The following is a 129,255-nucleotide window of genomic DNA, read 5'->3' as shown; positions in this document are numbered from 1 at the left end:
ACATTTAAAAATGTCATTTTCTACTGTTAAGAGTAATCCTCTTTCTTGCTGGTGTTTCTAAAGAAAAGAATCAGAAATCAATCTTTCTACTAATGTAAATTTGAGATTATTTTTAAAAATGGAATAAAAGAGGTTTTGGTCATTTGCTTTATTTTATTATCTTATTTTAAAGCTACTGTGATTGATAGCATTGTAAGAATTGGGACAATATTGTATTCAACTGTTTTATTTTTTATATTTTTAAAATTTAAAGTATAATTAGTTTTTATAATTTTCATCAGATTTTTGTTATATTTTTTGGAAGTGAAACTTTTAGCAAGTGGGTGTCTAGTTTTTACTAATCCCTAATGTTTTTTTTCCAGTGTATTGCTCATATTATCAGAAGGAAAAGTTATTTAAGTATGTCAGTTAATTGTACTACTTGGCTGAATTTCCATATAGTTTTTACTGTGTATGGGGAGGTTGTAGTATTTATTATAGCATTTTAAATAAGGGTAATTCATTTTTTATTAAAGTCATTTTCACGTTAAGTTCCTATTTTTGTATGTTCTACTCTTAAGTTATATAACACAGTTCCTTTTTTAAAAGAGTTCATTTGTTGAAGTGCTAGTGGAAAATTAATGTTATTAAATAGTTTGCAAATGACTATTTATACCAGTATGCATATAATTTTTAAATATTTGTAATGTGAGATGTTGAATGAATAAAACTTTTAACTCAGCTTTCTTTTAATATACTTATTTATTTTCAACATAAATAGATTACGCTTCCATGGTTGGGGAAGTAACATTTTAAAAATAGGACGAACATATTCTTGGGCCATGACGGAGCAGCCCTACGGAAAGATGTCCGGTCACATGTGCACAGTGGGAGCGTGCACAGCTGGAGCCCGCGTGTCGGTGGCTGTCCCCTGGCCTGCGAGTCGGCCCCCGTGCTGTCCCCCAAGGCTTTTTTAATCTGGGGTCTGTAGCAGATTTCGAGGCTTAAGCCCAGGATCCGTGCTGAAGGCCAACTGGCCAATAAAAGTGAGGGAGCAGGTGCTTGTTTCACAGGAAGGTCAGTGTCTGGGAGGGTCGCTGTGAGTCTCTGTCAGTGGGGACTCTTGGACTGCTGGCCTCGCACACGAGGCTCTGGGTTAACAAGTCTCTGACTTGCAGCCCCTCTAGACCCTAACATCATGGGATATGGCCTCGGGATTCTCACCTCTGGCATGTGCGTTGAAAGTCCTGTCTGTGTTTTGGGTTCATTAACTGGACTGCCGAGTGCTGCCATGTGTCTGTATTTCTATTTTAAACTGCCTTTTCAAACTTTTAACTTGAAGATTTACTATAACAGAAAATATCACACTAGGAATGTCCTGCCTTGTCAAATTAACTTCTGCTCTCTTTTTTTAACCTTGAATGTAGTATTCTTAAGACTAGAAGGAGCAGTAGATGTCCGGAGCCAAATGGGTTTAGCGGTCTTCTGCTTCTAAACTGTCTTTGCCAACGTGAACTCTTCCGACCATAGGGGTTCCCGAGGGTTGAACCGCAGCACGTAGGAGCCCCCAGGAGGACTGGGTCAGAAGCTGTGGCTGGAAATAGCCACAACTTACCTGGCAGTAGCGAAATTTACCTTCAGAGTTCAGTGCAGGGCCCCGAGGCTGAGCCGGGGACGCTGACGGGGTGAGGGTGGCCGGCACCCCGAGATGGCTTCAGCACTGTGGGGGAAGGTACGTGTCGATTTAGTTTATTTCAGGAAATATTTCTTTTAAGCCAGTGCTATATCAACTATAAGCGATGTAACAACTATATCTTGAAACAATATGTAGATACAATGCTTCTGGTGTTTGAAATCGCAGTGGAGTCTGGAAGGGTGCAGGAAGCTGCCTGGGCTGTGTCCTCATTCACTGGTGGTTCACCTACACCCACGCGCCAGGAGTGTGCGCTCTTCCATTCTTAATCCTCCTCAGTAATCGAGTGTGTTCCCCGGCCCCTATGGCTCAGTGGATTGAGTGTTGTCCCGTGTAGGTTCCAGTTCAATTCCCGGTCAGGGCACATGCCTGGGTTGCAGGCTCGATCCCCAGTAGGGGGCGTACAGAAGGCAGCAAACCAATCGATGTTTCTCTCTCACATCAATATTTCTATCTCTCCCTCTCTCTCTAAAAAAATCAATAAAAACATTTTTTTTTAAATAATCAAACCCTGGCTAGTTTTCTTCAGTGGTTAGAGCCTCGGCCTGGGTTTGGTTCCCGCTAAGGGCACGTACCTCGGTTGCAGTTTGTCCCCGGCCCCGGTTGGGGTCGTGCAGGTGGCAACCAGTCGATGTGTCCCTTTCACGCCGATGTTTCTCTCTCTCTTTTCCGTCTCTTCCTCCCACTCTATCTGAGGATAAATGCAAAAATGTCCTCGGGTGAGGATAAAATAAGAATAATAATCAAGTATTTCGTAACCTTTGTTTGGTAATAGGTTTGTATCTATACCCAGTTAAGAAAGAAAATAAGTAATTTTGGGGAGGATTTTTTTTTTAAGTTTGAGAAACACTCCCTTAAAGTCTGATCAAAAGTTACGGGGAAAAGAAATTCCTGATTTTAAAAATGAAGGAGCAGCCCTGGCCGGTTTGGCTCAGCGGTTAGAGCGTCGGCCTGCGGTCCTGAGAGACCCGGGTTCGGTTCCCGCTAAGGGCACGTACCTCGGTTGCAGTTTGTCCCCGGCCCTGGTCGGTTGTGCGGGTGGCAGCCACTCGATGTGTCCCTTTCACATCGATGTTTCTCTCTCTCTCTGTTCCTCTCTCTCCCCGCCACTCTACCTGAACAAAAAATGGAAAAATGTCCTTGGGTGAGGATGAAAAAAATAAAAAAAAAATAAATAAATAAAAATGAAGGAGCAAAAAATTCCTGATTTTAACTAACAAAATGAGTTAAAAAAAAACATCTTCAGGGTAATTTTTTTCTGAAGTGTGTAATGACAATAATAAAGAGCAGGAAACGCTACTGTTTACCTGCCAGACTCTCATCCTCAGAGCACTGCTGCAGTCCTTACTGCGAGAAGACGGCAGGACATGAAAAGCTGTGTCATGAACAAGCCTGGCAAACAAACACCCTTTTTCTTGGAAAGTCAACATGGGCAGTTAGTTATTCAGGCTTTGAGAGGCCTAAAGCGAAGAAACCTGCTGGCGTGTTTAAAGTGGTCCTCCCCTGTTTCTTTGACCATAGACTGTCTTCAGGTGACGGGGTCCATCGTGTGTCTCCTGGTGTCAGAAAGCCCTGGGACCCCACTTCCTTTTTCATTCTCAAGGGTTCTCCTCGGTCACCTCCGGAGCCGGTGCCACTGCCCACACTGAACTGGACTCGGGTTCTGCGCAGCAGCCTGCTTCTCCCCCGCCCATTTCCCCGAGCGTCTCCTCGGCTCCCTCCGCCCTCCACTCCCACCCAGGAGGAGCCTCGGCTCCCTCCGCCCTCCACTCCCACCCAGGAGGAGGAACCGCCCCTGGGCTCATCAAAGCTATGCTGATCCTGCTGCTCCCAGACCCATCAGCCCATTTCTCCCGAGGCCACAAATGCCCCCTCAGACAGGCTGCCTGCGCTGTACTGCCATGCCGTGGCACTTTCTGTCTCTGATCACATCATTTTCCTCCTCCAACGCTTTCCCTTGGCAGACGTGCCCCGGAGTCCCACCCCCACGCTCCGAGAATTCGGAAAATGAACACGTGTGCCCTGATTCGAACTCTTCGTGGAGCAGAACCAAGTCAGCCTTGATCAGAGAACATTAGCCTTGGCACGCCTGCGTCTCGCAGGGGTATTTTACGTTTGGATCTTTCTAGTCAAATAGGGTGTCGTTGTTGGCTGGCTGGAAAGAAGTGTGTTACTGGCACTCAGTGGGGTGACCGGAGTTGGAAAAGTACAGTTTGTCTCAAGGAAGTTTGGTGTGTGCAAACCACCCGTGTTTTCCACGGTGGGTCATCAGCTCCGTGTCAGAGAAAAGTGCCCGGGGTGGACGGGGCGGGGGGCTGAATCAGGGAGGAGAATGCCGAAAGCGATGCCTGAGCTGTCTCTATCCTTTTCATGGTCAAGAATGACCCCCTCCAGCCCACTAAAGACAGGAAACTCCTGGGGAAATAAGTTACCCAGCAGAGAGTGGACGGCGAGTGAAGTCTAGGGAACCACATGGAAGGGGTTAGGACCCTGAGACCGGAGGCTCCTTGCTGGAGTGAACGGAGGTGTAATCGGCTGCTGGTGTTTGAGAGGAAGCCAAGCAGCCTCTGTGTGTTTGGCTGTTGGTGGAGGATTTGACCTGCAGCGGGAAGGTGGGTGGCCTCATGGGGCGGGGGTTCGCAGCTCTCCTGACAGCAGGGACAGGATGCTGTGGTTCTGGAAGCGGGGTCTGAGACTTGCTGGTGTCTCAGGCACTTGCCTGCATGAGCATGATTAAGTCCTCACTTAAGTTGTCAATAGGTTCTAAGGGAAACAGTGTAAGAGGAAACCAATTTTACTACAGGCTCGTTGAAATAAACAAGAGCTGAATCCCTATGGCATCTCATCAACATTGTAACAAAACGACATCGAATGAAACAATGTTATCTGAGGACCCCCTGTGCTGAACCCAATTCAGAACTGTTTCACCGAGCAGAGGGAACTTGGGAGGTGCACCCCTGGTATGTGGTGTAGACTGGACTCCAATCCCATTGCCAAGCCCCCCGTCTTCCCCTGTCCACCTCCCTGCCCCTGGAGTGGTGCCGGGCAGGTTGTTTACTTAAGTTGGGTCTGTTTTTAAAACAGAAGTTTTGTTTCTAAAGCTAATCTGGGTGCAAGCTATTGTATGTGAAGTTGTAGAGAGAGAGTGATGAGACAGTTTGCTCAAGAGAACGTGAGTTGGGATGGTGAATCCTCACATGAGGCCCCTTACTCCCTGGGACTGACTTTTGGTTACGGGTTGGCTCAAGGTCAGAGTTGGGTAGTGGATGCCGGGGAAGGAGGCCAGAGGGAAGCTCTTTCGTCTGCCAAGCCCGAGTGCTCAGGCCTACCCTCTACAGTTCTCATCTGCCTCAGGGGCAGGAAACCAGTACTGTGAACCCCAAACTTCCATAAACCATCCGTCTGGGAGTGAAAATAATCACCGCCGCCGCCGCTAGCATTGGTGATGGAATGCTTACCTCGCACCAGGGCATCACGCTCTGTCTTGTCTTCCCACCTCCCCACATCCTGTGAGGCAGGTACTGTCAGTGTGCTCGTTCAAAGGTGGCCAAGATTCAGAACGGTCCACCGATCTGCAACGCCAGGATTCAAACACAGGCACGTAGAAGCTGTACTGCAAGGGTACATACCATTTTACAAACCCGTTAGAACATCATTTCCCTACACAGGAGTTTGTTTGACCAGGATGTCTTTAACAAGAATGTGATAACTCTTCCTTGTGGTCATATGTCAGCCACTAAATTGTCAGGGGGTAAAAAGTGGACCCACCAACCAAAATCACATGGGTGCCAAGAAAAAATATCTGGATGGAGGGGTGGGTGGGTGGATGGGTGGATGGAGGTAGGAATGGATGGATGGGGGGGGTGAGTGGATGGATGGGTGGGTGGATGGATGGATGGATGGATGATGGATGGATGGATGGATGATGGATGGATGGATGGATGGAGGAATGGATGAATAGATGGATGGAGGCAAGAATGGATGGATGGGTTGATAGATAGGCAGGCAGGCAGACAGATAGATTTTGATATATCTATACATATATACATTGTTTTTTGTTTGTTGTTTTTGTTGTTGTTGTTTGTTGTTGTTGTTGTTGTTTTTGAGATTCAAGGAAAACCCCACCAAGGAGGAAGGGTTTCTCTTCTTTCTATAGAACTATAATCAAACAACACATTCTGTGCAGACATCAAGCCTCTTCTCGCTCATCTTATTCTTTGAGTCTCGGCTCGCTCACTCTGTAATCTCAAAAACCAGTCCCAAAATGCAGAGGTGCAGGGAGAGGCTGTCTTGCGGTGAACTGTAAAACAGCGCTGGAGTATTCGGCTTCCGGACCGAGGTGTCAGAATCACACAGCAGACATCTGCAGAGAGCGTCCATGCCTGCTTATTGTACACATACATTTAAAGAGAGAGAAGCAGCGTTGCCATTTTGAGAGCTCGGGGCTCTGGAGGGCGCAGCTCTGACCACTGGCAGCGGAACAGCTGTTCCTGGACAGATGTGCTGGGGAGCCCAGGAGAACCATCTTAGGACGCCTGAATGTAGACTTGCCTCGGGACGTCCTTCCAAAGGGGACCTTAAGGCCACAGCCAAATAGCCATCGACAACTTTTTCTTCGCCATCTGAAGAATTCTAACAAAGCACAAACACGAAATTCTAAAGTTGGGGTGCAAATGGGAACTCGGATCTAGTCCCTTAAGGTGTCCTACTTAAGTCAGGGTCAGCAGCCCTTCTCCAGGGTGGAGGATGGGGTTGGGGGAGGCGGGTGGGAGGTAGAGGGTGGGTTAAATTTGTGCCCAGAAGCCACTAGCACCTGCCTCTACACACGCACACACACACACACACACACACACACACTCAGGACACAGCCTTTCACATACATCACAATCTCATCTCTCCCGGGCGAGGCAACTTTGAGGTGACGTAGGCAGTAGTCACCATAAGGGGGGAAATTGTCACCTTCCTTGGCTTTCCTTACACTTAGTCTATATTATAACATTGTTTCCTTTTAATTACACGTGGAGAGTGGAGCCTGGATGTGGGGGTCTAGACAAGCCCTCATCAGTTTCTGATAGCAGTTGGCGCGGTGTCTCACCCAGTGCAAGTCCGCAATCCTGTTCACTGTCACCAGGAACGTGGTCACAAGTGTGCGGCTGCTAGAATTGCTCTCCGCGCTCTTCCGAAGCGCCAGCCCCTGTGTGGCACCGGGGGCAGGATGGGGGGCAGGGTCTCCGTGCAGGAGGCGGGAGCCCTCTGTGCCGCTCTCTCACGTGGCGTTTTCCCCTGATTTTCATGATTCCTCCCCAGCCAGCAGGCTCGAGTTGCCATGGTGACAGAGAAAGCGCAGAGACCAGGGCCCGGTGCCCAGTGCCCGCTGCTCCATTCTCGCTCTTTCTCTCCATCGGCAGAGCAGGGCGCCGCGCGGTGGGCCCGGGTGTGCTGCCAATGTGAGCACCGCTCCAGGGGACTGCCTGGGGACTCTGGCTGTCAGGTGATCTTCAGAGGAGCCGGGGACCTTTCTCTCCAGGGCAAGAAGCCCGGAAAGAGGGGTGGAAGTTGGAATCGGGCCTCGGGCCTCGGGACAGCTCAGTTGTGCTGCCTTTTAGGAAACAAATTTTCGTCGCTCCGTCTTTTCCCCTTCGCCCTTGTGAACGGCGAACACGGGCCCAGGCGGACCAGGCGAGCTGCCTGGGAACTAGAGGCGACTTGGGTTTGGAAGTCAAGGGAAGATGGGCTCATACTCCCAACCGAACACAGGGATCACTGGGCTAGAGACATGGCTCTGGGGGCAGACGGCCAGGATGTTGTCCCTTCGCCACCTCTGGCTGAGTGACTTTGACCGTATTAGGTCACCTCTTGAGTTTCAGCTGTCTCATGGGTCAGAAGGGGCATGATCTCCCCATCATCGGGCTGAGGTAGGGATCAAACAAGGCAATCAGGAGAAAAACACTTAATAAATTAGAGACTCCCGTTCCCATCACCGTTACTGTCCTGGGTCTGGCCGTGATTGGCTGCAACTACCCTGGGGAGGCTCGTCCCTCTCTGAGATGTCACCCACCACCCGGTCCCAGCCCACGGTCTTTGTGTGCAGGGGCAGTGACGCTCAGCTCCCAGGACTGTGGTCAGGATCAAGTTGGGTGAAGCCCTAGCACCCTGCAGGGCTGGACAGAGCCTCAGCCCGCACCTCACTGCGGCCCCTCCCCCTCTGCGGCCCCTCCCCCTCTGCGGCCCCTCCCCCTGTACCTGGGGTGGAATGGAAACCCCTTGGCCATTACCTGGCTCAGACCCTTCATCAGCTTCCCGTGTTCTCCCGCGCCGGGGGCCCTGCGTGATCTGGCCCAGCCGCGTGCCTCCCTTCCCTCCTGCCTCCCTCTCATCTCTGCTCCAGCCTCCGTGTGGTGTGACCTGCTCTCCTTCCTGCTCCTGCGTCCCGCCCCGCGTCCCCAGCTCAACGCCAACACAGCAGCTCCTCACTCATCCTTTGGGACAGTTCAGAGGTCACTTCCTCCAGGAAAACCTCCGGGATCAGCCTTCCCAGCCCCCCCCCCCCCCAGCCCACCATCATGGCGGTGGACTTGGCAGCAGCACTCCTGCAGACTGGCACGGATGACAGTGCCCTCATCACGCATCTCCTTCTTCTTCTGAATCCTCACCTGAGGACACTCTTTGCATTCATAGAGCAGGAGGGAGAGAGGGAGGAAGAGAGAGAGAGAAACATCGATGTGAGAGAGACACATCAACTGGCTGCCACCCACACGACCAACCAGGGCTGGGGACAAACTGCAACAGAGGTACATGCCCTCAGCGGGAACCGAACCCGGCTCCCTACGGACCGCGGGCTGGGCATGCCCTTTCTTTACCCGGGTTTTCAGGGTGGGGTGATGGACACAATGATTGTTTTGCTCATAATCGTGTCCTCAGGACCTGTCATGTGCCATGCACATCCTAATAAATGTTCGCTGAGCGAGTGACTCACAGCATCCGGACGTTAGTCTCTTTCCTAGCCGTGCTCTCCCAACGGCCACTGGGGGGACAGCTGTGCTTGGGGGGGTGGGGGGGCGGCAGCTGACGGGCGCAGGAGCAGGTATGTCACAGGGGACTAGAGATCGCAATGCCTGATAAAGGTGGCGGAGCGCTCAAAGGCTCCTGGCACCGGGTTCACCTGAGTAGATGGTCTGAGTGCAGGTTGTGGCTCAGCCCTGCTGGGAACCCGAGGCTCTGCATGTCTAACCTGCTCCCAGGTGAACGCAAAGCACTCAGACCACGCTGGAGAAGCACAGACTCAGTTCCTACGAAAGCCTTGATTTTTGACCAGTGGGGTCAAGGACAGGGCGAGCGTAGGCGCCCAGGGATCAGCGCCTGGCCGGGTCGTGGTTGAGCCCCCCAAACTGGAAGCTGCGGGGGCCCAGGATACAGGGCAGGGAGGGGAGCAGCGAAGAGCGGGTCCTCCTGACACCCCAGCAGACCAGCCAGCTAGAGCACGAGGCTGGAATAGACTATGTTTTAAATTTTCTTTAGTCCCAGAGAGAGAATTCTATCTAGGAGTTTGCTCATTCATCTACTCATTTAATTCTTCAACAAATATTTGTACATTATGAGGCCCAGGGAATATGGTGGGGACAAGACACACAAAATCTCTGACCTCTTGGCTTTTACATTCTGGAGAAGGACCTGGATTTGAGCCCTTGGATGGCTTTGGGGAGTCATTTTAGCTCTCTGAACCCCAGGGAAATGTGGTGCCTGCACCCAGCACGGGGAATTGTTGGGACAGGGCGCTCCTGTCCACAGAACCACTAATTGTGAACGTGCTGTCTCTTAGCCAGGTGGCAATCTGTAAAGAATCGCATCGTGGAGTTTCCGTGTTCATTTAATCCTTCACCTAAGTATTTGCACTGGTCCAGGCTCTGGGGATACTGTGGGGCAGAGCCAGCCAAGTCCCCGTCCTGTCGGCAGGTGCGTTCCGGAGGGGAAATCGGAAGACCGACAAGTGAACAGGAGCTGTTACTGCTGAGTGTTACGAGGACGTGAAACCGGGTGATTTGGTGGAGACTGGGGCTGGGGCGTTCAGAGAAGCAGCTCTGACAGGTGAGGTTTGAGATGAGAGCTGAACAACGAGAGAAACCCAGCCACGCCAACGTCGGAGGGGAAAGTGTTCTGGGCAGAGGGACCTGCACGTGCAGAGGTCCTGAGCAAGGCTGAGTCTGATGTGCTGAGGAGGAGCAGTGTGCTGGGCACAGCAGATGACGGCGCAGGGGTCACGGATGAGCTCAGAGGGATCGAGGGGCCAGACAGCCAGGGCCTCCACAGCCAAGGTAGAGATCTTGGATTTATTATTATTATTATTATTAGATGCAGAGCCACTGAACAGTAGCTGCAGAGAAAGGATGTGAATTCACTTGTGGTCACCCTGGAAACTGCAGGGAGATGGGTTTGCGAGGCTGCATGGGAGGGAGTCGAAGAGCCGCTTACAGGGGATGGCAGTGGACTTGGTGAACGGTGACAGTGGAGGTCGGTGGGTGATGGTGGCTTGGGCCAGGATGACGGCAGCGGAGGCGGGCACATTAGGGCTCCATGTTGGAGGGAACATGGGGGGCAAAGAAGACACAGGAGAATGACTTGGGTTTTGGCAAAATCCCACATGCTCTCCTATTTGGGGAGGGAACACAGTGTGCCCTGCAGTGCTAATCCCACTTCTTGGAACAGGTCGACAGAGGTGCGCGCTCCGAGCCCAGAAGGAAACAGGCTGTTCTATTCGCGATGCGCAGAGCCGTCCAGGGGAGGGTATGGGCCACAAAGGCGGGTTGTTGTCCCAGCCCCCTCTCTGCCCTTTGAAGCCTCGGGGAAGTTCTTTGCTTATCTGAAAGGGCGCGAGAGACCACGCTTTGCCAAGCCAGGAGTGGTAGGTACTTCGCTGCGTTAAACAGGCTCTGACGAAGCACTGTTCTAATTTGGAGGGGGCTTAAGGGAAGCAGGCAGGATGGATGGATGGTGCAGACAATTTAATCTGAGAGATGGGGCTCAAAAACCCGGAGGCGAGGCCTGTGCGTGTGTGTGTGTGTTGGATTAGTGGCGTGAGCCGACAGGGGAGGAAATGATCACTTTCCCTGCCACCAGGTCTAGAGAAGTCTTAGTCTGCCATAGGGCTGGTTACTCCCATCCATTCAGTCCCAACAAACTCAGTGTCCCAGCGAGGTCCTCTGGAGCCCAAGGTCCCCTCATTCACAAAGGGCAGAAAATGGAGTGTTGACATTATCTCCAGGTTAAACAATGGCCATGGACATCCCCTGACAGGTGTGCCAGTAGACTTGAGCCATCATATACCTTTAAGCTTGGTACCACGATCATACCCTCTACTTACACTGCACAGACTCCAGTCTTAAACAAGAAGTCCCATCTCGCCCTGGCCGGTTTTGCTCAGTGGTTAGAGCATCGGCCTGCAGTCCAGAGAGACCCGGGTTCGGTTCCCGCTAAGGGCACGTACCTCGGTTGCAGTTTGTCCCCGGCCCCGGTTGGTTGTGCGGGTGGCAGCCACTCGATGTGTCCCTTTCACATCGATGTTTCTCTCTCTCTCTCTCTCCCTCTCTCTCCCTCCCACTCTACCTGAACAAAAAATGGAAAAATGTCCTTGGGTGAGGATAAAAAAAAAAAAAAGAAAAAAGAAAGAAGCCCCATCACAAGAAAAGAAAAATTGCAGCTATGTGAGGTGATAAATGTTAACTAGACTTACTGTGGTGATCATTTCTAAATATATACAAATACTAAATCATTATGTCGTACCCCTGAAACGGTTACATGTCAGTTACACCCCAATATAAAACCACCTCAAGCTCCTGTAATTTCTTGAGAAAAGCATAACTCTGTTCCATTGTATTTTGCGAGTTAACAGCATTTATTTGTTTAATGTAAGCATTTAAAATAGATCACAATTTCTTCACTTCAAAAAATATACCTCCCTCTTGCCACCCCAACCATGGAATTAGAATTGGCCTGGGCTTTTTTCTTCTCAGACAAGTCCTGGGGTTATTGTTTTGAATGCTGGGGTCGGCTTAGCAGCAAGGACCATTCCAGCCCACACCCCCTTAAAATCAGTCCCCTCCCCACACTGAGGAACATGGTGGAAGCTGCCAGAAGCATGTGGCAGAACCAGTGGAGGGTGAAGGAACAGCATCGGGCACAGATGAGGTGGGAAGACCATTTACTGACCGTCAAATGTGGCTATCTCCTGGGGGGCCGTATGTCCCCATCGTGCCTGCTGCTGGCCACATGGTCCATGACTAGGAATGCGCTTTTGGCTTCCCTCGCAGCCCCTGTTTGATGAGGGGTGGGGAGGGAGGAGGAGCTCATCTGTTTTGTGGGCTGAAATGGCATCTTACACCGTTGCTCCTGGTCTTCCTATGCCGAGCACCAGCCAAGCATGCCCTGCATCTCTCCAGGTGTCCTGACCAGCAGCCAGGGCCACCTACCCCAGGTGCGCAAGGATTGGAAATGCATTTTCTCCAAGTGTCTGAAAGAGTCGTGGTTGGAATTTAGAATACTTTTTGGTAAAAATAAGAACTGAGTTCTTCCTTAAGGTGAAATGGGAGGGGAAGAGAGACAATTTTATCTGGGAGCTGTGACTGCCACCTGGTGGATGATATGAGCTGAGCAACTAAAAAGGCTCCTGGCTTAAAGAGTCAACCATTTCTTCATTTCTTCATCCTTCTGGCCGGTTGTTGGGAGGAGGGGGGTGCTCAGAGAAGGAGAGGAGAGAGACAGCTACTGCCCAGTGTGAGAGATGTGACAGATATAGTGATAGAGAGAGTCTTGAGTAGGGGCTGAGGGCGTGGATGCAGAACCCACACAGCCTGGGTTTGAATCCCTGCTCTCAGACCACCCTGCTGTGACTTTGGCTGATCTACTAACCCTCTATAGAGTCTTCACTTCCTTATCTGTAAAATGGGGCTGACAACAGTCCATGTCTCATAGGGTGATCCTGAGAATTAAAGTAGATACTCCATGTAAATGCTTAGCACAAATAAGGTAAGCCACAAATAAGAAAAAAATGTTGTAATACATGCAACTAAGCTAAGATACAACTTCTTGTAGCAAATGAGAACCCCCTATATAAATAGAGAAGGGATTAAAACATCAAAGATGATATCCAAATGGCCAATGAATTCAACTTCATAAGTCATCAGGGAAACACAAATTACAAGAAAGAAATACCACGTGGTTAATGTTAGGTGTCATATTGGCTTGGCCACAGATGTTTGGTCACAGACGTTTCTGTGAAGATATTTTTTTAGATGAGATTAACATTTAAACCAGTAGACTTCGAGTAAAGCAGATTATGCTTCATAATTCGGGGTGGGTCTCATCCAATTAGTTGAAAGCCTTTAATAGAAAAAGAATGACCTCCCTCGAAGACAGGAGAATTCCGCCAGCAGATGGCCTTCAGACTTGAACTTCAGCCTCAAGACTCCTCTAGGTCTCCAGCCTGCTGACCTACCCTGAAGATTCTGGACTTGCCAGCCTCTGTCATTGCTTGAGTCAATTCCTTAAAATCTCTCTCTCTCTCTCTCAATCTCTCGATATATATATCTATCCTACATATATACATTTCCTATTGGTTTTATTTCTCTGGAGAACCCTCATACACATGTCCATCCAAATGGTTCAAATGAAAAAGACTGACAAGTCAAATGGTTGTGAACAGTGGAGCAACTGGAATTTTCACACTTTGCTGGTGGGAGTGTACATTGGTACAACCGCTTTGGCACCTGTTTGTCAGGAGCAACTAAAGTTGAACATATGAACACCCTAATCCCACACTCAGGTAGATACCCTATAACCTGTGTTCAACAAAAGGTATATATAAGACTGTTCCTAGCAACACTATTAACAATGGGCTCAAATGAAAAACAACGAAAGATCCAACATCAGTGAAATGGATGAATAAATGGAGGTCTATTCCACGACGTACAACTCATGCAGTAACAGGTACCTCACGAACGTAACTTGAGTGAGAGAAGTCAAACACAATGGCAAAACCTAACTGATGTTTGGCCTTGGGAAAGAGGACCAGAATCGGTTCTGGCCAAGGACACGAGGTGCTTCTGCAGTGCGCCCTTTACTCACCTGGGTGGACCTGACACGGGCATGTTTGCTGTGTGGAAATTCATCCATCTGTGTACTGATGTTTGCTTTACTTTTCTGCACATATTCATAAATCAGTTTAGAAAGTTTATTTTAAGAAAGCATGGCACTGCCTATTTCTTTGGGGACGTCACTCCCCATTTTGGAGCCCCAGTTCTCTGCTGTCGGATGAAGCACAGATGGGACAAGATGGTCTATGGGAAAGGTAATCAATCGTCAAGCATACTTGTAAAAAATGTTGCCATGTGTAGTTTACAGGGTATGTACTCAATAACTGTGAAATTAAAATTCAGCCTAAGGGAACTACCTCTTATTATGTGCCAGGCTTAATGTGCTTTATTTTGAGTTATTTTAACAACTCAGTGATCTTAAGTTTGCATCTGAGAAAACGGGAGGCTCAGAGAGGGAAGGTGGCCTGCCCAAATAACCCAGCTGGTCAGCGCTGAACCCGGATGGGCTTCAGGCCCATGTTCTGTGTGTGTGTGTGTGTGTGGGGGGGGGGTCTCCCGAGGACCATGGCCCAGCGCCAACACATGCTAGACCAGGGTCTCACTGGAGCCCTCTGCAGCAAAGGTGGTGTCGCCCCTCCACCCTCAGGCCCCCAACTGCATCTGGGTGACACTCCATCCAGATTGGTCAAGTTCAGGGTCAGCTCCCCACTTTTAAATCTTGCCCACTTTAAACCACAGAGAGGGGTGACCCGGTGCCCTGGGCCCCTTCCTCCACCCTCTTCTGGATTCAGCTCATTTCCTCAGAGGGCTCTCTCCTCTGGTCTGCCCATCACCCCAAGCAAGCTGGTCCCCAAACTCTTAACACCACTTTCCAGATGAGTGGTCCATGCCTCACTCCCAACCAAGTGACTGTCCAGGTCTCCCTGCCTTCTAGCTTCGCTGGGTCTCCCCTCGCCCTGCAGTTGGTCTCCCCCAGATGCCCCTCTTCCCTTCGCCCACTGAGAGACCAGGCTCCCAGCCTCTCATGGCCCTACCGCTTCCCCACCCCCATCCTCCCGCACTGGCAGCCCCCGCTCCAGCCCCCGCTCCGGCTCCCCAGCTGGAATCCCTCACGGTAGTCCCCCTCCAGCACCTCCACAGTGGTCCAGCCCCAGCCCCCTCGCCCCCACAGCAGTCTCTCCCCTCAGCTGCCCCCCAACAGTGGTCGGGTCCTCAGTCAGCCCTCCCCAGCCCTCCCCTCCACAATGGTCCAGTCCAGCTCCTCAACTACTTACCTCTGCCCCCCACCACACACAGTGGTCCTACCCCTCAGCTACCCTCCACCCACACACACCTAGGTCCCTCCCCCTGGCTCCTCTCCCTCCACACCCACAGTGGTCCAGCTCCAGTGGCCCCGCCCCCGCGCCCTGGTTCTTTCCCTCGGCTCCGCCCCTCGGCCCCCCACACCCACAGTGGTCCAGCCGCAGCCCCGCCCCTGCGCTGTAGTCCGCCCCTCGGCTCCCCCCCATACCCACAGTGGTCCAGCCCCAGTCGCCCCGCCCCCAACCAAACCGTGGTCCTCCCCATCGGTCCCCCCACACCCACAGTGGTCCAGCCGCAGCCCCGCCCCCGCGCCTTGGTCCGCCCCTCGGCTCCTCCCCCTCGCTCCCCCGCAGTGGTTCAGCCGCAGCCCCGCCCCCGCGCCGTGGTCCGCACCTCGGCTCCCCCACACACACCCACAGTGGTCCAGCCCCAGTCGCCCCGCCCCCAAACCGTGATCCTCCCCCTGGGCTCCCCGCCCAGTGGTCCAGCCGCAGCCCCGCCCCCGCGCCGTGGTCCGCCCCTCGGCTCCCCCACACACACCCACAGTGGTCCAGCCCCAGTCGCCCCGCCCCCAAACCGTGCTCCTCCCCCTGGGCTCCCCGCCCAGTGGTCCAGCCGCAGCCCCGCCCCCGCGCCGTGGTCCGCCCCTCTGTCCCCCCTCCCGTCGGCCGCGGGCGGGTGGCTGAGGGCGCTCGCGGCGGTTGCGGACCGAAGGCTGCGATGGCCGCGGCCCGCGGGAAGCAGGAGCGGGACCCGGCGCGCTTCGTCTACGTGACCCGCTTCGGCTCGCACCAGTGTGGCGGCGTCTTGCAGCTGGGTGGCCGCCGGGCTGAGGGCCGAGGGAGCCCCGGGCTCCAGGCTGGCGGCGGCCAGGAGGGGCCGCGGGGAGAGGCGGCCGGGGCCCCGGGCGGCGGGGAGCTGCCCCCCGGCTCTGGGCCCGGGATCCGCGCGGCCTCCTCAGCGGCGCGGGCGTCGAGCGCACGGAGCGGCGGGCGGTCGGCGGCGCGTGCAGGTGGCGCGAAGGGGACGGGCGGGCGGGGCGGGCGGGTCAGGCCGCTTCTCGTCCCCCTCGTCCGCCTCGGCAGCCGCCCTGTGGGCGTCGGAGTCCCAGGGCCGTGAGCCCCTCAGCCCTCCCGCCCCGCGGGCCCCCTGCTGGCGGGCCCCCCAGTCCGTCGGGGCCAGGCTCCCCCGTCCGCGGGCTGTCCTGCGCTTCGGGTTGCGGGGGGAAGGACGCCCCAGTGCGCGGGGCAGTCTAAGGAGGGCAGCCAGAGGTCTGCCTGTGAGCTGCAGCCCGGAGTCCCGGGCGAGGGGCCCTTGCATGCTCACGGGGCTCCCGCTGGGCTTCGCTGGGGGGGGGGGGAGAACTGACGTCTTGCAGAGCTGGGGTCACTTCCTCTCTCAGACCCGCTGCCTTTGCGTGTGTTCAGTCCGCGTTCCTGACTTTCGGGAACAGTTCATGTTTAAAGCATTTCCTTCTGTAGTTTTGTCCAACTTATTTCTAGGTGTTTGATCTTTTCTGCTGTTGTGAATGGGGTTTCCTCTTCCATACTGTCCTCTTAAAAAGATTTTTTTGTCTTTATTGATTTTAGAGAGGAAGGGAGAGGGAGAGAGAGAGAGAAACATGGATGAGAGAGAAATGGACTGGCCGCCTCCTGCACGCCCCCCACTGGGGATCGGGCCACAGCCTGGGCACGTGCCCTGACCTGGAATCCGCCGGTGACCTCTGGGTGCAGGGTCCACGCTCAGCCACTGAGCCACACCGGCCGGGCTCATAATGTCCTCTTTAGTGTTTATCATTTGTGCATATGATGCCTCTTGATCTTAAAAAAAAAAAAATCAGCTTTATTTAGGATTAATTTACATACATTCTGAGGAGGTTTGATAAAGTCACTCTAGTACCACTCAAGATACAGAGCATTTCCATCACCTCAAAAAGCCCCGCCTGTCTTCTGAGGGCTCACCCCTCCACCTGTGCTTTTTGGTTTACATAGCTTTGTTGAGATGTAATCCACAGTCCATTCAACTCACCCACTTAAAGTGCTCAATGCATTGTTGTTTTTTACAGAGTTGTGTCACCATCACCACAATCAATTTGGGAACATTATTATTACCCCTCAAAGAAACCCTGTGGCCATTAGTACTCACAATTCCTGCTCATTGTCCTCCCCTACCCCATCCCTGAGCCGTAAGCAAGCACTGATAGTCATGATTTTCCAGGTATACTATTATTTATAAACAGAGATAATCTTACTCAATTTTTTTTTCTTTATTGATTTTAGAGAGAGAGGAAAGGAAAGGGAGAGAGAAACATCAATGAGAGAGAACATTGATTGGCCCGCCTCCTGCATGCCCCTTATTGGGGATCGGGCCCACAACCTGGGCATGTGCCCTGACCAGAAATCAAACCGGCGACCTCTTGGTGCATGGGTCAACGCTCAACCACTGAGCCACACTGGCCAGGAGAGATAATTTTATATTTTTAACCCATACTTGTGCTTGCAGTAGATTTGTTTTGCATAGACTAACACCTCGAGTAAAGGGTTGATGAATAGTGATGGAGACTGTGGGCATTCTTGCCTTTTTCGTGATCTTAGGGGAAATGCCTCTAGTGTTCACCATTAAATAAGGTACTGGCTTTAGGACTAAGGCATGTACATTTAAAATATTAAAAGGAATGCCTCAATTTTTATTTTCTTCAGTGTTTTCATTATGGCCAAGGAGGTGAGTTTTGTTAGAGGCTTTCTCAGATTTATGGAGATAGATATTTTCCCCCTAGATGTATTAATATGGCATATGGTGTAAATGGATTTCCTAATATTGAACCAACCTTGCATTCCTGAAATGAATCCTACTTGATTATGATGCATTATTTCATGAAGTAGTGTTGAGTTCTGCTAATAATTTGATTAGAATTTTTTCAATGGTATCTGTGAGAGACAGTGAGCTGTAGTTTTTGTTTTTTCTTTTTCCTATTTGGTTTAGGTATCAGAGTTATACTTCATAAAATAAACTAGTAACTTTTCATTCCTTTTCAATTATCTGGAATAATTTAAAGAACATTAGGACTATCTGATGTTTGAAAGTTTGGTAGAATTCTTCTGGGAAACCATCTGGGTCTAGTACTTTTTGTGGGATAATTCTGTCATAACTTTCTCTATATCTCCTATGAAAATTCTTTACATTTTCTAACTCTAATAGGTAAATTTTGGTAATCTGTATTTCCCTAGGAAATTTTCCATTTCATCTAGGTTTCCAACTTTACTTGCATTGTAGTAGTTTACTTGCATACTCTTCAAAGTAGTCTTATGGTTTAAAATTTCTTGTGTTTTCATGGTTATTTCCCCTTTGTCATTTTTTCTGTATGTATGTGCTTTCTGCCTTTTTCATGAACAAGTTAGCCAGTGTTTTGTCTGTTTTATTAATTTTAAAAAACCCAGGATTTGGATTTCTTAATGAGTCATTTTGGTAAGCCTCTTCCTCATTAATAAATAAAGATTAATAATAAAGATAAAACTATTATTTTCTTACATGTGCTTTCTTTTTAGTTTACTACCTACTTTTTATACTTTTTTGAGCAGGATATTTCATTTATTTTTATTTTTCCTATTTATTGATAAAATATCTTAGTGCAGTGAATTTTCTTCTATTCATTATTTTAAATACCTTAAATTCTAATATGTAGTGTTTTTATTGTCACTATTTTTTTAAATTCTGTCATTTCAGTTTGTATTACCTCTCTCTCCCTAGAGTTGCTTAATAGATTTAAAATTTTTTTTATTTCCAGGGTTTTTCTGTTTTTGTTTTTATTGGTAAACTCTTGTGTTATTGCATTGTTATCAGAGAGCATTGTTTGTAACATTTCCACTTTATGCATGCTACTGGTGTTTCCTTTGTGACCTAATTTATGATCCTTCCTTTTTGCTTTTTCTCCCCCAGAAGCCATGCAATTGAAAGACTGTCTCTTTAAATCTTCCTGGCGTCTTTAAACTGAGTTGGTCACATTAAATTGCATGCTTGGTACTTTAAGTGGTGTCTAGCCCTTTAAGTCCCTTTCCTGTAGTCTGTGCTCTGATTTGCCTGGTTATGTGTTAGTATTTTCAGATGTAGGGTGGATTTAATCATTCTGTTGGTTGCTCCAGGTCTCCTGCAGGCAGGCGTCTTTCAAGTTCCCTCCTTCTCTCTCCTGCCTTGGAGACTGTCATTTTATAGTCATTGAAGATTTTTGAATGGTTGAGTGAAACTATCAGAGAGAGGTACACTTCTGGAAGATAAACTGTAAGCTCTTTGTAAGACACAGTGGAGTTTAGAAATCCAGGGGCAGGCAAATTCAGTAACTCTTCTAAATTTCAAACAAGCCAATAAATCAGGTTGGCCCTCTCTTCTCAAAGAACTTGGGAGATACCTTCATAATTTATATGTAGCAGAGGATAATGAATGCTATTGTGGAGGTACAAATGGATTCTTTGAAAGTGGTGAATAATTGGGAATGAGGGAAGCTTCGTGAGATTTACACATGGTCACACGGGCTGAGATAGGAGGGAACCACAGATGAAAAAACATGTGGACAAAGGCCAAGTGTGGATCGCAATGGCGAGTGATTGGGGAAGAACTATTATGTATATACACTCATACATATATATTTGTTAATACTCACCCAAGGATATTTTTCCATTAATTTTTAGAGTGGAAGGGAGGGAGGGAGGGAGGGAGGGAGAGAGAGAGAGAGAGAGAGAGAGAGAGAGAGAGAGAGAGAGAGAGAAACATTGATGTGAGAGAGATACATCGATTGGGTGCCTCCTGCACGACCCTGACCAGGGCCGAGGATGAACCTGCAACCCAGGTACATGCCCTTGACCAAGAATCAAACCCAAGACTCTTCAGTCCACAGGCTGATGCAAAACCAGCCCAGGCTATAATATATTTTGACAGGGTCAGAATATGTAGAAAGTGACAACTAGAGAAAGAATTGAAACATAAGTCGGATCAAAGTCTATGGTATATATGGGAGCAGGCTCAGTGAGGTACCAAATGGAAGAAACAATTCTTTTTTCTTTTTCCCATTTTCTCTACTACTCCTTGACATATTTTGGATCCTCCCCATCTAATTACATATAGACTGGATGGCTCCTATCTTGAGCTCAAGGAGTGTATGTCTCGGTTAGGTAAGACTTGCAAACAGAACATGTGGGAATGATGCAAGTATAGCATTCCAAAGGCCACAGCATTTGCTCGGAAGGAGAAGTATGTGTATGTGAAGAGCAGAGCTTCCCAAACTGGAGTTATTTTCCTACACCATATACTCATCTCATCTGTACTGTCATTTACCTAATGTATCGATTTAAATAGGTACATCTCCCTCTTAGCTAAATCCCTTTTTAGAACACGTTATATCATTACCTCTGCGGAAAACCTGTACCATTTGCCATAAATAGAAGTTCATTTAAAACAATCTAATAAAGGTGATACAGTGTTGAATTGCAGCCCGATTGGTTGTCTGCTGAAGGTTGTCTGTGGTCATAAAGAGCCATGAGCAAGTCTTAGAGAAGCCTTTTTAAAAAAACGTCCAACAGTACACGTATGGACATTATTTAGTAAGTTATTATACATTAGTGGCATGAAATGTCAAGCAGCTGTTACAAATTATGATGACTGATAGGAAATTTTTTATAACATGAAGTAAAAAGATACAAAATTATATCTAAACTGTAATGAGAACCATGCAAAATGGGGTGTGTATAGTGAAACTATGGGAAGGTGACAGAGGAGACATGATTTGAGTGGCGTAGGTGAACCATGATTAATTTTTGTATTTGACTTTTGTGTTACAATGTTTGTTCAGTAATATTAATATTTTTGAGAAGAAAAATTTAGCACCTGCCTATTCAAAACCCAGTGGCAATCACAGTCTTATTCACGTAGCCATTTGCATGTTGAATGTTGGCTCTCTCCTTCCTGTTTCTTTGCCTACGTGTCGGTCCAAGTCTCTTTGGCCAAGTTACTTAAACACCAAGAGCGTGAATTTTCTCATCTCTAAATAGGGGTATTAATACCTACTCAGAACCCTTTTGTGGTCCAGTTGCTCAGATCACAAAGCTCTTTACACACTGAAAATGAAGATCCAGTCAATCTCTCCTCGGTGCGGGCTTCCCTCCAACCTGACGCTCGTCCCCTTCTTTGCATCTTCGTTCTTTAACTTTATTTTTCTATGTTCAACTCAGTTCCCTTGCCTTCTCTTCCACCTCCTTATTTCCTTCCTTTTTGGAGGTCGGAATGGTTTCCTAGGTTCCCCCCACGGTGTGGGCAGGCTGCTGTCCTTTCTGGAGGCTCCGGGGGGAATTCCTGTCCTTGCCTTTTCCAGCTTCCGCTGCGCCTGCCTTCTGGGCTCGTGGGTGCTTCATCCACTGCACGGCCGCAGCACAGTGGAGACTCCTTCTTTCCCGACACTGACTGCCTCCCCTCCCCACCGCAGGACCCCGTGATCACATTGGTGACCTGGGCCCACCCAGAATATCCCGGATAATCCCTTATCTTAGAGTCAGCTGACTAGCAGGCACAAAGGTGACATAGTCACAGGCCAGGGGCCCTTCTTCTACCTACCCCACCGCCACTCCTCATGCTAAATCTAAGTGGACCTGCTAGTCACCCATCTCAGTGGGACCCAGCCCTGGGACCTCGGGCAAGGCATTGTCTCTTTGGAGCCGCAGTTTCTTTTCTGGCAATAGTGTTAAAGAAATATTCATGACAGTCTGAGGGAAGTCTTAATGACATACTAATTCCACACCTAGACTTTCTCCTTAATGTAATCAGAAGATTGGGAGAGAATGGGGGAGGGGGTGAGTTTCTCATGCGAGTGAATGTTCTTTAGCAATAGGTCTGTGCCCAACCCGGACTCAGAGCATGCTTCTCACAGTGTGCCGTTACAACGTGTTCTAATTTACTCAACAAATGGAATGGTTATTGTATATCTAGTACCTATGGCATTGGATGCTGGATCTCTAAAGAAGAATAAAACACACTCAAGTAAACGATGGGAGAAATCCTCTAAGGACTGAGCACAGGGTGCTTTGTGAGACCAGAGGCCTCTGGAAAGCTGAATATTGAATGTGCAGGAGGAAGCCGGGTGGAGAGGTGGTGAGGCAGAGAGGCGAGGAAGAGATGGGTGTGTCCCAGACAAAAGGAGAACAGTTATAAAGGCTTCCAGGGAACACATGCCCAGTGTTTTCCGATTTTGTCTTTGGATACACAGCCCTTAGGTTTTCTTCTAACAGTTAACACTTGGGAAGACAGCATAGCTCAGGGAGTAGTGAGGAAGCGTATTCACTCTGACGGACTTGTCTTAGTGTCTCCTATGTGTCGTGTGTGGACAGAAAGATGAACCAGCCACACAAGACCACGGCCTCTGGAAGGTCACAGCCTAGTGGAGGAAACACAATGTAAACACAAGATGTAAAAGGGCTAAGTGCTCTGTATGAGGTGTTCCTGGAGCCAGTGTTGTGCGCCTGACTGCGTGGTTGAGGGAAGGCTTCAGGGAGGAGGTGACGTAGGAGCTGAGTCTTGAAGAGCAGGTAGAAATTTGCCTGGGGTGTGTGTGTGTGTGTGTGTGTGTGTGTGTACACACGCACGCACACACAGTGTTCTAGCCATATAGAACAGCAAGTGCAAAGGCTGGGACGGGTAAGAAGAAGGCCTGTTTGGGGAACCACAGGTGTTTTGTGTAATTGGAAGCAAATGTACCTGAAGGTGAATGGAGAAGAGAGGAGATCGCAGAAGTACACTGGGGCGAGATGGGGTTCTGGTGCTTGCTTACTGTTGCTGACCTTTTAGGGGCTCACCTTTCAAATCAGCAAAGGAAGGACATTTTCTAGGCACTTCCAAGGTTACCTCTGGTTTTCTTTCTTTTTTGGTTTTCCCACCATTGTATTAGAGAATTGGTAGGCTGGTGTTACCTAGTGATCATAAATACACCAACAACTGTAAAAATCCCCAGAGAGGGCTCAAGGGACATTTATAATTCTAGGCTAGTGACGCCTTGAAAATGTGTGCTGACCTTGATGTTTTCCCTTCTTTCTCTTTTATAAATTAGGCTCAACCCAGAAGACTTTAGCTAAAAAGTTTGAGTTTCCTATACATTTCAACGAAGCTTCCAAAATAACGAAGAAAAAGCAAAAGGTATATTACTGAAAAGGGGAATGAGCAACATTTGAATTTTAGCTTAACCTCTCTAAATACAAATGGGTAAACATTCAAGAGAGTAAAAATAGTTTTATCTTTTGAAAAGTTTAATTTACTGAAATGAGAAAGTAGAAGTAATTTAGCAGAAATGAAACTTGGTTTGGAAATGTTCATTAACCATAAAGTACAGTCCTTATAGTGTTTGAAGGTACAAAACACATTTTAATCCAAATGTAACCCACTAGGAGATTTTTCCAAAGCATGAAAATATATGTTCCATAGACTATAACAAACTTGGATAGATCGTATAATACAACAAAAAAATGATGGGTTTCACGGAAAGAGCCACGTATCTGTTGGTGGCACGTTGCTCTGTGAAGACAAGGACGCATGTTCAGTGTCCAGCAGGAAAGCTGACAAGGACGGACCTTTAGTGCTGACCCTTCTTCACCTCCGGTCTGAATGTCATGGTAGCCTGCATGTTTTACACGTGAAGATTAGCTGCTCATCTTTGATTTCCACCATGTATTTTATACTCAGTTTAAAGAAATTGTTACTTGATAATGATGACACATAAAATTGTATTTTTGAGCTTAGTGTTTGAGTCATAACTCACATATATTATAAAATAGCATTCAAGGTGACTAACCCTTGCAGCAAATGTATTTTGAGTGAGTACCTAATCTTCGCACTATGAAATATTTCTTCCAAGAACCAATTCCTCTTAGATGAGGAGAAAAGAATAAAAGCCAATATTTACTTAAAACTATTGCATGCCAGACATGAGCACATGCTTTACAAATATTTTTCATTAATTCTTATATTCCAATGTATGAAGTTATTCCTCGATGGGGTTAAAACACTTGCTCAATGTCAAGCAACTGGTGAGTGGCAAAGCCAGAGTTTGAGCTGAGGTCAGTGTGTTTGCTTCCATCGTCCTCATTTTTCTATCTGGTACATTCATGTTCTCTAGTTATTCTGCTTTGGTATGTCCTAGTAGGAATGTTTCATATCTGAAATAAAATATAAGTCAAATTATGGCCCACTGGTTTAGACATAGGAATAGAAATTGATTATTTTATTATCTTTCAAAACAAAATTGAATGTGTTGGAACCGTTTAGGTAGAGCTTTGTAGACATGGCCTTCGAAAGGAAACTTCATCCAGGACAGTTCATTTAATACTACTGAGGAAATCTAGGGAGTTGGAAAAAGAATTCAGAGAATTCAGTCATCATGGGAAAACTATTACATTTACGTTTAAGTCTCTAAGTGCTAAGGTTGCTTTATCAGCATAATATCCATTGACACACAACACAGCTGAGTCGCTCCCAGGTTCCTCCATCAAGATGTATTACTGCTTTTCTCCTCAGCATGTCTTAACTCTGCTTAATTTTTTTAAGGTTTTAGTGTGGAAGAAAGTACACAAAATGATTTCTAGAATGCTCGAAGAAAATGAAAAATATAGACTTAGGCTGAAAGGTCAACAATTAATCTAGTGAAAGTAAGTTAAACTTTTTATTATTTTAAAGAACTGGCTTCTATAAGAGTTTAGTTCACTTGGGAGTCAGTAGGCCAGCACTTTCCCCGATTGTCGCATGCAGTGTACAGGACGGTAGAAATGAGCCTACTGTATAGCCAGTGTTCCTCATAATGAAAAGCATGGCTTGCCTGGCCAGGTGGCTCGGTTGGAGCGTCATCCCATACACCAGAAGTTTGCAGGTACAATTCCTGGTCAGGGCACTTGTCTAAGTTGTGGGTTCAGTCCCTGATCAGGGCATGTATAGGAGGCAATCGATTGATGTTTCTCTCTCACGTCGATGTTCCTCTCTTCCTTCCTCTCGCCCTAAATCAGTAAACATACCCTTGAGTACGGGGAAAAGGTACAACATCTACGTTAAAGCAGAGAGTAGAGCAGACCACGGGGGAGATGAGTGGAGTATTGCAGAAGGGGAATGTTGCCCGGAATTTACTGAGCAAAGGGAACACACTTGTCTGATAAATCTGACTTTTAATGATGACTTTTAATACAGATGACAAAACTCATCCATATTGATGAAGAAAAATATTTTAGCAGCAAATAAAATTTGATGTCACTTTATATAGTCACATGGATGCTGCCATCTAATGCGTTTAACAAAATCTGCCCTTGGGTTATGGCCTTGATGTCATCACTTCATTCCTGGAAAACATCTCATAAATTAAACCATGACCTAAAGCCGCATCAATACTGAGTTTGATGCTGTGGCCAGAGCAACATTAGATGTGATTCAGAATATTTATTAAAGTAATTGAAAGATCTGGATTCTCAACCAATTAAATTGGACATAAATCTCTGTGTATATAACTAAGAATGCCACACAAATTGGTAAATCATAATAGTTATTTTCTTTCCTTCACGTGCATGTCCGAATACACGTGGTACCATGCGGCATGCCTCTATGGGTTCTTAGTACGGTCACTTCATAACAGCTTCTATTTTGACAGTAAATCTTTAGATTTTGTGAAGAATATTTTCAAACAATAATAATCGAAACAGAATGCTGTTTTGTAAGCAATGTAATTCTAGAAACTCATTACTGTTTGTGTAATAGTGCATCGATAATAGCAGAAATTGTTTGCAATAATGACATATAAGCCAGTGTTCAGATTAGTGATACTTTTTTTACTTTTCCTATCCAGTTAAGGGGAATGAGCCTGGCCGGTGTGGCTCAGTGGTTGAGTGTTGACCCATGCAGCAAGAGGTCGCCGGTTTGATTCCTGGTCAGGGCGCATGCCCAGGTTCTGGGCTCAATCCCCAGTGCGGGGCGTGCAGGAGGAGGCCAGTTGATGTTCTCTCTCATCGATGTTTCTATCTTTCTCTCTCTCTTCCTTCCTCTCTCTCACTCTCTTTCCTTTTTCTCTCTCAATAAAGAAAAAATTTTTTTTTTTAAAAAAGAATGAGGCAGGAAGGGTGAGTAGAGGAAAAAGGAGTGAGTGGTTTCTTAGTGCAAAACACCGGGACCTTGTCCTGAGTTTTAATCCAGGTCCAGTCACTTTGACAAGCCGACTAGATCGTATCTAAGTGTGCTCTGGCCACAGCCTTGAACTTGTCAGGTCTCGTGCCTCGGCAAGAGGCCTTCTGTTAACCATCAGTCTCGTAAGGGTTACTTAGCAACTCAAAGTAATATGCTGTGTTTTTCAGAAATTACCTCTTATAAACAAAAGGTATCCTTGTAATTCATTATTTTGTATTACGATTTTAAACCAGATTACAAAAACTAATAATCATGTTTTTAAAATGTATTGTAACTTATTCCCTAACATGTATTTGTTCATGGGAAAACCATTCCTAGAGGCCAACTTGAATTTTCCTTATGTTTTATATTGTTTCTAGACTCAGACTACACAAGATGAATCTTCTAATCATCTTCTGGTAAGAATCTATTTTGATAGCAATGATAAAGTATAGACTTAAAAAAATTCCCCTTCATAGCCTGTCTTCTTCAACCTTTAGCGTGTAAGCATTGCTCATTCCAGCCAGTTTCCCTCCTGAGCCCCTTTGGCACACAGTCGGCACTCGTTAGTATCTGTTGACATTTAATACACTTTGTTGGAGCCCCGTCTGTGCGGTGCCATCCAGGCTCTCTCCATGGCCCGTGCCTTTTCTTTTTTCATGCATCTGCTCAGTTCTTTTTTCTTTTTGCACATGCTGCCGCATTTAATACATCATCTTGCTACTGCTCCTTCAAATTCTTCTTCATGTTCTGGTTCTCTTTCTGCCTTTCTGACCATATTTTCTGTGCATTTTTTATGTGTCCCTTTGCTGCCACCTAATAACAAATGCTGCCCCAGGAGTGACTGTTGGACCTGCTCCCTCTCTACTTATTTATTCTGAGAGAACTCACCCATCTTCATAGCTGCAGTTACTCTTTCTGGCTGTGTGACCCTTAACTCTCTCTTCTGCCCTGACCTCTGGTCATGTACCTCTGAGTTTCTGTAGGCTGTTCTGCAGGTACTTTTCAAGTTCACACGGTTAAAACTGAGCATATCATCTTCCCCCTTTCTTTTGAATTGTGCCCTGGTTTACTAATCACCTGGGCTCATTAAATTCTTCAGGAGAGATTATATCCAGTTTGGTTGAGTTTGGAAAATATTAGAAAAGGTAAGTAAGCTGGGCCTTGGAAAAGAGAAAATAGACTTTTATAAATGGGACTGTGGGGGAGGGGAGTATATTTTAGCCACGGGCATGATCAGGTACATGCCAGGCCAGAAAATGTCTAGGGTGTCATAGTGAGGAGGGGTACACAGTCCACTGAGACTGTATTTCACAGGCTCTCGTGGGAACACTGGGCCAAGGATTTGTAGTCTGTTCAATAGGCATGAACAAACATGGAACATTGTCTTAACCTTTCATTCTAAATTATTTCAAGTGTACAGAAAAGTTGCAAAAATAATACAAAGAACTCCAGAATAACCTTAACCTTGCTTGACCGATTTTTAACATCTTGCCACATTTCCTTGTCATTCTCATACTTTCTTTCTCTGTCTGTGCGTGTGTAGAAAGTATTACCCTTAATATGTTAGTGTGTATATATATCCAAGGAACAAGGGTATCTGTGATATCACCACACTAGTTATCAAATTCAGGGTATTTAACATGGACATAAAACTGTATAAGCCACTGTCTGTATTCCAGTTTTTTCCAGTCGTCCCAATAATGTCTTTAGTGACTTTTTTGCTGGTACCAGGTTAGTCCAGGATCATATATTGCATCTAATTGTCATGTCTCTTTAGTTTTCTTTATACTTAGTTCTTCAGCCTTTCTTTGTCTTTCATGATATTGTCATTTTTGAAGAGTACAGGCCAGTTATTTTACAGATGATCCCTCTGGACTTGTTGATACTGTCTCATTATTTTATTCATATTTTGCATTTTGGGCTGAAAATATTATATAAGCTTCCTTCTTAGAGTATCATATACACACACACACACACACACACACACACATATACATATGTGTGTGTGTGTGTATAGAGAGAGACTATGTTTCCTTCTGTGATTAGGTTTTATGGAAAGATAATTAGACCATGCACATGTCTGGGACATCATCTGGATGGAACGTTTTAGAGCAGTGGGTTGATCAGATCCCTGCATTTTAGAAGCAATCTGATGTCATTTTGTGGAAACATTTGGAACAGAGACAAGGCAGGAGGCGGAAAGGAAACCTGGCGTTGTACTGTGGTCCGAGCGAGAGGAGAAGTGCACCTAGTACGATGGCATTAGATGGAGGGACAAGAAAGGCTAGTGAGTGCTGAGCACAGGCAGATAAATGGAGGAGTCACTGAAAGAGCCGGTTTTGTGAAGCTGCTGAAACTTAGGTGACGGCTGGGTGCTCCGGGGGGGGGGGGACCCCAAGCAAGCGCACGCAGTGTCGCATTGGACCAGTGTGGTCTCTATGCTGCACGGAGGCCTGGGGTCTAGCAGGCGGTGCAGGCCTTGGTGTGAGGACGCAGGGAGGGGACTGAGAACAGAACATCGGACCGTGTTTAGGAGGAAGAGGACACTCAGTTTCAAAGGGGGCTTCTGGGGTTAAATCAGGAGTACCGAGGGGCGGTGGAGCTGAGGGGGACAAATGAAGCTTGAAGGAGACCAGGGAATTGGCAGTTCAAAGGTGGGTAATGGCCCTGTTCAGTGAGAGTGTTGGGGCACAGAAATATGACAGCTAGGGACATTTTAGAGGTTTCAGTACCTAGACGTAAAGAAGTTCCAAAGTGATGACCATGTCCAAGCAATGTCCTTGTGAGTGGCGAAGTGGCCTGGAGAGAAAGGCCCATGATTAGTGTTTTTGTGACCAGTTCCTGGAAATGGGCTGTTGGAGTCACCAATATTATTGGCAGGCACTAGAGTGGAGAAGAAAAAGACGAGTTAACATCAGGTCCATCAGAAGCTTTTCATGATCAACTAGAGAACATAAAAGTTATCAAAACAGGAAACAGAGGGAGTGGCTAACTGTTGCTTTACAGTCTTAGAAATGTTAAAAAATTTTCAGTGACAGCTGACTATGACATTTTGTATTAATAAGATTCAATTTTGTCATCTTTTATTTAGGATATTTACCGAGAAGATTACGAAGAGTTTAAAGATAGAACTTTAAATGGAATCATAATTATTTGTTAATTTTGGTGTTTTTTATTGGAATTGGGACTTACATAGTTGAAAAGAAAAACTACCTTCTTTATAAATTAATGGTATGTCTTTGCAAGTTAACATTATTCAGTAAATGTTGTCATATAAGTATTATTTTCAGAATTAATACTTATCCATATTCTTTCAAGTTAAATTTACACATGACATTTAAATTAGCATATTAAAACAATTGCATACATTTAGAATTGCCAACCTTTTATTAATGAGGTTGCAACTGTGGCTTTATTCATTCCTTCATTTAGATGTAGTTTTTAAATGAAACTTGTATTAACTTAAATTATTTTTGGCTTCCTCACATTTTCTAAATTTCTTAATTATTCTATAATAAAAGACTACAATTTACCCAGCAAAAATTATTTTGGGTGTTAAAACAAATAGTTATTTAAGCCATCTTTCATCCCAAGGAAAGGCAGTAAATTTATGTGAATTCTATATCATAATATGGAATATTTTTGGAAAATTTTGTGCAAGGATTAGAGGAGACATTCTTTACATTTTCAGGCCTCTAATTATTAGATACATTCTTTTTAAGTCAATGAAAGGAAAGGTTTAAGACTCAAAATAATTTAGAAGTGTTTTTCAGTGAAGTCCTTTTATTTTCTATTTATTATTAATAATAATCCCTATTACCTACACCAGTTTTTCTGCCTCTTGGTGATGAGGTCTCCCTCCCTAAATTGTATCAGAGTTCTAGGTGGAAGTGAAAATTCTGGAGGGAAAGACCCAAACAGGTTTCGTGTGATCAAGCTCTATGTATACTCCTTGCTGCTTCCCCCTGAGGCGAAAGGTCCTCTTTTCTGTCCAGGATGAGAACAGCGATGGCATCCAGTCTGCGGGGGCATTGAGACGGGGGCTTTGTCATTTCTCTTACAGTGGCATCACAAAGTGGCAAGAATTCAAAATTCTCATGAAATATATAAGAAGTAAGGACTGTAAAATAATTCATAGTTTTGTTTCTTCCTTTAGCTATAATTTAATTACTATGAGCCATGAGCCTAGAGCAGCCTAGGATTTGCGGCAGCATGTCCTTCTGTGACTGCTTAGCAGGCCTGCCTGTTTCACATTGGCTGGCAGATGACTTAGGCCTTGCCTGCCATGCAGTGGCCAAGCCTCCTGGCAAGGAGGGGCATGCAACTTAGGAATGTGTTGGGTAAATTTTCAAGCAGCTAAATTCTTGGGTAAAGCTTCAAATTCTAGCTTGTAAAACTTAAATTATAAAAGGAGACATTTACTTGTTTGTACTATAATTTGTGCTGCATAAAGTATTGCAGTAAATGTGATTGAGGATGTTCAGTTCGATGTAGATTATATTTATGTGACTTTTACTACTTGACCTAGTAGTCTGTTTTAATTATCAAATGTGTCAGTATTTATTAGATTTAAAATATGAGTCTAATGCTGGATACAAACTTAGTTTGTCTCACTGTTCTATGGAGTAATAAAGACTTCTATGGAAATAAATGTCTAGATAGGTGCTCTAAATCACTTAATTTTTATTTAAAATTTTCTGGTGAAAATGTATTAAATCTCTGGTTTGTTAACTAGAATATAATAAACATAATACAACTTTTCTTTGCTGACAATGTCTTAAAAGTAACTTATATCTAAATGCTATTGCCCAGCACCTTCCAAACCACCCTCCCTGCCTTTCCCACTCAAGATAACCATCACACTGAATTGTGCATATGATTTCTTTATTTTTTATATAGTTTTATTGCAAACATACGTTTTCCTAAAACTTTCACGTAGGTGTTTAATTTTCTAAGGAGAACATTATGTTGCATATACTGACTATTGGGGAACTTTTAATATTACTTTTTAATATTACGTTGCTGATATTCATGCATATTGTCAGTGCCATGTGGTTCATTTGTCTTACTGTGCACTTTCCAAAGTCAAGTGAAGCGTGAGGAAGTATTCACATTCCTAGGACTAATGCAGTTGGAGCCCAGGGTATCCCACTTTTCCTCTTGATAAACTTAGTAACCATTTGCTTAATCTGTTTAACTTTATTGATAATAAATGATAATCCCAAATGAGTCCTCTGATCCCTACGCATTTAAAACTCTGATTGCGTGTGTAGAAATGTTTTGTATTGCTAGATAAGTTACAGTGGGAAGTCAAATTAACCTGTAGACTCCTAAGTGAAGGACCTGTCTCAGGCTTCATGAAATGTCTTTGTTTATCCCGTTCTGTCCTTTCTGAGATTCTGAGGGAGACTTCATATTTCCGAACTCAAAGGACTCCGTCTAACTGTCCCTTGTCATGTGGCCTCACTGGACTCTTTCTGGAATCTGGTCATGTTTAGAGAAATCTTTTAACCAGCAGGAAATAGCCTAGTTGACTGTGGATGAGGCCATTGGTCCCAGCAGTTTAGGGCATCATTTTAGTATTTGTATTATGTAGGTGAGTATATGCCAGAAGCCAGACCTTTTATTGTATTATTTAAAAATCACCATGAAATGGAACCCTCTGGATGTCAAGAGACAGAGATCAATTGAAAGCTGAAATTATCCTGGCTAAAGGTAATGCCAAGTACAGAAGTTATCAAACATGTACCCCCCTCTCCTCCCTGAAGATGGGGTCTTCTGTTGCATAATGATCTAGGGCAGAGCCTGGAGGAGGGGGCACCGGGTCACGGGTCTCCTGCCTCTCCTGAGTCAGTTCATGTGGAACATTCATTCATTCACTCATTTGTTTATTTGGGTACTATTTACTGAGTACATATTATGTTCCAGATTCTGTTCTAGGCGCTGGGGGACCAGAAATAACCAAAACATATTAAATGTCTATATTCAGGGGAAGATAGATCATGAACAAAATAACAAACTAAAATATTCAGAATGTTTTAAAAACTAGTACCATGGAGACAAAGATAAAGGGGATGGGGGTGTACTGATGGACACAGTGTTATGTAGACGGTGCCATCAAAATAAAACCTGAAGTAAGGAAGCCAGACGTGCAGACATAGGAGGAGAGCCCAGAAACATTCTGAGCGGAGGCCAGCATCCTGAGGCTGGAGGAGAGGGAAGAAAGGATAGATCCAGTGGGGGGAGTGGGAGGGGAGAGGGAGAGGGAGAGGGAGAGAGAGAGAGAAAAGCAGGAGATGAGGCCAGAGAGTAACAGACACCAGACTGCGTGGTACTGTTTTGAGGACTTTCCTTTTCTTCAGAGTTTGATGAAAAACTTCATTTTGAGGAGAGGATTGATTGACATGAACCAGCTAACATTGAACAGAACTACTTTGGCAACTGTTTTGAAAATGTATTGAAAGGAAGGCAGGGCCTTCTTACCTTATATGAATCTGTGAGGGATGATCTTTCTCCATGTCTTTTAATATAAGCATGAAATAACCAAGCAAGTGAAACTTCTCTACAAAGAGGGACCTTTCATGGGGAATTTGCAAATACTAAAGTTCTCTTTCCTTGGCGAAGACATACAGCCATCTTCTGGGAGGGGACACTCACATCCTTGTTGCACTTTGTTTAAGAAAAACAGGATGTGCCCTGGCCAGTTTGGCTCAGCGGTTAGAGTGTCGGCCTGCGGTCCGGAGAGACCCGGGTTCGGTTCCCGCTAAGGGCACGTACTTCGGTTGCAGTTTGTCCCCGGCCCTGGTTGGTCGTGCGGGTGGCAGCCACTCGATGTGTCCCTTCACGTCAATGTTTCTCTCTCTCTCTCTGTCTCTCCCTCCCCCTCTATCTGTACAAAAAATGGAAAAATATCCTCGGGTGAGGATTAAAAAAAAAAAAAAAAAGAAAAACAGGATGTGAAAAGTTACTAAACATCACCAATAACCAGGAAAATGCAAATCAAAACCACAATGGAGTTGTACCTCACATCTGTTAGAATGGCTGTTACCAAAAGAGAAGTGTTGGTGAGGATGTGGAGAATTGGGACCCTTGTGCACTGTTGGTGGGAATATAAATTGGTGCAGCCACTGTAGAAAACAATATAGAGCTTCCTAAAAAAAAAAAAAAAAAATTTGAAAATAAAACTACCATATAATCCAGCTGTTCTACTTCTGGGTGTAGATCAAAGGAAATGAAAACAGGACCTTGAAGAGATAGCTGAGCACCCACGTTCACCGCAGCCAAGTACGGGGTCAACCCAGGTGTCATTGGGTGCACACACGGTAACTGAGAAGTGAGGATATATTCATTTGATTGTGGGATCACTTCACAATGTATACATATATCAAAACATCACATTTTACACCTTAAACATATACAATGTTTATTTGTTAATTATGTTTCAATAAAGCTGAGAGAAAAAATAATGTTTGTAGTCTGTTTGTCATCTCTGGTGGATCAGAGGGTCTCAGGGCCATAAGAGGAATTTTGCACAAGGTCTTTCATGATGTCCAGTGACCTTGCAATCACCATGTGGCTTACTAGTCTCTTACATATCCACCGTTTTTTAAAAGGTTTTAAAGTTATGTTTTCTAGAACTCAGATTTCTTTTTCTCTAGCAGAAAATTATGTTTTTCTCATTAATTTAAAAATAAATAACATGATTTGAGGAGATGAGAAAGTTTTAAGAAAAGATGGAAATCATCCAGGGAAAAAAAACAACCTATAAACATTTTAGTGTCCTTAAGTCTTTATATTTTCACATAGTTGAAATGTCTATACAATTTAATTTCTCTTTTTACTCAACATTATAAATCCCATATTAATACAATATTTTATTACATCATTTTTAATGACTGAATAATATTTTATCATATGGGATGAACCAAAATTTATTCACCCCCTGCTTGTTAATATTTAGGTTGCAAGAACTCAATCCCGATTCTTATTCAACCACAATTACAAATACTCCTGTAGCTTTAAAGAACAGTAGGTATTTCAACATAGAAGAAGGGAGCACATACAAGAGTCGAATGTGTCTGGATCTCGGGGAGACTTCTCTGAGGAAGTCGTATTTAAACGGCTCTGAAGAATCCCAAGAGATTAATTAAAGGAGTGGAGAGAACCCCTGAAGAGGGAGCCGCAGGGGAAACTGGGTTGGGGAGGGGTACGTATTTGAGGTGGGGGGGGGGCGGCAGGAGGTGATGCTTTGTCGGGTAGGCAGGAGACCAATCGTAAAGAGCCGTATAAGATAAGTTAAAGATTTGGGTTTTTATCTTAAAAAAAAAAAAAAAAAAAAAAAAAAAGCCCCTGAGGAGTTCTAGGTAAGGAGCTAGCAGAATTTCACGGCACAGAGATTGCTTGGACTAGAGTATGAAGACTAGAGGGGCGGGAGGACAACACAGCTGTCGGGAGTCATGTTAGCTGGGGAGCTGGAGGGAGCCAGGAGGAGTCATGGAGATGGACAGGGCCGGGCTGTTTGAGAGCTAAATTTGGGAGGAGGGTTATCAGAACCCGGTGATTGGATGTAGGAGTGAGGAAGACGTCAAGAATTCCTCTCAGTTTTTGGCTGGAGCAGTGGATGGATGATGGGGAATTCAGTGATGGGGCCTCACAGGAGGAGGAGCCGGTCCGGAGGAGAGACCATGGCAGTTTGGGACATGTTGAGATTTCAAGTAAGTACCTCTGAACCATCCGAATGAAGATGTCAAGGGAACAGTTATATTTTGGGAGCTGAGTCCAGAAGAAATCTGCTAGAGATCAAGTTTAGAAGTTATCCGCATACGAATGGCATTTGAAGGCACAGGGTGTGATCGTCAAGTATGGCATGGAGGCAGCCTAGGACACAGACCCCGGCTGGAGACTGCTGCCCAGGTGGATCACCCTTCAGGACTGAAGTCTTTGTCCCCTAGCTGTTGGCTGACAGCCTTTGCCATTAGCCTTGTCCGGGAACTGCCCTTGGCTGAATGAAGAGAGCCATCTGGGGAAGAGCACCCAACTCCATCTCAGTTAAGGACAACTGAAAAGGGCTATCCTGGCTGCAGAGGTACTTGTGAGACTGACTGAAGGCTTTGTTGAGACTACATGACAGTTCAAGTTCTTGGGTCTGACCAGGTCTGTTTTCTTTCCTTCCCTTCTTCATCCTGAGAGCACTTCCTAATACACGTTCTGCATTCAAAGCTCTCACAGTTGGCCTTTGGGGAACCTGTTCTGCAACCCAAACTTTCCACTCAATTGTGACTTATTTTACAGCACAGACTGGACAGCCTTTTGTTCGAAGAGACAGATGAGTGGGTCATTTAACAGGAAAAGAGTCAGACAAAGTTCTAAGCAAAATACAAAAACTTTCTCAAAAAGCCTTTATTCTCAACAAATTATTTCCGAGTGCATCCCTGGCTTTCATTGGAAGGGTCCTTTGTAAGTCATCCGCTGTATTAAGCTGAAGTCAGTTTGCACCCGCAGGGTTTGCCTCCTTAATTGAGAGTCTCCTTCAACTATTTCTAGCCAGTCAGAGAACTTGGAGCTGGCTTTTCGGCCATGGGCCTTCTGCCTCTCCATTGTCCTTTTCCCCCTTTAAGTCAAATGTAGGCAATGACCCATTTCCGTTTTAAGTGGGAAGAGAATCTCATGCTTTTCATAGCTTTCTGACTGCGGTTATTTGAAATTTAAATATAGAGCTCCTAGCATAGCTTCCTTTTATGCTTGCCTCTGGGAGAGTCTTAGAACAGATTTCTAAAAGGCTCATATTTCTATCACACCATTACATTTGGAATAACATTCTTAAACTGGCAACAAGATTTATAATGAGACATTCAAAGTGCTTTTATCATCTCTTTCATTGGAGATATATCTATATATGGAAACAAAACACACCTCTCAGTGCTAGGACCTAAGGAAACTGATCACAGAAGCATCCCAGATTCATTGAAACTACGTACGTAAAATAATTATTTTCACCTAAAGCATCACTTGAGCCCTTTGGAAAAAGATTCACATTGTATTCGCTTTTCTCCCACTTCCAATTCTGACAAGAGTGTCTCGGGAAATGGGAATAAAATGGGCAAATTTACATCAGTAAAAATAAAGACTTAGAGTAACATCTGGTGGACATGGGAGAAATGAAAAGCAGGACAAGGACACATAAATGTGTGATAAATATTTCATTTTCCATGGGAGGAAATCAAAAGAATTTGTTTTATTCTTGAGGCTGACAGATGAATGCCAATTCAAATGTGTTTTTGACATATTAAAAAATCACCAAAGACATAATTTTAAAACATGTGTCCCTTCCAAGTAACTGGAGAAAAAAATGTTTATGTAAAAAACAATGAAGGAGCCCTGGCCGGTTTGGCTCAGCGGTTGGAGCGCCGGCCTGCGGTCCAGAGAGACCTGGGTTCGGTTCCCGCTAAGGGCACGTACCTCGGTTGCAGTTTGTCCCCGGCCCTGGTCGGTTGTGCGGGTGGCGGCCACTCGATGTGTCCCTTTCACGTTGATGTTTCTCTCTCTCTGTTCCTCTCTCTCCCTCCCACTCTACCTGAACAAAAGGTGGAAAAGTGTCCTCGGGTGAGGATAAAAAAAAAAAAAAAACAAAACAATGAAGGAGATCACAAAAAAATTATAACAAGTATAAGACAATACATGTCATTGTCAGAATAATTGTAAGGAGTTTAATCCCCATATTAAAAAGGTTACTTAAAATGACCTAGTCAAGAAATAAAGTGCAATTTTAAAAGGCTGGGAAGAGCAAATAGAAACCATAGAAGGAAGGGTTAGCAACTGTATTTTAGAGAGAAATTCAAATCACAAAACACAGATAGATTATTTTACACTTATGAAAACAAAGTTCACAAGAAGATGCAACATGGTGAAACTATGTACCAAATAACATGGCTTTACTGCAAGGAGAAATGTCACAGCAGTGATGGAAAATAATTACACCCCTCTCTAATTTCTTGACAGGTCAAGCAAGTAAAAATTCAGTGAGGGTGTGGAAGACTTCAATAACATAACAATCGTGATTTAATAGTTATGTATAAAAACCCATATTTATATAGAATATAATTTATTTCCTATGCTCAGATAATTTTAACAGAAATAATTCATATCTTAGACCACCAAGAAAATTTAATACATTTTCCATAGCACAAAATATACAGAAAACATCTTGGAACACATTCAATAAACCTAAAAACTAGTCTCAACAGATATAAATTAGCAACAATGAAAACCAAGCATTAAGAAATTAAAATGAAAAAGAACTTATTTTACTGAAGGACTCTTGAGTCAGAGAAGCAAAATTTTAGTTATAAAATAATTGAGGAATGATTATGTCAGAGGTAAATTAAATAGTATTAATTAATTTCATTAGCAAATCAATAAACTAGATATTTGTCCCAGGAAGTTCAAAAAGGAAAAATGAGCTAAACTTTGGGAAATGAGGAAGAAGAAAATACTGTTTAAAAAAATTAATAAATTAGAAAACTAAAAAAATGATTAATGTAAGAAATGAATTTTAAATGCTTATCTAACAATCGAATAAGAGTAGATACTTGTTTTGCACTTACAGATATTGTTCTAAGCACTTTGCATATATTAATTCATCTAGTCCTTATAACAATTCAACAGTATCTTCAATTTACACTGAGGGAATCGGGGCACAGAGAGGTTAACTACCCATGGTCATAAATCTAGCAAGTGGCAGAAATGGGAACCCCAGACAGTCTGGCTCCAAAGACTGTGTCCTTAACTACCATACCACACTATACTTTAAAATATTAAGGAGCCCGGCTGGTGTGGCTCAGTGGTTGAGCATCGACCCGTACACCAAAAGGTCACTGGTTTGATTCCCAGTCAGGGCACATGCCCAGGTTGTGGGCTCAATCCCCCCAGTGCGGGGCATGCAGGAAGCAGCCAATTGATGTTCTCTCTCATTGATGTTCCTATCTCTCTCTCCCTCTTCCCTTCCTCTCTCTCTAAAAACAAGAAAGAAAAAAAAATTTTTCTAAATAAAATTATTAAAGAAAGTGGTTACAAACTCATGGGAACAATAAATAGTAATTACGATTTTCTAAGTGAAAACAATCATATAATATTATGCTAAAAACACAGATTATTTTAAAATATTCTTTATAAGTAACTTATGGTGAAAGCCACCTACAATTATCAGCTGATGCTCCAAAGAACAAGTATTTCTTTTTTCCATCCAGATCAGAACCATACACTGTCTTAAGGGTGTATTATTAGGTCAAGAGTAGAGTTGATAAACTTTATACTGTTTGGCATGGTATTGTGGTATATAGATATCTGTTGTTTGGAGTACTCAACTCTCCTTTCCACTTTTTGGAATTGCTCCCTTCCTTTCTTCCAAGAAATGGCTTTTGTCCAATTCAACGTGTGGCATTGGATCAGGGCTCAGATCCCAGTTCCTGGTGCTCTACTAACTCTGTGACCGTATGTGACCTGTGTGATCACAGTGGCGTTGTGAGGACAGTCAATGTTTACACCCTGCTGGCTCTGAGCTAAAAGCTTCCAGCATGTTATCACATTCACACCTCCCACCAACCCCATCACGTAGGTTCTGTGAGAAATCACATTTTGCAAGCGAGGGAAGTAGTCTGCAAGAGGCTGGAAAACTGCTCACACACTGCAGGAGAGATACCAAATATCACCCCCCTTCTGTCTCATAGCATTGTTCCGGGAGGTCTTCGGAGGTGGTGCTTTTCCCTAACAAATGTGCTTTTCCAGGCTTCCTCGAGGCTCAAGGATGGCTTGTGACCTGGTACCTTGCATTTTGTGTGCGTGTGTGACCAGAATCCCTCCCACTTGCTTGAAACCATTTTGTCCCGTGCTGGTTGTGGCCATGCATGAGAAACAGCAGGTGGTGCCAGATGACAGATGGTGTGGGAGCCCGGCCGGTGGGAGGGGGCGCGAGCGCGCGCAGGCAGGCGGCTGCCAGCAGCTCATCCCTGCTCGCGGGCGCCGCGCTCGCTCGCTCGCAGAAGCTCCCGATCCAGACGCACGCAAGGCGCTGCCCTTTCAGCACCACGAGCCTGGCCGGGGAGGGAGGACTCGCGCGCGTCCTCCTCCTCTTCAAATTGGCTGGAATCTGCTCGGACCCCCACGAGTGCAGCACAGTAAGTAGGCATTTGTTTTTGCTCTAACCACTCCCCAGGATCCTCCAACCCTCCACCATCCCCCTCACCCCCGCAACACCCCTGTTTTGTCTAGGGATGCTCCATCGCGGGATCCACAGGAGACATTCCGTTGTGCTGGGCTTCGGGGGTGGGCTGGGAGCGCCATTGGTCTTCCAAGGGAGCTGGAAAGGAATAAATGTGATTTGTTTATTTAGTTGGGAATCTTGCAAGACGGGGCTTGCTAACTTTCCATGGAAGCAAAAAAAAAGCCCTTTGCTATTGAGGAAATGGAGGCATTCTGTGGCTAAATAACGGGACCGGGTTCAAGCCAGTCCTTGTGTTTTTGTTTTAGGACACTGTGTCTCCTGTACACGCTACACATTACATAAAAGGGTGCACTACCCATAGAGGCAGTGAATGCATTTACTGTGCTTTCGGGAGATTGCTGAAAAAAAGCCAATAGAATAGAATAGCAACTGGGTGGTAAGATGACATTTATCATACCGCAGGGTGATCCAGAATAACAGGGTTTAGTTGTGTGCTAAAGAATAAGCTTCTCCCTGAGATCCTATGCCTACATTAGCTCTCGTGTTTGGGGTATTCTTTCAAGCTTGTACATCTTTTTGTGTGTGAGTCTGGGACGTTCACAAATCGGAGGGCCGTTGAGCCCTGTGGGCAGATGGCATATTTTGATGGTTAAAGAAGTTCTATTGGATAATGGGAATCATGTCAGGAAACCCAGCAGGAGATCGATGCCTGACGTCTAGATCGAAAGCCGCCCAAGTGGAGCTGTTGAGGACAGCGCTATTTTCTCTCCCCTGCCTCGCCTCCCACTGTGACTAGGATCCCACTGCTTGGCAAGAAAAAGGCGTAAGGATGGTGAAGCTGAACAGCAACCCCAGCGAGAAGGGAGCCAAGCCGCCCACGGTGGAGGATGGGTTCCAGACCGTCCCCCTCATCACCCCCCTGGAGGTGAATCACTTACAGCTGCCTGCTCCAGAAAAGGTAAAGCAGGTCTCTCCTCGGTCCCCGCCCTCCCCCATCGCAGGAAATAAAGCAGCAAAACAACCCCCTCAAAACCTTTTCATTGCCACGTCAGCCAAATATGTTCCCTTTCTTGTAAATTGTAGTTAATTCCTTCCGGAGACATGACGTCACTTGTGTGATTTCAGAGTGATGGTAAGTGTTTCTCTGGATTCTTTTGTTTGTTTTTCTGCTCACATATCTTCCCTTTTCAAGTTTTATCACAGCAGATGAATATTAATAGGCTTCTAAATGGTGACAGAAAGAACCGTCGTGATTATTTTGGGGAGATGTTTAAAAATGGGCCGGCATAGGTTTCAGGACAGAATTGGATGCAGCCCAGCGGGTAGTTAGCACCAGCTAAGGCCCTGCCCCTGTGCCGGAAGTTGGTTATAAAAAGACAGGTGACAAACCCCTATCCCGCGTCACACTGCGTCGCGGTAAAGCTCTCCCTGAGCTTGCAGAGACCTGGGCATGGTGGAAACAACTCGATTCCGGTGTGGGGCTGGGGCTGGGAGGGCAGGTGAGGTGAGCTGCGGAGGACATTTGAATTTGGCTTTTAAAGGTGAGTACAAGCCTTCCAGGCAGCCCACAGGAGGCAAAGGCACGGAAGGCGACGGGCAGGCGTGTGCAGAGCGTGGAGAGCTTGGAGGAGATGGCATGCCTGGTGTAGTGTCTTTGGGGGAGGCGTGGCTGGGGACGCGAGCCGGGTGCAGGCACATCTCCTGACATGGGTGCAGTCCATGAGGAATGGAGGTGGGCATTTGTACACAGGTGTGTGTGTGTCGGGAGGGCTAGCCCACGGACACAGGTGGGAGAAACATTGCTGTTTAAGAGCCATCGGAGAGCACCTGGGGTTTTACATTGCGAGCTTTTGCACACTGGAAGAGATGGGTTTGGAGGTAAATTATGGAGTTCCCTGGCTGAGGAGTGAACAGTGGATCAGTCCATCTGTTTGGTTTTCTCATTGGCGTCTCAGGAAGGGCATTGTGTGTCTTAACCAATTGGCTCCATCCAATGAACAGAGAGGAGCCAGAGCTAGATAAAGGGCCTGGCTGATTGGCTGGGGTTGAGTCATCTGTTTTGAAAGTGCAGAGGTTGTCAGTATGAGAATGTGCATGGGGGCGGCATGAATAAAGAAGACTTGAGCCATCGGGAGAAACCGACAAGGTCTCTGACACTGAAATTTGAACAGGCAGTTGACACGAAAGTAATGTGGAGGGACCCATTAATCAATATCTGGTACAGGTATAGCAAGGTTCTCAGCTTTTGACTGCATATTAGGGTCCCCTGGGGAGCTTTTGCAAATCCTGAAATCTAGGCCACACCCCAGAACAACTGCATGAGAATCTCTGGAGGTTAAACCTGGGCCTCAGAGTTAGTTAAACCTCTCCAGGGGACTCCTGGGTGCAGCCAAAGGTGAGAACGTCTGTGCTAGACACTCACTGCCCCCGGGGGTTGGGATTCACACTCACATTTACAGGTGAAAGGGTGAAGGGTGGAGGAGCTTGGTTCCTTATCCAGCTCACAGGAGTATGTGGCGATGCTGGAATTTGAGCCCAGATATAATGGGAGTTCGGGAGAAGGGAAAATATTCTCTTGAGGTTTTCTGAGGCTTCAGGGAGAATTTTACCCTGCAGCCAGCAGCTTTAGCTTCAGAGACCGCATGCCCCTGAGAGGGGTGTAAGGAAAAGGGACTGTGGTGGAGTCACCTCTCTCCCAACCCCTTCACACGCCTGCAAGTCATCCAGACATACTAGGGTCTCTGTCCCCCTTTATTGCCCACCCCATCCTCCTGCCTCCAAGGGCCTTCTTCTCTCCTCGAGAAAGGAGACGGGCCCATTAACCACCGAGTCTGTCCCACAGCCTGGGCGATAAGCAGATTGTGGAGCTGCATGGGAAGGGAAACCAAGCATCCCAAAAGATGCAAATCCTTGAAGGGACATGCCTCCAGGGAGCGTCACAGACTCCTGATGTTCACGACGACGTCTTCCTCTGTGAAGTGGGGACAACCACACCTACCTCAAGGGTCAGAACACAATTAGAAGTGGCCTCATGTGGCACCAAAACTATAAGAGAATAGTAATGACCATTTCCAAGTGCTTCTGAAAGGCTAGATGCTATTCTAAGCCACACACACACACACACACACACACACACACACTTTTCTTTTCCTTTTTGATAGTTAATAAGATCCAATAATAAAGTTGCGACTTTAATCCAGTTTTTAAAGATGATGAACCTCAGGCACTGAGTGGTAAAGTAACTTCCTAAAGCATGTAGTTGGTGAGCATCCCGGCCATGTCTGGAGAACGAGGAGCCCAGGCAGTGTTGCTCCAGAAGCTTCCGCCTTGGCAGGAACAGGGAGCCAGCTGGCCTGGGTGTCCACAGACTTGGGCTCGGGCTGGAGCTCAGCTGCGGACCCACAGAGCCACTCGTGTGAGTGGTTCCTGCTCACCGAGGCCTCTGTCTTCTCTTCCCCGAGTGGGAAATGAGCAGTTTTCTGTGCTAGTATTTAGCTCGTATAATCTTGACAGGAGCAAGGAAGCTTCTCACCTGACATTAGAACAGGTGTGTAAAAAGTGAGTTCCACTCCAGAAGCCAACGGGGTCCCCCAAATGCTTCAGGATCACATTAGACTCTGCTCCCGCCTTCACTAGCCTGGCTTGGCCGACGGCAGGAAGCAGGCTTCTTGAATTGCTCCAGCCTCCTTGTGTGTCAAGTGGGGGTGGCAATATGGGACACCCCCAGGGCACAGGGGAGGCGCGGTGAGTCCTGACCCAGAGCCGATGCTCTTTGGTCTGACGATGGTGAGCGTTTGAAGCTAAAACGGTGTCAGAAAGAAGTCTATTGGACCCCAGTGTTCAATCATGGTTTTTCTTTCTGAAAATGTAAAATACAGCGTGCTTGGTGTGTAATGCTGACAAGTGTCTTTAGATTTGTGCACCAAATGCTCTTTGGTCTGGAATGTGAGTTTCAGGGGAAACCGTCCCGAGCTAAACGGAGGGGACAGTGATGTCTGAGGCCGTGCCCCGGGCCAGGCTGCGCAGGGCGTGCGTGCGCCTCGCTCCAGCCCCTCTTCCCAGCACCCCTGTGAGGTGTGTATTTGTGAGCCCATTTCACTGACGGGGAAACCGAGGCTCAGATCAGTGAGTGACTTGCCCGAGCTTCACAGACAGAGTGGAAGAGCTAGGGCTGGAACCCCTGTGCACCTGACACCCCAATTTTCCCTCTGCACTGTGCTGTCTTTGGTAATGAGGAGGCTCTCACCCCTAGAGAGCACGTCCTCAAACTCCACACCCTCGTCCGTGGCCATGCCCCCTCTCCAGCTCTCCTGGACCTGTAGGTGGGGCCTGGGGACAGTTCCCAGGGAGGACAGGCCTCCAGCGCCCTCTGCCCAGAGCTGGAGGGACTGACTCAGTCTCTGGGGAGGAGATGGCTGGCCTTGGTTAGTCTCCCCCTCTTCTCTCTATCACCCCAGTCAGTCCCCCACACTGCGCCTGAGCTATGTCCCCAGAGTGGTGACCAGGTCTTCTCCCACGGAAACACTTTTCAGTCAGCCCCACAGGGTACAGTCCTTGAATCTCAACCTTGGCGTTCTAGGTCCTTCATGAACTGCCCCACTGGCTTCTGCTCCGGACCATCCTCCCGTCATAATTGCCCCCTGTCCCTTGCTCTCCACCTTGTACCTCGAAAGCCAGCATGGCAGACCCACCTAGAGCAGTGGTTGTCAGCCAGGGCCATTTCTGTCCCCCGCAGGGCATTTGGCAATGTCTGGAGACATCTGGTTGTGACATCTGGAGGGGCTGCTATTGGCATCTAATGGAGAGAGGCCGAGAATGCTGCTAAGTATCCCACAGTGCACAGGACGACTTCCCTAAAACAAGACTATCCCACCCAACATGCCAACAGAGCCCAGGTTGAGAAACCCGCCCCGGGGTTCCCACACTCTCCCGGGCTCTCATGCTCCTCCTCCTCGCACACGCCCCCCTGCCCTGAACGCCTTCCGCTCCCCACACCAGCTCAGATGGCCGCTCCCCCGGCCCCTCCCTGCCGTCCACGGTCATGGCTGGTTACAGTGGCCCCCTGGCAGGCATTATTCAGCCCCTCACTCATCCACTCAGCACATCTCGCTGGGCACCTCCTACGCCTGGCGCTGTGCTGGGCTATGCGCACACAGCCTGGAGAGTCAGGCCCCGCACCGCCTCCTGGTGCCCAGCCCAGCGGGGAAGAGGGACCTCAAACAAGCCGTCACACAAATAGACAGACAGGGACACAAGTTGTGGGGAGAGCTGTTGGGGAAAGAGTAACGTGCTGGGGTGCAGGAGAGGCTAAGACTCCAGAGACCCGATTGTGATGGGACGATGGCCAGGGACAGGAGCCTTGGCTGGGACCTGGGGGTGCGTGGGGAGGGGGCACAGGCGCAGCGTGCGGACGGGCACCGAGGGAGGAAAGTCAGGAGGGGGGAAGGTTTGGGAGTGGAGGCGAGGGGGCCCAGTCCCTGCGGGGCCCGTGGACTTCCTGAAGAACAGCGGGCGCAGATTTCTGTTTAGGAAGAACAGAAGACAGTGGGCCACTGTCGGGACGGGACTCAGGCTTGGTCTCCTGGTCTCGTCTTCCTCTCCTTCCAACCCCTCCTCCTTGAAGCACCAGACTCATCTGCCGGGATGGAGGCGGCTGGGTTCCTGTAGCCCCTCCACAGGAGCGGGGGATCGGAGAAGAGAGGGCAGACGGGAGATCAGCCTCCGGCCACTGCTCGTTCAGGAGGGGAAGGTGGTGGGCGGTGGGCAGTGGTGGTGGGGCTGCGGAGGGGGTGGGTTTATGTAGACTGGGTCCCGGGCTGGCACTGAGGTTTGCCCACTGAGCCTGAGGGTCCTGGCTCTCCCTGATCTCTGTAGCCTCCGGCCTGGCATGCAGTGGGCAGTGGGAAATGCTGGCTGAATGGGGTCCCTGTCCCTGGCGTAGCTCAAAGCTGGCACCATTCCTCCACTTGGCAGGTGAGGGGATAGACGAGAATCCAAGCAGTTGGCTGGCTCTCTCCAGGCGGCGTGAGCAAGCCCTTGAGAGCGGGAGCGTCATGTTTCAGAGCCTTGGGTTTATCTACGGGACCACAATAACCCAGATGTCCCCACAAACCCTCGCCGAGGTCTCTATCACTATCCCCACCCTACAGATGCAGAAACAGACTCGTGGAGGTGGAGGCCGTCCTAGGACCCCCACGGGAAAACAGTGCAGCCGAGACCCGCATGCGTGCTGGGGCAAGGGGGTGGCGGGTGGCAGAAAGCAAGCCCAGGCGGGCACAGCCTCACCTTGGCGAAGCCCCAGGTGAATCACGCACTTGGCGAGTCAGCTGCCGGGTTCTGGGCAAGCGCTCCTTGCCTTTCTGCTAATTACCAGGTCTACACACCCTGGCTCACCTGCTGCGGGAGGAAGGGATGCAGACACGTGGAGATCAGTCACCGGTGCTGGGCACACTTCATATGGTGCACGGTAGACCACGTGCGCTTGGTCGGCCTGGAGGCCTGGGTTCCAACCCCAGCTAAGCTGCTTCCTTGCTGTGCGGCTTTAGGTGGGTCGCTTAGCGTCTCTGGGCTTGGGGATTTTTTTCAACTGCAAAGTGAGCATGATACCTATCTAATGGGGCTACTTTGAGGGAAAAACGTGAGCATTGTCGGAAGGCCCACAGATGGTGCTCATTGGTATAGTTTCCTGTCCTCTGCTGGATCAAGAATATACATGTTTTTGGAAGATGATTGTAAAAGCTGAGAAGGATGGGGTTTCAGGGGGGGCGTCCAGGGGCCGGATGGGTGGACCTGGAAGTTGGGCCAAGGAGATGCCACTCTGGTTACTGAGCCCTGTGTCCTCTCTTGACCTCTTTTGTGGCTTCACAGAGGGTGTCGTTTTCTCCCTGAGACACAGGACCAGAGAAACACCAGCCCCCCCCACCCCGGAGCGGCAGAAATGCCCGTCTCTGCGGGTCCCAGCTCACAGAGCCCCCGGTTCTGCTTTTCAGAGACTCTAGGGAGATGGGATGTAGTCCACCTGAGCCGGGGAGAGGGCGGCAGTTCCAGCAAACATGTGAAACGACCACTAAGCATATTAAAATCTCCTTATAATTGAAAATCATAATGTTAAACAAAGCATAGCTTTCTGCCCATCAGCTGGCACAAAGAACGGATGATGCCCAGCAACGCTAACGGCGGCAAGCGGGTCTTCTCAGTACACCCTGTGGTCCTCGGTCCAGGGGCTGTCGTGCACTGTGCATGAAGTGTGTGTGCTTCCCACTGGTAGAAGGTTATCCTGGGAGGAGAGCCTTGCAAGTATATTTTTTAAAAACTGGGAACAACTGGAATATTCCATGGGAAGGAATGGGGTCAATGAACTCTGGCGCTTGGGTGTGGAATGCCGAGTGAGCCCTGGGGGAAGAAGCAGATGTGCTTGGGCCAAGATGACAGGCACATCGCTCTGCTAAAACGACTTCAGAGGATGGTAGGGAGAGTCCCGTTTGTGCAAACACGTGTACGTTTTATTCTTGTAATTTATAAAACAGTTTTTGAAAGTCACACAAGAAAACCATTTAATGTTTAAGGTGTAGGGATGGGGTGGGTGGGGCCGTCTGAAGAATTTTATTGTGTACATGTATATATATATATATATATATTTTTTTTTTTTTCTTATCCTCACCTGAGGATATTTTTCCATTGATTTTTAAATTTTATTTATTATTATTATTATTATTTATTTTATCCTCACCTGAGGACTTTTTTTTTTTGCATTTATCTTCAGATAGAGCAGGAGGGAGAGAGGGGGGAAGAGAGAGAGAGAAACATCAATGTGAGAGAGACACATCGACTGGTTTTCACTCACCCGACCCAACCAGGGCCGGGGACAAACTGCAACCGCTGGAACCGAACCTGGGTCTCTCTGGTCTGCAGGCCGACGCTCTAACCGCTGAGCCAAACGGGCCAGGGCAATTTTTTCTTATATTTTTAGGTAGAGTGTAAGGAAGAGATGGAGGGAGGGAGGGAAGGAGAGAGAGAGCCAGAAACATCAATTGGTTGTTTTCCGAAGGACCCAGCTGGGACAGATCAAACCCACAACCCTTTGGTTTGCAGGCCGATGCTCTAACCATTGAGCAAGACTGGCCAGGGCTTATTCTATATTTTTAAAACTTTTTACTATGAGCATGTATTGAATTTTCTATATATATATATATATATTTTTTTTTGTTCAGATAGAGTGGGAGGGAGAGAGAGGAAGAGAGAGAGAAACATCGACGTGAAAGGGACACATCGAGTGGCCACCACCCGCACGACCAACCAGGGCCGGGGACAAACTGCAACTGAGGTACATGCCCTCAGCGGGAACCGAACCCGGGTCTCTCCGGACCGCAGGCCGACGCTCTAACCGCTGAGCCAAACTGGCCAGGGCTATATATATATTTAAAAAAAAAAAACACAAAAAAAACCCCAATTTCGCAGCAGGTAGAGTCTCAAAGAGCTTGGTGACTTGCTCCGTGCACACGCGGGGACCCGTGGCGTGAGCGCCCCGCTGCGGAGGCCGGTATTAAGCGGTGCCCTTCCATTCAAGTCCTGCCCACCGCCTGCCTGCCGGGTGGCCCAGGCAAGTTTATGAGCCACGCTGACCCTCGATTCCTTGTTGTTGCAATGGGAGCAATAATATCTCCCTCTGAGAACTGTTCGAAGGGTGAAATGAGAAAATACGTGTCGCATGTTCACCCCGCTGTCCGGCACAGAGTACATGCTCACTGCACGGTGGTTGTCGCTGCAGCTGCTGCTGCTGTTATTATCCTGGGCCTTGTCACCACTCCGTCCGGGCTCTCCCTTCCTGAAGCACACGGGCTGGCCCCAGGCACCCGGATAGCCCAGCAGGGAAGGGACTGAGCCCTGGGCTGCCCACAGGGGGCGGCGGTGGGGCTGTGGACCCTGCAGCCCGGAGCCTCTGCTCAGCGGGAGCTGGAACCCCTGGAGAGGGCCCCGCAGAGACGGGCTCCTTCTGCCCCTGACTAGGCATCGCCACACAGCTGGAGAGGGGTCGACCGCTGGGCTGGCTCCGCTGCGGCCGGGCTGGGCAGCCTTCCCCTCGGCCTCTGAGGAAGCAAAGGCCCAGCGAGGACAGAGACTGACCCCACAGAAAGAGCCTGGACTGGGTATCCTGCTTCTGACGTGGTCTTGCTGTGTGACCTGTAGCACATCCCTTGCCCTCTCTGGGCTCCCGTCTTCCCGTCTGTGAATGGATGGGATGGGACACCACCTCCACGGATGTCCTTTGAACACTGACATTTACCCTGGATCCTGTGCCCAGTACCAACATCCAAGGGCCCGGGAAAGTCTCAAACCCAAATCCACGGACTTTGGGGTGAGGAGTGAGAAGGACAAAGGGGAGAAGGGTCCCACTGAGTACTCAGGCCCCACCTGGGCAACGTCGCCATGTCTCCTTAGAGACAGGGCTTCTTCCTCTGCTCATTCTTTCGGCGGCACCTTTAGCCCCTGCTGTGTGCCAGGTGCCCTGGGGTCGCAGCTGCCGTGGGGTGATTCTGGAATGATGACCACTCCAGTGGGGGGCCCTTGGTTCTGAGCCAGAAGCCCAGGTTCAGCCCTGGGCTCTGCCTCTCAGTGGCCATGCGAGGTGGTGGAGTCCTTGCCACTCTCCCCCTCTGCCCCTCACTTGGAGCATGCGGATGCTCACTCCACCCCGCAGGGACCGGGAGGACCGGGTGCCACACGGGAGTAAAGCGCTTGGCACAGTGACGGGCAGAGTGGGCACCCTTGAGTTCGAAACTTAGCTCAACCACTTGTACCACAAGCAAATGACGATCCCGGGCAAGTGAGTGAACGCTCCGAGGCCAAGGCCTCGTCTGGAAAACGGACTAACGATTTCCAAGGAGAGCTGCACGCAGCAGGCGAGCAGGAGAGAGCGGTGCCCGGCACGGTGCCCGGCACGCAGGGGAGCCCAGCGCCAGCCATTCTCGGCCCGGCTGGGGAATTCTCCCTGCTGCAGGGATGAGCCCAAGGGAGCCGCTTCCGCCTGGTTCTGGTCGGGGCCAGTCCAGCTCATAAAGATACGACCTTGCTGCTCGTCAGCACTTCTGCGCTTTTATTTATTGTCCCTGCCGATCCCCGGCCTCGCCATGTGGGAACCTCTTCATTATTGATAATCCCGGGAAGTAATATTTTAAATTTTCATGATCTGTACTTTGATCCATCTGAACCCCATGTATTATCTGTCTTGCCAGTGGAGGGGGAGTGCATCCAGACGAGGGTCCTTTCAGGGTGAATAATTTATCCCATTTTCACAATGCCGTCATTTCACAGTTACGTTAAATGAGGTTCTTCATAGCAGCCACGGACAGGACAATAGGAACTGATGTAGAAATAGGAAAAGAAAACACGGTTATTTCTTTGCCAAAATCCACAGTGATATTTGAAAAACCTAGAGGTTCATTCTTTCCAAATATCTCATCCCCCCCACCCCACCCGCTTTGAGTAATAAGAAGGGTAGAGAGAATTTTTTCCTGCCCTCTCTTCACTCTAGCCCCCCCATTCCTGTTATTATTCAAGGAGCTCGGGGCTCTGTTGTGCTCCTTTTTTTTTTTTTCAACTGCTGAGAATAGAGCCCTTTCTTTGCACATTTATTTCCTCTTCTCTTTCTTTGCTTATGCAAGCTGATTCCTCCAAGGTCCAATTAATAACGATTGGCCAATATTTCTATGCTTCCCCTTCACAGCACTAAAAAAAGTGAGCATTACTGTATCTGCTTCAGCAGAGGAGAAGGCTCTGGCTCCTCACCGAGAACAGAGCACGGAGCCCACAGCGCGCCCAGGAGCTGGGGGCTTCCAGCACCTTCGGGGGGCTGCCGTTCCTGTGCCTTCCTCTCTCCAGTGATGCTCCGTGGCAGAGGCTCCTCCAGCTGCGCCCGCGTCTGGAAAGCCCTCTCCTGCTTTGTGACCCCTTCCCCAGCTCCCCGCTGCCCTCCAGTTCATCCCTAAGACGCTGGCGTGCCATTCGGAGTCTCTGCCTGTCCTTCACGTCGCCTGCCTGGTCCTCTGGCCACCGAAAACCACCTCTTGGTAGTTTCCCCCTGAGGCCAGCCTCCGGGTGTCCTCCGAGTGTTTGCTGGCACAGGCGCCCGCTCGGTGTTGAAAGCTCTTTGTCCTGGGTTGGGGGCGAGGAGGGAGGTAAAGAAGCTGGCCAGAGCAAACGTTTCTGGGGAGATGGCGGTGCTCTCGACCAGGGTGGCAGAGGTGTGACTGGACAAGTGGGTCAGCCCAGGGGACATTTGGGGGGAAGCAGGAGCTAGCAATGGGATGGATCTGGGAATGAAGGGAAGGGTCCTGGGAGAGTCCCGGGCCTGGTTAACGCTGCTATTCCCTGAGCTCGGATCACGTGGCGGAGAAAATGTCGTGGGGCGGGTGGGTACGGGACCCCAGAGCTCTGCTCTGGACGTGATGCATCGAGGTGCGCCGACCCAAGGGCAGATGTCCAGGGGGGTCATCTGAGTGCTGAGTGAGGTCCAGATGGAGGTGAGAGGTGAGAGTGTTGAGGACACAGACGGACTTGGAAGTGTCGGGAGTGGGAGCACTGGGGGCAGGGGGTGGGGGAGCTTGTAGAGGAGGGAAGGGTGCCCGTGACCGAGCCCTGAGAAATGCCAACAGCGAGAGGGCAAGCAGAAGGAGGGCTCGCCAGTAGGTCGGCAGAGAGCCAAGGGAGAGACCTCCGCGGAGCTCAGGGCGGAGGGTGTTCCAAGGAGCAGCGAGTGAGTGAGCCCATCAGAGATGACCGAGAGGTCGAGGGTGAGGCCAAAGGACCATCAGTGTGTTCCAGGCAAGAGGGCCAGGACCTGTGTTTGGCGTCGAGACGGGGTTCTAACAGAGAGCACATTTACGGGGTGGGGTGGGGGTAAAATATTATGTTGCAACCTGGGTTGCTTTGGAGAAAATGTGGCTTAGCTACAGAGAGGAGTGGATGCCTGAGGACTGAGGCCTGGCATGGGGTCAGGTGCCCACCTGTCCCTTCGCCTGTGTCGGAACTTGGTGGTTTGAGGGGTGAACTGTTTCCATTAGAGTCACTAAGGGTGTCAGCGATATCTCATAGGGGTTCAGGGCCAAGCAGGACACGGATTTGAAGGGCTCTGACCCCAATTCTGCCTAAACCCTGCACCCCACCCCATTATGGCAAATGGGGTATACGCTGAAAAAGAAACGTTATATGTATATATATTTTAAATATCACAAATTATTTATATTATAAGCAAATTATATAAACAAGTAATATTCAATTATATATATAGTTTTTGGACTTGATAGAAGTGAAATCATGCAGTATATAGGAAAAGCTTTTGGTGTGAGACTTCTGTTGTTCAGTGCATGGTCTGTGAGAGTCACCCGTGTGTATAGCATGGCTAGTGGCATTCCATGTTATGGATAAACCACAATTTATCTGTTCTCCTGTTAATGGGCACTGGGGTTGTCCTCATTTTGGGGCTATTACGAGAAAAGTGGCTATGAAGATTTCTGCATGGATCTTTTGGTGGACCCATTATATGGTGAGGGGTTCTTTTGCTAGCACCAAGAAAAATCTATTGATTTTCTTATGCTTATTTAGCGTTTGGCTGTCATACTAAATTCCCAAAGCTTTTCAGTTCGTTTTTCTTGGAGCACGTTGTGTCAGACAGAAGGCTGTTCACCCCCAGTGACAGAAAGCCTAACGCAAGTTGGATCAAGGCCCAGATGGTATCCATCTGCCTCCGTGGCTGCAGAGTCCAGCTCCAGACGAGGTGTGACTCAGAGGGCTGGCGTCGCCAGGGCCCACGTCCACTTCTCTGGGCTCCTCTTGGCCTCGTCCTCGTTGGTGTGCTGCCTTTGTCCTCATCCTGGCTCTCGTCACGGCAGGGATGGCCCCAGCGTTGCAGAACTCAAGTCCTCACCACAGCAGAGGAAGGGCAGCTTCTTGGGGGACACCCCTAAAGAGCAAGGTGGCTTCTCTCCCCAAGTCCCCCCTCAACACTGCCTCGCAGCTCATTGGTTCAAACCGGGGAACATGCCCACCTCTGAGCGAATCAAATTTCGCAGCCAATAGGATCGTATGTCCTGATTGGTTTAACCCATTAAGGACCATCCCTGTCTTCAGGGGAGGATCCATCCCACCCAACCCCAAGGCAGCCGTACAGTGAGGCAGGGTTGAGCTCCCAAAAAGAACATGGGAGGAGCTTTGGACTGAAGAGGGAAATGGATGCTAGAGAAGCAACCTCAAAATGTTCATTATGACAATTAGCACAGCATGGCCTGTAATGATTACTCATTGTCTCATTCCGACAGCAATATATTTTTAGTTCTGTCTCTGATTTCAACAGGTCAGCGACAGCGCGGGGTCTTTTAAATGTTGATAAAATGATGAAAATGGTTTTGAGCTTTTTGAGACGCTTTGGGAGAGATGTTCATAAATATAAAGAGGCCGAGCCCTAGCCAGTTTGGCTCAGCGGTTAGAGCATCGGCCTGCGGTCCAGAGAGACCCGGGTTCGGTTCCCGCTAAGGGCACGTACTTCAGTTGCAGTTTGTCCCCGGCCCTGGTTGGTCATGCGGGTGGCAGCCACTCGATGTGTCCCTTCACGTCGATGTTTCTCTCTCTCTCTCTCCCTTCCTCTCTCTCCCTCCCACTCTATCTGTACAAAAAATGGAAAAATATCCTCGGGTGAGGATAAAAAAAAAATATATATATATATAAAGAGGCCGAGGGAAGGACTAGGAAGCAGATGCTTGGTAACATGTGATGTGTGATGTGTGGATGCTGGAGACCAGACTGCTGGCTAAGGCCCTAGGAAGAGAGGGACCAGGCCAAGCAATCCTTGAGATGGACTTGGCAACGTGGGAAGCTGTATTCGTTTTCCACTGCTGTGTGACAGATTACCAACAAGTAACTGGCCCCAAACAACACAAATGTAGTATTGCACCGTGTTTGTAGGTCAGAGGTCCAGGCACAGATGCTGGGTTCTTTGCTCGGGGTCTCCCAGGTCTGAAATCAAGGTGTCTGCTGGGCTGCGTTCTCCCCCTGGCACCTGGGGTCCTCTCCAAGCCTGTTCAGGTTGCTGGCAGAATTCAGTGACTTGTGGCTGTAGGACTGAAATCCCCATTTTCTTTTTTTTTTATCCTCACCCGAGGACATTTTTCCATTTTTTGTTCAGGTAGAGTGGGAGGGAGAGAGAGGAACAGAGAGAGAGAGAGAAACATCGATGTGAAAGGGACACATCGAGTGGCTGCCACCCGCACGACCGACCAGGGCCGGGGACAAACTGCAACCGAGGTACAGCCCTTAGCGGGAACCGAACCCGGGTCTCTCAGGACCGCAGGCCGATGCTCTAACCACTGAGCCAAACCGGCCAGGGCAAATCCCCATTTTCTTGAGTGATCCACTGTTGGCTGAGCTCACTTTCAGCTGCTGAAGGCTGCCCGCCCTCAGGTACTAGCTGCACGGCCCGCTCACAACCCGCCCGCTTCCTTCTCCAAGGCCAGTAGCTGTGATGGAGTTGTATGTGGCATAACGTAATTATACGTGTGACTATCCCATTCACAGCCCCCCCCCACTTTTGAGGGAGAATGTGATGCAGTACATGCACACTGGGTGGGGGCAGGGGGGTACCTGGAGGGGCATCTTAGAATGCTGCCTACCATAAATGGCCAAGGCCATCGTCACCCCAGGACTTTGGCTCACAGGGCCCACTGACTTGTTAAATAAAAGTTATATCATGGCCCTGGCCGGTCTGTCTCAGTGGTTAGAGCGTCGGCCTGAGCACCAGAGAGACCCGGGTTCGGTTCCTGCTAAGGGCACGTACCTTGGTTGCAGTCTGTCCCCGGCCCTGGTTGGGGTCGCGTGGGTGGCAGCCACTCGATGTGTCTCTCTCACATCGATGTTTCTCTCTCTCTCTTCCTCCCTCTCTCCCTCCTGCTCTACCTGAAGATAAATGAAAAAAATGTCCTCGGGCGAGGATAAAAGAAAAAAGAGTTGTATTATGATTATTGTTCACAGTTCACAGGTGAGGCCCGAGGCTCACGGCTCCTGCGTCCCCCAGAATGCCGTCCCCCAGAATGCCGTCCCCCAGAATGCCGTCCCCCAGAGTGCCGTCCCCCAGAATGCCGTCCCCCAGAATGCCGTCCCCCAGAATGCCGTCCCCCAGAGTGCCGTCCCCCAGAATGCCGTCCCCCAGAATGCCGTCCCTCAGAATGCCGTCCCCCAGAATGCCGTCCCCCAGAATGCCGTCCCCCAGAATGCCGTGGCGCTCGGCAATGGTCTCGGTCATCTCTCAGGCTTCGGTCCCCATCCGCTTGGCCTGCACAGCGGGACAGAAGGCCATAACTGTCTTGGCAGCTTGACAGCGTATCTTTTTTTTTTTTTTTTTTTATCCTCACCCGAGGACATTTTTCCATTTTTTGTTCAGGTAGAGTGGGAGGGAGAGAGAGGAACAAAGAGAGAGAGAGAGAGAAACATCGACGTGAAAGGGACACATCAAGTGGCTGCCACCCACACGACCAACCAGGGCCGGGGACAAACTGCAACCGAGGTACGTGCCCTTAGCGGGAACGGAACCCGGGCCTCTCCAGACCGCAGGCCGACGCTCTAACCACTGAGCCAAACCGGCCAGGGCCCTAAATCAATTTAGAATGAACTATATGCGCAAAGGTATGGCTACAGGATGTTTATTACAAGTTTGTGTAACCCAAACTGTGGAAGCACTCCAAGTGTTCAATGATAGAGATTAATTAGATCAATGTCAGTATCTGCATCCATAAGTATATGCATATTTGTCTATGTGGAAAAAAATGTTAATATAGTGTTGTGTGATAAAAGCAGGTTAGACTTCAAAGAGTACAGAGCCATCATTAAAAGGATGTCTACGTTGGCATAAACAGCAAGTATACGTACTATCTGCATAGGTATGCAGATGAAAACATCTGGAAAGGTGTGACCCAAATTGCTGCCCATGGTTGTCTCCGTGGGGACGGGGAGGGGTTACGGGTCATTTGAGTTTTCTATTTTCTTGCGTGTGCTTAGGAGGGTGTTCTCTGTTTCCTGCTCTTTGTGCAATGTGTAGTACATTCTGGTGACAGAAAGGGGTCAGTTCTCCACGTGCGCTAACACTGGTCGAACATTCCAGGTGATCGTGAAGACAAGAACGGAGTATCAGCCCGAACAGAAGAACAAGGGGAAGTTCCGGGTGCCGAAAATCGCCGAATTTACGGTCAGTTTCTTGATGGTGTAACAGAGAGATCAAGGTAAGGCTGGCTTCAGCCGGCTCAGGCCCCCGTGCTGGCGGACCAGGTCCCGCTGGAGAGTGGAAAACGCCACAGGCTATTTCCAGACCCTTTCTCGGGGCCACACTGTCTGGGTCACCGAGTCTAATCCAATAACAGACGCTCTGCCTCTTGAGGACGACTCACTCTCTTCTGCTCTGGAATGTTCGGGTAATTCGATCATTGGTAAATAGACCTCATTTCTTCCTTTTCCTCCTGTCCCCATCTCTCTGCTGTCCCTCCCAATCTCCGGGAAAGGTGACGAAGATGGATAAAGAAACCCAGGTTTTACTCAGCAGATGGTTGCAACAACACACAATAAAGGCAAAGGGAAAGAAAAGCTGACTTCTCAGTGGGAAAACCAACTGGTTGCCTTTCTGTTTCTTGGTGGAGGGAAACGGACAGACCCATGTCGCTGGGAGGAGTTGCGTGAAGCATCTGTGAGCTTGGCCGAAGGGGTCTGGCTGCAGGCGCAGTGAGGCTGGGCTCTGGGAGGGGCGTGGGGAGCAGCAGGAGAAGTGGGCAGAGGCCCAGAACACTGGATGGGGAGTTTGGGTTTAATGCCAGGAGCCTCTGAAAGACTTAAAAAAGGAGAGAGGTGCTTGAGTTTGTGTTTGGACCAAAGCACTGGCTTTTACATGGTTGCTGGACTCTAGGGAGCAAGAAGGACCGTGGGGAGAATGTTAGGCTACTGCAGTGGTCCAAGTAAAAGTCAACAGCGGCTCAGACGGGGATGGTGAGCAGACAGGGAGACGTGGGCAGACGGAAAAGATGTTTAGGCGGCGAAGTCGGCCTGGGAGCAGAGAACAGGTGGTCCTGTGGGTGGACAGTGGCGCAGCTGGGTTGGGTTTGAGCCTCGTGGCCACAAGCAGGGCTGTCGGCCTCATTTGTCAGATGGAGAGAACGGGCCCGCTGCGAGGCTGACATGCAGATACGTGCAGAGCGCCTGTGCATGGTAGGCGCACCGCTAGTCACTGGTGCCAGCTGGGACCGGGGGCTTTGAGGGTGGAAACAGCGCTCGGGGGTGTCTGGGAGCTGGTGTGTGCTGTGGATAAGCACAAGGGTGCTTCCGCTCCTCTCTCTCCTCGTGCCAAGTCTGTGCTCCAGCAGCTGGCTGTGTGAGCCCAGGGCGGGGGGCATCTCCCCAGAATGGGGGACCCCTGGATGCTGACATCTCTGTGAGAGCGGGGATGACTCCGGTTTGGGTGGTAGCACAAAGCTTGGGCCTGTACACGTGGATGTGACCTGGACCGCCTGCAGGTGCACGCAGGGAGCTGTGGGGAGGGTTAGGTGCTGGCCTGACCCACACATGCGCCAGGCCCCGCGGGAGTCAAGCTGACCTGCCTCTCGGCACCTGGGGGCTTCGGAAATATGCCCAGATTCGTGCAGAAGGCTGTTTATACGTGTTATTTATAAAACCGAGGTGTCGGAAACAGGGCCAGATTACCGACAAGTCCCCCACCCCGTTCTGTAGCAAGGGCCGTGCCCAGAGATCGGATGGACTATTTCAACAGTTTCCTAAGAATCAATTTTTTCAGAGAGTATTTACTTTACTCTGACTCATGGGCTTATGAGATATTTTCATCTTGTTTTTACTTTCCTGCGCTTTCCAAATTTTATATGCGCATGTACTGTTTCAATAACAAAAAAATCAGAGTTATTTTTAAAATTTGCTCTTTTTTACCAAATAGAGTGTTACAAGTTTTTGATGAAATTATTCCTTATCTCGCAGTCACTTAGCAAGATGGTTACGAAGACACATAATAATTCAATAATTCGGGCAAATGCATCGCAGAGAAGGTCGCGTCAGACCACCCTGTGGCCCTGTCGCCAGAGGGGCTGGCTGCTGGGCATGGCTGTGCTTGTTTGTTTGTTTTCTCTTTGGCACTTTTGGTGATGTGGCTACTTTATCATATTTAGAGCCCACGAGCTCTGAGAAAGGGAATCACCCCAGTTCTGAGAGCGGAGTGTGGCTCAGCGGAGCTGTGACCCGCTCACCCAGCTGGCCAGTGCCGGAGCCAGTGCCCGAGCCAGTGCCTGTGCCAGAGCCAGTGCCTGAGCAGTGCCTGTGCTGGAGCCAGTGCCCGAGCAGTGCCCGAGCCAGTGCCCGAGCAGTGCCGGAGCCAGTGCCCGAGCAGTGCCGGAGCCAGTGCCCGAGCCAGTGCCCGAGCAGTGCCCGAGCAGTGCCCGAGCCAGTGCCTGAGCCAGTGCCGGAGCCAGTGCCCGAGCCAGTGCCTGTGCCAGAGCCAGTGCCTGAGCAGTGCCTGTGCTGGAGCCAGTGCCCGAGCAGTGCCCGAGCCAGTGCCCGAGCAGTGCCGGAGCCAGTGCCCGAGCAGTGCCGGAGCCAGTGCCCGAGCCAGTGCCCGAGCAGTGCCCGAGCAGTGCCCGAGCCAGTGCCCGAGCAGTGCCCGAGCCAGTGCCCGAGCCAGTGCCGGAGCCAGTGCCGGAGCCAGTGCCTGTGCCAGAGCCAGTGCCTGAACAGTGCCTGTGCTGGAGCCAGTGCCCGAGCAGTGCCGGAGCCAGTGCCCGAGCAGTGCCTGTGCCGGAGCCAGTGCCCGTGCCGGAGCCAGTGCCCGAGCCAGTGCCGGAGCCAGTGCCCGAGCAGTGCCTGTGCCGGAGCCAGTGCCCGTGCCGGAGCCAGTGCCCGAGCCAGTGCCGGAGCCAGTGCCCGAGCAGTGCCTGTGCCGGAGCCAGTGCCCGTGCCGGAGCCAGTGCCCGAGCCAGTGCCGGAGCCAGTGCCCGAGCCGGAGCCAGTGCCTGAGCCAGTGCCCATGCCGGAGCCAGTGCCCATGCCGGAGCCAGTGCCCGAGCAGTGCCCGAGCCAGGCGGCAGCCGTTCTGCGCAGCCGCGGCCTGCAGGCGGTAGCTTCTGGTAGAGCAGAACTGAGTCCCCTCAGAGGAGGGGAGTGGCCTCGGGGTCCAGGCCTGCGGACGCCGCCCCTGCAGCTTCACTCAGTTCGTCCTGGGGGTCAAGAAGGAAGAGTGTTGGGTTTGGGGACAGCTCTGTGTGGCGCTGACTGCCACTTGGAACAAAATGGGAGGCAGGGAGCAGATCCCCTGCCCACGTAAAGCTGTGAGCGTTCGCTGGGCTCCGCTTTCCCAGGGGAGCTGCTGGGCCCTGCGGAGGCGGCGTCTGCTGGGGCGAGGGTGGCTGCGGGGCTCAGGGGAGCTCTGAGCTGTTAGCTGCAGCGGGCTGGGGTGCAGGGGCTGCTGTGGAGGTGGGGTTTACAGGGCTGTTCCTGGTCGGAGAAGGAGGGGGCTCGGGGCTCCTCAGGGTTTGGCTCGCCTGACTGGGCCAGGGGAGCCTGGGGGAGACACACTGAGTGTGAGGGGCCCGGGGTGCATGGGGTGGATGGTGCCTGACCACCCTTGGATGTAACTGGTCTAGAACAGGATGGAGCCGGGGCTGGAGATCCAAGGCTGGAGTCAGAGAGCGTGATGCTGGGCCGCCCCTCCGGCATGTTGCTCACGGCAGAGGTAACCACGGGGACAGCAAAGGTGCCTCCATCCCTCACTTCAGTACCCGCAGAGGTGGGGCCGCTTCTGACTGCACATTTCAAAACTGACCTGGAGAGAGCAGCTCATGGTAACCACGCTGTGAGGGCGGGAGGGAGAACGGGGCGGGAGACCGAACCCAGGAAGACTGCCCGAAAGAATCGCCAGGGGTCTCTGTCTTTTCTACAACCAAGAAGGCTCCTGCAGTCATTGCAAAGGAGCACAGGCATGACCGACCGTTCATCGGACTTATCTGAGAAGAGGGGGGCATGCAGAGAGAAGCCCCTTCTTCTTCCTTCCTCCAGGGAGCTGGCTTCTTCTAAAGCTGATTTGGCTAGGGAGGGGCTGGTACTGTGGAGGGGGCTGGTGATGGGAGGTGTTGGAGCTGGGGTGGTGCAGGCGGCATGGAGGGTGCTGATGCACCTGGCCATGCCCTCAGTCCGGTTGTCCTGGGTTGATGTGACAAGAAGCTGACTGTTACTTGTTTTGGCTGCTTGTGTTAAGCTGCTGAGAAGGGTTTCTGGTAGCTCCTGGGCTTGGGAGCTAGACTCACCTGGGCACGTGATAGTGTGTCCTCTTAGCTCCATTATCTGGAGAAAGTCCCTCCACCTCCCCGAGCTCCTGGCTCCTCATCGAGAAGCCAAGACACAGCCTTGACATAAGCAGTCTAAGTCCTCGGCGCACTCTAGGTCTCACCGAGTGGTCATTTTATTTCCGTCCTGTTCAGATCCTGTCCCCCTCCTGGGTTCTCAGCTTCTGCCTGATTAGCCAGATCTTGTCCGTTGGTCGAGACAGACCTGGGCCTCCCTGCCCTGATGTTTCCCCCGGGAACGTGGCTGGGAAAGTCTGGAGATGCTGTGCCAAGGGGAGCCGGCTCCACGTCAGGATTCGCGGCCGCCTCTGACTCAGCGGCGACCCCGGGGGCCATGTCCTCGCCTGCTGGGGAGTAGGCGGTACTGGTTGGTGGGCCTCTGCTCAGCCCCTCAGCTCTGGCCTGAATGACCCTATGTCTGCTCACATGGTCCCTTCCAGCTGGAATGTCTTTGTTGCCCTCACTGCAGGGAAAACTCCTATTCATCCCTCAACACCCCAGTCAAGGGCGCTTGGCCTGCGCAGTCTTGCCCGCCTCAGGGCAGCCTGTCCTTCCTCCGTGGGGCGCCCACGCCTGCTCTACGGCCCCCCATTCTAGCACCAGTCACAGTGCTCACCCCATCAAGTGACCCGCTGTGTCTCCCACTGACTTGAGTCTGGGACGGTGTCTTCTTCGTCTTTGCACCCCAAGAGCCTTGCCAGTGCCTAGCCACCCCAGGCACCAAAAGGTGTCCTTACTGACGGAGTGAACAGGTGAGTGAGCAGACAGACAAACCCCACGGCGGACGCGGAAACTCGCACGGTGAACACGGAGCTCTGGCTGCCTCGGTGCAATAGCTTCATTTCAGACGGGGGCCCGTCTGCGCTTCTTGCCGTGACAAGTCTCCTCAGTGCCGTCCCCCGGGGGCCGCGTCCTAGAAGGCCGGACCCCGTGGTGTGCTTTGTCCTTGGCTTCTACCCGTGGGTGGGACTCTGATGTTTGCTGACGCAGCAAATGGAGATACGCGATTTCACTCTATTATCTGCTGTCTCGGTTTTTATTGCTCTCCTATTTTTAAAAGAATTACTTTGAGGCGCACGCTAGGTGAGTTATTAAGAACACTGCTGGGTGGGTGAGGAGCGGAGTCAGCCCCGCAGGGAAGCGAGTGCGGACGCGGTGGGGAGAGCCCACCCTCCTGGCTCGTGTGTGACGATCAGAAGGAAGATGCCGTCCCACCTTCGTGGCCGGGGGCTCTCTCCTGGCCCGATGCAACTGTGCTATTAGCGTGACCTTCAAAAATACATATGGTTACTGATCACTGACAAGCAAGCGTGGCTGAGTTCTTTTAGCAAAACCATTTCTGGTGCTGGGTCAGGAGGGACGTGCTCAGGGTTTGGACGAGGGGCTGGCGATGCGGTGACCACTGCACTGCCAGGTGGTTGCCAGCTTCTCGTCCTCCTGGGTTCACATGCGGTAAATGCATGCTTTAAGAGAGTCCCCTGGTAACACATCTGGTGTAGGAGGAGACCTGGAGAGGTTCGTCGTGTTCCTGTTCCCTCGGGCTCCTGCCGGGAAGGGCTGGAGCTGGTGTCCACCCGCTTCCAGAGCCAGGTGTTATACGTTGGCAAACCAGGGGTTGAACCGTTGGACGCTTGTAACCAACTCTGGTGGGAGTATTGACACCATGGAAATGGGCAAACCTACAGATCACGCCCCCTGGCTTCCCCCTGCCCACAAGAGCCCATTTCCCAGCGCGGCACAGTGAGAAAGGCAATATGGAAGAAGGGAAAACGTGGTCGGGGTTTGACACCACGGGTTTGTGGGAACTAAAGCAAGGTGTCACGTCTCTCTGAAGCCGTGGCCCCCAGTCTGTGGAAGGGGGGCCTGCGTCACAGCCTGACGTGCGGACGGAGGGAGATGATATGAACCAACGCTGCTCCGTGGCAGCGTCTAAGCGTGTCCTTCCTCTCGTCATCCCTGTGAGCGGTCATCTGACTGGATGGCCTGCTTCCACCTGGGTGGGGTCTCCAGCGGGCAGCCATGCCTGGCTCTGTTCTGGGGGGGGCCCCCCTGGCAGCTGACATGGCCCTGGCCCAGTATTTCCCCTCCCTCCATCTTTCCACCCCCTCCCATCCATTATGAGCAAAATCGGTTCAGATCAGCAGGTGTCACTTGGGGAATCTCCGATGGCTCCCTCCTTCCCGCAGGCCACAGTGCGCGGCCGTGGCAATGCAGGCTCTTCCAAAGGCGGCCTTGCTGCCGCTCGGTGCCTTCGCCCGGCTTCCTGCGCCCACACTGCGCGGGGCCCTCGGCTTCTGCGCGCCGCTGTGCCTCTTCCCACCTCGGGTGTTGGCCTATGCACGCTCCCCGCCCAGGTCTCCGCTCCTCCAGAAACCCGGCTCCGCTTCCCCAAGCCCCGCAGCCCCGGCAGCCCTGGCCCCGCACCGAACCCCTCGGAGAGGGCACACCGGCTGCCCTCGTTCTCCCGCTGCCTGGCCGCGTCCCTGGAGGCCAAGCTGGAGGTGGGCCTTCACGGTTTTCTCAAACCCCATGTCGGGGTGATAAAAGGAGGAGGTTTGTGGCAAGTAAAAACTATTTTAAAAATGATTATTTGTAATGAATTCATAATAACAACAACTTCCATTTTATTGAGCTCCTATTATGTGCCAGGTCCTTGCTAGTCATTTTCATTTCATCTTTACTAGCTCTCACAAAGAAGGCGTTGCTTTTGATGTGTGATGAGAAAACGGGGGCTCAGAGAGGCTGGTTTAGGAACTCAAGATCACAGAGCCACTAAGGGGAAGAGTCGGGCTTTTCTGAGCGACAGGGGTGTGTCCCTGTGTGTTTGTGAGTGTGTGTTTGCGTGTGTTCTTTTGTCTCTACCATCTTCCGAATCAGGAAATCCTGCTTATTTGGGGGATTGGCTAAATTGAATGAAACTATCCTATTAACCAATGTCACCCCCCATACACTTAATAGATAAAAAAAAAAAAAGGAAAACAGTTAAACTGAACTGGAAAGTGACTACAAGAACGCAAACATGTCGCTGCCTACTCCTGCCGTTTGAAAAGCATTAGGTGAATGTCCTCCTGGCTTTTTCTCTGTTTTCTCTTTGAATATACGTTTGGCCGAGTCCTGAAATGCACTCGGCCAGAAGAAAATACAGAAGCAGAGACCCCCAAGGGAGAAATGCCATCTTCCTCCCGGCTTGTCATGTGGCCGCGTCGCGGTCCCATCACCCCGCAGAGGTTCCATCCGACGTTCTCACTCCCTGGGCCTCCAAGGCTCCGATGCATAATTATGCTAAATGTGATTTTTAAACAATTTTTTATTTATGATGTTTAAGCTCCTAGTACTGTCAGAGGAAGACAGGTCCTAACAAAGTGGCTGTATGTGCAGCTTGTGGTGTCACCACCGTGTTCTATAATTATAAGAAAACTAGTTGTCATAGCAACTGCCATGTGGGCCTAGCCGCCTCCTAGAGATGCTGACAGGCTCCCCAGCTCTGTGAGCCGAGCAGTTCGGAGAGAATGTGGTTCTCTGAGGGCATCCAGGTCTCACTTGGCTGATAATCACCGACTCGTTCTGACTCCCCGCAGCCTGAACGTGGCTGCGCCGTGCAATCCGACAGACCCGGGGATGCGGCCTCGGGGATGCATGGCCGTGTGACCTTGGACAGCCACTCACTGCTGTGAACCTGTATCTTCTTTCATAAAATGGGGTGCCCCCCTTCAGAGGGTCGCTGTGTTGATTATGTTTGTGATGTACCTTGCAGAACAGCCTTCGAGGTGTATAGATGAGACATCTTCCATCAACCTCCTCACTGTGAACAAGTAATTAAAAACTGGTGAATTAAGGGGGTGGGGGTGCTTTCATAATCTTTATTATTATAATTACTACTTTTGATAGCATTGGTAGCTAGATAACCAAGTTAGCAAATAGAAATTCCAGCATGAATCATGCATATTGGAGAGAGAGAGAGAGAGAGAGAGAGAGAGAGAGAAATGAATGTTCGGCTAGATGAAACCGACTTGAATTAAAATCCTTCCAATTTTTCTTTTCTTTTATTGCATTTCTCCAAGGCTAAGGAAAAGGATCTCTAATCTCTAAAAAAATCTCTAGCGTAAGAAAACCTGGTTTCTTGTCTCTGTCTCAAGCCTCCGTTTTCCCATTTGTAAAATGAGGACGTTGGGTGGGCTGGTTCCCAAGGGCTCTTCTGTCTTTGATGTTTGACAACAATAGTTCTCAACCAGGGATGACTTTCCTCCCCAGGGGACATTTGGCAGTGTCTGGAGACATTTATGGTTGTCAGAACTGGTATGTGTGTGGCATCTAATGGCATTTAATGGGTAGAGGCCAGACGTGCTGTTAAGCATCTTAAGGGACAGGATGGTCCCCATAACAAAGAATTATCCTGCCCCAGATGCCAATAGTATTGAGGCTGAAAAACCTTGGTCTAGGATTTATCGCTACGTTTATTGATCTGAAAACAGAAATCACACTGCTGTCAAGCTACCAAGATGCGTCGGATTTGTCGGGTGTTCAGTTTATTTTCCTTGCCGTCTCCTGGATATTTGAAGCCCTAAAAAAAATGAGTAAAGGTAAGGACATAATACTTCTCAAAGGCCAAGGGTGCTTAATAAAAAAAAACCAAAAAACAAAAAAACAAAACAAAACAAAGAAACGACATGGTTGTGGAAGGTGGAGATAATACATTCCTTTGCATTTCTTCTCTCTTGGTACCACGTAACCCTAAAAGACCTCCTGCGCCTGCCTCATGGGCAACGTAAAGCGTACAGAATGCAATTTTAGATCCATAAATACTCTTGCTGTGATTTTTCTATAGAGGATAAAGACAAGTCTGGTGTTTATTTTAACTGGACCCTCGTTTCTAGCTTCAGGCTTTGGTCCTGACATTCTGAGTCGTGGCCAGTGTGTGTCTCTTCTCCGAGTCACGTGTGATCACCTCTTGCATCTGCTGAAAAGCAACCCGGGCCTTCCCTAGGCCTTCGGTGGACTCTCAACTCCTCGGTCCATTGAACCTGGTCCTCGGACACTGTCTCTGGCCCACCTCTTCAACTTCCTCTCGTTCCCGCCTTTGCATCCTTCCTGCCAACCTAAATTACTCTCGGGGTCCTGGACACCCCGCCTGTCTCACCTCCACACCTCGGCTTACTCCTCCAGCCAGAATGCTTCTCTCTCCCCCGCAAACCTGTTCCCCTCAGAGGCCCCGCCCAGACATCACCTCCTGGATACACCTGTCCTCATCGCTGACCACTTCCTCCTCTGGGACCTTACTCACTGGGGGGCTTGTCACCTCGACCTCCTTCCTGCAGTTATCTCCTTACCTGCATTTTTCTGTGGCCTTATGAGAGCCCGGGCTCCCGAGGACAGACACTGCCCCCAATTCAGTTCTGCTTTCCCCATGATTATTGATCTTGGGAGGTCAGTACCTTTTTTAAAAAACAATAAGAGTAACACAGTTACACATGCAGACTTCCAACAGTATAGAAAGGCATAAACTGGAAACAAGTCTCCTGTAATCTCTCTTGATAGTCCTTCTCACCCAAAATATTCGTGTCTATACACGTGGCTGTCCTCATGTGGCTATCTACACGTAAATGAATGAAAATGAAAGGAAACTCCGAATGTAATTCCTCAGTCGCTCAAACTACATCTCAAGTGCTCAGCGGCCACAGGAGCCTCGTGGCGGCCGTGTTGGACAGCTCAGATTTATGGGACATTTCCGTCTTGCAGAACTCTCTGTGGGACAGTGGAGAAATAACGTGTGTTCTCCTCCAGAGGCATTTCCTACACATCAGCATGTATGTATTTATATATGCACGTATACATTTGATATCATTTTTCATTTTCTCAAATGAGACCATATTCTACACGTTCTTCTGTACCTTGCATTTTCCTCTTAATAAATCTCAGCGATCCTCTGCATTGGCATGTGGAGGTCCTTGTCTGCTCTTGCTGGTGGCTGCTCACTGAGGATGTGCCTAATCTTTCGCAATCAGGCCCCTATTGTTCTAGCTTTCAGTCTGCCGCGGTGAACTTCCGAGCTCCCTGGGGTGTGTGTTCATATGTTTCACAAGTACATTTGGAGGGCATGAGAATGTTTCCCTTAAAAGTCTTGCCAGAGAGTATGCCAGTCTTCAACGTTAATAGGTTTTGCCGCATTATCTTCCCAAATCGTCCCACCCACCCTTCCTCCACCAGGCCTACGCTTGTGTTCCTCCCCGTACTGTTTGTTCTAGCAATCTTTAAAAGTTTCGCCGAGCTGATAGATAGGAAATGGCACCTCCGCTTTGTCCAATTCGCCTGTCTTTCGTGATTGGTGAGATCGAGCCTCTTGCTGTTTACTCATTGACTCCTGACCTTGGCTTCTTGCCTGGGAAACATTCTGTGTGGTTGGACCAGTTGCCAATCCTTCCTACTGATTTGCGGGGCCTCTTCGCAAAGCTGGGAGCTTAGTCATTCTCGCCTGTTTGGCCCTTCCTCGCTGTCCTCTGCCTTTTGGGTTTGTTTACGGTGTGACTTCTTTTCCAAGCCTGTGGGATTTCTTACTTCTGCTCCAATCACAAACTCCAGAAGGTGTAAAGGAAAATATTGATACCCTCAACTCTATAAAAATCAAGGCCTCTCCCAGACGAAATTCATGTTTTCTTCTGGGACTTCTATGATTTTATTTTTTATGTTAAAGTTTGGATCCATCTGGCATTTATAAAGAGTAAGCTGGGAATCCGACTTTATTTCTTTGTGAATGGCCAGTTGCCAGTGGGTCTGTGATCATTAGCTAATCCTCTCTCTGACTGGACATGCCACCTTTTTAAGATCCTGCATTCCCATATGTATTTGAGTTTACTTCTGTGCTCTCTTTACTTCCATTGGTCTGACAATTATTTGGTATTGAAAGTCGAGACAATACCAGATTTTCTCAATTACATAGTTGTATACCACCTCTTAAAATCTATTGACTCTTGACCTTGTAAACTCTTCTTCCCCCTTTTCTTTTACTTTTTGGAAACTCCTTACCCATTGTTACATGTTTGTTTCTCCATATAAATATTAATATATTGTTTAGGTTCCAAAAACCATGCTACTTTCTAATGTGGGTTCCATAAATTTACAGATTAATTTGAAAAGAAGCTGTATCTTTAACATTTTGAGTCTATCTAGAAACAAGATTTAACTTTGCATCTGTTGAAGTCTTCATTCAGGGTTCTCAACTGAGCTTTATAATCATCTTTACAGTTCTTGTTAAATTTATTTCAAAGTACTTCACCAATTTTTTGTTGTTTTTTCTATTATATTTTTAAATGGGTTGTCATTTATATTTAATAAAAATGCTTTTGAATCTTATACATTTGCCACCAGGCTATAACCAACTTTTCTTATTGTTTCTAATAATTTGTTTAAAAATATGATTTTTGGGGTTTTCTACATGTATAATTGTATCATCTGCCCATAATGCCAATGTTGCTTCCCTTTACTGGTATTTAGTTTTCTTATGCTATTTCTTCTTTTCAGTTTTTAGACTCCTAATGTCATTTTCTTGTCCAATTGCATTGGTCAGTACTCTCAGGTCTACTCTTTCTAGTTTTTGACCATGTACATTTTGATGATTTTTTTTTCTGTGTCTAAGGAGATGATTATGTGGTTTGGCCTCTTTGACCTAGTATTATGGTAAATTATACTGATAGATTTTTTAAAATATTAAACCATTCTTACATGTCCTCCTTTGGTCATGGTATAACACTGAATTCTATTTGCTAGTATATTATTTAAAATTTTTGCTTTATTAATGTTGTAGGTTGTGTTGAGCTTTCTTTTTCATGCTGTCTTTGTCAGGTATGCTATTAGCGTTATGCTGCCTTTATAAAGAGAACGTACACACCTTTTTTCTTTCTCTAAGCTCTAGAAAATTTGAAAGAGTAGAGAAATCATCTGTTTCTTTAAGTTTGTTTGTTGTTGTTTTTTTTTTAAACAACACAGAATCAACCCATAAAGTCATCTGGCTTAATGGTATTTGGAAGGGTATGGGTAGTTTTCAGAAAATATTTGAAGAATTAATAGACAAATTCCATTTGTACCCAGGTACCCCTCTAAAGCTTTGAAAGATGACATTTTGAAATGAACCTATTGTCTTTCTCTTAATTGTAATTCCCTTCAAAGATTATTTTTTTCTCCAAGTGGTCCCTACCGTCAATACATGTTTGCAGAGTGGCCACCATGCCCCAGGCCTTGGGGTACGTGGTGTGGGTGACATGGAATACCAGGCACGGCGCACATCCAATGTTCCCAGAATGCTGGCTGCAGCCAGAACCTCCCTGCACGTGAATTTGATCCTAAAGCCACATGGTTTATTGTGGAACACGAAGAGCTCAGGGCTCCGTCTGTCGTCACCCGGTAGGCTCGTGTTGGTTGTTCCTGGGGCTAGAGCACAGCACTGCACTGCTAGCAGCGCACAGCGATGCAGCAACCGTCCCCTTTGTACCAGAGCCCCGCCACCCCATGCGGCCCAGCCCCCAGTCTGCCACGCTGGCTTCAGGGGGGGAGCCCACAGACCCACCTCACTCCCCTGCCCCCGGGGCGACTCACTTCCCTGCCTCCCCGAGCGGTAGGCTTGTAGCCTGCCAGCACCTAGATGAAGATATTGGTTTGTTTTGTGATGTTTAGAGGAGACATCGTATTTAAAGCACCAGAACACAGTTGGCACCCAGTACGCCTAAGTGTATCTCCTTGTTTTGATATCTCCCCAAATACCCGGCTGAGTACTGGACTAGGAAGAAGACAATCCTGGGTTATGTTTAGAGCCCTTGACTGGTCTTCCCACCCCAAATCTCACCCCCTCCGGTTCAATTTCCAACCAAACTGCCCAAGTCATTTCTAAGCCGTGGGTGGTGCCACGCCAGTGAGGAGGGGATAGGACACACGTTAGCTCTCCAGTGCTCCCGACACCTGTCCGTCGACGTCCACGCTCCTTCTAGGCTTGCCTCAGTTTACCTTCCCAGCTTCCTCCTCACCATCACGTACCATGCACCCCTCCATGCCTTTGCACAGACTGCTGTCTCCGCCCGGGGCACCCTCCCCTGGAGCTGTCTTGTCACAGCGCTTCCCCCCTTGCCTTCGGAAGGGCTGTCCTGCGGGCAGAGGCCACGGATGCGGCATCTCCGCAGCCCACGTGGCTGGCCCGGGCCTGCCGTGGACGAGGTGTTCCGCCAGTATCTGTTGTCAGGGACACAATTAGTCTTTGGGTTACATGGTAAAATATGAATGAGATTTTCTCCATTTCAGTTCTCAGAGGAGCCCTGGGGAAACAGTTCTTTAAAACACGAAAACGAGGCCAGGAAAATCAATCGCGCTTTTCGGCTGCAGGAGGCGAAGGAAAAGCATGAGGTCCTGAGCCTCCCAGGGCACCGCAGCATAATGGGGAGCTGAAGGCCCTTTCACTGTAATGTGGGTTTCACGCGGGGCCCAGGCTGGGAGGCACCACACCATTCAGCCACCGGCTTGTGAGCCGCCGGAGCGAACGCGGAACCGCCCCCAGCCGCTGCGCGGGCTTCTTTCTTCTTTTTAAGTAACAATGAGCTGGCTGTGCAGCCTCGCCGATGATTTCACAGCTAAACGCCCACGCGCCAAGATGCCTCCTTCTGTTGGCGGAGGGAGAAAGGGCCAGAAGGCAGACAGGCAGGTGGCTATTGATGGGGCATCTCCTGGGGTCCAGGCACGGTGCTCGCTGCATTTAGCCTCTCCTTTGACCTTCAGAACCGCCCGACGGTGCGGACAACGTTGTCATCATCCCCTTGTGCAGAGGGGAGGTCAGAGCCGGAGGCAGACGCCACCTGCCCAGGGCCAGGCCAGTGAGACCGAGCCCTTGTGCACCTGCTGAGCGGCCGGCGTGTTCTTGCCTTCTAGACTCCGTGCATGTTCCCATGGACCCAGTTCCCGCCTTTGGTCAGGCTTGCAGAAAACCTGGACTCCAACCCCGGCTACAGGGAGGGGCACTGCCACCAGGTCCGCCTCCAGTTCATGGCCATCCTCAGTCCTTCCCTTTATGCGTTACCATTTGCCTCGTCTGCAGAATGGGGGTATAATGCCAATACCTCCCGCAAAGGGTTGTCCTGAAGACACCTGGAGAGGCGCGGTGCTGTGCTCACGGTGGCCCTGGGCACGCCGGGAGCTCTCTGGCATCAGGGATGACTAAAGCCGGGGGCTCCTTCAGTCCCTTCTGGGCAGAGAGAGAGGCTGTAATGCAAATAGGATGAACGAGGCTAGTTGGGTGGCACTCACTGACTTAGCAGAATGATGGAGCACCTAGCACCGCCAAGCCCTGGGACCCTCCGGGCGGGGCCTCAAGGACCACGCAGCTGGGTCCCAACTCAGGTCTCGCCCGGGGAGGTGGCAAGCCCGCTTCCTCAGCTGCTGGTCCTGGCTTCCCTCCTTGGAGCCTGGAGCAAGCACCTTCCACACTGTTTAATTTTCCATGACCGGAACCTCACCCTCCACCCTGTGGTTTTCCAAAGTTCTGCAAAGTGCGCGGTTTCTCCTGCGGGAAAGGAGGTCAACCCTTCCCTCTGGGCCGTGATGCCCACGCGTCCTGCCTGCCAGCGCGCTGGGAGGGCCGGGCCGGAGGTCCCAGGTGGATAAGCACAACATCCAGCCGGGGCCCAGGGCGCAGGTGCCGTGTGACTCGGTGGAGGGAAGGGCATGTCATCGGGCCCACGCCCGGCCTCTGGTGCTCTGTGAGCAGCCCCGCGTGTCTGTGGCTGAGTTGCTCATCTTCGTCGAGTCAGACAGTTTACAAGGGACAGGCGCTTCCATGATGTGGAGCCAGGGAGAGTGGGTGAGAGGCTGGGCCCCGTCTCCTGCCCCAGTAAAACCCTGGGAAAGTTAATTAAGGTTGTGACTCAACAGACCATTTTGATGAAATTAGGAGGTCCAGCCGGCAGCCTGCTATTTCAGTGACAGGAAGGCCAAGCCATCGGCTCCACAGGAGACTGCTTAAGGAACGTATTTCAACAGTGATGACAGCCATGGTGACCCCAGCGGCTGGGAGCGTCACGTCCCGTGCCGAGGGAGTCCTCCCGGCGTGCCTGGCCAGGGGGCGCTATGATCAGTCCACGGCTGCAGATAAGGAGACGCGGTGCCACTTGCTCAGGTCCCACAGCCAGTCGGGGACTGGAGTCTGGCTCCTCCCACCTCCCACTGATTCCCTTTAAACCTCTGCACCCCAGTCTCCGAATTGCCCAACGTGAACTGCTACACTGCCTGCACCCCGAAACCTTGGAAGCCTTTCACTTCCTTAGTGATGAGTTCGTACCACAACCAAGGAAGCAGTACAGGAGCTGGGCCCCGTCCGCTCGCAGCCCATTTGCCTGCACGTCGGGGCAGATTTGTCGCTGCAGTCACGCCCCCTGGAGGCGGCAAGGCCGGTGCCATCCCTGCACAGCAGCCCTGGTGAGATCTGTGAGGCCTCTTGTCCGGACCACTCGGTACAAAATGCTGGTGATTGACAAGGCTGCCGAGGGAGCCGCGAGGCCTCCCCTCGCCCTGCAGCCCGGGCAGGAGGACGGCAGGCGTGCCGAGCAAACCTTAGGAAGAAGAGGCTCACCCGGGCCTGGCTGTGGCCCTGGGGGTCCCCGCGGTGAGACAGGGACAAGCATATTGTCATGAAACAGTGCATGGGCTGAAGCCATTGACGGACAGCCGGGCTGGTAGTAGATGCTCGATAAATGTCAGGTCTTTATTCACCACACCCCGAACCCCTCTTCTGTCGGAGAGGGTGCCGGGCCTCTTGGAGCTGTTTCACGGACACAGGACTCCCCCCCTGCCTTGTATCATCACTGGTCGCAGGTGCTCATGGGGCTACCTGGGAGCTGGCTGCCACCCAGCCCCAGACCAGTCACACTCCCCGACTCACCCGGGACCTCGTCAGCCCCCTTCTGGAACAGACTGTCTGTCTCTGTCTTTTCTTTCAAAAGCATGGCCACCATTATGTGGGCCTCCTTCCCGTCCTTGACAACAGCTGCCTGGGGGAGATGGCACAGTCCCTCCTGCCCCGTCCAGGGCCCCCACCTGGACTTCACACCTGGACGTCCTCACTGGCTTATGTCGCCTGTCTGCCCTGTGCTGGCACACGGTAGGCGACTAGACGAGCTTCGCCCCTCCCCGCCTGACGGTCTGTTTAGACCTGGGTGACATGTTCCGATCTCCACGCTGCATGTGTCCTTGGTTCATCGGCTTATAAGGACACAGGCTCGTGAAGCGAGGCCTCAGCTTCTCCAGCCTGCAAGAGGCAAACTGGCCAAGGTCTTAATATCCTCTGGTTCAAGCTGACCGATGGTTTGATCTTTCAAAATGAAAAATACCTCAGGAGGCCAGAGATTTAGCTCTTTCATAAGCCAGGGGCCCCGGATCCTCATTTCTTCCTTTTTAATGATTATGTCAATGGCGAGTTAAACTGGGAGATGAGTTATTGCTCCGGAATGTTCCGATTTAAATTGTGCTTTTACTCTCTGACGGGCTCCACGAATGTTCATGCGTTCCTGGTTCTGGCGGGGCCCTGGCTACTGCGCCCCCTTCCTGGGGGCTCCCCTCCGGCTTCCCAGAGACACTGGGATCATTGCTCACGGGAAGCCTGAGGCCACAGTTGGTCTCTTTCCCTTTTCCTTTCAAAAGGCAATTTACTTAGTGGGATTCATCGCGGCCCCAGAGAATGCACTCTTTAATAGGTTTGGGGGCTTTCTCGGGGAGCTGACCCAACAGTGTGATGGGCGAGCTTCCCGGTTTGTGGGTGAGGGGCATCCCTGGCTCCTAGCCGCACTCAGGTGGCAGCCACAGGGGCAGTGGGCTGAGTGCAAACGCGCACTGCCTTGGGGACCACACCAGGGTCCCCACTCTGCTTCCCCATCTCGCTGTTTCCGTTTCCTCCAGCAAGTGGCTCTGGGCCTTCGCTCTTCATTTATAAGATGGGAAAGATAATAAGATCTACCTTTATAGGGCTGGTTTTAAACATTATTAATAAGAAATAAAGTTAAAACAAACCACACCGTGGTTAATAATTCTTAATGTCCATCTGAAGCTTTTCCAATGAAACGGTCTTGGACGCGGGAGCCGGTAAGCCAAGCCGACGCCCTCTGCAGGACAGGAGCCCAGAGGAGGGGTAACAGAGCAGGGGAGTAAGGCCGCTCTCCGTGGCCTTCTCCGTGGCCTTCTCCGTGGCCTTCTGCCCAGGGGCAGTGCCATGGCACAGGTTGCTTCGACCCGCTCGCTTACTGACACGGCTGCCTCACACCCAAGCCGGCCGGTGATCTGCGTGAGCTCACGTGGCCCTTCGGCACTGCTCCCATTTTGCAGACGGAGAAACTGAAGGAGCTTCCCTCGGGGCCCAGGGCTTTACTGGGGGCTGGTCTCAGAGGCACCCCACTTAGTGCCAGCCTCCTGGAGGAGGCCAGCTGCCAGCACACACCACGTCGTTGGCACAGTGTAGGCACAGAGAGCCACTCGCTCTAGTTCTGGGAATGGAGGGAGCCCCCCCTGGCCCAGATCCCAGACGCCAGCAGGGCCAACCGTGCAGCAGACCTTTCCGAGGGTGGCGGCCTCAGGGCCAGTCCCTCGCCCCCTCTCTGAGACTCCGCCAGGGCTCCTGCCAGGTGGGGCGTGTGTGTGGAGGGCCGGAGGGCTGGGGAGCCAGAAGCTGGGGAGACCCTTCCTCCTTCTGGAGGAAGGTGGCACGTTGAGAGGGGAGCCCATCGCTTGGGTCCCCTGCGTGGCGGGCTGTGTGGACACCGCGGCCGTGCTGCCTGGTGATGGCTGGCTGATTTCTCTCCCACGCCGGTTACAGGGCGACATGGATCAGCTTCTCTGGCTCAGGACCCCACTGGCACGCGTAGCTGTGTCGCCCACTGGAACTGGAAGATTTATGATTTTCCAAACCGATTTTGCTGACCTGATTTTTTTTCCTTTCTTTTTTTTATATCAGCTCTCGTGCCAGGAAAGGGGATTGAGGAATGAAAGTAGCTTAATGGAACGCGCTATTTGGCTGCAGGGCCGGCGTCTCCATGGAGATGGGGATGCAGGATGCATGCAGACATGGAGGGCTGGGATGCAGTGGGCAGCTGTGCCTGAGGGGATGGAGGAGGAGGTGACAGGAAGGTGTGCACTGATGGCCCTCTGGGCAGAGGAGGAGGAGACAGGGAAGGTGTGCATGGATGGCCCTCTGGGCGGAGGGGGAGGTGACGGGAAGGTGCATGGACGGCCCTCTGGGTGGAGGAGGAGGTGAACGCTAATGTCAATATAGATATATCGACAGTATAACATATGGTAGGCAGCTGGACTTCGGACCCGAGTTCATATACTCACTCTGCCCTCATATATGTAAAGTCATTCATTCCCTCAGCCTCTGGAAGACCATCTGTAAAATGGGCACATTGATAGGACCTGCCCCCAGGGTGGAGAGGACACACAGTGATGTTACTAATGCACATCCGTGCTCCATGGATGCTAACTGAGGTCATGACCGCGGGCGCGGTGGGTCCCCAGGGCTCCCCGCACCCCCACTTTCTGCCTTACAACAGCCAGTGTGGGGAAGTCATCTGTGTCACCCTGATCTAGAGGGAGGGAGGCTGAGGACCCCCAGGGGCAAGGCACTCTCGCAGGGTCACACAGCGAGGGGCGGAGCTGTTTCCATCCAGGCTCCGAGGGCGGGGCTCCATTCCGCTGGCAGCTGGGGCAAAGGTGGGGATACCCCCTCGCACTCTCCCCTGGAGCCCTGTCGTCAGGATCTGGGGGCCGAGCCAGGAACAAGGCACAGGGTGGCCTGACTCTGGCGGTTCCAGATGTCACATACAGAAGGTGGGTGTCTGTCGGGCAGCCCTGCCTCTGTCTCCCAGAGTCCCAGCCTCCTGCTGTGAGGGGCCTGCACTTGGGGGGCTCCAGGGTCTGCATTCTTCTAACGAAGGGTGACCGACTGGGCCCTGTAGTGCCCAGATGCCGCAGGACGTGCCTGCTGTGAAGGTCCTGGTTGCTGCCTTCACGAGCCCTCCAGCAGGTCCTGGCTGGGCTGCCGGCGGGGTGGGGGAGCAGGTTTTCCTCTTCTCTCTGGACTCCGGGGGTCCCCGCGTCTGCGGTGACGCACCCTCCCAGGCGCGTGCACAGTGCGCAGGTCTTGCTCCGCTGAGTGACTGCAGGGCCAGAGCACTGGTCACAGGCAGGTTAAGGGGAGGCTCGGACCCAGGCCCGAGAGCCAGGTTCCGAGTCCCAGCAGCTTGGCTGCCGCGGTGGCCGTGTGGCCGCAGGCCCGCTCTCTGTGCCTTTGTTTGCACAGCTGTGAAATGGGTGATAACCGGGCGGTGGCAGGCGTGAACTCCCGAGGACACCCCCTCCTTCCGTCCCTCCCTCTCTCTCCTCTCTAAAACCACCTGCTGCATTCCTTCCGCGCCCCGGGAGCACTGTGGTGGGACCCTGTCCCCCAGCAGGTGGGCCTGCTGGGCCATGCTACCGACCAGGGACGTGTCCAGCCCACACTGGGGTCACCCTGAGGCCTGACGCAGCTCCCAAGCCTGGGCTGGGATCGCGCACGTCACCGGTCACCCAGACCCTGCGCCAGGCCGGTGGCAGCGGGAGGGCCCAGCTCCGCGCCGCGCCCGCGCGTGAGCACCCCCTGTGCGTGTGCCTGTCCCACCCGAGGGCGACTGGGGAGGGCACGCTGGCCGGAGCTGCAGGTCCCTTTGACAGAGGGACCCAGCCTGGCCTCTGGACGGAGGTCAAATGCACGACTTCAGAGTGAAGACTCCGGTGAACTTAGAACCTTCACGACGTTGTGCAGCCGCCACCTGTCTGCTTCCAAAACATCTTCAACACCCCGAAGGGAAACTCCGTCCCCGTCCCCACCCAGCCCTGGCGCCCGGTCTGCTCCTGAGCCTGTGACTGACCCCTTCTGGGCACTTCCTGTCCGTGGACTCGCACCGGATGTGGCCCTTCTAGGTGTGGCTCCCCCCCCCCCCCCCAGCATGTCATCCTGCCCTGTCGGAGTGATACTCGCAGACGATCTGTTCATCCATCGCCAGGGACAGGCGTTTGGGCTCTCTGCACCTTCGGCTGTGGGAAGTCTGGGCATTAAAGGTTCTGTCTGTCTACACCCCATGCACCTGACCCTCGGTCCTCAGCATCGGGTAGTGGTCTCGGGAGGCCCCCTTCCCTGTGCTCCTCAAACACCGTCTTCAGGGGCTGTCAGGGGTGTATCTGCCTTTGGGGCTCTCTCGCTCTGGGTTCCGGCCCCCACTGCCATCTCTCCACGTCTCCCCAGGTGATCCAGCCCAGTCTCTACCGTCTGACCTCACACTGTGACCACCCCAACCCCAGGCGGGAGGCTGCAGCTAGGGTTCAGGGTGCAAAATGGAGGGGTGACAGCACACGATGTCCATGACAGTTTAGAACTGAACTGTGCGTGTCCCCCTCTAGAGCCGTGGTCCTCGGCCTCCCCAATGCCGCGACCCTTTAATACAGTTCCTCACGTGGTGGTGACCCCCAACCATGACATTATGTTCGTTGCCAACTTCATAACTGTAATGTTGCTACTGTTATGAATCGCCATTGGAAACACGTGTTTTCCGCTGGTCTTAGGCGACTCCTGTGAAAGGGTCGCGACCCCCAGGTTGAGAGCCGCTGCTCTGAGGGAAAAACACCTTTTATTGATGCTTTCACAGCACGTCTGACCCCGATGGGGGTGTCCCGTACTGAGCAGCTCTCCAGGTCTCGGTGGGTGCCCACTGATGCCCACAGTTACCCCAACTCTGAGGCGAATGTCCCCGTCAGTGCAGACCACAGACTGAGGGCTCGTCCCCAAGTCTGTCCCCACTTCCGGGGCGAGTCGCAGTGCCGGGTCGTCCGCTGTACTCCGGGCTGGCTGGCTGTACACTGGGGGGCTCCGAAACCTCTTTCCCAGGTTCCGCACTTTGCTAGGAGGGCTCACCACGCTCGGGAAGGTGCTGCACTCACTACGAAGTGTGTGGAAGGATATAGCTGAGCAACCAGGTGACACTCAGTGAGTGTCCCGGAAGGGTCCTGAGCAGAGAGCTCTGTCCGCGGCTGGGGGCCCACCCTCCGGGCGCGTCACTGTGACCTTGTTTGCCAACCCGGAAGCTCTTCAGTTCGGGTTCCATGGAGGGGTCTTTCCGGGGGCCAGATGATCAACTCATTGGCCGGTGACTGAGCTCAGTCCCTCCCGAGGGCAGGGCCAAGGCTGAGGGACAACCTCTCCCCACGGGGTTGGGTCCCTGGTTTTCCAGAAGTCACAGTGTTAACATAAACTAGGTGTGGTTGAATAGCAGCCACCCCTTTGACCCGTATGGCCCGAGCTGTGTCAGGAACTGGGGCCACAAACCAAATACTGGAACAGAAGATGCTCAGTGTCGTGTCACTCGGGACCGTGCAAGGTTCTAGGACCCTTGAGCCAGGAACTGGAATGGGGGCCAAATATAGATACACGATTTCTTATTATATTGCAATTCTAAAACCCCACGCACGGGACGGGACGTCTCATAGTCTGGCCGCGGGATGCAGACGGGTGCCCCACCCCCATATCCATCTTTCCCTTTGCAAAGTCCTCCCCCAGTCTTCCCAGCTGCCAATACACAACGCTCTGCGTTCGGAGCGACTGGACCGCCTTCTTCCTCCTGTCTGTCCACACCCTGCTCTGGGCAGGAAGGAGAAGGGATGGGGACCCCCAAATCTACTTCACCTTACTTCTGAATCACAAAAACCTTCTCTCCATGAGAGGAATCTGCCACATTTCCAGGCCAACCGACCCACAAGGCCACCAGCTGCTCAAAAGAACATGAAGAGAAATACTGGTCATGTGGCCCTGGATGCCCCACACCCTGGGGGTCAGTCCCCGGCCACTTTGGACAGAGCAGCTGGATGGGCCGTGCCAGCCCGAGGGGCCTATGACACAGCCAGTTACTCCTTCCCGGCAGCTCCCCGTGGTCCCGTCAGCGGGGCGCTGTATTGAAGGAAGCTGGCCGTTCACGGCTACGGCTGGGCTGTCACTCTGGGCAAGGTGACCACCCTTAGATGCCTCTGAGCAGGGAGGGCGGGGCCTGACTCGGACTTTGGATGGGCCTCCTGGCTGCGGCTGTGGGTCCGCAGCCGGGGTCGCGGAGGCCACTCATCGGAAGGCTGTCCGGATACTGCCGGTGAGAAGCCACGATGGCCCGGGGTGACGAGCAAGGTGACAAGCAGCGGTCCGGTTTGGGTATAGGAAGGCAGAGACCACGCCTGCTGGTAGACTGGACGTGGAGCGTGAGGAAAACGGTCGAGGGCGACGTCAGGATGCCAGCCTGCGACTGCACAGGGAGAGCTGACACTTTGGAGAGGGAGGTGGGGGGGGCAGGTCGGCGGGGGGGGCGGGGGGGGCGGGAAGATTGGCGGGAGCCGGGCCGGGCGTGTCCTCGACATGGTGTGGAGGGGAAAGGGCTGACATCTGAGACTGGAACTGGGTACTGGCCCCGGGGTGGTGGTGATGGACTGATCACCTCCCCTCCCCAGGGAGTTACAGGAGAGGTAAATGGGCGGAATCACACGTTGGACCAAGACTCAGAACGTATCTGGCAGAAGGGGGGAACGGAGGCCCCAGTTTCCAGCAGGTGGTTGGCTAGGGTCACACTGCAAGTTAGTGAGACAGCCAGTTCTTGGGTCCCCTGCACCCCGTCCCAAGGTGCGCCCTGGACTAAGGCAGGAAGCTGGGGCCGGGTGACCGATTCCCTTTCCCTGCAGGTCACCATCCTCGTCAGCCTGGCCCTCGCGTTCCTCGCCTGCATCGTGTTCCTGGTGGTTTACAAAGCCTTCACCTACGACCACAGCTGCCCAGAGGGCTTCGTCTACAAGGTAAGGGTCCCCGGCCGGTGAGTGGCCGCAGTGACCGCCGACTTCAACGAGGGGGTTTATCAATGTCTTCTTTTCGTTGGCGCCGATTCTGGGTCCGGCCACCGCCCTGCAGACTGTTTAAAATGTAACACGGGCCTGGCCAGGGGTTTTCCGTGGTGCAGGAAGGACATGGTCTCCAGCAGACAGAACACCCTCCCCCGAGGTGGCGCTCTGCACAGGTGGCCTGCCTTCCGAGGGACCTCACCTCAGCCGTGAGGGGGGCCAGTCTCCTCTGGGGGACACTGCCCCGTCTTTGGAAAGCTCTCCTGTTGGATGGCTGACTCCTTGTCCCTGCGGTGGCCCCGCAGAGATGTGAGGACAGGGAGCTTCTGGGGGGGGTCTCCCCAGTCCTGCCGCCCCTCTCTGATTGCACTCCTTCCCTGCGTGACCCCGGGTGTCTCCTCGCCCTCTGAACCTCAGTTTTCTTAGCTGCAAAGTGGGCGCGGATAATGCCCCCCGCGGGCTTTCGTGGGGCCTCAAGGAGAGCTGAGGCCGATTCAGTCGGCGAAGGGCCTTCCCGACGGCAGGCTCTCCACCAACACTGCTTGCGGTAGAGAGAGTCTGATTTGGATCTAAAGCAGGGGACAGTCACTCATGAATGACCCTTGACTGAGGACCTACTTAGACGCGTTCAGGCCCGTTCCCTCAGTGGAGCTGCGGGCTCGTTCTGAAATTCAGGGGTTCTGCCCCCGTGTTGCATCCGAGGAAATGGGTCGAAGAGTGTTTGGTGGACAGCGTTGTCCGAGACATCGCCTAGGCCTCCGAGGTGGGGGAGGCCGATGTGAGCGGTCCCCCGAAAACACACGTCCTTCAGGAAACATGCCCTGTCACCTCCGAAGACACTGTTCTCAGTACGAAGCTGAGGTCCTCGGGGCTTGGTGACCGCGGTCACAGGGACAGTTGGTGAAGCTGAGATGTGTCTCCACACGGGCTCCGTGCACCGGTGAGGATGAGGCAGGAAGGTGTGCAGACACGAACATGGACTCCTCTCCAGGATGAATGGAAGAGGGGGCGGATCTGCAGAAAGAAGGTTCACGGGGATACACTGGGGAACGAAGGAAGGAGGTTCCGGGGAAAGGGGGAGCGGCATCCAGGGCACCGGGGAGGAGCCAGGCTTCTCTGCCAACGTCACTGGGTATCTGTCCTTGGGGTATTTAAGAGATCAAGTCGTAAGGAAAAAATTCCTGAAAGTTAAAGACAAGCTAAACAAAGACCCTAGCTCTCTCGAGTCAGGACATTACAAAGACACTGACTATTTCAAATGACTGTGGAACACACTGTCTTCCCCGAGTGGGATGCAGTGTTCTAAGGACAGGGAGCTGCAGAGGCAGTCGTGACATTGGTGCTGTCTGGTGACCCTCTGCTAGATCTGTCGCAGGACGACGCAAACCCACGGCTGCATCAGCGCTGTCAGGAACCTAGGCTTTTGCTAGAGGAGATACGAGTGTACACCCAAGGGAATGAGACAAATGGCCACGGGCTGCGGGCGGTGGCCCCCGGAAGAACTCTGGGTGGTGGGGAATCAGCAGGGGGTGAGGACCGGCTGCGCCACCCACCGTGTCTGTGATGGTCACACGGCCCATAAGCAGGGGAGGTGGCCCTTGAGTTAGTAGCAACATCAGGTTTACTTCTCTGGCCTCACGGGAGTGTCAGCCCGGATGGTGGTGGTGGTGATGACGCTGGGGAGGCCCTGTGGCTGTGCGCAGGGTGGGTTGGAAGCAGGCTGCGAGCTGCCCCTGACTGTGTCTTTCGTCCCCAGCACAAGCGCTGCATCCCGGCCTCCCTGGATGCTTACTACTCATCCCAGGACCCCAGCTCCAGGAGCCGCTTCTACACGGTCATCAGCCACTACAGCGTGGCCAAGCAGAGCACTGCCCGGGCCATCGGGCCCTGGCTGTCGGCGGCCGCCGTCATCCATGAGCCCAAACCGCCCAAGACCCAGGGCCATTAGAGGCCCACCGCAGCCAGAATGGGGGACGGAGGGGGGACCCCCGATGGCTAAGCCAAGCTCCAGTTCCAAGACAACACTGTACTCCTGGGAGGTGGGGGTGGGGGGCCGGGGCGGGGCGGGGGGACTCACTGGAGTTGTCCGAATCGATATTTCTTTTCGTCTTTGGTATTGTCGCTTCGTCCCCGAGTCAGGCTCATGTACAAAGGCATGTTTCGTGTTGACTGTCCCCATGTAAGATATTTCCAAAGCCCCTGCTTAGTATTTGTTAGGAAAAATAAAAACAGGAAAGGAAAGAAACAGAACAAAAAGAGGATTAGACGGGCTGCCTGCGGTAGGCGGGGAGGGCAGCGGCGGCCCTCGGGGCCGCTCAGACGAGGAGCGGGGCTTCGATGTGGGCTCCGGAGGCGCGGGCGGGCTGTGTGCCCACCGCTGGCTGGTGTGCGGGAAGGAACTCGGGGAGGTGGGAGGGCCGAGCTGCACAGAGGGACGGACTGTGACCTGAGTAGCAGAGAGACACAGCTCGAGGTCACGGCACCCAGCAGGGTTGGTTCTGCAAGGTCAGCACAGATCCGTGTCCGGCCTCCGGGCCTCCGAGCCTCCGAGCACGCCGCCTGGGCGTGAGCATGGTGTCAGCACACAGAACGGGGCAGCCTCCTCTGTCTTTTTCTAGATTGACACCTGGATGCTGGCCACGTTTATGAGCCGGCGGGGGGGCGGGGGGGGGGCGGGGAGGCTGCAGGAGGCACGGGGCAGCGTGTGACCTCTGGCCACGCGATACACACAGGCACCGGCTCCGACGTTTCTGTTCGGCCGCTTGTTCCCCAAAGTGCTAACGGCCGTGAGGACAGTGAAGGTCGTGACCAGGGAGCTCAGGGGCAGCCAGGGAGGCTGGTAGGTGTGGCTGCAACAGAGCGAAGTCGTCTCTGCAGGAAGCTGAGGAACAGGCCGCCTTCTGCCCGCTCGGGTGTTGACCGGGGACATGGTCCAAACTCCCGAGCTGGTTCTAGAAGCTCTTGACGAGGAGGCAGCACCTGGCCACTGCGCAGGTGTGGGCTCCAGGTGGAGAGGGGTCATGGGCACGTGGTACTGTTTCCCCACGGAGCTCTGACGGGGCATTTAAAGGGCATTTTTGTGGCTTGCTATGTCGCTGACCCTCAGACGAGCACGGCTCCAACTGTCCCACCAGACGCCACCATCTGACTCCCCCCCACCCGCCACCCCGTCACCTCAAGTCACCTGTAAATTCATTGGTCATCTACAGCCGAATAACAAATTGTCCCTCGCCAAACCGCTGAGCGCTTTATAATTTCGTGGTGTATTTTTGTCAGTAGGTAGCAGAGGCTGAAGTATTTTTTGGTGTAATTCTTGGACTTTTCTGACAGGAAACAAATAAAGATAGATGTGTCTGAGAGTCATGAGCTTCCTTGGCGACTTCCTTCCGCTCAGTGGGTCGCGCGGGGAAGAAGAGGCTGGGGCAGGGGTTGCGAGGTCAGGGGGATCTCGGGGAGCAGGGTGTCCCGAGAGGCTGGGGCTGGAATTGGGCGGTGGGGGGACCTCCATCCTTAGGCAGCTGGGGCCTGAAATGATGCTGAGGTCAGAAGCAGGACCAAGAGACGCACCTGGCTGCTCGGCCCGGCGCACCTGCCGAACACCTGCCGAGGGAGGGCTGTGCGGCCCGGCACTCGGCCGTCAATCACGCCCTGCCGGCGGGAGGCGGGGTCACACGTGGAAGCCGACATGCGCAGGAAGAGTCCGCGTGCCACCCACGTACGACTGGCCACTAGCCAGCAGCCGAGGGGGAAGATGAAGGCGGTGAGTGGGGCCCCTCTCATGAGCTCACTTAACTCTTCTTATCACCTGGGAAGGGAGGGGTGCTTGAGCCCCACTTGACAGATGAAGAAACGAGGCGCAGAGGGGTGCAGAGGTGCCGAGGGGAAGCAGGTGAGCTGGGATTCACACCCAGGTGTGTGCGACCCCTTTGCCCCTCGACTGCTGCCGTAAGACCCTGACCGTGCTGTCGAGGTTGCGGTCCACTCCTCAGACAGCCGGGCTCAGTGTGACAGTGACTGCGCTCATGCTGAGCCGGGACGCGTATCCAGGGTCCATGCCAAGGACAGCGGCCCTCAGTGCCCCGTGCCCCGTGCCCCGTGCCATTGTTAAGTGCTTTGCGTCTGGTTCAAATGCCTTCTGGAGGTAGGTGCCCCCATCATCGACGTCATGGCTGTCGTGACCTCTCCAGCAGCCCGTTCGGAGGTGAAGGAAGGGGCCCCGGGCAGAGCAGTTGGGAGGCCCAGCTGCAGTCCGCCGGCAGGGGTGGTCCCAGCGCCTCAGCCCCGGTGCCACGCAGCCCGCCTGCTCCTCTCTGCAGCTCGGACGGCAGCCGACCGAGGGCGGGACCAGGACTGGCTGGGGCAGAGCTGGAGGCTGGCTCCCGCTCCTGGCTGCACCAGGGTCGCGGCCCAACACGCGTGGCTGGTGGGAAGAAGGATGAAAACAGGGCTCCCGCCCTGAAGGGCTGCCAGGCACGGGCCTGAGGCCGGCCTCCGGACCCACCCAGCCCTGACCGGCAGCCTGTCGGGGCGCAGGGAGCTGCACCCGGCCGGGTCTGGCTCGGCCTTCCACTCAGCACGTGATCCACGTGGCCGACATGTACACACCCTCTCTTTTTTCAATTACACAAAGTCAACTAAAGATTCAGTGAGCGCGTGTTCAAACACTGCCACAGATGGATTTGCTACTCCAGGGCCTGAAAAAACAGACGGGGCTGCGCGTGTGTGACGGGAAAGGAGAGCGCGCGTGAGGACTGAAGCTGGGCCGTCCCTAGGGGGACCCTGGCCCAGCTCCCGTGACTCCCCACGGACTGGACGAACCAAGGCGGTTGGTTGGGGGGCGCTCTGCTTTCTGAGGCGGGGGCTGCGCAGAGCCTGCTGGCCAGCAGGGAGGGGGCCGGGGGGAGTGATTAGAAACAGCCCCTCGGTTCACAGAACAAACTCTGTTCGTGCCTCCTGCACCCTTTTCACATCCTCGCCCACACCGGGAACCTCACCCAAGGTGCGCGGGGGACCTGGAGTGGCAGAGGTTCCCAGAAGGGGAGGGGTGTCACCGGGGGTATCAGCCAGGGGTCCGTGGAGGAAATGACCTCAGCGCTGGTGGGAGGAATTCAGGAGGGTGGAGAGAGGACCACAGAGCCGCCCTCCGTCATGGGAACAGCTCCGGGTGGGGGAGGGGGAGGGGGAGGGGCTCCTGGACGGCTCTGGTGCCCAGTGGGGCACAGAGAGCTGCGACACTCCCTGGGTCTCACGGTCCAGGCTGGGCGGGAGAGGGAGGGACAGGAACAGCCAGACCCTGGGGGAGGCAGTGATGGCGCCCGGGTGAGCCCAGCAGGGATGAGGTCAGAAGACATTTAGGGAGACAGACATTTTTCTGGAAAATTGACAGTGAACTGTCGGGACTGCTGTCCGTCAGTCTCTCCCTGCTCCACACCTGGGATGTGCTGTAGTCCAGCTGGGGGGTCGTGGAAAAGGAGAACAAAATCCCGGAGAATGTTTCCAAGAAGCATATAACACCATCTCTTAAGGGGGGGACCCCCAAAACCCAGCGCTCCTGAACAGTTGCTGAGAAAGGGCTGGTTTCCATGGCAACATCGATGCCGGTCCCCTGGATCAGGCTTGGTCTGGCACAGCAGGGTGTTTATCTGACTCGGAAATTATCTGATGATTTCTCAGGAATTACCTGTTTCTGAGAAAGCTCATCATTGAAGTTGCCCCCAAAGATGGCCACCCCCTCCCTGGAGGTCCTCTGTCTCCGTCTCCAGTCTCTCTTGACCTGTCCTTGTCTCTGTCTCTGCCTCTCTGGTGTCCCTGGCAAGTGCTGTGCTGGGTCTGGGGTGGGCCCGTGGCACAGGGGAGCACAGAGTCCCGGGAGAGCCCGGCCCCCAGCTCAGCTCCGCCTGCATCTTCAGCTCCAGCCCCCTCCCTGCCTCTCTGTAAGCTTCAGTGGCTTCATCTTTATTTAGAAAATGTGTTTGTTGGTTTTTTTAGGGAGAGAGGAAGGGAGAGAGAGAGAGAAACATCAATGTGAGAAACATGGGTCGGCTGCCTCCTGCACGCCCCCTACTTGGGGTCGAGCCCTCAACCCAGGCATGTGCCCTGACTGGGAATCGAACTGGGACCTCTCAGTCCAAAGGATGATGCTCAATCCACTGAGCCACACTGGCCAGGCCAGTGTCTCCATCTTTAAAATGGGGATAATAATTGTTCCTACTACCTCTGTTTGCAAGAATTCAATGAAATATTTTTAAAGATTTACCTATAGCAGGTACTCAACAAATTGTAGCTACTGTATCTTGGATAAGCCTCTTACTCAGCCTCGGTATTTTTATTCACAAATTGGAATTATGTATAAACACCGCCTTCCCCTCCTAGGGTTGCTGTAGTTTACCATGAGGCTGTGACGTGCCAGGACCTCTCCCTGGACTTTGGTGCTCCCGGCCCCGCCCTTTGTTTAGGCCTCCCTTACATCATCACACAGATGCCCTAACACAGAGCCACACACTCTCCATTTCCCCAGCTGCCTCCCAGTCTGGCAGGGTGGCCTTATGTCATAGGTGTCCTGTGGGGCCCAGGGGCACAGTCTCCTTGGTCACCTGTGCTGGGTGCTGCAGGAATGTCCCCTGTGTGGGTTATGTGAGACCTTCCGTTGCAGCTGAGTCTTGATTGCTGTCGGCCTGTCCATCGTAAGGTCGACCCTCAGGCTGGCTGTGGGGATCGCCCCCGCCCACGTGGTCGAGCTGCTGTGCGGGTGCTGACCACGCAGAGCGGCATGAGCCTCCGCAGGGGCTGCTGCCTGCCGGTGTCTCCCTTCGGATGTGCTGCTTGTGCAGCTAATTGGATGCTGCTCTGATGTCTGAGGCCGGCCGCCGGGTGTGTGGATTCTGGGGCCTCTTGGGAGGAACTGCGGTGCAGGTAATGTCAGACACTGCCTGTGACTGGCCCTGGGCAACCTATTTGCAGCTACAAAGTGATCCACAGTTTGTGGCTGTCTCTGCTGGGCCTGGGTGTGTGTGGGAAGGGCCAAGCTATGCAGTAAGGCCAGCACCCACCAGCACCCACGCTGCCTCGGTCCACTGCCGGGGACTCACGGACGGGAGGAGCTGGTCCTGCCCTTACGGAGCTAAGGCTGACCCTCAGGAGACAGGACGTGGGGTTACTGACAGCTCGGGGGGACTGGGCTTCACAGTGTGGTGACAGGGACAGCAATCCACAGATAACAGACGGCATCCCGCCAACAGGGGCACCCCTCATGACAGCTGCACCAAGAGCTGGCCAGCAGGAAAAAACCAGGAGCACAAGTTCGTTCGACGAGATGAGCTGGAAAACAATCTCTCCCCTCCAAGGTTTGCTGCTGGCTCGCCAGCGCCTTGGGCATCGTGAGTTAGATAAAGCAGCCGCAGCCGTCTGGGCTTGAAGTCAGCCGGGGAGTTGGCGTCTAACCGCACGTGGGAAGAAAACAGGAAGACCGGGCTGAGCGGGGTTGGGGCCAGCCCTGGGCTGTCCACTCTCCCGCAACGCTGTCCAGGCACAAGGACTGGGTGCTGCGGGGTGGACGCCCTCTCATTGGGGAGAGCCTGCCCTCCCAGTGACAGCGACCACGGCAAAGGGCTCTGGACTCGGCTTTGCTGGGACACCACGCGCGGAGGCCTGGAAACGCAGCCTAGACGGGCTTCGGTGAGCTGATCCTCTCTGCTGCGCCTCTTCCACCCAGCCTCCGGCAGCCTCATTGTCGTGGACAGTCCTCTGCAAACGAACGTCCCCCCCCAAAGCAAAGGGACAGCTTCATTATTCTCGGTCCTTAGAGCAATGCAATGGGGAGAACGCAATTCACCAGACTGCCCGGCGAGAAGAGCCCCGTATTTATGCTCGAGAAGCACAGTTTGGAGAAAGGGCGCTAGCCTGTGGCAGGGGCCTTCTGAGGGTTTTACTCCAGGTCCCCCAAAACGAGAGTGATTTAGAAAGCTTTGTTTTCCCTCGCACATTTTGGGTTGGTACCTAGATTCTCTTAAATCACACATGCAAAGAGTTGTAAGAGTTGGGAATTGCTACTTCTTGTATGTTACGTGTTTGCTTGAAATGTGTAGATGTGTACATTCTGATCCTTGAAGCTCTTTCCTTTTTGAAAAATGTCCGCCCCTAGCCTACATGGTGAGGCCATTTATTTAAACCATCTGCCAAATCAAACTGTTAGATAATATCTGACTTCATTACTCAGTTCCAATAAATTTTATCTGGAGACTACTATACCACTTCTGAATTCTAATTCTAAGATAGATAGATAGACAGACAGACAGATGGATAGATAGATAGACAGACAGATGGATAGATAGATAGACAGATGGATAGATAGAGAGAGAGATGGACAGACAGACAGATGGTCTTGGGTACACTCATCACCACCATGTGGTCCATAAACATTGTCTCACCCATCTGAGCCTCATTTTCTATAAATGACAAATAATAATACCTCCTCTGCAGGGGTGTTGGAAAACCGATGACATCCGTTGGGTCAAGTTCCTGGCTGATGGCAGGCGGCGCTGCATCTATAACCGACTGCTAGCTCTCGTTATCCGTGTGCTCAACGCGCTCTTCATCACGGCTTATCTTCACGTGCAGACTCTGACCTTCACCGGGGGGCGCCTGGTCTCCTTGGTGTCTGGCCTGCCCTCTGTCTTGCCCTGCACGGCTGTAGTGTCCACGCTGCAGCAGCTGTGTTGAGTCGTTGGGACAGAAACCCACACAGCCCACAGAGCCCGAAGTATTGGCTCTCTTGCCATTTGCAGAAAATGTTTGCTGACCTCCGGCCTAGAACAGTGTCTAACACTAGATAGATGCTCATAAATAAACGCGTCTTTGGAGAGTAAATGCATGAGTAAGTGAAGGAATGTACAAACACACTGTAACAGCACCCTACAGACGGAGCACCGTGGGCTGTGGTGATGGGTTAGTTCAACTGGAATTTTCCTCTTGCTAGATTTTTTTTTTTTTTGACAAGTAGGTTCTCTCCCTTGAGCTAACTGGTATTTAAAGCTGACACCATGATTATTAACTTCATCAGAATGTGGCTGGCTGTGTGGGTGGTGAAGCCCTGGAGAGAGGAAATGAGAGGAAGAATAAGCAGGGAAGAGACAGGCAGAGTTGCGGAGAGAGGAGACACAGGGCTGCCCCTCCCCCTCGCTGCTCTGCCCCTGGGCAGGCCCTCGTTACCTGGGCCTGGACGGGTGCAGTAGCCCAGCCCACAGCTGGGCACGTGAGCAGCCTCATTAGCTGAATGAATGAGATGGCTCAGTGTGGAGCTGTGGACCGAGAACAGGAGCGGGACCCAGGGGCTGAGCTCACATTGCAGCTTTATCAGCTGAGTGCCTCGCAGAGATCATTCACCTCTCCGCTCCGGCGAGGACAAGGACCCTGTCCTGCGTCCCTTCAGGAGTGGAGAGAGCGAAGAATGGCGGGTGGGCCCTGGAAGGAAGGACGCTCGCTTATGGAGCAGTGACTAGTGCTGGGCCCTGAGGAGGGCCTTCCACACACGTTCACCAATGGTCGCAAACAACTACCGAGGCAGAGATGGCCAGCTGCGGAGCGGAGGCCTGGGAACGGAGCCTGGTGGTCTTTTCATGTCTCAGCTTTATGGTCTGGGCTCCTCCCAGGGAAGAAGGCAGAAAGAGGTGGCTTCCTCGGATGTAGGCGGTGAACTTGCCACCTGGACACTGGGCAAGGACCTAACGGAGAGGGGCTGACAGTTTCCTAAGAGCGCTGGCCGTCCATTACCTTAATTCGAAGGCAGGTGTCAAGGTGTCAAGTAGAAATGTGGGTGGTGTTTCGTACCAGGCACTCTGGGACTTGCTTCGATAGGCACGATGTTGCTGACCTCTCATTTCATCCCCATTCTACAGATGAGGAAACTGAGACGCTGAAGGGTTAAGGGACTTGCCCCAGGTCCCAGAGCAGGTCAGGGCAGGACTGGGATTGAAACTCATCCAGATGCTTCAGACCACTACGATAACTGCCCCTCGCTGTGCTCCTTACTTGTGGCTGGGGAAAAGGCTGCTTTGTTTTCCCTCCAGAGAAAAGGTCCCCCACTTAGGGCTTCAAGGGAAGGGTGGTGGGTTGCGATGACTATAATACCGGGCGAGTCAGTGTTCAGTGCTAAGCCCAACGCCACAAACGGCCCGAGCGCCTGCTTCTTTGGAAAGGCCGTTCATTGCACACCCTGTTTTCGTGGAGGTAGAAAAAAATGGGTTTCTTACATCAAGGGAGAGTTCTTTACCGATGGTCAGAAACGGAACCTGGGAACAGTGTGAAAACATGCCTCCGGGGGCTGGAACTCTGGAGTGTACAGCCAATGGCTTTGCGTCTAGAACGTTTTTTATTGTAAATGACTCTGTAACCAACACACGGGCTGGATTGCTCTGAAGGCAGCCGGTGCCCAAGGCTAGGGTTGGAGGTAGCTGGCCCCACCAGGCACTGGGCTGCAGGCTGGGGTGCTGCCCCCAGCATGTATTCCCTCTTCTTTGGGTCACAGATCTTCACACGGAGTGTACAGAGTGGAACCCGGACTTAGCCCGTCGGCCTTTTGAGCTCTTCTGCTGCTCTAGGTGAACTCAGGTTCCTCATCCGTACAATGGGCATAGAGCTCACACCTGTACCATAAATAGAACCACCACGAGGGTTAAAAAGACAAACCTGTGGGTGACTGTCACGCAGTAAATGCTCAGAAATGCTAGCTAGTGTGACAATGACCACTCCTTGTCGTGGCCTATGACATTGTAGCCACGTTCTTTACACTGTGAAGTCACACAGGCAGACTTCTCTGAGGATTGCACCATCAGCGCCTCTTTGCCCCGGGGGCTGGGCACATGCCTCCGTTTCCTCATTCTGTCCTTCGTCCTGAGCATCTGTTTTCTCCCTGGCCAGAGGGTCAGTGGCTCTCTCAGCATCTCCTCGCCGATTGGGAAACATCTGTGTAATGCAGCCAGCAGGGACGTGGTTGACAAGATGTCCTGAACAGAAGCCCTGCGTGGAGCTTCTGTTCGGAGCAAGGGCTTGTCTGCCGAGTGCTGTCCATGGTGCTGAGCTCCCCTCGCTGGGAGCCTGCGGGTGCGCCCCTTCGTTCCTTGGGCACCAATCTTCTATGTTGGACCCACTTCTCCCTGCGCTGCTGTTCCAATCCCACCTTTAGGGTGACCAACTGACCAGCTGGCCTGGGACTGAGGAGTCTCTGGGGCTCCGGGGACCTCATTTCTCTTCTCCCTCATCCTGGTGGCATGTCTTCCGTCCTCTCCTTCCTCCTGCCCCCCACTCTTTTTCCTCAGCCCCGAGGAGCCGCAGGACCTGGGCCTGTCCTGACATTAGCTCACATCTACGGACCCGCACCCTGGGCCAGCCCCGGGCGTCCTGTGTCATTTCCTGCTCACACGCCGGTGAGGAGGGGACTGCCCTTGAGCTGCCCTCTGGGTGTGAGAAGATGTAAGATCTAGGAGGCCGGCCACCCAGCCCTGGCCACACAGCAGGCGGGGACTCCTGAAACCAGACTTGGAATCCAAATGGGTCCGGCTCCCAGCACACACCCGGCTGCTTGCCTGGGCACCCTGCCTCCCCGCCCGGAAGCAATCGAGGGGCAGTAAAAGCTGCCGAGACTCAGGACTCAAAGACCAGCAGCCGCGGTTCCGCAGCGTGCTGGTTCCTCCCTCCGACGTCGGCCGCGGGGCCCTTGGTTACTTAGTCCCCGAGTGGCGCAATAGCACGCCCGGCGCAGTGTTCCCTGTCTTACCCACACCGTTCACGGGCGTTTTCAAAACACCCGCAACCACCGCAGAAGGTGGATGCTGAAAAGAGAATTCTCCAGCTGCAGCAGTGAGCTCCGGGAGGCGAGGCCGTGGTCCCTGGGCCACAGCGGGATTCGGTCCCCAGGCTTGGAGAGGAAGCTGCCCTACTGGGCCTGCATCCCCGATGGGCGTCCTTTCCGAGTCCTCAGGCGGATGACGGACGCTCCCAAGGCAGCGGACCGTGTAGGCCTCTGGGTCACCGTCGGGCTGCTCCCGCCCAGGGCTCAGCGCCAAGTCCTGCGAGCCCCTGCGTGGACACTGGCACACAGTTAGGAAAACTCCATGTGCCAGGCTCGTTTTCTGAGCGGAGGGATTAGTTACAGGTTGTTGCTGACATTCATTTCATAAAGTTTAATCATGTTCTCCGTGTAGGTCTTGCACAGTTTGTATTAGATCTATTCTTATAGAGGGTGTGCTGTTTCTTTGTTTTTGTTATGGATGGGAATTTTAATTAGATTTGGAGTTGATTATTATGTAGTAAAGGAAATTGTTAATTTTTCAATGTGGTGCAGATCTCGACCCACTCCCCCTTTACTGATGTCTCCTGCTCGTTTCGTTATTTTGCGAGCTGACTTTCTAAGGAAATGCTACGATCATAGTGCCTACAAACAGCGACAATTTTCTTTATTTGACATTTCAATTTTTTTATTGTTTTTCTTGCCTTATCACACCGGCAGGGACATTGAGTAAAATGTTGTAATGCAGAGTGATAAAGAGAGCATCCTTACCTGTTCAAGTCCTAAGAGGGAGTGGTTCTAGATTGACCAGTGGGCCTCATGTTGTTCAACATCAGCTGTTAGGTTATGACTTTATTCCAGCAGGAACAGGTGTTACTTTTATCATGTGCTTCTGAAGCCCCTATCGAAACAATCACATACTATTTTCCTCTCTTCTTTGTTGAACTGGTGAGATTTATTAATATATTTTTCTGACGTTGAATAGTGAAATATCTGTGGCCCTGCTATTTTGACAAACCATTAGATTTGATTTGCTAACATTTTGTTCAGCATGTTTATAGCTATGTTTCTGAGATGAATATGGCCTATGATGTATTTTTTTTTTTTTTAGTTTTGATGTCAGGGTTACGCTCACAGACTAAGGAGAAATAATTTCCATCTTGTTCTATGTTCTGGGATAGTTTATAGACAACATATTTTTGTGTGTGGAAAATTTGGTGGCGCGTGTCATAAACCACTAGAGTTTATTTCCTTTTTAAGGGACAGGTCTTTGGTTACCTTTTCAATTCCTTCTATGTTTATTGATCTATTTAGGTTGTCTACCTCTTCCTAAATCAATTTTAATAATTTATATTTTCCTAGTTAGTCGTTAGTTTCACCGGAGGCTTACTTCACTGACATTAAGTTGTACCTGGCCTTCCTACATTTTTAATATCATTCTTTTTCATAGTCTTTGCCTTCTTTTGTCTCCAAAGTGATTTTGTAATATCGTCTCTCTGATTTTCTTTCTAAGGCTTGCCCGAAACCTATCTACGTATTGATGTTTTCAAAGGACTGTCTTGGTTGCATTGATCAAATTTACTGACTTTGCTTTGTGTGCATTCTATTTTATTAATTTCTGTGGTCATCTTACTTAATTGCTCCTTTCAGTTTAGACAGTGAGTCGTTTTGTTCTTTCCGCCTTGTCTGGATTCATGCTAAGTCCTTTTCTTGCCAACCTCTGTGGTTTTCTGATACACGCACTTGAGACCATCAGTTTCTCTCTGAGTGGCCGGGCTGGAGATGTTAATGATGCTACACAAGATGACAAGATGCTGCTGTCCCCGAGCACGCCTGGGTCACTGGTGCAACATCAGATCAGACTCGTTCATCTCATGCAAGTCAGGACCCAACAACTCCAAAGAGACTTTTAAGTAGGAAAGCTCATCCAAGCATGATCTCATGTTGGTTTAGCTTAAAACAACTTTTAGTCACATTGACATGCTCTGTTCACGTGTGTGTGTGTGTGCGTCTGCCAGTCAGTCATTTAAAAATTCCTGAGCATCTACTGCGTGCTCCAATGGTAGTAGTGAAGTGGGCATAGTCTCTGTCTGCAAGGTATTCAGTCGGGTGTGGGGGGAGGGGTGCAAATATATAAATAGACAATTTCAGTAAATGAAATAAGTGCTATGAGTCTGAGTATTTTAGGGACCGAGAGGAGGGTGGGCTTAGCTCGCCTGGAGGTAAAGGGACCAGGGGCAAGGGCAGGTCTCACCGGGGACAGGGCACAGGCTGAAGCTGGGGTCCAGTAGGAGTGTCGGAGGCTCTGAGGGAGGGGTAGTGTCCCGGGCTGAGGACTCAACTGACATGAAGGGGAAGATCAAAAAAAGGCAGGGACCGTTGGGCTCACTCCGTGGAGCTGTCTGGCTGGAGTGATAAGCTCATTTCTGGGGTGGGGTGGTACTGGAGGGTCAATGGCGAACCCACCAGAGGGGCCCCAGAGGCTGTTGCTAAGGCATTTGGACTCTGTCCTGTGCTCTCTAGGCAGAGTGCGGCCTCGGTGAAGGGAGTGGATGTGGAGACGGACGTCAGGGAGACCAGGAGGAGAAGTCCAAGCCATCCCGCTGGCAGATGGCGTAACAGTGGGGGGTGGAGAGCCACGGAGGTACCCGGTGTCCCTTCGTCCCTTCGTCTGTCCCACAGGCCCCGGCTCCTAAACCAGCTGCTGACTGCATGCTGGGTCTCCTAGGGGAGCCAAGTTGGCGCCTCGAGGGCTGCACGGGGGAGCGCGGAAGGGCTTGCGGCCCCTCACGGTTCTGGGGCTCGAGACAGGCTGTTCACCTCTCTCGTACTCAGTTTGCTCATCTGTCAAATGGGTGGTTGGGGAGGTTCCACCATGGCGCACGCCAAGTCCTTCTTGTTAAAACATCAGTAGAGATTTTTCAGTTTCCCGGCTGGGCACCGAGGCGCGTGTTATCAGTTTTGAGTTTCCCTTGGAAAAGCCTTCGTTCGTGTGCCGTGATGAAATGGTTTGTGTATTTTATTTCAGAGGGCGGGCGAAAGCCTGCTACAGAAGGGCTCTGCCCCCAGCCGTGCCCTCGGCAGGGCTGGCGCAGCCTGACCGGGTGCCTTTGTTCGCCGCCTCTCCCTCGCAGCCCAATGACATTCCAGAAGGTGGCACGGGAGAGCTTCGGGTTGCCGTGGCAACCGGGCACCAGCGAGAATCGGAGAATTCCAGCCCTTGAAGGCTGTGAATTTATTCCCCGTTGTTCGGGGGCAGGACCGGTGGCAGAGATCGGGGTGGGGACGGTGGGTTTGTGCCTCGGGTCTTGCCGCCACCCGGCCCATCGGGGGCAAAGGAGGTACTGGGATGCCGGAGCTACTGTCTGGGAGGCCCCAGGGCCCTCTCTGGAGCCGTCTCTGCTCCCCTTCCTCTGAATCGCATCCAAACCCAAATATAACCAGGCGGTGGGGGAGGCGCAGGGAGGGGTGAGGTAAGGAGGGGACTCTCCAGCCTCTGGCAGCCCGCACCCACACCCTGCGTCCTGAGCACCCAGCGTTCTGCAGGGACTTTGCCAGGGGCTTGTCTAGATGCCAACATCCCCACGACCTCCAGTTATCCCCTCGCCACCCAAGCTTCTTCACAGATGGCCAAGCCCCTCCCAGTGGGCCATTCATGGCTCTTCACAACAGTGGCGCGGGCCCATTGCACAGATGCAGACGTGGAGGTCGGGGGGCCGTGCCTGGGAAAGCAGGGGTGAGCCGAGCTGTGAGGCCTGTCACACAAGGATCGGTCGGTCTCCAGCGAGACGGGGCCACCGGGGACGGTGGAAAAGGTGTGTCGGGTCGTAAATGGTGATGGCAGAGCCTCCACAGAGACAGGTTTAGCAGGAAGCAGATTGCCTCAAGTATCAAACCAAGGTGAGGAGGAGGAAGGGGAGGGAGCGCAGGAGGAGTAGGAGGAGGACTTCAGGATCTGGGGCGGAGGGAGCAGCACGCTAAGCAAACAGTGTGGAGCTGAGGTTGGGAGGGACCCCCTCAGCCCATGCGCACCACCTCCGGCCCCAGGGCTGTGTCAGGTCTCAGCTATTGTGAATCATTTCCTTCTGGCTCAAGGCTGCCTGGCCCCTGACCCCGCTGGCGCGTGGGCCGTGGGCAGGTTCAGAGCCTGCAATGCTGAGAGCTGGGGGGGAGGGGCTGGGGGAGCAGGGCGGGCAGCACAGGGAGCTGGGCATCGGGTGACGTGCTGTCGCCCCGCCTTGGCTTTTGCCACCCACACTCAGGCAGTATACTGGCATCTGTGTGCAGACCTCACGCTCAAGGGCTGTGGGGTTATCCCGACACCCTCCCTCCACCTCTTCCCAAAGCCAGGGCCAGACCGGGCCTCTGCGATGAAGAGCTAAAGGAGATACCGTCCGCTTTGAGGACACTGGGCATTTCATCCTCACCCTGTCTCAGCCCCACCGCTGCTTCTTCCTCTGTCTGGGTTCTTCCTTTGTCCAGAGGGGGGCAGCTGGGGCGGGCACCCCTCTTCTGAGCATGTAGGTTGCGCCCCACAAGGAATCCCCATCAGCAGCCCGCGACAGCCCCTGCCCACAGCACCCGCCGCTGTTCCGGGCAGGCCGAGTTGTGTTTCTGCCGTGGGACTGAGGGACAGGAGCCTTCCCGAGTCGGAAAGAAATCCGACACTAATGGCATCGCCGTTTCCTTGGCCTTGGCCAGGTCTCTTCTGAAATCCTGCCCAGCACGACGTAACCATGCCAACCCCCTCAGCAGAGGCGCAGCAGGGCCGTGGGCTGCACGGGGGACGGGATTCGGGGGGGAGGGTTTCTGAGCAGTTTGCCGATTGGAAAAGCCGGCTGCCCCGTTGAAGGTTCCTGGAGGACTCAGCGCCTGCAGAAGGGCCCGGCATTCAGGGCCCTCGGTGAGGGGACGCAGACCCCGTCTAGGTCTTTCCGCTCTTCCTGCGCTCCGGCCGCGATGGGCCTGCCCGGTCCGTGGCATGTCGTTCTGTGGCCTGGAGACCTACCCAGCAGCTCCCCTCACTGTAGGTCCGCTCAGTGTCCTTCCTCCAGGCAGCCCGCCTGGCCTTGCTCCCCAGGCTGTGCTCCTCCCCTGTGGGATGCTGGCTCCGCCTCCTTACCCAGCAGGAATCCTGCAGCCTCAAGTGTCAGACAGGCCTTCACGAGACAGCGCCCCCTTCAGCTTCGTTGTAGGCAGTGCTTTCAGGAAAAGGACTTTCTTCCCAAAAGCTCCAGGGCAAACAGTCCCAGGAATGGTGCCGGTCAGGTACCTGAGCTGATCCCACCACTGGGATTTCAACTGGCCGGGCCAAGGCCGCATGCTGACCTGGGGGTTAGGGGCAGCCCTACCGAGCCACACGGTCCAAACATGGACAAGCTCTGGGCTGTCCACGTGGACAAAGCTCTTCGCACGTGTCACCTCATCTTATCTTCCTGCAGCCTGGCGGGATGGATGGAGAGCAGATCAGCGCCTCGAATTACCCGGCACACTGAGCCCAGATCCCACCGTGGCTGGGACACGTGCCAGCACCTCGTGGAGAAGGAGGCCCCCCCCCCTTCTCCTGCCCCGCCCCTTTCCTGCCCCGCCCCTTCTCCTGCCCCACCCCTTCCTGGTTGGAGTTCAGCTGCTCCGAGAGCAGGCTCCTTCCTCCGTGCAGAGGAGCTCCGCGGGCACCTGGCCTTTCGGGGCTGAGGGCCAGGAGACAGCTGCCCACTGTGCCCAGAGGAAATGTCAGGGCTGGTTCCCAGGGGAGAAGCTGAGGCTGAAGAATTCCATCCCTGTGTGGGCATTCACGTAATGGGCCAAGAGACCCCCTTCCCCACCTGGGACAACAGTCAGGAGGGGCCTAGGCAGGCATGCTCCTGCCGGGTATCTCACACACACACACACACACACACACACACACACACGCACGGAACCACCGCGAATGCTGTGGAGCAGGGGCCTCTGGTTCCGCTGAGCCTGTGATGGGTGTGGGCTTGCAGCTAGGGAGCAGGAGTGAGGGCGGATTACTCTGTGGTGAGGGAGAGACATTGGAGGTGCCTGAGGGTTTGGATGGGGAGAAGGCCAGTCAGTCAGATGAACGCCCCCAGCGCAGGAGTGCACCCTCACTGTGCGCCAGCCCTTTCCTGTTAGTAACTACCGCTGCCCGAGAGGTGCTTGTAGTTAAAAACCCCTAAACACGTCCTTATCTTCCGCATGGACAACTGACAATGACGACGAGCCCGAGGTCCCCCCCACCCCGGGAAGGTTCAGGCGGGGGTCCGAGCCGGCCGCGGGCTTCAGAAGCAGGTGTTAACCACCGAGCCCCTCGCGTCTCAGGAGAACCGTGGGAGGTCGGACCCGCGGGGAGAGGCGGGCAGCTTCCAAGAGAGGCCCAGCTGGGGAGCTGCTGAACCAGACGCCCGGGGCCCCGAGTCCAGGCCGGAGACTCTCCAGGCCCGCTCGGCCTCGGGAGCACCCACCACTGCGCGCATCTGTTCGTCTGGGAACAGCATGGGCAGTTCATCTCCCCGAAGCTGCTCACTTTTTCTAACATCTGTGCTCAGCACCAACACATGTTTCCTTGAAGGGCTCCACCCACTGACGGAGGGAAGACTCGACTGGTCCCACGCTGGCTGGAGGGGTGAGGAGGCCCTGGGAGCCCCTCTTCTCTCAGGGAGGAAGCCGACACCCGGACAGGCAGCCGGCCGTGCCTGAACCTGTGTCTTCGACTTGGCTCCAGGATTCCTCGGACCATCCGTGTCCTCGTTTGCTTATTGATTATTGGCCAGAGACAAAGCGAGTCCAGAGCAGAGCACGGCGTTCGGCAGCCACGGAGTATCTATCGAATAAATGAACGAACCTGGCTTCCACTCACCGGGCATTCGTGGGACACTCACTCTGCTCCTGCCGTGGGCCAGGTGTGGAGAAGGGCTGGTGCGTACGTCCAGGAACGTCCAGGAGCTCACATTCCAGGGGAGAGGCGAGCGGACACCCGCCAACCAGCGTAACAGATGGGCAGGCCTGACAGGAGTCTGCGGGGCTACGACGGATTAGCAGACAGCTGGGGAACGGCTGCACACCTGGCCTCTGGGAGGACGGCTGCACACCTGGCCTCTGGGAGGACGGCTGCACACCTGGCCTCTGGGAGGACGGCTGCACACTTGGCCTCTGGGAGGACGGCTGCACACCTGGCCTCTGGGAGGACGGCTGCACACCTGGCCTCTGGGAGGATGGCTGCACACCTGGCCTCTGGGAGGACGGCTGCACACTGGCCTCTGGGAGGACGGCTGCACACCTGGCCCACGCCTGGCCTGCTGGGAGGACGGCTGCACACCTGGCCTCTGGGAGGATGGCTGCACACCTGGCCTCTGGGAGGACGGCTGCACACCTGGCCTCTGGGAGGACGGCTGCACACTGGCCTCTGGGAGGACGGCTGCACACTGGCCTCTGGGAGGACGGCTGCACACCTGGCCGCTGGGAGGACGGCTGCCTGCACACCTGGCCGCTGGGAGGACGGCTGCACACCTGACCTCTGGGAGGATAGACGGGAGACTCATGCATTACTTAGACTGCTGCCAATTCATGCTGAATTCCGCCTGCTCTCTGACCCTCTCCCTTGAAATACTGCTCGTAAGTACTATATTCTGAGAAAGTCCTCTGCACTCAGAGGGAGAAAGTGAACAGAACCCTAAGATCTGTCTCGGTCTTTCCTGCTGACTCAGCCCTCCATGTGAACCTCAGCCGGAAATTCATTGGGCCTCACTCATGGGCCAGTCTGAGGGCGTGGTGGCGGCTCCCCACCCCCAGCACAGCTTGAAGTGGGGCTTGAAGGAGAGAGACAGGCTCAGCCGTCTGCAGGTCAGGCCCAGGAGGCCCAGTCAGCGCATTTGTTTGTGGGCAGCCTTGACTCCACACTGATGGGTGACCTCAATGGAGGGTGGGGTGCCGCCCTCAGGAAGCTGGTGACGGGCTCTGGGAGACCCGGCTGAGCCTCTGGGGACAGGGGCACACCCCGTTGGGCCCTGTGGATGCCTGTCTTCTCCAATGTCATCAAAGCCCCCCCCCCCCCAAAGCCATGGCAACAGGACTTCTTCCAATCCAGGCTACTGTGCATCTGTTTATCAGGGCTGGGCGTGGAAGACCTGGGTTCAAATCCTGTCTCTTGTACCCTAGCCATCGAGGGCTCCGGCTAAGTCCCTTTCTCCTCTAAGCCTCCGTCCAATTACTTACAACATGGGGATATAATGACAGCACCTTTTTGTAAGTCAAAAGGGCAGAAGCATCAAATTTTGATAGAAAATTCCACACACCAAAGCACAAGATGTACACACACATGCACACGCACATGCACAAGGCACACACATGCACATGCACGCACACACACAGACAGGTACACACACATGCACGCACGTACACACGCACACATGGACCTCACGGTGGGTGGTTTGGAAATGCTGGAAATGGAGACCACGTCTGGCTCCGAGCAGAGCGGAGGGTGCTGGGGTTCCATGGTCCCTGGGAGGGACGGGGGGCAGCTGTCAGGAAGAAGGCCGCCTTCAGTTCAGGCGGGAGGCGCTCGTGCACACCGTGAGCTGGGAAGGACAGTGCAGGTCCATCTGCGAAACACGCCTTCCTGATGAAAACAAAACAAAAGCCCCCACCGGACCCGACAGGTGGGGCGTCGAGCAGCCCTCGGCCTCTGCGGCTTAGCCCTCTTCTGGGAGGGGTGCCAGGGGTCCCGGGAGGTGGGTGGGTGGCCAGGTGAGCCGGGGGCCGGCACAGATTCGGGGGGTGTTGTGAAGGCTGCAGCGATGGGCGCCCCTCAGTTCCCTCAGCAGCAGAGCCAACCTCTTGGCACTGCCCGCCATGCTGCCCTGGGCTCGTGCGGTGCGGAGCCAGCCCCCGGTGGGCGCGGGCGGTGGGCAGCAGGCGGACCCAGCTTCCCAGAGGCCGGCTGTCCCAGGCTCTCTGTGAACCGCTCCCTTGTCCTCCGCCTGCCCCATTACCCTCCCCGCCCTGTCCCCCCGAGGCAGACACGGCAGGACTGGGGGCACGGGCTCCGCACTCCCCCGCTTCCTCTCTGTCTGAAATAGTCAGCCCACCTCCCACTCGGGAGCCCTCCCATCTCGGGACCCCTCACACCCCAAGTCAATGGCGCTGTTTTCAGGCAGGTGCCAGACTTTTCCTCGGGTGGTTAGAGCCAACAGACCCTGGGGGGGGGGGGGGCAGATGAGGCGGCTCGGGCCGGGTCGGCTGGTTTTTCTTTTTAATAGGTTCTCACTGATTTTAGAGAGATGAAGGGGGAGGGGAGAAACATGTATGGGCTACCTCCCGCATGCCCCCTGCTGGGGATCGAGCCCTCTTCCACGTGTTTTTGGAGAGGCGAAGGCCCCTCATGCCCAGTCACCACCTAAGCTCTCAACAAAGGCAGAACGTCACGGCTGCCCCCGGAGGACGTCCAGATGACCTCTCTCTCAGGTCGAAGCCTCCAAGCCCACCAGCAAAGCCTGGCCCCCTGAAGACCACAGGGTCCCCCTGACACCAGCCACCCAAAGGGAGCAGTACCCCCCATGTGTCAGAAGGGGACACCACGCAACGGAGAGGTTGGTCCCGTCACCGAGGTCACACCGCTCCCCTGGGTTCCTGCCATGTCGCCCGAGGCCGGTCTGTGAGCCACACTCCCGGGCGAACCTCCGTCCCTCCCTGTGGCCTGAGGTCCAGATCGGGTGGGACCACTGGGGGGAGAGGGGCACTGTGCCAGCGCAGGGAGAGGCCCGGAAAGAGCAAAGGAAGGGGTGACGTGTGGTCTGGGTCCCTTCTCCTCACCCGGCCCCCCACGCGGGCACCCGTTTCATTTGGGTTCGTTAAATGAGCATAACAATTAATTGAATTTATTTGAGAAACGATTGGCAGGCCCGAGTCTTGCCTAGAGGAATAGCCACAAAAACGGGCCTGTAGCCCGACAGGAAGAATTTTCCTTGCAATTGAACATATTTTAAGATAGCAATTCCTGCATGTCGAATAGACTTTCAAATATGCTTCCTGGCCCCGTGCCCTGCCTCCAGCCCCTCCCTGGCCGTCCTGTTTTCTTCCTCGAGAGCGGCCGCTGAGACCGTGTCCTGCGTGACCATCCGCACTGCTCTGTCTGCAGACGTGCCAGCACAGGTTCGGTTTCCACACGCGTGACGGCGGCGTGTGCGTCTGGTCTGCACCGTTACATTTCTTTTCTCCTCTTTTCGGTTCACGTCAGTTCGCAAACAGTTTTCTCTTTGAAAGCTGATTCCACGGCACGGCTCTGACCACGTGTCTTGGAGCCGTCTCCTGGCAATGGGTACGAGGGCTGTCGTGATGAAGCGTCTGATATGACAGTGCTGGAACCCGGAACGCGGTGGCCACGGGATCGGCACGCGTGTGAGGACGGAGCAGTAGGAGGTCCGTGGAGGTGCGTTCCTGATACGTCCTGAGTGTGCCCGCGGGGCCCTGACAGGTACAGCCAACCCCCTCCCTAGAGGGCCCCATGTCACACCCACCAGCAACAGGTGCGAGTGCCTGTCTGCCCACAACCTGTCGGCACAGGCTGCCACGGACTTCCTCATCTTTGTCTGACTGGTCGGGGAAGAACAGCTTTTCCGAGCAGTTTTCACTCTCCTGTCCTCGCTCTAAGGAAGGCTGTGTCCACCTGGTTCAGAAGTGTCCGAGCTTCCTCGTCTGTGGATCCCTCTCCTGTCGGATGGTGGGACTCTGCAGAAGCGGCGGCTACAGGTCAATCGGGGTGGGTCCGTATCCGGTCAGACTGGTGTCCCTATAAAAGGGGACATGTGGACGCAGAGTGTGCGGAGTGAAGACGACACGAGGAGAAGGTGGCCTCGCCAAGGCAAAGGGGGCCTGGGATGGGGGCCCCAACGGCACTTTGGTTTTGGTCTTCCTGCTCCCAGAACTGAGACAGTCTGTGGGGTTCCACCGTGTGCCCCCGTGTGTCTGGTGGGTTGCCAGCCCTGTAGGACGCTAGGATGCTCTCTCCCAAAAGACGACGGAGGAAGGGACACAGCCTTGGCCGCGCAGGGCTGGGGCCCGGTGGGGTCCCGTGATTTTGAATCTTCACCACAATCCTGCAGGGCAGACGTCCTCACCTGACTTTGCAGGTGAGGAAGAGGAGGCTGGGAGGGGTAAACTCATCTCGAGGGAATTACTCCGCGACGGGGCAGGAGCTGGGTCTCTGTCTAATGCCACGGCCGAGGCTTTTTCCCAGAGCTCTATGAATTCACTTGTTTTGAACTTCCATCGTCTCTGCCCCGTGGGAGTGGGATCCAAGCACGCTGCCCGCCGGAGCCAGACGGCGGATCCTCTGAGTTCTTCAGGTCCTTGGCCGTGCCCCTGGCGGGGGCCGGCGCCCCACTGGAGCTGTGCCGTGCACAGAGAAAGGGGAACGCTCTCTTCCCTCCCGAGTTGGAGCTGGCCAGTCTTGGCAGATGTCAAAACACGGGGTGGTTGGGAGAAGTCGGGGAACAGGTGGCACACCTGCCCATGTGCTCTCATGACACCTTGGCTTCTTTTCCATATTCCCCTCCACGAGGACTGCCAGCTGCCCAGCTGCCCTGGGCACGGGCTCACCTACGTCCTGAAAATGGCCGGGGCCACACCGCCGGCTGGCCCGGCTGATGAAATGTGACAGGGAGTGATGGTGTCACCTCTGGACCACAATATCGAGAAGCCCGTCTCCATGCTGTTTCTGGACGGCGGCCGATGTGGAGGGACCTGGTGTCGGACTGGCAGACCACACGTTCAAAGCAGCCAGGTCAGCTGAGTTGAAGGTCAGCTTCCCTCCCTGTGCCACGGTCCCCGGACTCGGCCTACAGCACAAGCAGATGTTGCCGTGGTCAGCCTCTGACGCGGGGAGCACTGTGCATTACACCAGCGTGACGGGCTCACGGGCTGACCCTGCGGCCCGAGCACGCTCCTGAGGTTCCCGAGTGAGGCCGCCTGGGCTTCTCCGGGGGCCCGAGTGACGTCTGTGCCAGCCGTCCGGACCCCAGCCTGGGGCCGGCAGAGTCTCCTCCTCCCAGCTAACGCCCGAGGGAGACCAGAAAGCAACTTCCTGACCCAGAGACACATTCGCGAATTGTTGGTTCTTGTGGTAGGCCAGATGGCCCCCCACAGATGTCCGCACCCTAATCTCCCAAACCTGTCTGTTTCCTTCCGTGGCAAAGGGGTTTGGCTGAGGTGCTTTGGTTAAGGAGCTCACCACGGGGAGAAGATCCCGGTGAGCCGATGTGTCCTCCACACTCCCTCCGAGAGGGAGACAGAGGCCCAGTGACGCTGCAGAGACGTCCTTTGAAGATGAAGAAGACCGGCCAAGAAATGCAGGCGGCCACCGGAAGCTGGAAAAGGCCGGGAGACAGCGTCTCCCCCAGACCCTCCAGAAGAAACCTACCCTGTGGACACCTTGACTACAGCCTGGGGAGACTCGGTTCATCCTCCGACCTCCAGAACAGCAGGAGGACACGTGTCCGTGGTTCTCAGCCACGGTGTGTGGTCACTGGTTCCAGCAGCAGGAGGGAGCTGACACTGTCCTCCAGCCAGTCCGAGCCTTTGGTCTGGGGCCAGCCAGGTGAAATCCAGCGCGTGCTGGACCGGGGACAGTGACGCTGATCCGACTGTAGGCCCTGCGGGGGAGGGTGGTTGGGTACTAGCTGGGGTGAGCTGAGGAGTCGGGCAGGTGAGGGAAGATGAAATATTTCAACTCTGGTTTTCAAGGGGTGTGGTCACAGGTGATACACAGGGCGAGGCGTGGCCTACAGAGCCTCCTACATGCTCCCATTTTGCGGTCTGAAGACATTCAGAACATTTTTTCAAAGAAAATGAGAAGAAGAAAAGAGAGAGAGAGAAAGAATGGCCCCTGTTAAATAAGCAAGAAGTGGAGAGAAGCGACTCTTCTGCTAAATGGAGGGGCAGGTTTTCCCTTTGGAGCAGTCAGGAGGCAGGGCAAAGGACAGGAGGGGCAGAGGACACGGGACGAGGTGACAGGCGACGGCCGTATGCCCACGGGCGGTGAGGCGGAGGGGCCGGGAGAACGGCCTTGGGAGGCCCTCGCCTGTCCAGTCAGCGCTCCCCACCCGGAACCAAGTCCGCGCACCCACGGAGACGTGCCAGCAAACATTTGTATGCAGACGGGCAGGTGAACACGCCACCCAGAGCTGCGAGGACTTCGCAAACGCACACCGAGAAAATAGCTCGCGTCAGGCGAATCTCCAGGTGATAAACCTTGAAGGTGTCGTTTTCAATAGGCGGGCGAGGGTGGAACCGGTGCCAATGCTATTCCTGGATGCAGATAAATCTGCCTCGATGATGTGGAGATGGAGCGAGGGACACGGAGGGCAAAGGGCGATTTCTCCCCACAGAGTGCCACCGGGCCACTGCTGTCTAACACGTCCGTTCCCACGGTGACTCCGCAGGAGACACAATCCCTCAGGCCAGAGGCTACAGGAGGGTCTTTTATTTTTTTAATTTTTTTTTCTTTATTGATTTGTTTTAGAGAGAGAGAGAGGAAGGGAGAGGGAGAGAGATAGAAAGAAACATCGATGAGAGAGAACACGGATTGGCTGCCTCCTGCATGCCCCGCACTGGGGATTTGGCCCACAAGCTGGGCAGGTGTCCGGCGACCTCTTGGTGCAGGGGTTGACATTCAACCACTGAGCCGTACCGGGTGGGCGATGCATGTTCTTGATGCTGAAAGGACATGAAGCTGCAAAAGGAGCATAGACATTTTCAGGAGGATAGACTCATTCATTCATTCTTTCATTCTTTCATGCATTCATGCATTCAATCATTCAAGCGCTGTCGCCATTCAATCCCTACACTCATGGAGTGTGTAGTCTGGTGGGAGAGATGACAAGCAATTATAAAAATAAATGTAAACATTAACAAATCTACTTTATAAAAATAAATAATACATGTCCAAAGAGGGCCAGAGAAGCAGTCTGGGGCACTGAGAAATGGGGGGGGGGCACGTCGTGGGGCTCATGGGCTCTAGGAACCTTCACCTTCCGGGCCCTCCCTCTATTGAAAAAAATTTTTTAATGAAAAAATATAAATTTTGATGACCGTGTTGGTCTAATAATATAATTCAGGATGGATTTATAATGATAGATTCATTATTATTATGTCATATTTTTCTTCATTTAAAATAAATTAAAATGAAAACTCCCTCCCCCACCCCAACTTAAGAGAGGAAGAATTGACAAATAAAACTGCACTAATTGCCCTGTTGGTGTGGCTTAGTTGTTTGGGTGTTGTCCCATGCACCTGGAGGTCACGGGTTCGATTCCAGGTCAGGGCACATGCCCCGGTTGCGGGCTCAGTCCCCAGGAGGGGGCGTGCAGGAGGCAGCTGATCAATGTTTCTGTCTCTTCCTCCCTTCTTTCTCTGAAATCAATAAGAAAAAAAAGCATATTTTTAAAAAACAGCACTAAGTACTCCTGCCGCCCCTCAGTCTAGAATGCTTGTCCTGCAGACAGACAGTCGCCTTTTCAAAGTCTCTTTTTGAAATCACTTTCTGGTGCTCTTCTCTGACTCCCCAAAACAGAAATAGCCACCCTTCCTCTGCCCATCACTCCTCCCCGGGCTCAGGACTCCCCCTCCAGGCGGGTCCCCTCCTGAGCGCTTCCCGCAGACACCGCTCTGCATTTCCGTGTCGCGTGGCCTGCAGTCTGCGCACGAACGCGCCGATGCATGGAAGCTGGGGTTCCAGCCGGAGCCTGGGTTGTTCCTCTTCTCAGTCTCAGCCACAGCTGACTGCCTCTGTGACACCCATCAAACAAGCGCGACAAAGAGGTGGTGGCTGGAGATGGCTGGCCGATCTCTTGGCCGGGAGGCCAGGTGGTGGGCTAACGAGACAGGACAGGATGCTGGTATGTGGTCGAGAAAGTGTGCCTTCCAAGTTCACCCTCGTGTGCCATTGCTCCGTAGCTGCTCTTGGGTCTGAATTCAGCTCTCCTCTGCCCAAGTCCAGATCAAGAAGTCATCAGAGGTCGAGTCTTTGCTGCCGTGTAGGGATCATAGCTTCCCAACCAGACAACGCTGAACATATCACGGAGACCAACCAGGAAGTGGAATGATTGAAGAGGGTCTAGCATAAGGCAGTAGGGAGAGTGGGGACTTGGGCACACTAGGGTGCGACACACCCTGCTCCGAAGGAGCAGCAGCCTCTCGGCTCCGGCTAATGGCGGCCGCGCAGAAACGCAGACCCGGCGTCGCCAGACGTGCTGACTTCTTTAACGGAAACCCTAAGTCAGATTTCATTCATGCATTTATTTATTTATTTTAAATACCGTATCTCATCAAACTTAAGAGGTCCTCCGTTATCAGCTGCACCATCGTTTTATGTACCACTGGGAATTTTTGCCCGTTAAACTATGACACAGAGCTGTCGTATTGCTTAAAGATTTATTTTCTACCTCTAGAAAGAGCTTATGTCAGACTTACTTAGGCAAGAAATGTCATCGTCTCTCAAGCTTGGGCATGTATGGAAAGAAAATCATATGCGGATTGATTGGTTAACGTGCTCCCGGAACATCTTTCCCGTTTCGAATCCGGCTCCTTTCCGTGGCTTCCCCACCAGCGTTGTCAAATCCGAGCTCTTCCGCGGGCCGCTTCCTGGGTGCTCACGCCAGGGGCTGTGGCAGCTCTGACACCCACTCTGCGAGTCTCGGCGGGTGGTGGGTGCTCAAGCAGCGCCATGCCAACAGCTGGCCGCCGCCGGGCAACGGGGGTGCCCCCGGGTCCGGGCAGCCGCAGCTCCCGGCTCGGGCGACTGGCAGAGCCCTGTGAGGTCCTCCCTGGGGGCTGGGCTGCAGTCAGGGAGCGGGCAGGAGAGCGGGACTTGCAGGTGAGCGAGGGACAATCGAGTGAGTGTGCCCACCAGCCCGGCAACGGCGGCAGATGGTAACTTGGCCTTTACAACCAGCCCGGCTCCGCGGTGGAGACACGTTTCCCGGTCTTCGGATGAAGTACGTGAAGAGGGGGGGACGGGGCCCTTCCCCGGGTGCTGGCCACGCGTGTTTGTGTTAGTGGGGGGAGCAGGAGGCCGTCTTCGGTGTAGCTGACCTGGGATCAATGCTTGGCTGAGCTCAGCTAACGGGAGGCTGCCCCTCGTCCCCGATCAGCCTCCCAGAGAGAACACTCATCTCAGGCCCCCTGAGAGCCCAGCACGGACAGCTCCAGTTCATCAGGGCTCGGCCCCACGTCCCTGCTCCAACACCCAGACCGGACTCCGCCGCGCTGGCCCTCGCTAGTCCCCGAGGCTTGCTCAGGAGGCAGACAGCGTGGGCTGCGTGCTCAGGGCCCCACACCTGCCCCCGGGTGGGCTCCTGTCCGCAGCCTCAGGTTGAGCTAAACAGCTGGGAATCCTGTTGCTTCAGGCACACGACCTGGTAGCACCGAACACACACCCGCCCTGGGGGCAGCGGAGCCTTCCCGAGACCGCAGCCAGCCGCGGGCGTGGAGCCTCCCAGCAGAGCGGAACGTGCCGGAATCACCGGGCTGAGCCCTCTCCCAGGTTTCCTGCCCTCCTGCCTTGTAAGTCCCAGACCACAGCCCACCTTCTCCTTAGCGCGAAGGTCATACACCCGCCGTGACTTCCCCCTCTGTCCGGGGTCTCATACTCTGATGGAACCCCCATAGGTACATGCTTCATGAAGCTCATCATTTTCTGCTCTTAATCTGCCTCGTGTTAACTGGATTATTGGTCCAAAAAGAAAAACTTAAAAGGGTAGGAGGACAATTCTTTTCCCTGCCCCACTGTTTCTCCCTGAAGCCCAGCCTGCCTCCAGGTGGTCGGATCTTCTCTCTCCCCAGACCCCTCCCCCCCGCCTCCTGGCTGCCGGACAAAGCTCCTCATTCTCGCAACCACATCACGTGGAGAAACACAGCCTCCCTCTCCACCCAGGGCTGAGCTCCGGGCCTCCTCTGCCTGAAACCTCAAAGGGCTCAGAATGCATTTTGTTAAATAAAAACGGTCATCCACCCTGGGCCTCTGCCCTGCGGACGTGGCACCTGGAAGTCACGTGAAGGCGTGGTTGCCTTTCATTTGTACCTGGGCAGTCTTAGGCAGACCTCCTTCCTCTCTCCCAGAGAAAATGTCCAAGGAAACGGATGCCCCCCTCCCCCCGCAGGGAAGCAGGGCCTGGGGCTGCCCTCGGACCAGATCCAGAACCGGCAGAGACGGGGATTTGAGCGGAGGCCCCAGGGCAGGAAGTGGAGGAGAGAAAGAAGATCCACAGTCAGGGATGGCGAGCTCAGGGAGAGCCCAGCCCTGCAGCGGGCCGCCAGCTGGCTGTGACTGCCGAGCCGGTGCCTGGGAAGCAGGGTTAGAAGGCGGAGGGCGCTAATGTCAAGGTCTGGTTCTCGAACACCGAGGAGCTCGCTCCGTGGACAAGGAGCAGCCAGGGACAAAGACGGGGTCCTTCGCGCCGCGTGGAGGCTTCGGGCCGGGGGAAATTTGCTTCAGAGGGTGGGCTCTGTAGGGCTGCACAATGACGCAGCAGTTTGCTGTCCTGGAAAAACGAAGAAGGAAACGAAAAGAGAAGAATCCACATCAGAACTGCAATCCGCTGTGGACACAGACACGGTCTAGAGACATGCACGGGGAAAATATTTGAAAACGTGAGTCGTGCAAATAAACCCACGGAGGGCAGATGGAGGTGAGCGGCCGCCAGTGGGGCTCGTGTAAAGGTGGAAGGGGCGGAGCGACCTGCTCAGAGGAAGCTGCGGCCTCGGAGCTGCAGAGGTGTCAGCCGCAAAGCGACTTCGCTGGGGACAGCGCTGGGCGCGGTAGTGAACAGGCGATGGCTCCCATCCAGTTTCTGACGGAAGAATCCACGGCTCGGGTATCCATCGGCGTGTGCACTCATTCCTATTCAGATGACAGCCGCCGTCCCCTCATCCTCTAGTCCCTCAAACCTGCCATCGACAGACGTTTATGGAGACTCAGGCTGGACGCCAGGGGTGGGGGAGTTCTCAGAGGGGGCGGCTGCAGGGACGGGGACCCAACACTAGGGGGCTGGCGGGCTCGGAGTCTCACTCGCGGATCTGGGACTCACCCTCCTTAGGATGGGACACGAGTTCTGTTGGCTCTTTGGACCTGGCTTTCTCACCTGTACACCGGGGAGCAGGGGAGCCCGCCCCAGCCTCTGTAGGCATCCGAAGGGCGAAAGGCATGAATGTGGCTTTCACCAAAAAAGCCCACGAAACAATCCTGGAAGGCGTCTCAGATGCTCAGCTGGAGCCCGGGGGCACATATTTAAAAGGATATCAGTAAGTAACAGAATCCTGATTTTCATTTGCTTGGGGGAAAGGTGACATTTGTCCAGCCATCCTTACCTTGGAACTAGGGATGGTGGTGAGACCTGAGTGGCACACTCAGTTGGGAGGGGGCCCATTTGCCCCCCCCTTTCCACCCCACATAACTGCTTCCTGCTCCTGCCAACTCAGGATAACAGGCTACACCTGCAGCATCCATCTGAGACCAGGCTAGACACCTGAGACCAGGTTAGACCACCTGAGACCAGGCTAGACCACCTGAGACCAGGCTAGACCATCCGAGACCAGACTAGACCACCTGAGACCAGGCTAGACCACCTGAGACCAGGCTAGACCACCTGAGACCAGACTAGACCACCTGAGACCAGACTAGACCATCCGAGACCAGGCTAGACCATCTGAGACCAGGCTAGACCATCTGAGACCAGACTAGACCACCTGAGACTAGGCTAGACCATCTGAGACCAGGCTAGACCACCTGAGACCAGACTAGACCATCTGAGACCAGACTAGACCATCTGAGACCAGGCTAGACCACCTGAGACCAGGCTAGACCACCTGAGACCAGACTAGACCATCTGAGACCAGGCTAGACCATCTGAGACCAGATTAGACCACCTGAGACCAGACTAGACCATCTGAGACCAGACTAGACCATCTGAGACCAGGCTAGACCACCTGAGACCAGACTAGACCACCTGAGACCAGACTAGACCATCTGAGACCAGGCTAGACCACCTGAGACCAGACTAGACCACCTGAGACCAGACGAGACCATCTTTGACCAGACTAGACCATCTGAGACCAGGCTAGACCATCTGAGACCAGGCTAGACACCTGAGACCAGGCTAGACCACCTGAGACCAGACTAGGCCATCTGAGACCAGGCTAGACCACCTGAGACCAGATTAGACCACCTGAGACCAGGCTAGACCACCTGAGACCAGGCTAGACCATCTGAGACCAGGCTAGACCACCTGAGACCAGATTAGACCACCTGAGACCAGACTAGACCACCTGAGACCAGACTAGACCATCTGAGACCAGACTAGACCATCTGAGACCAGGCTAGACCACCTGAAACCAGACTAGACCATCTGAGACCAGACTAGACCATCTGAGACCAGGCTAGACCACCTGAGACCAGACTAGACCACCTGAGACCAGGCTAGACCACCTGAGACCAGGCTAGACCATCCGAGACCAGGATGTAACTTTGAGAAGAAAAGCTCTGTGCAAGTCCTTAATGGCGTCACACTGGCTTTATAATACTCACCTCCATATTTCTTTTATGTGGGAGAGAACATATTTTTAGCTTTTAAAGCCTTTTTTTTCTATTACAAGCAGCTGAACATAATGCTGACAGCCTAAACATGTGTGGTCTGCCCCCAACATGCAGACACTCTCTCAGGAACACCCCCATTTTCCCCTGTGGGGCCACCTCCTCCTCCACTTTCCACCGGGGTGTTTCTGGAGGAGGTAACTGACCCAGACCCAGTCACCAGAGTGCCATAACCCCTGGTGACAGGGATCAATCGATTGGGGCGAGAGTGTGTGCCCCAAAACTTCCACTCAGGTGGACTCCAGGTTTGCAGAGAAGACTGCCTTCATGAGGCGTCCGTGCCCCCGTCGGCTCTGAATCCAGACACGTGGGCCCTAGGAGCTCAGATTAGTCCTTTCTGACCACAGAGGAAGAGCCTGCGGAGAAGGAGGCCTCACGGAAGAGAACGGGGCTAACACGGGGACAGAGAAGTCCCTCGTCGTCACGTGACTTTAGCCCTGGATCAAGCTTTGCCTGAAGCCTCTGGGAGCTGATATTCAGTCTGTGAGCTGATAAATTCCTATTATTGACGTCAGTGCATCCAGGAAGGACTTTTATCACTTGCAGCAGAAAAGCTCCAACTGATGATACATTGGTTTAAAAACAAAATGGTGCCCTGGCCGGTTTGGTTCAGCGGTTAGAGTGTCGGCCTGCGGTCCTGAGAGACCCGGGTTTGGTTCCCGCTAAGGGCACGTACCTCGGTTGCACTTTGTCCCCGGCCCTGGTCGGTTGTGTGGGTGGCAGCCACTCGATGTGTTCCTTTCACATCGATGTTTCTCTCTCTCTCTCTGTTCCTCTCTCTCCCTCCCACTCTACCTGAACAAAAAATGGAAAATGTCCTCCGGTGAGGATAAAAAAAAAAAAAAAAAAAAAAAATATATAAAAACAAAAAACAAAAACAAAATGGTTAGTGTTCCAGTAGGCTAAATATAGACATTCCCAAGGAAGAAATGCTGTGGTCCATGTGGGATGATGACACCGAGTAAATGGGACCAGTCTGGGTTCCTTCGGGGCACCCGAGTCCCAGGACGGAGCTGTGCACATCTGAACCCCAGCTATGGTGTGGGCTCCAGCATGTTCATGATGCGTTGGGACCCAGGCGCCAGGGGAGGTGTCCCCCTTCATTTCAGCCTTTCACGGTACATGAACGTCAGCTCACCAGGCAGTACAAACTTTTCAGATGGCGAGGAGACCGCTGTGCCCGGACAGTGGTGAGACCCCGCGATGGGCACAAGGAGGGGCAGGAGGGGTCAGCGAGGAGAAGCGTCAAACCACACGAAGACCCAGCCTCTGTGTCCGGGGGGTTCTCCTCTTAGGCAGGGAAGAGCACGGTCTGCCCCAGGCTCGGCTCACGTAATACCTTGCTGGTTAATGGGGGGATTTCCGGCGCTGCACAAAATTTAAAATATATACATTTTAATAGTTTTTGGTTGCGAATGAAAAGATCTTGGTTTTTTCCTACTTCAAGTAAGACTACAGCCTTTTCTCCTAAAATGTTTCGATTAAAAGGAAGTATTAAGTAATGAAGAGCCAAGAGGGGCACATTTTGCCGAGACTGGAGAGGAACGTGCCAGGGACTCAAGTTTTAACGTTCAACACAGCCTGCTCTTCAGGGGAGGATATTGTTCCCATTTCACAGAGGAGGACAGTGAAGCCCGGAGAGGGGAAGGCAGAGCTTATGCTGAAATTCGAAGCCCTGGGTCTTTTGTTCGCCTCCAGTCCTAGGACACAGGACCCCGCCTGCTACTGCGGGGAGGGAGCCTGGCTGCACAGACCCTCCCTGGGTACCAGTGACCGGGGGTGTCAGACCCCGGAGCGGGCTGCAGGCGCCTGCCTTGGGCAGAGCTGGGCCTGCACAGCGGTGATAACTGTTGAACTGGAGCAGAAAAGAATGAAAAGCCTGACCTTCCAGGAGAACTTCTAGGCCCTTTGTTTGAATGGTTTCCAGAGAAGCCTAATTAATCCCATTGTTGATGCTAATGCGCTGCTATTTTAAGACGCAGAGTTGATGCTGCAAGCAAACTTCTGTTTGATTTAAGGCTTTGGAAGGAAGACAAGTTTTATCAAACCTGCCTGGATTAGGCTGGGAGTGCCAAGCACAGCAAATGAGGGTGCATTTAGCTGTCACAGGGCAGCCAGCCCCCATAAAATCACCCCTTCCTATGGCGGCCACTTTCCAGAGACCTTTCCCTGTTTGAATTTTCTTTTGGTGAATTTTCACTCGATTGGCTTGCTTTGCAAACACGTGGACTCAGCCAGGCAATCCCATACATTTTGTGCACACGGCAGCAGAATAATTGTAACAATAAGCACAATGATAATAATAGCTACCATTTATTTAATTCTCGCGACATGCAAACATTTAAATATTTGGAAACAGCTGAAATACAAGAAACATTTTCTGAATGTTGATTGTGTGCCGGGCATACAGAAATGGTTTAGACCTTGTACGTCCTTCGGGAAGAACAGGTCAGTAAGAAAGGTGGATACACAGCACTCTGGCAAAGTTGAGGAAAGCTTTCCCAAAGTGGGGCTATTTGGATTGGGTATTGAGGCATGACTAGGAGTGTGCTACAGGAAGGGTGAGGATCAGTGGCATTCCTAGCGTGGGAAAAGCTTATGCAAAGGTTCACAGAGTGGTAGAGTAAGGTCACATGACTTTGAACAGGCAAATCAGGGATTTAAATCCAGGTTTTCTGGACTCCAAAGCCCTGGCTGGTAAAAGGCGAACTGCTGGAGGGTAAGCAGCTGGGAAGGACTGTTTCCACTCTGGGCACCTGGAGGTATGGGTGTGGCAGAGACTGCGTGTGGCCACCCTGTATCCGTGGGAAAGCCTCCGGGTTTCGGCGGGTATCTAAATAGAGGCTGTATCCCTGGCACCCCAGGAAGTAGCTGCGGAAAGTTCTGGACAATAGGACGCAGGCAGAAGTGTCTATGGCAGCTCCCAAACATGTCCTTAAGATGTAGCTGGGTCATTTGTCCCCTCTCCCTCCGTCTGCTCCCTGCTATTGAGAACGTGGACCGATGGCCGGAACTCCATCTTAGACCATGAGGACGAGCGCAGTACCCCGAGGGGGGGAAGCTAGAAACAGTGGGGCCCAAAACCCAGGTGTAGCCACCACACCAGCCTGGGGGCGGGGGCGGGCAGTAGTGTGGATTTGCTGTGCACCAGAGAAATACATGCTCTGTGTCAGCTCTGTCAGCTGAGAGGGAGTGACCTTCAGCGCCAACCCTCCCTCTGCTCGCATCCCACGTGCATTCTTGTTGCTCTGCTTTTGAAATGAACCCAGTATCTAAACACCTCTGTCCATTCCCACCGCCATCCCCTGGCGGGAGCCACCATTCCGCTTACCATCAGAGACTCCAAGTGGGCTTCCTGCTTCCGCCCGTGACCCCCGCAGTCTGTTCTAGCAGAGCAGTCACAACGACTCTAAATGTGGTCAGACCACGCTTCCTCCTCCGCTCAGAACTCTGCGGGGCCCCCCTCCTATTCAGGGGAAAAGCCAAAGTCCCCAGAGGGTCTGCAGGGCTTTGCACGGTCTCGCCCCGGTCCCCTTCCCCTCTGACCCCTCTGCTGAACGACACTTCTCCAAACTCACTCCTCTCCTGCCGCACTGGTCTTGCTGTTGCTCACACTTGGCAGGCCCACTCCTGCCTCGTGGCCTTTGCATTGACCATTCCCGCCCCCAATCATGCTCTTCCCCCAGACAGTCACTGGCCACTGACTCCCTCATCTCCATCAAGTCTTTGCACAAGCGTCGCTACCACTCAGTTTAAAGTTGCCACCCCCTCCCCAGCTCCAACCCCTCTAAGTCTTCCAGTTTTTCCTACAGTGCTTTTAACATACTATGCAATTCGCATGTTTATGATGTTTATGGTTCAGAGTCTGTCTCCCTCTGACCTGGATGTGAGCTCCAGGAAGGTGGGAATCTTTGTTCAGCTGCTGATGTATTTCACGGCCCTGGAAGAGTGCACAACGTATGATGACAGGTGCTGAAGAAATACTTGTCAGTGGATCTCATCGAAGATACCGTTTTTCAGAGGGTCTAAGAACTATGGTGTCTTTCAAACACACACAAATTAGTGGGGAGAATCGTGTGGTAACCTCCAACACATCCGTCACTCAACTTAGACAGTCATCAACGGGGGACAACCTTTTGTCGTCTGTACCCCCATCGGTGGGAAGGTGGAGACATTGGTGTGAGGGAGCGACATGGTCGGCCTTGTCCTGCCAGAAGCTCACTGGAGTCGCCTCGGAGACCAGCTAGGGCACTTTCCGTCACCTCTTCAGGTGATTCCTGGCGTTAGGGTGCCGTCCGGGGAGAGGGGGAGAATGAATGGTGGGTGGAGATGTTAAGAAGGGAGACTCGACAGGCCCTGGTGACGGCCAGAGCAGGGCATCGAGGGGCTGCGGCAGGGTTGTCCGAGGCCCCGCAGAGGAAGCTGCCTGTGCTGAGCGGGGAGGCAGGACAGGACCCGTGTAGGGCAGTGGAGGGCAGGGAGCAGAGTGCCCTTTGGGGGTGAGGTGACTTGGGGGTTACCAGAGGACACGCAGCCCGGACAAGGGTCCATTCTGCTCTGGACTCTGGAAGGGGGGCCTGTGCCGGAGACACAAGGCTGTGCGTCACGGTGGTGCAGGTGGGCGCTGGACCGGGGGAGGACGCGATCCATCCTTGACATTTCGGGGAGCCTTCGGTACACGACTCTATTAATTTTTGTGAAATATTTTAAAATAGCTTCTTTTCTACCACCTCTTCTGCCCCCGCTACTTCAAGAACTTCAAAGATTTCGGAGGGCCGGGTCCAAAACCAATCATCTGTTTGGTTTTTCAATTTATTTTGGCTGTAGGAAGTTTCATTCATATGAATAAATAAATAATGAAGTCCACAAGGGGGGAACAGAACATGTCTAGGGAAAGCTGGGCTGTGAGGGGCACAGCCCCCACTCAGACTTCTCCCACCCGTGGGTGCTCCATGGACCCCAGCGCCCCAAGGACCTGCCGGCCTGCGCCATCTGTTTGCTCCCAGTCCGCAGGTTTCTGAGTCTCCCTGGTCTGTGGGGGGCGTGGGGAGCATCGTCAGTCTGTGCGCGGGGGCACACACGGTGCCCGGAGCTCACCACAGCTCGGGGTCATCTTTGCAAACTTCGGTCACCCCTGAACTTGAGGCACTCCAAAGACATCTGCAGACAGACCCCACGCAGGCTGGCGTCAACACGGGAGACAATTTCGAAACCCAGCTTCTGCCGGACCAGATCCCCTGGAAAGAAAGCCCTGCTGGGCTGCAGGAGGGGCCTTTCAGGAAGGTGCAGTTTCCCCGTCGGCAGGCCAGGGCGTGAGGTGGAGTGTGCTCAGTGGCTTTCATCTGCGGTGACAAAGACCAGAGGGTGCCCGGAGAGGCTTGTGGGGCTGGGAAGAGGAGGGGAAGGGTAGCATTGGGGGCTCCTGGATGAGGATGTTAAGTAGCCTGGGTTGGGGGCTCCTGGATGTGGATACTAAGTAGCCTGGGCTGGGGGTCCCTGGATGAGGATGTTAAGTAGCCTGGGCTGGGGGCTCCTGGATGAGGATGTTAAGTAGCCTGGGCTGGGGGCCCCTGGATGAGGATGTTAAGTAGCCTGGGCTGGGGGCTCCTGGATGAGGATACTAAGTAGCCTGGGCTGGGGGCCCCTGGATGAGGATATTAAGTAGCCTGGGCTGGGGGCTCCTGGATGTGGATACTAAGTAGCCTGGGTTGGGGGCTCCTGGATGTGGACACTAAGTAGCCTGGGAGGGGGGCTCCTGGATGTGGATACTAAGTAGCCTGGGAGGGGGGCTCCTGGATGTGGATACTAAGTAGCCTGGGTTGGGGGCTCCTGGATGTGGATACTAAGTAGCCTGGGAGGGGGGCTCCTGGATGTGGATACTAAGTAGCCTGGGTTGGGGGCTCCTGGATGTGGATACTAAGTAGCCTGGGCTGGGGGCTCCTGGATGTGGACACTAAGTAGCCTGGGTTGGGGGCTCCTGGATGTGGACACTAAGTAGCCTGGGCTGGGGGCTCCTGGATGTGGATACTAAGTAGCCTGGGCTGGGGGCTGCTGGATGAGGATGTTAAGTAGCCTGGGCTGGGGGCTCCTGGATGTGGACACTAAGTAGCCTGGGCTGGTGGCCCCTGGATGAGGATGTTAAGTAGTTTGCACAAAGCACAGGGTGGCCCTGGCAGGGTCCCGGTCAGGGCTGAAACCTGGGTCCCTGTCTGCTTTCTGCCCAGGGCCCCTCCTGGAGTCCAGGCGACTCCTCTCCTAGGAACAACCTGGTTGGCCGGAAGGACGCCATCTGAACAGCAACGTGGTGACATGAGCAGACCCCAGAGCTGGGAGCTGAGACATGTCTGCTTCTGGGTCCCCCCGCGAACTAGCTCCCAGACTAAAGCCCGTCAGAGATGAGAGAAGTTGCTGAGATCCATTGGCAGGCTCGTGCCTTGATACCATTTTCTGGCCCTGGGGTGCTAGAGCGAGTCTTATTACGTGCTACGTACATGACTGGACTCATTCATTTCTCCACCTCCCTCCCCATCTCCTTTGGCCATCAGAAGACTCACGGGCGAACGAGCCAGTGTGTGGAAACTCAGGACCCGCACACACATACCCCAACTCTGTCCCTGTCCTTGACTTTCTCCTGTGATGTTCATTTCCTCTGGCCCCAGCGTTTTATTTCTAGCCTCTGCTTTATAGAAAGCGTTCTTATAAGCTGCCGCTGTTCCTTTGGGGGTTGAAACAGGGCGTAAAGAAGTAAAATATTATCTTTTTCCAGAAAAATAACATTTTGGAAAATGAAAGTCCTTTTTCTGAGCTAGAAACAGAAGATAAGGGAAAGACCCAATTTCACGGGCTTGGCGCTCTGAGGACACGGGGCTGTGGGGCGTCCTCCTAGATGCATGGGCCACGGTACACATTTCGAGAACTGGAATAATTGTGCTGATATTTGCATGTTATTATTGGGAGGGGGAGTAGGATTTGACTTCTCTCACACTTTTTGTTTGAAGTCTTCCTTACTGAAATATAATTTACGAGGAGTCAAGTTGACCCGCCTGAGGTGTGCATTTTGACAAAGTTTGAGGGTTACCCATTGCCACAGCCCCTCAGCTCTGGCTCCCAGCTAGCTACTCAGCTGATGCCCGTCACTTGCTTTCCTCCAGGTTGCCACATAAGTAAAGTCACACTGTCTGTGGCTCTTGCGCCTGGCTTCTTTCAACGAGCATCACTTTGAGCACGGCCCGTGCTGCCTGTATCAGGAGCTGGTCCTTCCGCCCGTGTGGGAACGTTTCCCGTGCAGATGCCCGATCCACACCTCAGCTGGAAGGTACCGGCTGTTTCTGGTTTCTGAGGACTGTGGCGAGAGCCCCGTGAACGCTTGCTCGGCTGATGTTTTCATTCCTTCTGGGTAAATGTCTAGAGTGGGGCTGCTGCAGCATAGAGTGGGTGTGAAACTACTGCATCTAGAAAGTCACCAACCTGTCCTTCCAAAGTGGCCGAGGGACCGTTTGGCGCCCCCGCCAGCCTCGGGTGAGAACCGTCTGCTGTGCCTCCCGAGACGGTGTTTGTCTTATTCCGGCGACTGTCACCAACATCACAAAGCCGGTGGCGCGTGAGCGGCAGAATTATGGCTCACAGTTCTGGACTGGAGGTCTGTGATCAGGGCCCCCTGGAAGGGGCACACTCCTCAGGCTGTCTTCCCCGGGCTAGGGGCTCTGTGGGACCCCCTCTGAGAGGCACGGATCCCACTCAGGAGGTCTCCGTCTTCAGGACCTAGTCTCCCCCCTGCAGCTACCTCCAGTACCACAAGACTGGGGTAGAATGTCATCCCAGGAAGGCGGGCGACAGACATCCGGACCACAGTGGTAGCAATGGTTTTCTCTGCCGGCTGTCACCACCCCAATCGCTGTGCAGAGGCACCGAGTTGCAGTTTCAATTTGCAGAAACCAAAGGGCCAACAGGGGTGATGGTGTGCTCACTGGCCGTTTGTATCTTTACTCTGAGTACGTGTCTGTTCACATCTCTTCGTTATGGCATCTACCTTCTCGTCACTGAGCGATGTGTTATTTACGTATTCCGGAGACCAGTTCTTTCTCGGATACGTGCTTCCTAGGAACGTTCCCCAGCCTGTGGCTCGTCTTTTTATTTTCCAAGAGCATTTTCAGAAGAGCAGAAGTTTCTCATTTTAACAAAGCCCATTTTACCAAATTTTTTTTTCTTTTATGGCTTTTGCTTTTTTGTGTCCTGGCTGTAAAAACCTTTGCCTAAACCAGAGTCACAGAAATTTTTCCCGATTTTCTTCTAGATGTTTTATCGTTTTAGGGTTTACACTTAAATCTGCAATCAATTTTTTATTGATGGATTTTACAGAGAGAAGGGAAGTGGGGGGAGAGAGAGAGAGAGAGAGAGAGACAGACATCGATTTGTTGTTCCACTTATTGACCCAGTCATTGGTTGATTCTTGTATGTGCCCTGACCAGGGATCGAACCCACCACCCTGGTGTATCAGGACAACGCAATAACCCACTGAGCTGCCTGCCAGGGCCCACGATCAGATTGGATTGGACTTTTGCATGCGGTGCGAGCTGAGGATTGACACTCACTTTTCGCACGTGGACGTCCAGCTGTCCAGCGCCGTTTGTTGAGCAGGCTGCCCGCCCCCCCCAGGGCCTTCGTGAGTGTGCTCGTCTGTTGCTGGAACGAGGTGCTCCCGCCTCCCCCCGCCGCGCTCCCAGCCTCGGCCTGGCACCGAGCCTCGCCGGGGAGCGCTGTTGCAATAGGTAACCGTCAGTAAGGGGAGAGATGTTTGCTGAGAGAGTGACTAATAAAAACAGCCTCCTAAAGCCTGATGAATTGGCCTCACCATTTAAGTGCTTCCCCCGGGTTTTAAAAGAGAAAACTGAAAGACATCCCGTCTCACCGGCTCAAATGAAATTTAGCTTCCTCTGATTGGATGGCCGTAAAACCCCTTTTATCTGCCGCCCCAGCCTTTCCTGACAGCGATGCAATTTAGCAAGTGGGATATAAGAGGCCACTCCAGCCGACAGGTGCACGCTGGGGGACCACAGAGGCCCTCCGCCCTGCCACACGAAGACGGCCTGAGATGGTGGTACCCGTGTCCGTGGCGGGCCTGGGGCCTGGCGCCTGGGCCAACTGGAGCCACCTTCGCTGTGACCATGGGACACACAGTGTCCGGGGGAAAGCAGAGGCCTTTCGAGTCGTCAGGTTCCGGCCGGTATGCGTTCTCTGATCTCGGTAATCAGCTCCCCTTTGGGAACTCGGTTTCCTCACCTGTAACACGACCCCATGTGTCAGGGTGAGACGTACCCATGGGTCAGGGTGACATGACCCCATGTGTCAGGGTGAGGAGAGGCCGTGACACAAATGCAGTAAGGCAAGCCAGCCCTGAAATGTCAAATGTCGGGCTCAGACTTGGACACACACACACACACACACACACACACCCCGCAAAGTGGAAATTTAACTTTTAATTGATTAAAATGAAACAAAACCAAACATCAGTTATACCAGCAGCACTCAAAGCCCGGCAGCCCCTGGCTCCTGCTTGGGACGGACACACCATAGCACAGGCCCCGAGCCAGGGGGCGCTGTCTACGGGGAGACTGGTCCAGGTTTGACAGCTTGGTGGCGTTACAGGTGCTGACTGGGGCCCTTCGGCAGTGGCTGCTGGCGGACTCTTCTGAGGAGGGATTTGCATGGGAGCCCGGAGGAGAGATCAGCATCTGCCCTGGCTGTGGATGGATGGTGACAGCCGGTGTCTCATGTTTGTGCAGCTGGCTGGGGGCGGGGCTCTCTGCATGCTCAGCTCATTGCCTCTCCTCCTTGGCTGAGTCCCTGGGGGCTCTGGAGCCCCAGCTCTGATGTCAGCAGGAGCCTCGGGAGCCCCCACCAGCGCTGGTGGCTGCCTTCGGCATTTGCTAGCTCTGTCCACTCGGGAAACCCTGCTCGTGCCTGGGGTTGCTAATCCCGCACCTTGGAAAGGGTCTGGGGTCCAATGTTTCCTTAGGGATGTTTGAGTATGTCCTCGGTCATTCATCAGAGAGGAAACCATCTCCGGCCGCCTCTGAGACGGAAAGCTCAGAGCCACTGAATGTTCCCAAACGAAACAACCACCCTGGGCTCCGCCTGCCAGATGGCCTGGACCTGGGTGCCCGGGGCACGCCTCCCCGTCCATGCCCGGGATGCCCACGCGGCCGCCGATTTCTGTCTTTCCTGCCTGCCTCCTTCCTCCCCTTCCCTGCCTCCTTCCCTCCCTTCCTTTCATTAACATTGATAAGAAAGGGAAAGAGGGAAAGATAAAATAAAAACACAAGTCTAACCGGCCAATCAGGAGTATCTTGGTCTGGAACTGGGATTTTGTTCCCAAGGCACGGGGGGTTGTGGAATCGTGGACATGGGTCCCCAGACGTCATGCTCACACCCCCAGGCTGTGTCGGCGCCCGAGCCAAGAGCTGGATGTAAGTGGGAGAAAATTAAGTCACCGTGCTTTCTGCGGTCTGTAGAGATCTGCAGGTCGCGCGGACTCACGCCCCTGGGCTCTGGGCGAATCGGGGAGGCGGGAGGGGCAGGGCCCGAGGACGTGCGTGTGCAGGGAGCTCCCGGGTAAGCAGAGGCTCCGGGTCTGAGGGCCAGACAACGATGAGCACGACTGAGGACAAACCTCACGGCAGCTGCCACAGCGGGTGCAGAGCAGAGTGTCCTCCAGCCGGGACAAACCCATCGCGGGGAGGACACACGCACGGGGTACTGCCCTCTCCCTGCTGTTTCCACACATGCGCAGGATCAGAAGTAGCATGTGCTGCGTGAACATGTGCTGCGTAAACATGTGCTGCGTGAACTGTGTTCTGTGAACATGTGCTGCGTGAACATGTGCTGTGTGAACTGTGCTATGTGAACTGTGCTCTGTGAACATGTGCTGTGTGAACATGTGCTCTGTGAACATGTGCTGTGTGAACTGTGCTGTGTGAACATGTGCTGTGTGAACATGTGCTCTGTGAACATGTGCTGTGTGAACTGTGCTGTGTGAACTGTGCTGTGTGAACATGTGCTGTGTGAACTGTGCTCTGTGAACATGTGCTGTGTGAACTGTGCTCTGTGAACATGTGCTGTGTGAACTGTGCTCTGTGAACATGTGCTGTGTGAACTGTGCTCTGTAAACATGTGCTGTGTGAACTGTGCTCTGTAAACATGTGCTGTGTGAATTGTGCTGTGTGAACATGTGCTGTGTGAACATGTGCTCTGTGAACATGTGCTGTGTCAACTGTGCTCTGTAAACATGTGCTGTGTGAACTGTGCTCTGTAAACATGTGCTGTGTGAATTGTGCTGTGTGAACATGTGCTGTGTGAACATGTGCTGTGTGAACTGTGCTATGTGAACTGTGCTCTGTGAACATGTGCTGTGTGAACTGTGCTCTGTGAACATGTGCTGTGTGAACTGTGCTCTGTAAACATGTGCTGTGTGAACTGTGCTATGTGAACTGTGCTCTGTGAACATGTGCTGTGTGAACTGTGCTCTGTGAACATGTGCTGTGTGAACATGTGCTCTGTGAACATGTGCTGTGTGAACTGTGCTCTGTAAACATGTGCTGTGTGAATTGTGCTGTGTGAACATGTGCTGTGTGAACATGTGCTGTGTGAACTGTGCTCTGTGAACATGTGCTGTGTGAACATGTGCTCTGTGAACATGTGCTGTGTGAACATGTGCTGTGTGAACTGTGCTCTGTGAACATGTGCTGTGTGAACATGTGCTCTGTGAACATGTGCTGTGTGAACTGTGCTCTGTAAACATGTGCTGTGTGAACTGTGCTCTGTAAACATGTGCTGTGTGAACTGTGCTATGTGAACTGTGCTCTGTGAACATGTGCTGTGTGAACTGTGCTCTGTGAACATGTGCTGTGTGAACATGTGCTCTGTGAACATGTGCTGTGTGAACTGTGCTCTGTAAACATGTGCTGTGTGAATTGTGCTGTGTGAACATGTGCTGTGTGAACTGTGCTCTGTGAACATGTGCTGTGTGAACATGTGCTCTGTGAACATGTGCTGTGTGAACTGTGCTATGTGAACTGTGCTGTGTGAACATGTGCTGTGTGAACATGTGCTCTGTGAACATGTGCTGTGTGAACTGTGCTCTGTAAACATGTGTTCTGTGAACATGTGCTGTGTGAATTGTGCTGTGTGAACATGTGCTCTGTGAACATGTGCTGTGTGAACTGTGCTATGTGAACTGTGCTGTGTGAACATGTGCTGTGTGAACATGTGCTCTGTGAACATGTGCTGTGTGAACTGTGCTCTGTAAACATGTGTTCTGTGAACATGTGCTGTGTGAACTGTGCTCTGTGAACATGTGCTGTGTGAACTGTGCTCTGTGAACATGTGCTGTGTGAACATGTGCTGTGTGAACTGTGCTCTGTGAACATGTGTTCTGTGAACATGTGCTGTGTGAACTGTGCTGTGTGAACATGTGCTGTGTGAACATGTGCTGTGTGAACTGTGCTCTGTGAACATGTGTTCTGTGAACATGTGCTGTGTGAACTGTGCTGTGTGAACATGTGCTGTGTGAATTGTGCTGTGTGAACATGTGCTGTGTGAACATGTGCTGTGTGAACTGTGCTCTGTGAACATGTGCTGTGTGAACATGTGCTCTGTGAACATGTGCTGTGTGAACATGTGCTGTGTGAACTGTGCTCTGTGAACATGTGCTGTGTGAACATGTGCTCTGTGAACATGTGCTGTGTGAACTGTGCTATGTGAACTGTGCTGTGTGAACATGTGCTGTGTGAACATGTGCTCTGTGAACATGTGCTGTGTGAACTGTGCTCTGTAAACATGTGCTGTGTGAACTGTGCTCTGTGAACATGTGCTGTGTGAACATGTGCTCTGTGAACATGTGCTGTGTGAACTGTGCTATGTGAACTGTGCTGTGTGAACATGTGCTGTGTGAACATGTGCTCTGTGAACATGTGCTGTGTGAACTGTGCTCTGTAAACATGTGTTCTGTGAACATGTGCTGTGTGAATTGTGCTGTGTGAACATGTGCTCTGTGAACATGTGCTGTGTGAACTGTGCTATGTGAACTGTGCTGTGTGAACATGTGCTGTGTGAACATGTGCTCTGTGAACATGTGCTGTGTGAACTGTGCTCTGTAAACATGTGTTCTGTGAACATGTGCTGTGTGAACTGTGCTCTGTGAACATGTGCTGTGTGAACTGTGCTCTGTGAACATGTGCTGTGTGAACATGTGCTGTGTGAACTGTGCTCTGTGAACATGTGTTCTGTGAACATGTGCTGTGTGAACTGTGCTGTGTGAACATGTGCTGTGTGAACTGTGCTCTGTGAACATGTGTTCTGTGAACATGTGCTGTGTGAACATGTGCTGTGTGAACTGTGCTCTGTGAACATGTGCTGTGTGAACATGTGCTGTGTGAACTGTGCTCTGTGAACATGTGCTGTGTGAACATGTGCTGTGTGAACTGTGTTCTGTGAACATGTGCTGTGTGAACTGTGCTCTGTGAACATGTGTTCTGTGAACATGTGCTGTGTGAACTGTGCTGTGTGAACATGTGCTGTGTGAACTGTGCTCTGTGAACATGTGTTCTGTGAACATGTGCTGTGTGAACATGTGCTGTGTGAACTGTGCTCTGTGAACATGTGCTGTGTGAACATGTGCTGTGTGAACTGTGCTCTGTGAACATGTGCTGTGTGAACATGTGCTGTGTGAACTGTGCTCTGTGAACATGTGCTGTGTGAACATGTGCTGTGTGAACTGTGCTCTGTAAACATGTGCTGTGTGAACATGTGCTGCGTGAACTTGTGCTGCGTAAACTGTGCTCTGTGAACATGTGCTGTGTGAACATGTGCTGTGTGAACTGTGCTCTGTGAACATGTGTTCTGTGAACATGTGCTGTGTGAACTGTGCTGTGTGAACATGTGCTGTGTGAACTGTGTTCTGTGAACATGTGCTGTGTGAACTGTGCTCTGTGAACATGTGTCTCTACTTTAAAAGACTGTCGGACCAACCACGTGGAAATCGCGGTTGTACCCGTCAATGGCGCTGCAAACTTGGGTGGATACTCTCTGAATCTTCCATCCTTGTTGGTAAAATGGAGGTAATAACCCTGATTTCGTCATTGAAGATGACATGGGATAACGGGGATGGCATGGAGGGGCACATCGTGTAGCCGGTGCCCGGGCCCCGTGAGCCGGGAGTGACGTGCGTGTGTCCAGCCGTAATGGCCTCGCTGCAGCTCAGACCAGACCTGGCTGCCTGGGCCCTGGCGGTAGCGCTGGAACCTGCTCGCTGTGGGCACAGCCCCCGCCCTCGGGCAGGGCACCAGCCCGACGGAACACGTCTTTCCAAGCCCTAAGGCTGCAAGGTGAGCCTTCTGCTTGGTTGGCCGAAGTGTCCCGAAGCGATAAGGAAACAGACACAGGCCCCCAAAGCAAGATCCTTCAAGGCCCCGAACCGTTACGTGTCTCAGGGCAGCCTGGAGATGGGACGCGCCGTGGGCACGGGGAGGCCAGTGAGCGCACCTTCCTCCGCTCTCATCCCGCCCCGGAGAGCAAACCTGTCGCCTTCCAAGGAGGCAGCGCGCACATGGAGGACTTCCGCTCCCACACTGGCCGGGCAGACTTGGGCAGCGACTTCATTTCTCCCGGTCTTGTTCCATTATCTGCGAAGTGGCGATGGCACCGGGAAGCAGCGTCGAGGTTCTGAGCAGGCTGGCTGCCTGTCGCCGGCCGGAGGACAGCGCAGGCCCGGTCATTATTTACCACCTTGAACGGAGCCAATGCCTATGTTCACTGATGCATCAAATCCCTGTGATTGGAAAGAAAGTGTTCAGGGCTGGGGAAAGCTGCTACTTTTACTGTCTTGAGATCGGAGTAATTATCCTGAGGTACAAGTATGAGCCTCGGGCAGGGAAGCTCAGTGGTCTCCATCGCTGTCTCCTTTCCGGGAACTGGCTGTGGCTGCCCTGGGTGCCGGGTGGGAGGCTTCGGGCTCAGGGGGACGAGGGACGCCAGGCACAGCGGTGGCAGGGGACAGTGGCGGCATCCACGTGTAGCAGACTTTGACATCCCTCGCCTGCAGAGTAAACCCCACGAACACTTAGAATTGAAAAACAAACTTCTGAATAACTCCTGACTTAAAGACGAATTCATAAAGACCATTTAAAAAATACTTCAAACTGAGCGATAATAAAAAAAGCTATGTAGCAAAATGTGGGATGCAATTAAATTGCTTTTTAGAAGGAATTTTATAGCCTTACATGATTATATGAGAAAAGAAGTAAATGAGATGGGGAAAAAATGAGTTAAGTGTCCAACTTAAGGAGTTAAGAAAAGCATGAGCAAATAAACTCAAAGCAATTAGTAAGAATGGCATATAAAAATAAAAGCAAAAATAAAATAAGGGAAAACAGAGATAAAGAGATATAATAAAACCTTAAGCTGTTCTTTTGCAAACTGTACAAAAATTAACTTCTAGAAATATTGACAAATCTGAAACAAGACTAAAGATCCAAATTTTAAAAAGAATTAAAAATGGAAAAATAGGCATAAATACAAATTTAGCAGAGATTTTAAAAATAAAAAATTATGAGAAACTATGAATAGTTCTATCTTAATAATTTAAAATCAGGCATAATGGCAAACACTAGAAAATATAAATAATTAAAACTGACTTAAAAGAATAGAAAACCTGAATGGTTCATTAATTATTATGGAAGTTACAAGTCAAATTAATTTTTTTCTCATACATTAAGCACCAAATTCTACTTAACACCGACAGAATAGATCATTTCAAACTTCATACAAATTTGGAGAAAAGAAGCAGAAACCCTGCTCGAATCCCTTTCTGAAGTTATTACAAACCTGACATCTAAACCAGACAAGGACAACATTAAAAAGCAAAACACAAACCAATTTTATTCAAGAATGTCACTGAAAAATTCTTAAACCAAATATTAGAAAACTGAATTCAACATCTGATTTAAAAACAAAACAAAACAAAAACTACCATAATTAGGTTTGTTTCATTTCAAGAGAGCAAGGTTTGATTCAACAGTAGAAAACCTATTTATGTAAATGAGCAGATTAACAGAAGAACAAATCTGATCATCATATTAGATGCAGGAGCAGGATTTGACAAAAACGTAGCCTCTGTTTGGAATTCAGTCCAAAACAAAGCTTTTGTGGAAGTAAAAGTTAACTTCCTCTGCCGGGTAAAGTGTATATATAACAAAATGTAACTAAACAAGAATAGTGACAAGGGACCGAGATTTTCTGATTGAAGATGGAATGTTAAACGCATTCCCTTTTTATCTGAATGAAACAGGGAAGTCTGCTCTCTCCACTGACACCCAGGCTGTGCTGGAGGAGAAGGAATGGGAGTTGTGGGGAATAGAAAAGAAAAAGCTAAATAGCCATAGATGATATAAATGTCTACTTAGAAAACGCAGAAGAGCTTATGTACAAACTATGAATGAAATGTTAGCGAGATTATTGGAGTTAGCACCAAAATACAGAATCGATTGCATTTATATATACCAGCAACAGTTGAGCCATTTTAAATTTAAAAACTAAAACCTACATAAGTCTAAATGTTATAAAATGATATGCCAGGACTTTATGTAAATATATGTAGACAATTGCCCTGGCCAGTGTGGTTCAGTTGGTGGGAGCATTGTCCCGTGCACCGGAGAGTCACGGGTTTGATTCCCAGTCAGGGCACAGGTGAGGTTGCCAGTACAGTCCCCGGTTGGGGCGCATACAGGAGGCAACCAATCGATGTTTCTCTCTCTCTCTAAAAAAAAATATATATATATATTAAAAAATATGTAGACGATTATACTTTATTGAAGACATTTTTTAAAGACCCAAATAAGTGCTGTTTACATCCCATAGTAGAAGGGTGGGTGCCAGGGGCTGCGGGGGGGGGGGGGGGAGGGGCGGGGAGGGATAGGGACTTGGCGGCAATGGGGACAGTTTCAGTTTGCAAGAGGAACGGGGTTCTGGAGATCTGGCTGCACAGCAGTGTGAGTGTATTTAGCCCTGCCGAGCTGCAGACTGGAAAATGCTTGAGATGGTCAATGTTATCTTGATTTTACCACAATTCAAATGTGTATGTATGCACACGTCACAGTGCTTAGCACACAGTAAAACTGGTTACAATGTATCATCCCACCCCTGTCGTCGCCCTTAGCAGCTTTCCACCGTAGGAGCTGGAATTCCCTGCCTTGAAGACCATATGGCCATTTTTATTTCAGCGGTGTCCTTAGCTGGTGGTCCTGATGTAAACAGGCAATTATCGGAAATGATGCTGAAACCTTCCTCCCCAAGGCTCGGGGCTGCTGCTCCATCACAGGCCCTGGAACATGGTCCTTGTCTCCTCCAGAATCATTTCCGGGCTTGCCACACAGCTGTTCGGCCCCTGCCAGCCTCTCTATTTATAACCCACAAGGCCCAGAGCGAATTAAAAATTAATTCAACATGCTTTGAAGGGAAACGGAGCCGATCTTTTCGTCTGACGGTTACCGCTTCTTGGCACGCTCAATGCCTCTGCCGAGTCCTGGCTCCGAAACCTCTCGGGGGGCATGCCCGCTTGACCACCTGTTTGCTCCCAGGCTTGGAGGAAGACGAGGAGGGAGACCACGCCCACAGCAACCCATGTGCTCACAATACGGAATCTCTGTTCTTCGGAATGAAGGATTTTAAAAGTGGGGGAAGATAAACAAGACTCCCTGTACAGGCTGGAATGCCCAGACAGTCAAGCTTCCCCCCGGTAGGTCACGCCCTGGACGTGATGCTGTCTGCAAACACTCCAGGACAAGCTGGGGGCCCCGAGCCTTTCTCCCCACTTCCTCTGCCCCCATCCAAGGAAGAGGGCTGATAGGATCCCCCAGACCCAGGTGTCTGGACTGCAGGGTAGGAGGCCTGCAAACTCTCTCTCGCTCAGCTGGAGGGCGAGCTGACCTGCCCTGTGCTCCTGACCCAGCCTCCTCCTGGTTTGCAGCTGACTGATGACCCCCCTACAGACCGGTCAGTGGAGACCATGACAGCCCTGCGGGAACACACCTGGAAAACTGATGACTATTCCATTTAGATCCTCTCCTCAGATAAAAGCCCTCAGGACCAGGACCCAGCATCTCCCCCTCCCCCTCCCCTCCCTTCCCCCTCCCCCTCCTCCCTCCTCCTCCCCCCCTCCATCTCCCTCCCAGGCACATTTTCCTTCCCTTTCTCTCTCCCCTAAGCTCTAAGGGCCCTCCTTTTGCCTCTGGAATTTGTTTCCTGAGCCCATTTCTCCCACAGCTCACATCTACCTCTGTGATTTTCTAGATAAACTTTCTCTTGTAGTTTGGGTCTTGGCTCTGATTTTTCTCTCAGCCAGAACTCAAGCACTGTACTGAGATTGCTGAACTGAGGTCCAGTCTGACTCCACCACCCTAACACCTGGTGCCGTTTTGCCCTCGACACAATGTTGGGTTCTCATTATCAGCTGCTGTGAATGTCACCATTATTGCTGAGACCCACAGTGGAAAGACTGAATCGACGTTCTGGCCGATGGCACACCTTGGCTTGTCTGATAACCGAGATGGGCTCGAAGCAGGGGGCAGGTGCGGGTTTTCCTCTCCCCAGAGGCATGGTCTGAAACGGGTCATCTCCAGTTCTCCAAAGACAAATGGCTTTGGGGAAAGAAAGCGGCTGAACTCATCCCCCTCACACCGTGACATCATTCCAGGCACCGTATCTGTCTTCTCCTACCAAATGCTGCTTTGGGGTGTGTTGGTGCTTTTGGAGGGAGAAGCGGGGAGGTGGGCAGTGTTTGCTTTGTTACAGTATTGATTTATTGATCCACTATTTATGCATTCATTGGTTGATTCCTGTACGTGCCCCGACCAGGGATCAAACCCACAACCTTGGTGTATTGGGACGATGCTCTAACCAACCTAGCTGCCCGGCCGGGACGGAAGCTTCTGGTTAGAGCAACAATAAACATAGACTCAAACTCTGGGAGAGGATTTTTTCACTGGAAGCTTTCTACTTTCTTTTAGTATTGTTTGTACAGGTAACACATATTCATTACTTGAAAATA

The 129,255-nt window shown here is 52.2% G+C and overlaps 2 protein-coding genes across 2 annotated transcripts; both read left to right on the top strand.

The window, feature by feature from the left end:
• Window positions 1–15,780: 15,780 nt before the first annotated feature.
• CUNH5orf47 (chromosome unknown C5orf47 homolog) lies at window positions 15,781–29,417 on the top strand. The gene is made up of 5 exons (XM_036241577.1): window positions 15,781–16,072; window positions 23,144–23,229; window positions 24,634–24,734; window positions 26,607–26,645; window positions 29,321–29,417. The coding sequence occupies exons 1-3, from the start codon at window positions 15,781–15,783 to the stop codon at window positions 24,727–24,729; spliced, it is 474 nt and encodes a 157-aa protein (XP_036097470.1). The 3' UTR covers window positions 24,730–24,734; window positions 26,607–26,645; window positions 29,321–29,417.
• Window positions 29,418–39,278: 9,861 nt separating this feature from the next.
• NSG2 (neuronal vesicle trafficking associated 2) lies at window positions 39,279–80,759 on the top strand. Its single transcript, XM_036241192.1, has 5 exons — window positions 39,279–39,401; window positions 40,245–40,406; window positions 55,593–55,676; window positions 78,577–78,687; window positions 80,486–80,759. Exons 2-5 carry the CDS (start codon window positions 40,278–40,280, stop codon window positions 80,675–80,677), a joined length of 516 nt encoding a protein of 171 aa, XP_036097085.1. The 5' UTR covers window positions 39,279–39,401; window positions 40,245–40,277; the 3' UTR covers window positions 80,678–80,759.
• The last annotated feature ends 48,496 nt before the right edge of the window (window positions 80,760–129,255 follow it).

This window comes from Molossus molossus, unplaced genomic scaffold (assembly GCF_014108415.1).
Source record: "Molossus molossus isolate mMolMol1 unplaced genomic scaffold, mMolMol1.p scaffold_m16_p_4, whole genome shotgun sequence".
NCBI classification, from domain to species: Eukaryota; Metazoa; Chordata; class Mammalia; order Chiroptera; family Molossidae; genus Molossus; species Molossus molossus.
Note: the sequence above shows the minus strand (reverse complement) of the source record. Positions and strands in the feature narration are given on the sequence as shown.

Coding starts and splice junctions, on each gene's coding strand:
- CUNH5orf47 (XM_036241577.1), top strand. CDS start 15,781: ATGGCCGCGGCCCGCGGGAAGCAGGAGCGGGACCCGGCGCGCTTCGTC. Junction 16,073..23,143: donor GCGGTCGGCGGCGCGTGCAG/GTGGCGCGAAGG, acceptor TTTATAAATTAG/GCTCAACCCAGAAGACTTTA. Junction 23,230..24,633: donor TAACGAAGAAAAAGCAAAAG/GTATATTACTGA, acceptor AATTTTTTTAAG/GTTTTAGTGTGGAAGAAAGT.
- NSG2 (XM_036241192.1), top strand. CDS start 40,278: ATGGTGAAGCTGAACAGCAACCCCAGCGAGAAGGGAGCCAAGCCGCCC. Junction 40,407..55,592: donor AGCTGCCTGCTCCAGAAAAG/GTAAAGCAGGTC, acceptor CGAACATTCCAG/GTGATCGTGAAGACAAGAAC. Junction 78,688..80,485: donor CAGAGGGCTTCGTCTACAAG/GTAAGGGTCCCC, acceptor TTTCGTCCCCAG/CACAAGCGCTGCATCCCGGC.